Genomic DNA, 144179 nt, shown 5'->3' on the forward strand with positions numbered 1-144179 from the left:
AGCAGGCAGGCAGGCAGCAGCAGATGGCTCGTGGGAGGCTGCTCGGGGCTCTGGGGGGCAGTAATTCGGCCTTTTGGGCAGGAGCGTGGTCTTACGTGTGCTTACGCGTGGCCAGCTTGATACGAGTGATTTGGCACGTGAAAGTCTTGCACATCTGCGTGTAATATGAGGAAAGGCCCTTAGCGCGTAAGCGCGTCAGCACGCATACGCGATTTCATTGGCCCAAAGGCCCTTAGCGCGTAAGCACGTCTGTGACGTTTCGCGCATGGGCGTTTCCCTGGCAGGGCTTGTAGATCCCACGTGCCTTTACATTGCTCTGTACGTGCTTTTCGTGGGGTGCGGTGCATGTGTTTTCCAGCCGTTGGGGTTCACACGCTATTACTTCACAGCGGGTGTTGGCTACGCGTTCTTCTACACGCAAGGCAGACAGTGAGTGGTAGCCCACTCTCCCAGGCCGCTCGCGTGTGAAACTTCCCGTGCACCACTAAAATACACGTATCCCGCTCGCACAGGCCCAATCGCGTGCAAAACTTCATGCGAACCCCTGAAATACACGTAGCCCGCTCCCCCAGGCCCGATCGCATGAAAAACTTCACGTGAACCCCTGAAATACACATAGCCCGCTCGCACAGGCCCGATCGCGAGAAAAACTTCACGCGAACCCCTGGAATACACGTAGCCCGCTCGCACAGGCACAATAGCAGTATGGGACATTCATCATTGCTGTATATTGCCGCTTTTGTGATGCGCAGGGACGCTACCGCCTGCCTTCGTGTGGCGGACGTGTTTAGGCCTGTGCGTGTCTTTGGCTGTACGTGGCTTTGCCCTATTCGATTCCATGAATACGTGTGGTTCTTGTGCGTGTGGGCGTTCCGTCTGCTTCCCAGCAGTACATCCCAGTTATGCCCTTATTTTCGGGTCTTGTTCCCCATTCCGTGCGTTACGCCCCGTGTTCCGCCCCCTTTTTGATGTGTGCGCCGAGGTTGTGCGCTTTCACTCTGCGCGTCACGCACGCCGTTCGGGATGTTGCAGTGACGTGTGCGCCATGCACCGGTTTGGAGCACATCCCGAGGAAAACACGCGCAGGGACTTCCATGAATCACATACGTGCGCCTGTTTTTTCACGCTTGCACCTGCTTGCGCTACTAACCCAAGATCTGTTTGTCTTAATAGTGGTGTCTTTTGAAAGTTAATGATATGTTCTCTATTATCCATTGTCTAATATGAAGAGAGGTTATGACATTTGACCTTTGACCTCACAATAATCAAGTGCAAAGTGTTTTTTTGTTAATTGTATACAACAGTGGGACTGATTTTGACAAATGAGGTGTCTTTTCGAAAGTCATGATTTGTGCTTTTTAATTTAGTGATCAGATAGGGCCTCTGGTTTTGTTATTTGACCTTTGACCTTAGAATCTCCCACCTAAAGGTGTTTTTTGTTGTTGCTCTGCTTCCATTTAGCACATTTATATAAAAGAGGTGTTATTGGAACAGTCATGTTGGGTACTTTGACTTGGAGGCATCAAGTGGAGTGTAGGCGGTACGACATTTGACCTTTGACCTTAGAACGAGCACTTCCAAGGTGTTTTTGTAATTTCTCAGCAACCATTCATTTGATTTAGATGTGTGGGGTATCACTGTAATGGGCATGGTATGTGCTACTCATCAATGGGGTAGATAGTCAAAGTGGCCTTTTTGTTTGACCTTTCACCTCAGAAAAAAGGATTGTAAATATGATGTATTTGTTCTATTTTGACAATTCTTGAACAGTTTTAGAAAAGGGTGAAGCCAACAATAATGTATTGGTATGTACTATCACATCTATTGGATATATAAGTCAAGTGGAAATTATCATTGACCTTTGACCCCTAGAACAATTAATCTCAATGCAGGTTTTGCTATTGCTTTGTAACTGGGTTCGATAGAGACAATGTGGTGTCATCTCAAACCCATGGTACATTCTTTCGTATAAAAAGGTACAGAAGTTTGAGATGCTTTGGGATTTGACCTTTGACCTATATATCATTCAACTAAACGTTTTTGTTTGGCTAAGATGTAGAACGTTTACACATGAGGTGTTGTTAGAATGGTCATGTACTTTGTCTTCTATGCGTCAAGTAGGGGATGGGGTGGTAGGAAATGTGACCTTTAACCATAAAATTAGCATTTGCAAACTGCTTTTTGTAATTTCAGCAACCATTTATTTGATTTCAATGTGTGGGGTATCACTGCAAAGGTTTTGGGATGTACTATCTCATAAATGTTGTAGCTAGTCAGAGTGGCCATTTAATTTGACCTTTGATCTCAGAATATTCTAAATATGATTTTTGGTTATATTTTAACAAATCTTGAGCAGATTTATAAAAATGGGAAGCCATGAGATTTGGTTATCTAAGTCAAGTGGCAATTATTGTTGACCTTTGACCTTAGAACGGTCATTCTTAATGTGTTTGTGGCAAATTTTTTGAAACCGTGGAACCGGTACCGACAAGTGTGATGTTATCTAAAAGCCATGTTTTGTTCAAAAACCACAGACCAGACATACATTACAGACATGTGACTGTAATATGGCAATAACACCTGATCCGGCAGGCCAGATTGTGTGGCGATGGCCCTGAGCCCACAATATAGGCCTAAGCGCAGCAAGGGCCTCAGAGACGGGCCCAGGTGGCATTACCCCCCTGATCCGGTTTGCCGGATCGTGTGTTATTGCCAGTAGTGTCTCAGGTTTTCAATCTGGAAACCGGGGGTGCTAATGACTATTTTATTGGAATAAATGGGATGTTTCCTATTCAAACTAAATATTAACCTAAGATGGGGGCCGTGGAGATGGAAGGTGTGGCTCCATGCTGTGTCCCTCTTCCATTTCCACGGTGGCCCAGGATGGAGGCTGGAGTGGTGGCGGCAGTTGTGCGGGAGCTAAAAGAATAAACTGATTGGGTTAAGAGGGTGTGGAGGGGAGGAAACGATGACCGGAGGAAGGGGAGCATGGAAGTAAAATGGCTTGGAGAACATTAACATTAACCTCTTTCATGGAAATGGGAGAGCCAGCAAAGAGCATGACTAGCCATTTAGCATTAGTGTCTTAATAAAATCATAGAGGAAAAAACAAGGAATTTGGTCTCTTAGAAAAAACCGGAGGTTGGAACTAGAATGCATGTGTTAGGTGTTTCTCCCCTTTTTGTCTGTAGGAATGAGTGAGTAGCTACCTGTAGGAGACCTGAGCTGAGGAGAATAAAACCTTACAGCACACATGTGCAAAAAGAAACAAAGCCGAGGGGGTGAAATAAGGGGGCTCTCGTGAGGGCCTAGAGTAGGTCAGCCCAGAGGACTGACAGCTGTACAGGTACATCTGGCTAAATAAAGAGAGTCTTACATCTTTGTCAAGCGTGAGCCGCTCTCATTTATGTAAAGAAATCTGTTAAACCGATCACGCATACATTGGAAAAATATTGCACCATTGTGCTCCTAGCAGAGGTGCTCCTTGCTAGTACATGAAAGAAACAATTCTTTACAGTTCTCATTTAATTGCTTTCAATAACATGAAGTACACATTTGCTGCAATAGTATTGAAGTAGGTCTTGGGGGGTCACCTGAGAACAAGTGCATACGCATATGGTAAATACTCATTTATATCAGTGGGCTCACCGGAGAACAAACACATTCACATTTGGCAAGTAAATAATCAATTGTGTCAGTGGGGTTGCCTAAGAACAAGCACTTTCACATGTGGTGAATAAATACTCAATTAGATCAGTAGGAACACCTGAGAACAAACATTCACTATTGGTAAATAAATAATAAATTATATCTTTGGGATCACCTGAAAACAAGCGCTTGCACATGTCGTAGATAAATACTCAATTGTGTCAGTGGGGTCACCTGAGAACAAGTGCTTACACATGTGGTGAATAAATACTTAATTAGATCAGTAGGATCACCTGAGAACAAACATTCACATTTGGTAAATAAATAATAAATTATATCTTTGGGATCACCTGAAAACAAGCGCTTGCACATGTCGTAGATAAATAATCCATTCTGTCAGTGGGGTCACCTGAGAACAAACACATTCACATTCAGTAAATAATCAATTCTATCATTGGGCCCACCTGAAAACAAATGCATTCACATTTGGTAAATAAATGTGAATGTAATACTAGTATCCCCTTGATACTGGTAGCTGTTTACCTAGCTCAGGGGCATACAGCCTTAGCACACCAAACCTCTCGTTGAGATCACAAGAGCTCATTAACAACCTCTGAATGATCCTCAGGCACCGTTTCTTGAGGGTCTATGGATGCAGGTGGTCCATCCCTAGTCACTGATTCTGATAGGGCAGCTAGCAATGTGGCAAGTGCAAGGTTAAAGTGCAGACAAGGGGTGTCTGATAAGAGCAGGTAAGGGGACTGTAGGCTTTCAGATACAGACCCAAGTGCAAGGGTTGCCAGGAGGCAGTGCCAGTGTGTGGCAGGGTGGGCAGGGATCTGGGGCTGAAAATCAGAGGGTAACCAGGTGCCTGCTGCCAAAGCAGACAGATCAGCAGGGGAATGGAATGGAGATGGGTCAGAATCCAATTTGTGTCGACATGCCCATTCCTTAATAATTTTAAGTGTACATTATTTCTAGGGGCTGGGCACTTTTTGAAGGGTTCTTAGTATTCATTTTATAACATGTATGTTTCTCCAGAATATATGTATAATGAAATATATTTATTATTAAAGTTGGGAGGGAAAACTATTTGAAAAAAAAATGTAAACATATGTTTTCACTTTATATTTTTTATATTAATTGTTTTCCGAGTGAAAACTTTTTTATCATAAAAAAAAAAAATAGCCCCCAACTGCCTAATCTATCCCCTTCCCCACATGGAAAACCCAATCAGTTTTATAATGGGAGGTAAATTACATATAGGTGTTTGTGTAGACAATATTTTGCAGTGTCTGTCATATGTATCACCCTACACTTGAATCATCCAGTTCTGTGTTGCATGGGGTGTTGTGGATAAGAAGCGGGTAGCATCTTTCATGGATGCCAACACTGCAGCCTGGGCACCAGTGGCGTGATCTTTTTCGTCCACCAGGCTTACTTCTGTCAGAACATATGGCACAGTGCCTTTCTTTCTTTGCCGGCATAATGGCAAAACCATGCTCCTTTGATGATGGGGCGAGCAGTGGGGTTGCGGCTGAGTGTTCAGAGGACTTTCCCTCCTGAGACAAGCGGAGAGCCTCTATGATATCAACTACAAAGCTGTGCCTGCTAAGGAGTTTGCTGTGTTCAGTATTAATTTTGTAAAGCTCATAGGCGTTCATTATGGAAACATCTATGAGGTTACGCCATATCTTCAACCAATACCTATGTGTTGGTCTCTCTGCAGCAAACTCATATATTTTTCTGTCGCTTACATCAACACCACCCATTCCTTTGTTATAGTCAAGAATGATTGGGGGCTTGATGGCTGACTGGCCACATCTAGTATGCATGGGTACATCACTTGCCAGTGGACAGCAACAGCACAGGCTTGCGATTGCTTTTTTTTCTCTAAAGGCACATGCCAACAACCTACCCTTTCTCAAATATTTTGATCCACCCGGCTGTAACTTGGACATGGTTATCTTGGGTGGAAAACCCTTAGAGTTGACCTTCACTGTGCCTGTTAGAAGGGTTGTGGTCAATAAGAGATCATCAGCAAGGCCGACACTGGTGTAATAATTATCGGTCATTAAGTGATATCCCTTATTTAGTAAGTCATAAGACTTTAAGAGGCTCATGACCTTGTTATATACAAATCCCTTTTCACAACCTGTTGTTTTATCTCTGCCTGCATACAGGTCAACGTGCAAAATATAGCTGTTGCTGCTGTCACAGACCTCAATTTTTTTAATCCCAAACCGGGCATGTCTTTTGTTGGGCATGTACTGAATATAGGTGACCCTAATCTTCATGCCATTCATGGACTCATCAATGGAGAGCACCTGCCGTGGCACATAGTATTTTTTAAATGCACGGTTCAGGGAGTTCAAAACTGGATGCACCTTATGCCAGGGATCAAACCCTTCCTCTCCCCGTGCCTTTGCAGATATTGCCACAACGGCATGACTTGGCATGACTTGGCCAAAGAAAGGTGTGGCCTGAGAAGGATGCGTAAGGTCCCAGTACATTTTTACATTTTTCTTCTGAATAATCCCCATATTTATAGAAAGGCCAATCCATTTTTTTTAGAAGTGCCACAGTCAGCCCTCCATTCGCAGCCGTGAATGAGGATGAATGTGGATCCACTCTGCCTTTGCTGCTAGTAGATCCCTTGCATATTTGTTTGTCTCCCTCACTATGTGGATTAGCAGGTCCATTGTGAGGAACATGTTAAAATATACAATAGGAGGGGAATTTCTGAGTGGAAGACTGCGACCCCCTGGGTTCCTGGCACTGAACTCCACTCCATTGCGATATGGATTGGTGCCAGGCAAACCATCAGCCTAATCGGCTTCACAAACATCTTCCTGTGACAGTCCCTCCTCCCCAGAGTAATCATTGCACTCATCCTCAGAGGGACTATCCTCTCCACTGCTTGTCTCTGGCAACCCCTCAGGCTCAAACTCAATATCACTCTCCCCTTCTGAGCTAATGCCTGGTGCCTCTGCCATCAGCTCAAATAAAGTATCTTGTTTGTCAATTCTAAATCTTTTGGCTGCGATTTCTTTCCCCTAAAATATCCAGTCAAAAAAGTCTAATGACAGATGTAGACAAAGAAACTTCAGCCAATAAAAAATCAAACTAAAACACACAGGGATGGTATCCTGTGTCCTAGAAAGACTCAGGAAGGGTTAATACAAATAAAATATCTTTCCTAGTAAAGCTACACAAAGTAGAATTTGCCAAAACACAATCACCTTGTCACCCAAATGTCCAAATACACCTTTGAAATCAATCTCCTTGACAAGGAAATGGTTTCACACGAGCAGTAAAAACACAACATCTCTCCTTCACACACAAAACCCACAAAGAGAGATTCCAGTCAGTCAGAGGCTAAATGTAATTTTTGTTTCTCCCTTTCACTGCTGCAAGGTTGAACTTTATTAACAAAGGTCACTCACAGTGGACATGATTGGGCATTGTAGCGCCACCTGCTGCCTGGCCATGCCCCATATCTGACTTTTGTAATACACTTGAACCCATTGAGGAGACTTTCTGAGAAAACTTGGAATTTTTTATAATGTGGTCAAATTTGGTGACTGTGGGTGGATTGGGTTATTTTATTGAAGAATATCGATACTTTCTCATGAACAGTCCCTACAATCTATTACTGTAAAGTGTGATGTAAAATTATAATTTACCTTCACCAAAAAGCGCTTATAAACCAACAAATAGATCTACATTTTCTGTCACTCATTTTCAACATGGCGGAATATCTTGTCAATCAAGAGAGAGACCGGTTGGTCCATTTCTCCCCCAAAAGCACTCCCAGGAATGCATTTACTAGTAATCGTCAAACAGTTTAAACCCTTTTCAATAAATGTGTGCAATTGGAGCGCTTATCTAAGCGACAAATCAACAAATAAGGGGAAAAAGTATCATTGGTTAACTATATTTAACACAACATGGTTCCAAGGGGTCTACGCATTCTTATCTTTCCAAATTTCATACACGATGATGATCAAGATCTCGACCAAAAATAGGAAGAGAATCTCACTCTCAGTTCTGAAAGAATGTTGAAACTACGTGTAATGCACGCGGAACGTGAACACGAAAGTGTATCTACACAGATTGACACTTTGAAAAAAGATATCGAAACCATGAATAACCCTATTTCCGTTAAAGAAAAAAACTATGATAAAATGCATGCTATACTCAAAGATTACCAAGATGAAATCAAAATACAGAAATTCCATAGGTAATGGACGTCGGGATTCGATCCCAGGATTTTGGCCGCCTAATATGGATGTGACACAGAGGCATATGTCATTGCACACCGCCCAATAAACTTAGCCAAAGCAGGCTTTATAAAGGAAAATTACCATGAATAATAACGCACTTGCGCATCTACCGCATCAAGCGCTGGTATCAGACAGTTTGATTTTTAGACAGGAACACTATACGCCTGTCTTGCCTTGAGAAAGCCCTCGCAGAGGTCAAAACACGTGTCGGCAGACTAGTCTCAACTCAACTAACAAGAACATAATATATATTTCATCAAAACTGATACCGTGTCCGCCAGTTCTTTATTTGGAACAGTACTTATACAATATTGTATTTTTTTTCATCGAAATTCTCATATTAGCAGCGCATCGATACTGCGGAACTACCTTTTCCCTGACATTATGTGCTAGTAGGTTTGAGGTACCGACTAGTTCCACTATGGTGCGGTAGCTAGTGTGTCCATTCCGAATAGTCATTTCCATTTGTCGCCCTAGCGCTTCTTTCGCCTGGCTTACCTCAAATTTACTGTTGTGCACTTCAGTCTTTGCCAGGCTGAGCTTGCTGGGCACTCATCGTATTGTACCACAATACTCTTTTTCAACATGGCGGAATATCTTGTCAATCGAGAGAGAGACAGGTTTGCCCTGTTCTCCCTCAAAGGCACTCCCGGGAATGCATTTACTAGTAATAGTCAAACAGTTGAAACCCTTTCCAATAAATGTGTGCGATTGGAGCGCTTATCCAAGCGGGAATTCAACAAATATTGGGGAAAAGTATCATTGGTGAACTATATTGAACACAACATAGTTCCAAGGGGTCTACGCATTCTTATCATTCCAGATTTCATACACAATGATGATCAAGATATCGTCCAAGAGTGGGAAGAGAATCTCACTCTCAATTCTGAAGAATGCTGAAACTACTTGTAACGCACGTGGAACGTGAACACGAAAGAGTATCTACACAGATTGACACTTTGAAAAAAGATATCGAAACCATGAATAACCCTATTGCTGTTAAAGAAAAAAACTATGATAAATTGCATGCTATACTCAAAGATTACCAAGATGAAATCAAAATACAGAAATTCCATAGGTAATGGACGTCGGGTTTTGATTCCAGGATTTTGGCCACCTAATATGGATTTGACACAGAGGCATATGTCATTGCACGCAGCCCTACAAACTTAGCCAAAGCAGGCTTATAAAGGAATATTACCAGGAACAATAACGCACTTGCGCATCTACCGCATCAAGCGCTGGTATCAGACAGTTTGGTTTTTAGACAGGAACACAATACGCCTGTCTTGCCTTGGGAAAGAAATGGTAGAGGTCGAAACATGTGTCGGCAGACTAGTCTCAACTCAACTAACAAGAACATAATATATATTTCATCAAAACTAATACCATCTCCCCCAGTTCCATATTTGGAACAGTAGTTATACAATACTGTATTGTTTTCATCGAAATTCTCATATTAGCAGCGCATCGATACTGTGGAACAACCTTTTCCCTGACATTATGTGTTAGTAGGTTTGAGATACCTACTAGTTCCACTGCGGTGCGGCAGCTAGTGTTTCCATTCCGAATAGTAATTTCTATTTGTTGCCCTAGCGCTTCTTACGCCTGGCTTACCTCAAATGTGCTGTTGTGCACTTCAGTCTTTGCCAGGCTGAGCTTGCTGGGCACTCATCGTATTGTACCACAACACTAATTTTCAACATCGTGGAATATCTTGTCAATCGAGAGAGAGACAGGTTGGTCCTTTTCTCCCCCAAAGTCATTCCCAGGAATGCATTTACTAGTAATCGTCAAACAGTTGAAACCCTTTCCAATAAATGTGTGTGATTGGAGCACGTATCTAAGCGAGAAATCAACAAATATTGGAAAAAAGTATCAATGGTGAACTATATTTAACACAACATGGTTCCAAGGGGTCTACACATTCTTATCTATCCACATTTCATATATGATGATAATCAAGATCTCGTCCAAGAATGGGAAGAGAATCTCACTCTCAGTTCTGAAAGAATGTTGAAACTACTTGTAACGCACGCGGAACGTGAACACGAAAGGGTATCTACACAGATTGACATTTTGAAAAAAGATATCGAAACCATGAATAACCCTATTGCCGTTAAAGAAAAAAACTACAATAAAATGCATGCTATACTCAAAAGTTACCAAGATGAAATCAAAATACAGAAATTCCATAGGCAATGGACATCGGGATTCGATCCCAGTATTTAGGCCGCCTAATATGGATGTGATACAGAGGCATATGTCTTTGCACACCGCCCAATAAACTTAGCCAAAGCAGGCTTTATAAAGGAAAATTACCAGGAACAATAACGCACTTGCACATCTACCGCATCAAGCGCTGGTATCAGACAGTTTGGTTTTTAGACAGGAACACAACACGCCTTTCTTGCCTTGAGAAAGACCTGGTAGAGGTCGAGACATGTGTCGGCAGACTAGTCTCAACTCAACTAACAAGAACATAATATATATTTCATCAAAACTAATACCGTCTCCCCCAGTTCTTTATTTGGAACAGTATTTCTCATATTAGCAGCGCATCAATACTGTGGAACAACCTTTTCCCTGACATTCTGTGTTAGTAGGGTTTGAGGTACCTACTAGTACCACTACGGTGCGGCAGCTAGCGTGTCCATTCCGAATAGTAATTTCCATTTGTCGCCCTAGCGCGTCTTATGCCTGGGTTACCTCAAATTTGCTGTTGTGCACATCATTTCTTCATTTGATTTTCAATGTTATCTAATCTAGTTTCGCTGTTTTCCACTTTCTTTTCCTCATGATTACTATCTTTTTATTTTTCTTGTTCTATGTTGTGAAGTATAAGAGATATGCAATAGATTTTAATAATGCATATGTAAAATATATAGATTTTTTTACCATTAGTTCCTGTTCATCACATATATTTTCATTTGGGAAGTATAGCTCTATCCATTCCGGAGTGCTTGCCATTTCTATTAACATATATAGGCCTTAATTCACAGAAGCGTTTTGTAATGACAAAGCCCCATTGGAAAACGTTATGTGAATTAGAACCATAATATTTACATTTAGTTATATAACATTTTCACAATTCATTAGAATTACACAGCGCATGTTTACAAATGAAATGCAAAGGTACTCTTTACTTACTAACTTTTGAAATTATGTTTTTCACTGTATGCAATGTTGTGCTTCAATGCTGTGGCATGTCAGGTGTTGAAGTGTATTGTTTACACAGGATGTCCAATTTTCTTCAATATTTGGTACAATCTATACTATTGTGTTATCATTTTCAAAACAGTATTTAATTTTGCAAAGAAATAGTGGATATGCAAAAAAGGAAATGTATATACTGTTTGTTTGGTTTGTTGGTCTATGTCTACATTTTATACTAAAAGAAAAAAGGTATGTTGTGTCCCCCTGTGATTTTGAGTAATATTAATGTCGCCTGCACCCAGCGATATCCATGGACTGGTGATACTGTCAACAGCCATAATAGCTAAAATGTGCCTGGGGAGACTTTGATAAAATGTGTACTGTTACTGAACAAAAACAACTGCTCTGCATATGTGATGTCATCAGTGTAGCCATAGATGATGTCATTTGTGATGTCAACTTTGATGTCCTGGGTGTTAGTGTTAGCAGCGCATGGTGGTGACGTGAGTTATGGTTGCACAGCTTACCATAACTGATGAATTGTTTTGTTTTTTGGGATTTTACCCTGCAACCATAACATATCTTTAAGAATGTTCTTTTAACAGAATGTCATAGGTTATTATTAGTGCAACTTAACCATAACATTCCTTTAACAAAGTGTTTTCACTGATTATAAAAGATTCACAATGTGCTGATTCAGCTATGCTTATAATATAATGTCCCTTCAAACACTAGAATCTCATCCATTGCATAACTGCTATGGGCAACTGGATGGGAAAAAAGGCCTTACATTCAAAGCTGTGAAAATAGAATTTAACACTTTAATTAAAACACACTATCAGCATGTAGAACAGATAGAAACATGGTACAAAAACCCACTGCAGAGGGAGAACAGAGAAGATTCCAGAAATTGAACATCTGAGCATAGTTCGAGAGGTGTTAGGTAATGTATTAACATAAAAAGGATATTTTAGTAGAAAACCGGAGCAATCATGACCTAACCAGTTTCTAGGGTACAAGAGAACTATCAAGTAGGGTTGAAGGCTGGTGCTCTGTGCAGTAGAATAGTGGTTCTTCAAGGGTTCTAGTCAGGGCAGTGCCAGGAATGCTTTGCAGTAGGCCAGGCTGAGTCAGTCTTGAGCTGCTGGGAGGGGTTTCTGAGTGGCAATCCAGTGGTGTAAGTCAGCGGGTGGCGGTCATCGAAGTGGTGATCATGGGCGCGTCAATGGGTGATGAAAGAGTCAGCAGTTCAAGGGCTAGCTGGGCCAATTTAACAACCCGGTTAGCGAATGACACTCCAGTAATTCTGTTTGGTTTCCAGCATTGAGCAGACCCTTCAGCCTACCAGGTGACGAGCTTTGGCTGGGACACAATGCTGTGTTGACATAGTAGAAGGTGTAAGCAAATGTTTGATTGGTAAAGGAGCATAGTAACCAGTGCCTGCGACTTCCCTATTGTTCGAGGTGCAGGGAATATGGAACAACTGATTTGGTGGGGTGAACAGGAAGCGTCAGCTGGTCTGGTCCTCCTGTTGCTATGAGGACCTTTTAGAGAGACTCGAGGATAGGATGATTCCTATTCAGGGTCTGCTCTCCCAGATTAGGTGATTCTAGTGCAGACTGATAGGTCCCGCTCTACAACAGAGTTTACTCCTGATGTGCACTGGGAGTTGTATTTGGACAGATCATCCTTCTGATTTGCATGATTTCTACTTCACCTCAGGCTGAGGTATTTGGATAGTAAAACTCTCCAAAGGAGTCCAGTGAAATCTTCAGAACAAATCTAAGGCCCTTGTGGATCCGATAGCCTATCTTCTGAACGGGTGGAAGACCCCTTCTTTTAAGGGTAAGATAAGGGTAAGAGTCCCCAGGTGATTGGATTAAAGCTAGCCAGGTGATTGGATTAAAGCTAGCCTGCCTTAATGGTCCAATGTCTGTTCAGTGTTGGAGTGGACTTTGCCCTATTGATGTCACACCCAAAGTGTGTTGCTCTAGTGGAAGTGGAGGTGACAGGAAAGAGAGAGAGTTATAGTGAGAATCAAAATCGTGGAAACCTTCTCCCATTGACCAGAGCCCTCCTGCCCATCATATTTCTGCACCTTTTCCTTCTTACTGAGAACAAAGGTCTTTAGAGATGCAGCAACCTGGTGTGAGGATACTCTTTTTAAATGGGTGTGCTCCCTTGATGACCAGGTCCGGGACAGCTGCTTGAAGTGCAGCTGCCTGGGGTGGAGGGTATAACTGGCCTTCACAAGGAGATACTATAGGCTGCCCAGCCATCCAGGTTTTCGTTATGCCATTTGGTGGGCAACACCCGGACGACCAAAATACACATCACCTTCCATAGTGGAGGTATCTTACAAGAGTGGACACATGTGCAATATCATTAATTGATGAATTCATTAATTACTTATTTAATTTCGCTGTGCTCCCAGCACTGCAGACCCTGCCTTCCCTACTTTCTCTCCCCCCTTGTCCACGCTTCCCTGCCCCCTCACTCCCCCCTACCCACCTCACTCCCATTGAAGAATGGGCCCATTTCCTGTGTGAGAGTAAATCCCTCCAGGCTCAGTTCGTGGCATTCCGGAACTTCTTTGGATTGGGTGAGTTCACTGGCTGTTTGCAGCCACGTGGGCTAAACTCTATTACCTCAGCTTGCACCTCCAGCACCTGGGTCCAGGGCTCTGATCAGATTGATTAATTAATTAATTATTTAATTAATTAATTAATGTTGCCATGCTTCCAGCGCTGTAGACCCTGGCTTCCCTGCTTCCCCTTCCCCCTTGTCCATGCTTCCCTGTTCTCCTCCTCCTCACTCCCTCCCACCCACAAGTTCCTATTTTATAAACATACGCGTATCTGGCAGCCTTCCAGGCAGTATGTGCCTGTCAGCCCCATTGGTGAAGGATCCTAAGGCTAAGGACTACTCCAGGGGGACGTAGCTCCAGTTGGTGTCGGCCTGTGTCCGCCGGGGGAACATGAAGCCTGCAGCCATCAACCTGCTGCGCCTGACCAGGTAGGTGCAATCAGGGGGAGAAGAATTCACTGCACCCCATTATCTGACTCATGCCATCCCCCTCATATCACTATGATGCTACTTAATGCACCACACATAAGCAGATCTGGAAATTGTCTTGTTCATCCTCCAACACACCTCTCCTGAAAAGTCACATTGGGCCTCATTACGACCCTGATGCTAAGTGTTTAACGCGCCGTAAAAGGCTGCGGCGCCGTTAAACACTTAGCTCCTTACTACGAGGTCCCTTTGCGGGACCCGACCTTAATAGCTGGTCTACACCAATCGTTAAAGTAGTGACCCGCAAAGAGAGCTTGGTGCTAAGTACGGTACCACGATTTGCGGTACTGTACTGTGGGATGTATTTACCCATGCATCCGAGCCCTACCTCAAAACTGTGCAGTACTGACATGGAAAACCTCATGATGGCCAGAGCTTCCCAGAAAATGCACAGGGAAATGCATGAAGAATAGGCTGCCACTCATTTTTGCCGATGTTATGGGCACAGAAGGACACTGCCTAAAACCACCATTGGACTACCCGCACAGTAGTCTGAAACCATTGGAAATGGCAATGCTGATTGCCAAAAGCAAACCCATAATTGTGAGGAATTCATTTCTTAAATCTCAAAAATGGGTGCAGTACCACTACTCACCACTATCCAAAAGCCGGCATTTTAAAACCACACTAGATTTTACTTTTTTGTGTAAAACTGAATGAACCCAAAGCAGGCTAAAGAAAGACTTACTGAGAGGTGGATACAATGTAAAGTGATATTCTGAAGTGACTTGAAGGTTTATAACAAGACTGGCTGAGCTGTGGATTGCAGCAGTTTAAGTTGCACTGGATTTAAAGACACTAAAATTGAAAATGTTTAGATTAAATGAGTGACCTATGTTTGGTGTCACATGCCTTTGTAACTGTTGAAATGTCATAGTTTTGCACTTAGAATCAGCATTCTAGCTGCATGTGTAAAATTGCAAGTTAATTTAAAAAGCAACAAAAAACATGACAGTTAGCTGAAAGTCTGGCTTAAGGAACTTGATTCTGCCTGGCAACTACCCCCATCAGGAGTGAAACTTGAGTCACAACTGTGTTCCCAGGCCCATCTGCCTTTTTGCTGGCCACACTAAGGATATGCCATCTATCTGATAATTGAATTACCTGTGCTCTGCAGGAAAGTGAACAAAGCCCTGTCCTGGCTCAGGCAAAGGTTTTATTGGCAGGAGTCGTAAATGGTCGTAAAAAGTGGCTTCCTCCTGAGGAAAGGGGAGGGGCACTGCCTGTGAGAGCAAGCTGGCTTGGCAGAACTGGATAAACCAGAATTTCTACCTTGTGCTGAGAGGAAACCACACCCCTTTGGAGCCAGAACATAACTTTAAAAAGATGGATCATTCATAGAGCGGACATGTGAAAATGTTATAAATGATACCAGAATTCTTGTGATTTTTCTGCCCACATTTTAAGAGGTTTTTCGACCCGGTGGCGTGTTCCGGGGGGTTTTAGCGGAAAAGTGGATATTACTCTAGATGTATGCATGTTAAAAATCTGAAACTTCATCAGTTAATGTCCATACTCCCTGCACACATGTATGTAAAGTTGGGTCAATGTCAGAAATTGAAAAATCAGTTAAAAAGTCAATTATGTGCCATTTCTGAATGCAAGCTCTTAGAAACAACAGATTTGGACAGAGACATGGCTAAATTCAGCCACACCATGTATATGTAATTTCAAGCAACTGTGTAACTGTGAAATATGTCTTTTATTATCAAATATAGAATGTGTGCAATCTGACAGAGGAGTGTCCTATCTGCAAGCCATAAAATGACATCCCTCTGACTCACAGTTCATTCCCCAATCAAATGAGAAATGGAAGTTTGACCAATTAGAAGCTGAGAGAGAGGTAGGGTCAGTGATGCTAGAACACACCCACATTCTAAACACATAAAAGCAGACAGACAGGACAGATAGGGACTTTTCAAATCCATCTGCCGCTGGAAGCTCTGCCGGAAAAATCCATACTTTACCTCCATCAAACCTCCAGAGAGCCAAACTAGAGACTTCAATCTATCCAGAACTAGAGACCCAGACCAGAGAACCAGAGAGAGCTGACCCAGATCACTGTGAAGTGCAGAGACCAGAGGCGAGTTTAAAACCTGACCAGATCCATGGCGAGGCCCATTTCACTCAAGAATATAGTGTGAGTACCTAGAAAACTGTGCAGAACCAATCTCCTAGTTAAAATAATATAATTCAATCTAGCTTAATCTAAGTAGAACTGTCTCCTAACTGTCACCTGTCATTTGTAAAGCTGTCACTTGTCATTTTCTAGTTGCAAGCTGCACTTGTCATTTTGAGCTTTTAAAATTTCAAATCTGAAAAACGACCTTCACTAAATCGCTCATATCTCCGCGACCGTTTGTGCTAGAGACTTGCAGTAACTTTCCTTAGAAAGCTTAGAATCGTGGCTTTCCTACGAACCTAGAACCGCATTCCTATCCCCTATAGTTTTACCGCAATCGCGGAACACGCATTCGCGAATTTTACCGCGATTTGCAAATTTCTTCACGTGTAAAACTGCTGCTGCTTGCCTTCCATTTGCCAGAAATTCGTTTAACCTGCTAACTATCCCTGCATCATTGCCAGTGTGAGCCTGGACTAATATTAACTAGATACCACTCACCCTGAACCTCTGAAAGGGAATTAAAAGCATTTCCAGCATATTTCTCATCCATTGCTAGCACATATCAAAGCATTTGCCTGTGTTTTCAAACTTCTGTAGTCTAAGCTTGCTGGGGTGAACTGATTTACATTGATTGCATTTCTGAGAACTGTGTGCTTTCCTCCCATTCCCTTGCATTGCATAAAGAGGGGGGGAGTGAATAGCCAGAGAAAAGTGATTACATTGTTTTGTTGAAATCATATTGAGTATTTTCTATACTGCATTTCATTCATTCAACCTTGCATTTCCTTGAACCCTATAAAGCATTCTCTACCACATTATACTTCTGTACCTATTTACCAGTGTGCTACCTTATCCATTTCATGTCAACTCATTAGTGATTATAAGAAGTGTGCTAGTGCCAGATTCTCCGTTGTTAATCTTTATCATATCAGATTAAGTGTGATATTCAATTATTAATTTATTATAAAGTGGGATATATATATATATATTTTAAATTATCAAATAAACCTTTTAAACTTGCAAAACAGAACTACTTCTTGGCTCAGTGGGGTCAGGGGGATTCCAGGAGAGGGGTGTTATATAGGGGTAGTCATCCAGAACGCATGAACTGGACATAGAGATATATCAATAAGGGTTTTCATTCAGTATTCTAGACTAGGCGTTAACTTAGCTGTAGTGCTGAATTGAATCCTCTTACAGTACTTAGCGCCTTCCCCATTCCCATAGAGCCTGATGGGGCAAAAATGGGAATGGGGAAGGGCCATGGTTCAATGGGAATTACCGCCCCGCCAACCTTTGAATGGGGTGGTAATTCCCCATTGAACCATGGCAACCCGTTACAACACTGGCACCAACCATGGTGCTAATAGCGCCATGGTTTAGCGCCGGTGTTGTAATGAGGGTCATTGGGCCTCATTACAACCCAGGCGGTAAGTACCCTACTTTACCACCATGGTGTAAACTCTGTTTACACCATGGTGGATGGCGGATTTACCGCCCCATTCCAAGGTGAGTGGGGCGGTAAATCCCCATTCCCCATTTACCCTTCCCCATTCCCATTTTTGCCCCATAGGGCATAATGGGAGTGGGGAAGGTGCTAATTACGGCACCGTAAATTACGGTGCCGTAATTAGCACCAAGGCGGGTTAGCGCCTTGCATTTTGACGCCTGCTAAAAGCAGGCGTTAAAATGGTAATCAGGCGTTAAGGGTTAACGGCGCCGACGGCGCCGTTAAACCCTTAACGCCTGGGTTGTAATGAGGCCCATTGTCTCTTTGAATTGCTGCTGTGTTAATAAACTAGGCCTTTTTCCCTCCTTTTAGAAAAGCCGTATCTGGGTGTTTTGCATTGCTGCTGTGTTAATAAACTAGGCCTTTTTTTCCTCCTTTTAGGAAAGCCGTATCTGGGTGTTTTGCATTGCTGCTGTGTTAATAAACTAGACATTTTCCCCTCCTTTTAGGAAAGTCGTATCCTGTTGTTTGGCATTGCTGCTGTGCATAACAACTAGGCCTTTTCTCCCCCATTTGAGAAAGACAAATGTGGGTGTTTTGCATTGCTGCTGTGTTTAAAAACTAGGCCTTCTTCCATCCTCTTAGGAAAGTCAAAGCTGGGAGTTTTGCATTGTGGTAACTGTGGTATTGTTAATGTGTTTCATTAGATTCTCCCCCACTCTCTAGGTCTCCACCCCACTGGGAGTACCTTTGTGCTGTTGTGTGTACCTGTGTGCCCTTCTGTGTGTACCCACTGTGTGATCCCCAAACGCTCTCTCTGTGCCACCTGTGCTGGGTGGTGCTGGGCTGTGAATACCTCCTCTTTCTTTTGTTCCCTCCTCCTCTTACTTCCCCCTTGCAGACTCTATGGTGCTCTCCGTCTCCACATCTTCTCTAACTACTACTCTCCTATCCTATCCCTCCCACTCAGTTGGAAAGGAAGAAGTTCAATAGAGACATCCAGGTCGCCAACCCAGGCCTCCCTATCGATGATACCTACATCAGTACTTCCTCCAGACAGAGGAGGTCATTCTGAGTTCGGTGATAAGGGATACCGGGCACAGGTAAGGATGCTGGTGCCAGTAATCCCTTACCGCCCAATTCCGAGGTCCCTTAGAGGGAACCGTAAAGGACGTGTGGTCTGACCACACGTCCTTTGCGGGTCCCGCTAAGGGACCAGGGTGCTAATAACGGGCCTGCTATTCGCGGGCCCGTTATTAGTGCCTTCCACATTCCCATTGAGCCCTATTGGGGCTCAAATGGGAATGGGGAATAGTTGGTTGAATGGGGACTTGCCGGGTCCTCCAGGGTCGGAATGACCTGGTAAGTCCCCATTCAACCAGACCGGACCCGGTATGGGAGGCAGCCATGGTGCTAATAGCACCATGGCTACCGCCCAACTCAGAATGACCCCCAGACTCTCACCGACATCCACTTTGTTGTTTCCTCCCCAGACATATGGACCCCTCTTGTGGTCTCTTTCCTTTCTACTCCTCTCAAATTAATGGTTGCACTCAGTGTCCACTCCTCCAAGATCATCATTAACGTATATCTTAATGGCACCATTTTGGTCCAGGGCCCTCAGTCCAAACTCCTCCTTTTCGATAGGTGTCACCCACGTCTTATCAACTTCCTTCCTTCTCCTGCTACTCCTAATAGCACCTCTCTGGCTCCTATGCCACCTCTTCTTTCCACTGCTATTCTCTCACGCCGCCCCTCCTCCTCTCTGTCAACTATGCCACCTCATTCTACAACCTCTGGCCACTCTCGGCCCCCTCTACCACTTCGGCAGGGTGTACCTCAAGCCTGTATCCTACCACGGTAGTATTTCAAATGTGGCAACCGGCTCCACATTGCTACTCTCAACTCTTGCTCTACTGTCAAACACTCCTCGGACATCTGCCACCTCCTAGAAGAACTTGACCTGCATGTCCTCACTCTCAAAGAAAAATGGTTAACTGTCAGCTCTGCCACAAATTTTGACAATTTTGACAACATCCTCCCAGTCTATCTTTCTATTCTATCCTGCTCTTGCTTGTTGTCCCTTAAACATCAGATCTTGCATTGAGCTTGGCGAATCGACATATTAAAATTAATGACTTGTTGCATATGTCCATGTTTGATCATGAACCCTGTTTGATCATGGATAGACTACATACGTTACTAGCTTCATTTGGCATACATGGGAAGTACTGCCTTTTCAATGGTCCAGGATTTCCCTGGAGCCTTAGACTAAATGGATGGTATCACATCTGAACTGTTAACAGCTTTGCCATTCAGGGTATTTTTCCGGTGCCTTTCATGGTCGGATGTTTTTTCGATCCAACAGCATGCACAATAAGTGACATCAGAGCTGACAATACCTAAGACTTCAGCTTTCCGGTTTTACACACAATTTTTACAGGTTTTGTCTTCTTTCAGTTATCACAAACCAAATCTTCATGAGATTATGTCCTACATGAAATGGATGGGCACGATTTACCATTGAACTTTGCCATGTTTTCAACATTTACATATGAATCAGATGTATTCAGATTCCATAGGTCAATTTAGATAGGTGAGTGCCTCTTTGAACACTATTTCATTTGCAAGCGTGTAGCTCATTGCTGAAGGGGCAGTTGGCTGTTGGGTTTTCACTCTTCGGACCTAAGGATTGTACTTATCCCAGTCCCTTTGTCTTCTTTATCTCCACAGACCAATTCATTTATGTCTGTCGTTTGGATTGAACTTGGCATGTAGAAGAAATTACCTCCAAGTTCTCGTTCTTGGTTGAGACTATGATAAACACATTGATCTCCCCCTTGTTATGTATTTCATTGCATTTCGGATTGGTTGAGTTGTGAGGTTGGCAACGGTCAAGGTTTTTTAGAATGTTTATATTTTGGGTTTCATTTCTGTTGTAGAATGCGTGTTTTTGCTTCATCACAAAACCGCTGCCAGAAGAACCCAGGAACAGTATCTCTTCAACCCTGATATCTCTCCACTGGCTCCCGGTTGCTGCAAATATCAACTTCGAGACCCTCTGCATCCTCCACAAGTCATTCTTGGGCTGTGGCCCGCACTAGATACAAATCTCTCTTCCAAAATATCTTCCCTCTCGAGCCCTTTGCTCAGCTACCTCAAACTCTCTGAGGGTCAGACGCTTCTCAAGTCATAGAGTGAGGGTAGATCTCTCTCCTCTGCAGGAATCTCCCTCTAGAATGGCCTCCCTCACCCTCTCAAACTTGAGCCGGACAACCTGAAGTTCCAGAAGCAGCTCAAGACCTTCCTTTTCTCCTCTGCTTTCTCTCTCTCCGCCCCGCTGAACTACCTGTCTACTGCGCCGACTGGCTGCATGGCTACCCTCAGAGTCTTATTGGGTACTAGGCTCCTCCACGGCCAGTCTCCCCTGCACTGCATCTGAGCCTACAGCGAACTTAGGGGTTGTAACTTTAACCCTACAGTCCCCTGCCTCCTTGTACTTACCCTGAGCTGTGCTGCCTTGGCACCACTTACTTAGAGCAATGGTGCCCTGATTGCACTTACTCCTTCCCTCTACCTGCCACGTTCCCCTCTTCCCTTCCCCTTACGCTTTACATGGTCGCACTTGCACAATCTGAATGACACAAGGCCTTATGAAGATTGCTTGCCTTGTCCCCCCCTCTCTCTTCCCTCCCTGTCCTGTCACGCCTAGAAACATTTGTGTACAGGTGGGTTATAAATAACATATCATATCAAATCATATCATATTACATCACATCATTGAATGTTGCAGTTGTGATCATAAGTAGCAGTGTGCATTTTGACTAAACATAAGCATAGCTTTTATTTTGAGTTTACCCTGCCACCAACATGGGCGACTCACAATCATCATAATTTTGGGTGCAGTAGGACATATCTTAAATGATGCCTCTGAGCTGCAGGGACTTGGCTGTCTCTGCAGCTGTCAAGTGGGCATCTCATGACATTCAAACTTGCTCTGTGCCATGAATGGTGTGGGTGCAGTGGATCTGGCTACTGATTCTTGGGGCACAAGTGCACTATGCTTTTGCATGGAGTCAACAGGAAAGGGGATTCTGTCTGGACTTAACACATACTTTTCTACCTCATTTTAAAACCATAGCTAAGAAGAGTTATCAAGAACTGTACATGGAGCAATGGCTTACAGATTTATATGTTAAATCATTCAGTCATGAACATATAGTGCAACATGTTCCTCACAATTGATGGCAGAATTGTATATGCACATAATGGGACAGTTGTTATTTATATGGGAATCAAATGTAACATTGCATCATCACTGGAAGTAATGGAAGGGAGGAAAGGTGTACATAAAGAACATCGCTGATGCAGATTATGTGGAACATCAATCTTGGAAACCACAAAACAGTTATTTTTATAATGTGAGAGTCTGACATCTATTAAAAAGAAAATGTTAATAGATTGTGGGTGTAATTTATATAATAGTGATGCAGTAATGCATTATGTCACTAACATCAGATCTTGTATTGATCAAATCTTTGAATCAACATGTATATAATGATGTTATGTGTGCAGGTAATACATGTGTTATTTATGAAGATTGATTGGTTACAATGCCCTAATAGACTATAACATATTAAATACATAAATAAATTAGAACATGTGCTTTGTGATGATAGCAATTGTTTGTTACAACGTTACAGAGTTGGATAGCATCTCCTCATATTATTAAATACAAACTACCTATGTTTCAATGTATAGGTCATTGTAGGACTGTGTTTTTGCAACTCATTTTGGATGGCATTGTTCAGTGCTTTGCCTCAAGTGGCAAAACACACAACTCCAATCAAGAGACTGTAGGAAACAGGTATCTAATGCTCTGCACTTCAATGGCTGAAAGCATTCCTCACCAACTAAACCGGAAAGAACTCATTTACCACCATTTACTTCGAACACAAACATATCACATACATCGTATCACATAGATCAAGCCTTCCCCACTCCTCTTCAACATTTATATGATACCCCAATTGAAGCTTATTCAAACACATAGACTGACAGCATAAAGCTACACAGATGACACGCAAGTCATTCACAAGATAACTACCTGTTAGGAAAGATTTCATATTTGAATGTAATTTTCCCTCCATGTGTCAACCCCCAAACTTTTTGCTGCTGTTTTACACCCTGATCTAAACTTTGCCAGAGAAGCGTAGCCCTCTGCCGCACTCCTCTGGGCTTTCACTCAATTCTTATGGGGAAACTGACATGCCCTTAAAATAGTCAGTACTGGGAGACTTTGTTTCCCTTAGTCCTTTCCTCATGTTGCAGCTTATGTGCAACATATAACAAGAGTGCAATGTAACTAACTTTACCGCACTCTTGGGTCTCTAGTCATTCCAAAGGCCCTAGAAACTCTCGCTGGACTTATTATGAACTGTGCAGGTGTGTCACGGACAGGACTGGTGGCAGCTATCGTGTATCTTATGTTTTGAACCCTTTTTTGCCATGTTATCCGTGCTTACCGCGTTTGGCACCAATAGGTGGCCTGGCTCCAAAATGGCCATGCCACGCGGTTCTTTGTCCTGTCCTTTTGCCATCTTGCGCCTTCACCTTCCCCAGGTCGAGCCGACCCGGGTCAGTCCTTATTTGGTCATGCACTTTCCAGCGAAACCCAAAGCTTTCGCTGGCTTCTGCATGCCTTGTGTGTGTGCCTCCAGGATGTGGGCTGAGATGTCTGTTCCCAATACAAATCCTGGGTGCCAGAGAGTCTGGAGTGTCCTGAATGCCTGGGACCACAGTGGTCCGTGATTGGTCCACATATGGAGTGAGTGTTTGTGAGCAGATCTCCCATTGGGTCCTCTCCGTTTTGGCACGAACGGAACTTTGGATAAGAGGAGGCCGAAAACAACACTACCATGTTGATCTCCTGACTTCACACCGAACAAGGGATAAGGAGCCAAGTATCCTGCAACAAGAAGCAGAGTCGAGGAACCGCTGGTGACCCGCTGGAAAGTTTGGCACCCTGAGCTCGCTGTTGTCCTGCAAGGCCCCTCTGCATCTGATCGTCCTAGAAGGTCTGCGAAGGCGCTTCGACCCATTGGAATAGTGGGACCAACTATTCTCGGCAGCTTCAGGAAATCCTGCAAGTAATTCGAAGAGGAAGTGTCCCTGGGCCAACCAGTGGGCTGACCAGCTTACACAGGACGTTTGCTCTGTCACTGCTGCAGTTTCGGGGAAGCCCTCGAAACTTGGCCTACTGCTAGCTCTGTTTCCACAGCACCCTCACACCGAATTTCTTACACTTGGCATTCCCAGGTCTGAAGTGAGACGAGTGCGCCCGGACCAGAGTAAACGCGGTTGCCGTGTTGCCCTGCTGTGGTAACGACCTTTGCATGTTTGCTGCATTTGTGACCCCCTCGACCCTGAATCCTGCTACCGCGGAATCTACACAGTGTCAAAACGTCCCGATTGTTGCATCCGAACCTGCCAGCAACGTGAACCGAACTGGCGAAGTCTGGGACTGCCTGCGTCGGGGACTGGTGAGTAGTCCATACCCCAACTGGTGGCCCCTAGCGCAGGAACCCATTTCTTTTCTACCGCTGTTGCAAAATAGCGGATCCATCCCACACCCTCACCCTGCCTCTGCCCGCAAGTGGAGGTCTTGCTTGAGTAGTGGAGACTTGTTCTTCATTGCCTCATCCACCTTCCTGAACTGTCAGAGACCTTTGAAGAGACCCTATTTTGTCAATTGGCACAAGCGCATGCATGTACTATTGAGTACAAGGCTCCTCTCTTCGTAGGGCTTGGACTGCCTCCTAGTTAGGTGTATTTCTGATGTCGAACTGTGTCTAACGATTACTTGCACTGCCCGTTTTCCTCCCCATCTAGGTGGTCTACATATTTCGTGCTTCTAACTCCTTAGACCCCTCGGTCTTGTATATATATATATATATATATTGGATTGTGATGTGTTGGTTTACTTAAGTATTATTTTGATTCTTTGCTATGGTCGATGTTACAAAGGCCTTGTAATAAATGTGTCTATATTTTTAATATAACACCTGTCTAGAGTAATTTGTAAGTGTCATTGCTTTGTGTGCTCATTGAAGTCTTTCAGTCTCCCTCACCCCTCTTGAGACTTAGTCTTGACTTAGTCTTGACCGCCGCCATCGCTACCCTGATTGGTCTAGCGTGGCCAGAGGTTACCCTGTTCCAAGAAACTAGGCTGTACTTCTGAACCTCTCCCCCTCCAGGTCAGAGTTCAGAAATTCATCTTAACACTACCACAACCCCAAAAACGCTCTCAATAAATGCCTCACTGACATAAACACCTGGATGGAAAAATACCTCAAACAAAACTCAACCAAAACAGAAATAATTATTTATTTGGACATTCTAACACATACATCCATCACCCCAACCAGAGATGTCAACAGTGATACAGCACCTGGCAATCCTTACGGACATTGGCATCACTTTGGAAATACAAGCCAATGCAAGAACAAAACAAATGTTTCTAACTTAATAAGAGGGGTCCTCCCATACCTCAACTTCCCACACAGAACCTGTGAACACACACACAGTCCTCACACATAAACACTTGTTTTACATATGGTCAATCCTGGCCATTAGGTTGCCTGGAAACTGAGACGGGGGCTAATGCTGGTCCTCAGTTCACAATGAGTAGCACCCTGACACTAATTTAGTCAAGAGCAGTATTGTGATTGTGGTGCAGAAAAGTTTTCTGTCTGCTAAAGTCCTACAGCCAGCAGTTGACTTGAAATAGATAGGTCTTCTAACTGTGTTTACATGATAGTGATTTGTTGTCAGTTTACTGTGGGGTGCCGTTATAATGCGTAATGTCCCTAATGCCTATTTTATGTTGGTGTACAGTAGGGCTGCAGGCTTGAACTACTGTCACAGATGACAGTGTTATCATCATGGTTAGAGACACGTGTGCTTTTGGACTGCCTTTATGATAGGGATGGATGCTCTTTTCCACTGCCTTGTTGCTGATGTGCGCTGGCCGTGTAGTGTAATGTCTATTGTACCTGGAACATTTCAAGTAGGCCTCAGACAAAGTAGAGGTCAGGCATGAGTCTGCTCTATTTTGGGAATTGATATGCATTGTCTCGGTTATTTGCACATTTTGAATCTCTAGGATCATTGAACTTGGGAAGAATGCATATTTTCTTTGTTAGGTTATGCTATGTTATTGTGCATTTTTATAGTGCCTTATATACCATTGGTATGATCTCAAAGTGCTGTGTATGTGTACAACCAGTACGGTTCACATGGTTTACGTGGTGTGTAGCTGCATTCTAATGCTAGGTGTGGTGTGTTGGTTGTGTGTGTTTGTTGTGTGAAGTCAGTAGAATGTGTGCTGCATGGCCTTGACCTCAGAGTTTGCATTATGGCGGTGGTGGAGCTTGTCTATGTGTGCAACTTGGCCGATAGTTTGTTTTCAACGGGTATAACTGCATTTTAAAGACTGTTGAGGTGTTCATGGAGGTGTGTAGGTATGTGTGCAGCACGGCCGAAAATGATTGAGGGGTATAGTTGCATTCTATTGTTTGTTGGTGTAGAGGAAAGCGTGAAAATATACGTATATGTCAGTGTCTGTGCTGATTAGTGGGAGACCCCCATTTCCAATTACCTTCTAGTGCCCACTGATCTGACCGTATCTATTCTAGAGGTTCAGAGCATTGGTTCTCTGAGAGAGATTCTCAGTCTAGCGCAGAGTTTGTTAAGCTTACCAGGCTTGAGTTTGTCTTTCCCAGCTTGGCACTGCCATTGGTGTTTAGTTGTCTTATTCCTAATCTTTTCTGGGTTACGCAAATTGCAGGTCTATGGTCATCCCTGTTTCTTGCTGAATTTGCCATTGTTTATTGGAAGATACCTGCTCATTGTACAGTTACATCCAGTTCTGTTCAATCAGACTTAGGAGTCATAGCTAGATTCGAGTATTGATGACAGGCGACAGCACCGCATTGTCACTTGCATGAGCTTTCCTTGACAGATTCCTTGCTAATTCAGAGCATATTCTCTTGAGGAGGAACAGAGTCAGTCCATTGCTAAAGCTCGGTTTTAAGTGCAAGTGGGCCCATTTTCCGTTTCCTGGGTAGTTGTTCATAGCAAGTGGATGAGTAATCCTGTCATAGTTTATGGTTTGAATTGCTGAATTATATCGTATCATTGTCCCTTCCGAGAGCTGAGAGAGCTGAGAGTGCATGGAGCTCATCTGATTCGAGAGCATAGTGCATATTTGCAAGATAACCCAAGCATAGTTGATACTGCCCCCTGGTGAAGGAGTTCATGGCATCAATTCCCAGGCAGATCAGGGTAGCATGTCTTGATCAGAGAACACCTTGGGTAATCTTCACAGTTCTATCTAAATGTGAAGCATGGCTAATGTTCACAATTCTATGTAAATGTGACGCATGGCTAATGTTCACAATTCTATGTAAATGTGACGCATGGCTAATGTTCACAAATCTACCTAAATGTGACTTATGGCTATTCTTTGCAAATCTATCTAAATGTGACGCATGGCTAATCTTCACAATTCTATGTAAATGTGACGCATGGCTAATCTTCAAAAATCTATCTAGGCGCGACGCATGGCAGATCTTCACAATTCTATCTGGAGGTGACGCATGGCTATTCATCGCACATCTATCTAAATGTGAAGCTAATATTCAAAATTCTATGTAAATGTGAGGCATGGCTAATCTTCACAGATCTATCCACATGAAACACCTTGCTAATGTCTGTTGTAACAAATTTCCTGCCCCCAAAATACATTTGGGTGCAACACATTTAATTTCCTGTGAAATACATCTAAATCCTGCATGATGTCTGCCCCCCAGTATACATGTAGGCGAAACACATTTCCTTCCACAATTCAGTACAATGGATAACTATGAGGCATATCACATTGGCTGACCATGGAGGCTAGCACAATTCAACTCAGAGGCCAACTATGTCAGCACCGTTCACAGAGTAGTAATAGTGTAAGAGTGGGTTGGTTCCTGGAGCACAGTAATGGTTGTGCTTTCAGCTCTTATCGCCTTATGAGGACTAGTTACAGGGTGTGGCAACATACACCACACATTAGTTATGGTGCTGCAGGGGCACATAACAAAGCTATAACAACAGTTTTGGCATACAATATGGCTACCATGCAGAATTTAGGCTTCATCTAGAGTGTAACTATTTTACACACTGAGGCCCTCATTCCGACTCAGGCGTTAAGGGGTTTACGGCGCCGTAAACGGTGCCGACCCTTAACGCCTGATTACAAGCTTCCCTTTGCGGGATGGCTTTTAATGGCTGCTTTTTGCAGCCGTTAAAAGCCATGCCGCAAAGGGACCTTGGCGATAATTACGGCACCGTAATTTACGGTGCCGTATTATCGCCTTTCCCCATTCCCATTATGCCCTATGGGGCAAAAATGGGAATGGGGAAGGGGCCATTGGTGAATGGGGAATTACCGCCCCACTCACCTTGGAATGGGGCGGTAATTCCGTCATCCACCATGGCGGAATTGCAACCTTAGCGGCATGGACCATGGTGCTATTAGCACCATGGTCCTCCGCCAAGGTTGTAATGAGGGCCTGAGTGCCAAAGTGGCTACTTACACAATTAGGCTTGATAACAGGCAATAAGAGTAGTGGGGATTATCTGGAATAGAGTAATGGCTGTACTCCTCACCCACACCACACTTACCTAACCTGTTGCTATAGGTTGTCTGCGTCAGGCGTTCCAGGTGAACATGGCCAAACACACAGTGAAGTTGCTTCTTCAGGAGCTGCCCTTTGGCTCTGGATCTTAGCCAAGGGCTGCCCAGGCAAGTCTGCACTGGGAGGGCTGGTGAAAAATGGTGTTTGCTGGTCATGTGATGACCAGTCAATGGATTACTTACTGCAAGCCAGGGACGACTACAGACAATAGGTAGGCACCCCTGACTCCCTCAGCCGCCATGTCCTATCAACATGGGAGGAGAGAGGAAACACGAACAGAAACAAACAAAGGACTACACCCACAAGGCAGTCCTCTCTAGAAGTTGAATCAGCAGGAAATAAACGATTTGTAAAGTCATCAGTGATTATGTGACTTGTGTGTGTGAATGTTTGAAAAGTAGGTATGGGGTGTAGAACAGGTTAGGCCTTGTGCCAGGTGCCCTATTTTCCTTGGCACAATTGATGGTTTCTGTGTACAAACATTTGAACAGTAGATCTTGGGCCTGGTAGAATCTAGCAATGGGTGGGTGTGTTTTGTGTTTCATTAGTTGTTATGTTACAGTTATTAAGAGCACATTCATACTGTTCTTGGGTGGAGGAAGTCATGTTTTTAAAAACATAAAACATGCGGCTGAGAGCTGACCAATCAGTAGGCTAGAAACACAGGCTGATACTCCGGATCTAGCTCACCTTCCAAGCCAACATGATTGCTGACTCCCCAGTGTGCCATCTTACACCACCGCTGCCGCCTCATTTTGACCCCCAAACCACAGTCCCCACTTACTTGTTTGCTGTTGTGATGGCAACCTCTGCTGCAACTCCTACAACGTTTCTCCTTGCTCTGTTTGTCTGCCATGCAAAGGGAAGAGGGGCCTTGTATGGAGCCCTGCCTTCCTCAACCAGTGTTTTCATTCAATGAACAGGACAGCAGGCGCATCACGTTCTTTAAATGAAAATACTTTTTTAACACCCAAGTTACCACTTTGGTAACCTGGGTTGCTAGTAGTGTTAACAACCTGTTCCATGGACTACATTGAGAGGTGACATCCCGTTGCCCCCATTAAATGTCCTTGCTTAGCTCAGCCCTTTAACTCAGGCTGCCGGGATTTATCCCCAGGGTAGCCCATGGAACGGGTTACTAATGTTATATTATAGTCGTGAAGAAATGCAGAGACCGCTTTTTCATTTTGCGACCAACATTATTTTTATTTTAGCCACACTTTCCAATTCTGGAAAAGATAGGTATTGTTTGCAAAGAGAGGCATCAGAGCTCTAGGTACATCTTCCATGGCAAATTACAAAGATATTCAGTAACATATGAAATGTATTATTTCTTTCACAGTGAAGTTTCATCATCTGCACTGACACATTGGTAAACATGATTTTAACAATGCACAGTAAATTGACCCCGTTGTCATTTTATTTTTTCAAATACAACTCATCCTCAAGAAAAAGCACACGGTTTGGATAGTAGATGATGTAAACATATACAATATGCTAGCACCATTTATATTTACTGTGTGGATATGTCATCACACACTGGAAATTCCAATGCAACTGTCAAACTTGAAATAAAAGTGATTTAAGAAATAAGTAACATCTGTTTTCAACTTTTTCTGCTGGCATGATTTGCATATAACCTGCAAAAACAAAATACAAGTATACAATTAATTATGTTTCTAAAGGCTAGTTGGGCATCACTATTAAGCTTCAATAAGAAAATGGCATTGCTACTGGTGTGCTAATAGTTATTAGCCCCCAAGGTGGGGGGAACAGCTAATCAGGTTCCGTGAATTGCTGGCTGAAACTGCTAATCTCAGACCAAGTTCCATGGAACCTACAGTCTGCTTCCCCCACCACGCACTGTCATCTTCTCCCCACCCTCCCTTTCCTTCGTTATTTATATCGCCAACCCCCCTCCCCAGAACCTCTCCGTAGCCCTTCTTAACTGATTGTAGCTTACCTTATCACAGATTTACTCGGTCTCCCTTGCTGTCTCCCTTTGCTCGTCACCACTGACATAGAAGAGGGGCTCTCTAATGAGCCCCACATTCCAGCTCCATGGCAGCCATCTTGGCACAGTATTTTCTATGAATGAAAGGGATGCCGTAAGGTTTCCTGTTAATTCATAGCACAGCCCCTGCTATCAGCACCCCGGGTTACCGGATTAGCAACCCGGGATGCTAATTGGCATTAGTAATCCGTTCCACAGGCTATACCGGTGGAAAGGTCCTGGTGCCCTAACACTGTCGCTTTGCTCATGCTATTAACTCAGCCTGCTGGGCCGTTACTTCCTGTATAGCCTGTGGAATGCGTTACTAACACCATAATATTCTTCATATGCAATGTCACAATGGCAGCTGCTTTAACCAGCACATACTAGAATTCCAGCTGCAACAGATAATTAGAGTTATGACAATATTTTTGGAATTCCTTTCTTAAAAAATCGCTTTCGTTATACTTCACGGAACATTAACTGATAGATAATTAATTATGTTTCTATTTTATTTTTTGAAAAGTGTTTTATTGTTTAAAGCACAGATCTAACATAATCGCAGCAGAGCTCTGTACAGAGTGTGGCTTGCCAGCATTTTTGCTGGCATCTTTTTACAGTAGTGCAGTGACTTCTGTATGTTGGTATGTGCGTCCATTGGAATTAGTTCTTTGTCAAGTGTTATTGAAAAAGCCATGTTTTGAGAGATTTGATAAATTGAAGAATAGCAGCATCATTCCAAGCGGACAACAGGACTACAGTTCAATTTGGATTATGGGTGGTGTGACAGGGTGGGGTACCAGAGAGCACATAGGGCCTCATCACGAGTTTGGCGGTAGCCCTTAAATGCAGTGGTAGCGCTATTACCGCCGCATTTAAGGGTCCACCAAATCACGGCTTCGGCTGATTTCCCCCCAGCTTTTAGCTGGGGTGAAATCTGCCGAAATCCGCCGGTGGTAAGAGCGTGAAATTGCCCCATTGAGACCAATGGGGAATAGGGCATTCCCGAATGGGCTGAAGGGGGAAAGGGGATTTCCAGTTCCGCCAAACCTGTGATCCGGCGCTAATAGCGCCGGTGGGTTTGACGGTAGGGCAGATAACGCCAGCGCTATTAGCGCCGGCATTACCGCCCAACTGGTGATGAGGCCCATAGTATCCTCTGGTAAAGGCTGTGTCCTGAGAAACCTGACTGCCTGTGCCACTAGTCCCAATTTGTAATCTATGGGATGAAGTAACACCTACCATAATTTAAGGATCTTGCAAATCACAAAGAACTTCCTTTATAAAGTAATGGAACTTCGAGGTAAATTTTAATAGCCTCTTTATGCACAGAAGTTTTTTTTTTTTTTCTTGCTCATGGGCAGATGTGTTGCAGTAAAGTAGCTTACTCATTTTAATAAACTGCATTTAAAAACATGTTTGTTTCATGGTTTAAAATGAATAATATACATATTGAGTCTTCATGCTGCCACGTATAATGAAGTAATGCTTCATGAGGTAGTCGTCACGGAGTAGGTTCACGTGCAAGTCATATACAGACCTATGAAATCCCCATTACAGAGTACAGTATGCCAAATTTTAACAAACCTTCAAAATATAGAAAATTGGAGAAAACAAAGCATTGTGGAAGAGGTAAGCTTCATTGTCAATGTTGTATTTGATTCTGTTACACACTGGGAAGGTTGAACATTTCTAAGAAAGAGGTTTCACTGACCTGCATCCACATCTTGCAAAAATCACCTGTTTATGACTGGCTACAGCAACATCATGCCACATTAGTTGTTTTATTGGCTACTGTCCTTGGCATTGATCTGCGTTTCTTGTCTTGATTATGCATCATACTAGGAAATTCTGCTGATACGCACATTTTTTTATATATTTTGCACATGGATTGTAACACATGAGAAGAAGAATGCAAATGCTATTACTTATTATAAAACATAAAATGTCAATCATTTTAGATGCATTTTATTTCTAATCAAAATAGATTGAGATTGATTACATCAAATTCTTCGAGATAACAGCACTTAGTCGGGCGCAATTACTGCTTGATTGCAAGTGGCGGTAAAGTAGTATTAATCCCCATGTATGGGTGTGATTTCAGACGGAATTACTGCAGGTAGTAATTCTGCCTAAATTGGCATTTTTTTGTGGTAAGGTGGTGTAATCACCTCAAGCATTTTGTTTGAGGTTTTTTTCATCATCCTTACCTCCGAACCCATAGATCCGAGGTTCAGTAATGCAGCAGTAATGCAGTGGTACCACCGCGTTACCACCGTTTTCGGTCACAAAGCCAAACCCATAATGAAGCCCATTGTCCATTACTTTTCGCAGAAATCAGAATCACCTGTTTGCTTTTTGTTGTGTATGGTAGTTGTATTTCTGTATTTTGAAGGTACACAATATAATTAATATTTTAGTTTTGAGTTGTCTTGTTTGAGAAAGTGCCTTTCAAAAGCTTCAGAGCAGCCAGAAGCACAGAGACTGCTCTCCTGAACATCCGTGAAGACATGATCTCTAACCTTGATGCTAATCACTCTTCTGTCCTCACCCTACTCGATCTCTCTTCTGCTTTTGACACAGTCAACCATGCCATCCTACTCAACTGGTTCTGTGATAACCTGGTATCACTGATCAGATCCTGGCTTGGCTGACCTCTTTCCACTTGAACCAAAATCCCAGGTCCAACTAGGGTTCTCCCTCTCCTCTATCTCACTCTCTACCTGTGGTGTTCCCCAAGGATATAACATCTCTTCCTGACTGTTCAACCAATAGCATTGCTGCTCTCTCCTCCAACTTTCAGTGCTATGCAGATGACACCCAGCTCATTGTCAGGCTCCCCTCTGCTGCCTCTTCTCCTTTTCTCAACTCGGATTGTCTGTCTGCAATCCAGGAGTGGTGTGCCAACAATGATCTCTGCCTTAATGCCAGTAAAACAGAGATCCTTCTCATTGGCACACCTGCACCTACCTTTCCTTTAACCCTCTGCCAGGCCTCCCTTGGCCCTCTTCCTGCTCCCACCTTTGAGGCTAAGAACCTCAGGATCATTTTCGACTCCACTCTCTCCTTCTCTCCTCACATCTCTGATGTCTCTAAGAAGTCAAACTACCAACTGCACCTCCTCTTAGGTATTCTTCCTTTCCTCACTTAGCCCCAGAAGCTCACTGTCTCCAGACCTCTGGTTCTCTTTAGGCTGGACTACTGCAACAGCTTCGTTTAAATCTACCTGCCTCTACCCTCCTCCATCTACAACTCATCCAGAACAGGACTGTGAGACTTGTCCTTGGCCTCAGGCACAGGGATCGTATCTATCCAGCATTGAAATCTCTCTATTGAGTCTCAGTGGCTGAAGGACCAAGTTTGTCCACAAGTCCTTCTGGGGCCTGGGATGCAATGACTCCAACTCTCTCTTCGGAAATATCCTCCTACTCGAGCTCTTTGCTCCTCCACCTCCAACACCCTCAAGGTCAGTTGCTTCTCCAAGCAACGAGATGGGGTAGATCTCTTTCTTCGGATGGCGCCTCCCTATGAAACACCCTCCCTGACTCGCTGAAACTTGAGCAGAACCATCTCTGGTTCCGGAAGCACCTCAAGACTTTCGTATTTGCTTCCGCCTTCTCTCTTCCTCTCGCCTTGCTGATCTTCTGTCTGACACTTCACTGGTCACTTGGCTACCCTCTGAATTCGGGCTCAGGACCCTGCCCACCCAGTTGCACACCTGCACTGCCTCCTGGCAACCCTTGCACTTTGGTCTGTATCTGCAACCCTACAGTCCGCTTACCTGAACATATTGGACACCCGCTGTCTGCACTTTAACTCTCACACTTGCCACCTGCACGCCGCACTATTTGTTGTTTTTGAACCTTGTATGGCACTCTCCCATCCTGCCCTTCCCCTAGCACTTTTCCCATCCCCTCTCCCTTGCACTTACACAATCTCAATGTCACTAGGCCTAGTAAGATCTTTGTCTTTGTCCTCCCTCTGTATTCCCTCCATTGCCTCATCGTGCCTTGCAAAATGTGTGTATAGGGACGTTATACCTGCCATGTCATATCATATCATAACACTCCAAGGTTGTGCTGGTATGCAATATAGAAAATACAAAAATATAGTGTATATATATAAATACACGATAGCGGCTGTGTAGTTATGGTTAAGTTGCTGTTTCCATAGGAAGAGCACTTTTTGGGTGGCTTATAACTCCGCTCTCCCTAGACGGATCATCACCAAACTTTGCAAACAAAGTATATAGCCTACTATGAATTATTTTGCAAAGGTGAGGTTGGTCCAGGGGGGGCAACGTTATAAGGGGGGTCCCAAAATGTATTTTTTTCCCATAGACTGAATGGGGAAAAATGTTTGCTCAAGCCTACAGCCCAAACAGCTGGACGGATTTTCACAAATTTAGACCAGGAGCAGCGGTTTGGTCCCGAAAGCGTGCTTTTGCTGCAAATTTGGTGAACATCTGTTTAGTAGTTTTTTTAAAATGACCAAAAAGCAGTTCACAAAAATGTAGTGATATCTAAAGCCACTATGGGTGTGATATGCTGTAGTGGTTGTGGCCAGGGCCCAGAGTCTTGGGTGCATGGTCAAGACCAAATTTATAAGCACCGAAGTTATAAGTCACTATGGGTGCGATATGCTGAGGTGGTTGTGGCTAGGGCCGAGAGTCTTGGGTGCATGGACAAGACCAAATTTATAAGCACCGAAGTTATAAGCCACTATGGGTGTGATATGCTGCGGTGGTTGTACTTATTATAATATACTTACTGTTTGGTTTGGTAACTGGAGTACATATATTCCTTGTCAATCTCTGTGATAAAAGAAAAGATCATGTTAGTATTGGTAGTTTGTAACGACTTATAACATTGAATAATAGAAATGTTTTATTTATTTTGACCCTCATATTTAGTAGATTACAAACCAGTGTACTGTGCAAGTTGCTCAGTTTCTGTGTTTGTTGCTAAAATCATTGGGTCTGTGGAAAAAAAAAATCCATGATGGATTGAAAAAAAAACTTTTTTTGTTATGCTACAGTCTATTTGTTTGTTTGTTTTCAGTGTTCACCTGTTGTTTCTGGCTAATGTTCTATCTGTTGGCTTGTTGCAGATTTTTGGAGCAGTTAGATACCTGTTGGCATATTCTCACTGTCTCTTTTTTGTTATAATGTAGTGGTATTGATTTATCTGTTTCGTTATTGCAAAATCTTGGGGCAGTTAGATACCAGTTGGCGTATTATAACTGTCTATTTTTTGTTATAATGTAATTGTATTGATTTATCTGTTTGGTTATTGCAAAATCTTGGAGCAGTTAGATACCAGTTGGCGTATTCTAACTGTTTATTTGTTTTATATAATTTAGTGGTATTCATTTATCTGTTTAGTTGTTATAGAATCTTGGGGAAGTTAGAAAGCTGTTGGCATATTCTAACAGTTTATAGTTTTTTAATTGAAGTTTTGTTAATGTTTAAGTACAGATTAGTTATTAAATTTTGGTTTTAAGAAGATTAAATAAGCGTTTGTAAGATTTGATGGTGACCTGCATTGGTTGTGGCTCATGTGTGGTAGATTATACCTATTGTTGTGAAAGGTTTCTTACCAAGTGATACTTGACCATGTGTGAATCCAGTCAGCTTGCAGTTGTTTTTGGTACCATCTGCATTGGAACGTTGACACATTAGTATTACGTATTTACTATTTGTTTGTATTAGTAAGGTGGAGTGATTATCCGAATTGCAGGTAGTACATAATCTACCATGGTTTGCATTTTGTACAAGTTGCTGAAATGTTACAGATTCACAATTAGGTATGGATACATACACAAAGCGCTCATTAGGAATTTGTTTCTGTGTCACAATGTTGGAGAGAGTGCATGTATGTTTCCACATGTATGACATCTGGAAGATTTAATTTATAGGTATGTTTTTGTTTTCCAGTACTTGTAGTAAGTACATTAGAAATTCTTGTGGATCTTACTGTGAGTTTATAGAGAATTTCACCATTCCAGCACAGTAGTCCAATTCTTGTCTTATTCCATCAACACTACACGTACTGTCAGGATTGTTTGTTGCGTTTCTATGAAGTACTAACATTTTCAAACCCAATTTTCAAACCAAATTGGTCTGTACTGTGAAAGTAAATGTTGTCAACAATTGGTGGCAATTGAAATAGAATATTCTTTGCTACATTTGCGTAGCAACCTACACCAGTTATATTTGAAAATTTAAATGGACCAGATAGGTCTGTGTCCAAGTCATTTTTTTCAGAATGTGTTTTGTTTCTTTGAAGAAGTACCCAAGTTACTTTGAGTAATAGGTTCTTCTTTGGTTGATTAGTTTTGTTTTTCAACATTTTACTGTTTGTGCAACAGGATATGTTTTTAGATGGGGGTGTATAGAGAGCGTAGTCTATTGTATTCTAAAATGCAAAGAATATCAGCGTTTACTTTACTTGCATAAAAGTTTATTAGAAATAGACCATCAAGTATATGTAGAAAAAGAGAAAAATTGTTCTCTGCGTACATACATATCTTTGAAGAGAAGGAATCGAGCTGTTGAGCACCCTATCCTTTTCACTTCTGAAAGTTTGTCAAAGAGAATATTGACAAACTGAATGTTGTTGTCACTACGTTTACACCATGGTAGATGGCGGATTTACCGCCCCATTCCAAGGTGAGTGGGGCGGTAAATCCCCATTTCCCATTTTCCCTTCCCCATTCCCATTTTTGCCTCATAGGGCATAATGGGAGTGGGGAAGGCGCTAATTACGCCGCCGTAAATTACGGCGGCGTAATTAGCACCATGGCGGGTTAGCGCCATGGACTTTAACGCCTGCCAAAAGCAGGCGTTAAAGTGGGAATCCGGCGTTAAGGGTTAACGCCGTTGTTAACCCTTAACGCCGGGGTTGTAATGACCTCCTATGTCTAACTGAAGATATGAAGTTGTTCACTTGACCTGTTTTTGTAAACGGTTTAGGGAAAACAAAGCGGCATTTGGCGTAGTATTTCCCTTTGTTTTTGTATTTGCGACGACAATTTTGCCACATTTGTGTCTTTTAAATTGTAAAATGTGGGCATGAAGATCAATATTTGTTACTTCCGATGGAATTTCACAAGTGACATATTTTTCAATAAACTGTAACACAGTGGCATCATTGTCTTGAGCAGATTTAGGAGCATCTTTAATCCATAAAAGCATGTGGATATGTGGTGCTCCTCTGGCTTGGTATTCTTTTCTCCAAAAGAAGTGTTGCACTTCTCCGAGGGGTAGGAACAGATTTATTACAAATAAAGTGTAGCATAGCAATGAAGCGATGGTGAAAATATCTTGAAACATTAACAGGATCTAGAGAACAAAGTTTTCCAGGTGTTAGTATATCTATGTTTGTTTTGTTTTTGTTTGATATGCGTAGGAAATCATGTAAATCTTCCCATGCATATTCTGCACAACTTAATGTAACAAACCAAGTGGGTGGGCCAAGGTTTCTTATCATGCTGTCATGATGCCTGCGCCCGGAAGACCAGACCACGCCCAGCAGCCCCGGAAGCAGGCATCATGCCACTTGGAGCAAGCCCAAAAGCCCCAGTTAGGGGCTGTTTGGGTGCAGTCCTGGCGCCTATGGTGCCAGGCTCATAAAGATAAAGTCAGTCCTGGCGCCATGGGCGCCAGGCTCATTATTGATAACTTACCTGAAGCAGACCATGCTGCATACTCACCTGAGGCAGACCATGCTGCATGAAGGCTCAAGCCAAATGAGGCTTAGGAGGGACTATTTTACTGAAGGGACTATTTTGTTACTTGGGTGGGGCTGTGGAAGAATACTTACCTGGAACTTCTTCCAAGGCTATTTAAACCACGCCCGGACAGCCACTCGTGCTTTGCGTTATTCTGCTTGCTGCAGCTTAACGCTCACCGTGTTTTCAGCAGCTCCAGTCTTCAGCCACACCCGCTTCAGTCCTGGGACTCCTGAAACAAGAAGAAAAGAAGGATAACGGTTAGAACAGGAGTTTTAACTTTAATCCTTACCTGAATCCTGATCCATTTCGCCACGGATCTGAAAGACAGAAGTCTTTGAAGCATCTCTTCGCATTCCTACGGCGCCGCGCTGAACTCACCTGCTTGGCGGTACTTCAGCATTCCATCACGCTCTCTCCATCTCGCGGCCGCCCTCCGACACCTAAGGAGACAAAGATAGCAAGGTGAGCAAGGGGACCCTCTAAGGCTATACAAGCTACCCCCAAGGACTTACCTGATTTACCACGGTGGGTACTCACCTCATCTCGGGTCGGCGCAGTCAACTCTGCTCCATCGCCGTACCCCGGCCCCAAAGGGGAAAACCACAATAGACTTACCTGAATCTTACCAATTGCCATTTGGAAATCTTTGAGTGGATTAATCGGCAACCTGCAAGGAATCGGACAGAGTGAAGATCAGACATTTGAACTCTTATGAACAATTGGACTTTAGAGTCAATGCTGGAACTCACCAATTCCTCTACGCCTGTGAAGTAACTGGTCATCAACGCGCCCCTGCGGTCGACGCTGGATGGAGAGCTCATCCTTCCAAACCATCAGGTGAGACTAAGGAGGGGACATCAAGAGTGATCTGTGGGAAGACAACGGGAGTGGGGAAGGTGGGTTGACACTCAATTCCACGGGTGGTTAATTCCCCTTCTCCTTTGCAGAAGAATATTCCTGCGAGCCAGACAAACTAGGCAGAGCGGGCCAGTCCAGTCAGTCATCTCGGCGCTACATGTCACACTGGTGGAAACAACAGCGGCCCAGTTCCGGTCGACGCCCCTGTGGGAACCAGGTGAGCGTAACAGAACGCGAAGTCTACCCACAAATACCCACCTGGGCGTCATGGAGACCTCGGAAACTGATCACTTGGCCCAATTATTGGGGGAATTAAGGGCCGAAGTGCATTCCGCCCGCCAAGAAACCAATGCCCTCAGGAGGGAACTGATAGTGTCAAAAGAACAAACTGATGAGTTGGCCAGACAACTATTACAGAGCCAGGCTGGACAATCACCTCTACCAGGACTTGGGGCAAGTCCAGATCCTGTACCATTGAGTAACCCGGTGCAGATAAATTTACCTGGAGCCGTTCCTTTGGCTCCGCCTGAACGCTTTGCCGGAGACCCAAAAGGGTTTGCAACATTCATGAATCAATGCCGCTTGCACTTTTTATGTAGACCTGGAGCTTTCCCAAACGATCAGGCCAAGGTAGCCTTTGTACTGTCATATCTCAGCGGCAGTGTGGCGGATTGGTCCATTCCACTAGTTAACCAGGATGACCCGATTCTTCGAGATTTCCAGGGTTTTCGAACAAGCAAGGAAAGACTATTCGCCCGACACTCCCGAGGACAGGCTTTGGACAACAAACTTTTATCCCTACGGCAAGGTAACCAGGATCTTTTATCTTACATTGCAACTTTCAATAGATTAGTAGTGGAAACTGAATGGCCTGAAGCCAAGCAAATCACATTATTCCATCGAGGACTTCGGGGAGAACTCAAAGATGTTTTGGCCCAAATCGTGAACCCGCCTCAAGACTGTGCTCAATATATAGATCTAGTGGTCCAGCTCGATCACAGACTTCAAACCAGGAAGGCTGACCGAACCAAGTTTGAGAACAGGGTGTTGGTTAAAACCCACGTAAGCTCCAAGGGAGTAGATGTCTCAGAACCTATGCAAATTGGGGGGGTTAAAGGACCCTTAACCCAGAAGGAAAGAGATAGAAGACGGCAACTGCAATTATGTTTATATTGCGGAACTACTGGTCATTTTCTTCGGAACTGCCCTGTAAAACCACCCAAGAAAGTTATAGGAGCAGCAGACGAAAACCATGTGAAATCTGACTCGGGAAACGACCACGCCCGGCAAGCGTAGAGGTCCGCTTGCCGAGCTTAAAGAAGGACACTCTGACCTCGCATTTCACCATACCCATGGTCCTTGTAGATCCAGAGCAGCCATCACGCATGCACGCGGTAAAGGCGTACTTTGACAGTGGAGCCATAGGAAATTACTTGGACTGGGAATTGGGTACCAGGATGAATCTATCTCTCACCCGCAAGACCACGGCCGATGTTGTCACCACTGTAGATGGAACGGAAATTGCCTCTGGACCCGTAACTCATTCCACTGCAGAGATGACATTGCTGAGTCAAGATGGGCATCGAGAGGCTATGGTGTTTGACTTAATCAAGGCCCCACAGTTTCAGCTGATACTGGGGATACCTTGGTTGGAAAAACATAATCACTGTATTGATTGGCGAGGAAAGAGACTAACCTTCACAGAATGTGCTCACACCTGCTACCCAAGGAAAACTCAAAACTCAGTCCTGGCCCCAGTAATTCCAGTAGCCATACAATTACCTGTTGAATACCAAGACTTTCAGGATGTCTTCCAAAAGGAACAGGCAAACACCTTACCACCTCACAGATCGTATGATTGTCAAATAGATCTTGTACCTGGAGCACAACCACCTTGCAGCAGAATCTATGCCCTTAAGGAACCCGAAAATCTCCATTTGCGCCAGTACCTACCCCAGTACCTTGCTAATGGCTTCATTCACCTGTCCAAGTCCCCTGCATCTTCAGCTTTGTTCTTCGTACCGAAAAAGGAAGGCGACCCTAGAACATGTATAGACTACCGCGCACTGAATCAGATAACCATCAAGAATCAATACCCACTGCCTTTGATCCCAGAATTACTAGACCAGGTGAAGGACGCTTGTATATACACAAAACTAGACCTTGGGGGGCATATCATCTGGTACGTGTCAAAGAGGGTGAGGAATGGAAGACTGCTTTTCGCACCAAGTACGGACTATTTGAGTACCAGGTGATGCCCTTCGGACTATGCAATGCACCAGCAGCCTTCCAGTTCTTCATGAACGATGTCCTCCGAGAGCTTATCGACATTTGTGTGGTCGTTTACATCGACGACATCTTAGTATACTCTTTATCAGAATCTGAGCATGTAAAACACGTCTGAGCAGTCCTAGAGAAGTTACGCCAGCATAAATTATATGCTAAACTGAAAAAGTGCATCTTCCACACTACGGAAGTGGAATTCCTTGGATTTATTCTGACCCCGAGAGGAATCCGGATGGATGCACGAAAAGTGGATGCCATTCTTAATTGGCCTTCGCCAAGTTCAATCAAAGGAGTTCAAAGCATGCTTGGCTTTGCCAATTTCTCCCGCTGGTTTATCCCGGACTTCTCGCACATTGTACATCCCATTACAACGCTATTGCGAAAAAACAAACGCTTTGTGTGGACAGAGGAAGCCGAGAACGCCTTCCAAGAGTTAAAAGCTAAATTCACATCTGCTCCCATATTAAGACACCCGCGCCCCGAGCTTCCCTACATAGTGGAAACAGATGCATCCAGTTCAGCCATGGGAGCAGTCCTTTCCCAAAAGGATCCCGAAGCTAACCAGCTTCATCCAGTGGCGTTTTGGTCAAGAAAATTTTCAGCCCCCGAATTAAACTATGCCATAACCGACAAGGAGCTGCTGGCCATCAAGTCCACCTTCAAGGCTTGGCGGCACTATCTACTGGGTGCCAGACATACCATCACGGTCATCACCGATCACCGCAACTTACAATACCTAAAGACAGCCAAAGCCCAATCTTCGCACCAACTCCGTTGGGCATTGTTCTTCGCCGAGTTTGATTTCGTAATAACCTATCGACCAGGTTGTAAGAATGGTAAAGCAGACGCCTTGTCCCGGATTGGAATGGGAGAAGCAGAAATAACTTTAGAACCCGTACCCATAATTCCGGAACAGAGAATCCTTGGCCTGACATCCATACAGACACTGGAGGACATTCAAAACAAGATCCACCAACTCTTTGATTCCGTTGCCCTACAGGACTGGGCAAAGAAAGGTCCAGAGTACTCTGTCATCGATGATTTACCTTATTACCAAGGCAGGCTATTTTTACCGCAAAAAGAACTACAGGAACTTGTCATTTCCCATTACCATGACACCTTAATAGAAGGGCATCCGGGTATTGCAAAAACCGAAGCTAAAATTAGGAAGCAATTTTGGTGGCCCACCTGGCGAAAGGATGTCAAGTCATTTGTCATGTCTTGTGGCATTTGCGCACCAAATAAAGGGCAAAAGAAAAAACCTGCTGGATTATTGCAACCATTAGACATACCACCTACCCCTTGGCATACCTTGTCATTAGACTTTATCCCGGATTTACCCCCGTACCAAGGTTACAATAGCATTCTAGTTATTGTAGATCTTTTTTCTAAAATGGCCCACTTCATTCCTTTAAAAGGGATACCTTCAGCTTCAATCCTGGCCAAGGAATTCCTTGAAAATGTTGTCTGCCTGCATGGCTTTCCTTCAGTGTTAATTTCAGATCGGGGCAGTCAATTCATTTCACATTTTTGGAGGAAATGCTGCCAACTGGCACAAATTGATGTTAGGCTTTCGACCAGTCACCACCCTCAGACCGACGGTCAAACGGAGAGGACCAACCAGACTCTTGAACAGTACCTCCGTTGTATGCTACATCAGTCTGAGGGGAATTGGAAGGACATTCTGTGGATCGCAGAGTATGCGTACAATAATTCCGTACACTCAGGAACTGGACAAAGTCCTTTTTTTACCATTTATGGGCACCATCCTCGAACCTCAGATTTGGACTCACCCCAGCATTTACAGATGCCCGCTGTGGACCATCTCCACGCTGTTATTACACAAGCCTTTAAAGAAGCAACCATCCATTTGCAAAAGGCTAAGGAAAAATACAAAACGGATGCGGATCAGCACAGAAGTGAAGCTCCTCAATACCAAATAGGGGACCAAGTATGGTTAGCCACTAAGCACTTACCACTCAAGGGGACTCGGACCTTTAAACCCAGGTATTTGGGACCTTTTTCTGTCAAGGCAATTCTTAACCCAGTGGCTGTCAAGTTGGACCTACCTGCTCATATGCGAATCCATCCCGTCTTCCACGTGTCTCTTTTGAAGCCAGTGCAACCAGGAACTAGGCTAACCACTCCACCTGAACCTATCCTCATAGACGGGGAGCCCGAGTTCGGAGTCAAGAATATTTTGGACTCAAAAAGAGTGAGATCAAAACTCTTCTACCTAATTGACTGGAAAGGTTATGGTCCGCAGGAAAGTTCTTGGGAACCTAGTGACCACGTGCATGCACCTCGTTTAGTGAAGAGGTTCCATCGGGAATTTCCAGGCAAACCACGGCCAAGGGGGAGAACGACTTTAGGAGGGGCCTTGAGGGGGAGTGCTGTCATGATGCCTGCCCCCGGAAGACCAGACCAGGCCCAGCAGCCCCGGAAGCAGGCATCATGCCACTTGGAGCATGCCCAAAAGCCCCAGTTAGGGGCTGTTTGGGTGCAGTCCTGGCGCCTATGGCGCCAGGCTCATAAAGATAAAGTCAGTCCTGGCGCCATGGGCGCCAGGCTCATTATTGATAACTTACCTGAAGCAGACCATGCTGCATACTCACCTGAGGCAGACCATGCTGCATGAAGGCTCAAGCCAAATGAGGCTCAGGAGGGACTATTTTACTGAAGGGACTCTTTTGCTACTTGGGTGGGGCTGTGGAAGAATACTTACCTGGAACTTCTTCCAAAGCTATTTAAACCACGCCCGGACAGCCACTCGTGCTTCGCGTTATTCTGCTTGCTGCAGCGTAACGCTCACCGTGTTTTCAGCAGCTCCAGTCTTCAGCCACGCCCGCTTCAGTCCTGGGACTTCTGAAACAAGAAGAAAAGAAGGATAAAGATTAGAACAGGAGTTTTAACTTTAATCCTTACCTGAATCCTGATCCATTTCGCCACGGAGCTGAAAGACAGAAGTATTTGAAGCATTGCTTCGCATTCCTACGGCGCCGCGCTGAACTCACCTGCTTGGCGGTACTTCAGCATTCCATCACGCTCTCTCCATCTCGCGGCCGCCCTCCGACACCTAAGGAGACAAAGACAGCAAGGTGAGCAAGGAGACTCTCTAAGGCTATACAAGCTACCCCCAAGGACTTACCTGATTTACCACGGGGGGTACTCACCTCATCTCGGGTCGGCGCAGTCAACTCTGCTTCATCGCCGTACCCCGGCCCCTAAGGGGAAAACAACAATAGACTTACCTGAATCTTACCAATTGCCATTTGGAAATCTTTGAGTGGATTAATCGGCAACCTGCAAGGAATCGGACAGAGTGAAGATCAGACATTTGAACTCTTATGAACAATTGGACTTTAGAGTCAATACTGGAACTCACCAATTCCTCTACGCCAGTGAAGTAACTGGTCATCAACGCGCCCCTGCGGTCGACGCAGGATGGAGAGCTCATCCTTCCAAACCATCAGGTGAGACTAAGGAGGGGACATCAAGAGTGATCCCTGGGAAGACAACGGGAGTGGGGAAGGTGGGTTGACACTGAATTCCACGGGTGGTTAGTTCCCCTTCTCCTTTGCAGAAGAATATTCCTGCGAGCCAGACAAACTAGGCAGAGCGGGCCAGTCCAGTCAGTCATCTCGGCGCTACACGTCACGCTGGTGGAAACAACAGCGGCCCAGTTCCGGTCGTCGCCCCCGTGGGAACCAGGTGAGCGTGACAATACAACGTACATCTCCATGACGTCGGAACCAGTACTCTTTAGTACCATGCATTTTTTCTAATAGATTTGTAATACTTGATTGTAAAACCTCATCTTTTTCTTGCACTTTTTGTAAGAATTGCGTAGCTGACATATTTTGAAAGTGGGTTCCTGATTTTAATGTGTGTGCAACTCCGTAACATAGAGTTGCTAGTTCACTTTCAATGAGTAGGTGGAATATGTATTCCACATTATGTCTAAATCTGGGATCTTCATAATACATCTGTAATGAGCGGTATTCTGATGCTGTTATTTGAATAGGTCTATCATCGTACCTTCCTCCTTTGCCAGTAGGAAAGAGTAGAGAAAAAGCACGTGCTTCTATACTTTTTGCCCATATGCTGATTGGTGATCCTTTCGTTTGTCGCATTTGGTACGTTTCTAGTGCATCTTCCATGGTGTCATTAGAGTGCAATGGATGAATTGTATAATGGTCTAAAATATTGGATACTGTAGCAGGATCTAGAAACACAAATTGACCAGTGTCTGGTTACTCTTGAATTATTTCAGTGATTTCCTTCAAGTTTTCTTCAATATTCATTTCTTTGTAGTATTCATTATTGTCTTTTAGACATTGCAAGGCTTGTCTAACTTTATGCAAGTCTACCAGTTGTTGCCAATTTTTTTTGTCTTTTGTAGGTACACCATTTACTAAGATAATTAAAGATTGCTCTATTGGACGTTGCACTCCCAGAGTGTGCAAATTTTGTTTTAGATCTAATGGTAAATACACTACTTTGACACAAATGCCTTTCACCAATTCAGAGGGAGGTAATTTTGCTTTTTTGGTTGGAGCCATGTTATTGCTTGAAAGGGGTGCACTGTTTGAATTATGATGCGCTTATATAAATTGAGTTGTTGTAGGCGTTTTGGTAGTGGGAATAATTCCAAATGATTTGTGATAGCACGTGAAGGAGTTTGGTTGTTGTCAAGTTTTATAGTGCAGTAACTGCAAAGTATTAAGGGGTCAGTTATTTTGTATTTGTTTTCTGCTATAAGGTAGAGAGCTAATTCAAACCATTTAGAACATTTAGTATGTTAGGTCTACAGTTTTTGTGTTACTTTCATAAAAAGTTCTGCGGCAACACACACACACACATGGTTTGGTACTTCAGCAGATGTACTTTTAAATTTCAGTATTTCGTTTTTGCATGTGTGTAGTAGAAGTTTGCCATGCGTAGAATTGTTGCTAGTCTGTTGTAAAGCTATTGCATTTTGTAAGTGGCTTTCAGTTCCAAAATATTTTTTCTGGATATAGTCGATTTCTTCGAGTAGGTCTTTGGCTGTACCATGTAGAAGAATGTTATTTAAATTGGCTAGTGCTGAAGCAGGACTTTTAGCATAGTACAGTTTATAGAATAGATTTCTTATAGTTGAATGATGTGTTGATATCATTTTGATATGATGGATGTTGATTTTGCAAATAGGTCCTGAAATGCAGGCTAATGAATGTCCTTGTAGTTCTGTGTATTTGCGCACTGGACAGATATCCATATTTTGCAGTAGTTTCATTTTGATTTTGTCTTTGCCTTTCACATATTGATTGAGGAATTGGCGTAAAGACTTGAAAGATTTTTTGTGAATGTTAACCATTGACGTGCATGGCCATTTGTATACTGGACGTTCTGGTTCAGTCAAATGGAGAGGTAATTCTGAGTTTTCTGGGGATATTTTTGTAAGCAGTATTTCTTGTTCCATTACGGTATTATTAACTTTTTCATAACCTTGTCCACTGTAATGTATGGCAATTGTATTTGTTTGCTTCTTCATTAAAATAAGGTTCTGTGCTTGTGGTGTGACTCCATTCACCTCCACAGATATTTAAGAAGTTATTTTTGTTGACATTTTGGGGCTGATTCATGGAACAAACGTGCGCCGAAAATCCCAGCGCAAACAGGCGCAAGGAGGCGCAAGCGGGACAAAGCAAGCACACGTGCACACGTGCGAGTCAAGGAAGGCGCTGCGCTACTTTCCCACTGGTTGTGCGTCAAATCCGTGCATGGCGCACGCTGGCGCACATGTCTCCAAACAGCGTGTGCTAAGCGCACAGCGAAAGCGCACATAGCACAGCGCCCACAACAAAAGTGGGGATAACAGTGGGCGTAACACGCGGAATGGGGAATAACGTGTGAAAGAGAAGGCGTAACTGGGGAACTACACGGAACGCCCACACACACGCGAACAACCCGTATTCATGGATTTAAATCCGGGAAACCCGCGCATAGCAAAAGACACACACAGGCGTCAACGCGTCCGCCACATGAAGGCAGGCGGAAGCGTCCCCGCGCACAGCATAAAAGTGCATGCAAACAACAAACACGTATATACAGCTACGATCAATGCCCCATTTGTCGCAGCACTGATCGTGGGACACCGCAGGAGGAGGAGAATAGCCAGGGCACGCATTTTTTCACCACGGACAAGCCTTTTTGGGATGCCTGATGACCAGGTCTATGGCAGGTATAGGTTTCCACCCCATATCATTCTAGACCTGGTCAGAGAGTGGGAAGATGACCTAACATCCCCCACCCTCTGCTCCCAAGCATAGTGCCCCTTGGAGAAGGTGCTCAATGTCCTGCATTTTTTGGCCACTGGGACTTTTCAGCGGACTACTGCCATAGTGGGGGGGGGTCTCACAGGCCACGCAGTCACGCTGCCTACACCAGGTATTGGCAATTATGACAGCGCGCCCCTCAGTCCGCAGGCACATATACATGCCCAGAACACCCGCAGAAAGGCAGGCCATTGTCCAGGACTTTTACAGGGAGGCACACTTCCCCAAAGTGCTCGGTGCCATAGATTGCACCCATGTGGCCCTACGTCCACCTAGGGCCACTGAGCACATCTACCGAAACCGCAAGCACTGGCATTCCATCAATGTACAGGTGGTATGCGATGCAAAGGGAATCATCACCTCTGTCTATGCAAACTACCCTGGCTCCACCCATGACAGTTTCATATACAGAATGTCCGCCCTGAGCCAGGCCCTGGAAGCTGGGCAGCATGGCGACACATGGCTCCTAGGTGAGTACAAATGCCCTTGCACATGCATGCATGTCACACACACACACAAATACCCAAATCCCAATAATCACAACCATTATCACATCTCCAGGGGACAGTGCCTACCCTCTGAGCAACCACATGATGATGCCAATCCGGAACCCCACCACACCACCCCAGCTAAGATACAACGCGGCCCATATTGCAACCAGGGCCATAGTGGAGCGCACATTCTGAGTGCTCAAGTCCCACGTCCGCTCCCTTGACCGCTCTGGCGGGCAGCTACTCTATGCACCCTCAGTAGTGTGAAGGATCATTGTAGCAGCATGTGTCCTGCACAATGTTGCAACACAACAGGGCGTACCGTAGGACATGGTGGTGCCCCCACATCCTCAACCACAGGCACAGGCGCTGCCCATTGGAGGGGATAGGGCACGTGGCGAGGAAGCCAGGACCCAGCTTGTAGCCAGATTTTTCACCTAAACTCCCAACCCTGTGGAGTGCACACAGGACTGGCACATACCAGGTGACAATCGATGATGACAAAGAGACAGTTAACTGTCACAACCTTACCACCCTGAGATTGTTGCCATGGAATTGCCACATTGTGTGCATCCCTAGCTACTTAAATGCAAGCAATCCTGTGTGACCAAAAGGCACACATGCAAGGTGTGAATCACACATACCTGCAAAACAGGACATGGCTATCACTGGTATGTCTCTCAAACCCTCCCAAACCACAACATGACATGGCAAGCAATAGCCATACACCAACACAGTACCTAAATGGTACACATTGCCATGTGAAAAATGTAAATGGGCATCAGACAATGATGCCTGACAAGGAATCAGATGAAATGACTGACCAACAACCTCCCACCCAAAATAAGTCATACCCAAATGCATTCCAAAAGTTGTATTTACATAACAATGAATGCCTGTCCACATGCACAATGTGCATTGCAAAATCAACGCTGCAGCTACTGTGTACCGTGTCCACCTCCTGCAACACACTGCTCAGTGCACAGCACAGTGAACAGCCAGTGTGTGTGATGCACACCCTGAGCATCACATCTAAGCGACAAACTACATTAAAAAAAAAACAAAATAGGCATGTACAGGATCCACAAATGGTCATAGAACATGTGCTGCAGGGACACAGTGGGCACCAGAAGGCAAAAAGAGTGTACATGTGGACATGGAAGGGTGTTTGTACATGTAGTGGATCATAGTGCGAGTGTGTTGGTCAGTAGGGACATGCATTCAACATATGCATGTGAAATCAAGTGACCATCAGTTTCCTCTACACATCACATGTGAACATTCACCATGTGTATACCCCAGCATGTCAAATCACAACTATCCCCTCACACCTGAAAGGTAAACACAACACATGAACAGGTATTGATGAGCAGAATACATCATGTAAATAGGAAAGCACAATTGCAATTTCAGGGTGCCCATCACACTGCAGGGCTTATTCATCCGACATCCTGAATTCCACCTGGCCACAGGATCACCCTTCCCCTTTGTCACCATCTCTCTCCTTGTATGTAAAAAGTTGCCAGCACCCTCAGAGTCCACCTCAATTTGCAAAAGCACAAAATCCAACAGAACTCAAAGCAGGACAACACAGAAGCCAAGCAAATAGCCTGCAGGCAGTAAAACAAACCAGAACAGCCTCCAGTAGATGACTTGAAGTAGCAGTACGCCATAAAGGCCAAGTACTACCACAATGCTGTTAACAACCAAGGTAGCACAGTAAAACAATGTCACAACAGGATCTGAACCATGTGTGGCACATAACATAGAATGATGCTCCACAAACGGATGTCTACTCTCACAGCTCCCGTGTACAGGCGCAGGAGTGGCACAAAACAACCACAGCCACCGTGGTCTGGGTGCCTGCAAGGTCTAACTCACACAGGCCTCTGAGACCCTGGTGGGGAAGGAGGGTCAGGGATATGCAGTTGGGACAGGCATTGGCATACTGGATAACCGGAATGAGGGGCAGGAGAGGGGAGTAGGATTGACACGGGAAAGTAGGGAATGCACCAAAATGTAGTACACACATTAACACATACACAATGAGATCAACCTTGTTCACATGCACATAGCACCAAATTACTCAAATGTAAGTCAAAGAAAAACTTATCTCTGGGGTGAGTGCTGGCCTCCTTCCTGTGCACTCTCAGGTCCGGTAACAGGAGCATTTCAATGCTGCAAAGAGGGCCACAGTTAATAATCTGTGCGTGCCCAAAACACACAAACACACCACCAGATATGCCCCAAAGTAACAAAATACACTACAAACAGACACACTTGTGTGGATGCTTCATACCCATACGTAACATCACCCCTCTGATGGTTCATACACAGTCAATGCAATAAGTCAGGCACCACTGGGTGTGTGGCAAATGGAACACCAATGTGTCACGATTCACACAACATGCAATGTTCCCTTTGTAAGCAGACAGACGCATATAGCAAGGTCTGACTTCAGAACAAGTCCTGTACCACCATGACCAAAATAAAGTAGCCAGTGCATGTATCAATTTCTACTTGGAAATGAAATGCACTGCACCCGAGTCTGTCCCTTGCTGTCTGTCCCTGTGAGCTGCGTCATTCCATGTCTCGGAATGCTACATGGCTAATTCAAGTGACTCAATGGACCATGGTGGACCGGAGGGTATGTGCCACTGCCCCTGCAGGTGCCCCAGACAACTTTCACATCAACTAGCCATCAGTCCACTAACACATCTGAGCTGTATTGTACGCTTCTACACCAATATTTGTCCAAGTTCACCATCAATGCTGCTACTAAGCATGCATGTTCAACTGGCCAGGTGGAAGGTTTGCTGTGTTGTGACCCCCCTGTGCTGCTCACCTTGCCTGGAGTCCCTTGAAACACATCAGCGATTTCCGCGTGTATGATCGCAATCCCTGTGCTTCTGCCTGCGCACACATGCGCATGTCGGCAGCACCAAACGTGTCCTGATTTCAGAAGTCCAATGGCCCATGTCTGCTGGCAAAGGTGGTCTTGAGGCTCATCCCCCTGCAGAAAGTGCATTAAATACATGATTAATGCTTAATATTCATCTATGTGTGTCTCTTCAGGCATTACATGACTGGACCATGTCAGAGACGTACATCAGAAATCACACCATCAGTCCGTCTTTCACAGCAACATTGTGGAACACACTATCTACGGCATGATTTGCAACAAGCACATGTTCATTAAAGATAAGAAACATACTACACAATGCATTGCAATGAATGTACACATGAATCATTAAAAACCCCATCTAGCAAAAGAAGAACAGTGGACAATTACACCCCAATCATCCCCACTAGGGATGTTAACACAAGTTCCACAGCAGCAGACATGCCACAGATATGACAGTCCATTGCCCTTGTGTAATAGGCTGTTACACCGAACCATCCTTGCGAGCCCATGGATAAGGGAAGCAGGAGTGGCATATGTGAGTAAGGGCCCTCATTACGAGGTATGTCGGTAAGGGAAAAACAATGCTGGTATGTAAATACCGGCATCATTCACCGTTCTGTAGCATTCCGACCTGGAACCCCGGTATTAGCGGCTTACCAAACAACGGTGCCGCTAATAGCGGCATAGGGGCATACACGCGCCTCTTCAGGTTGTAAATACCGGCATGCCGGTAATAGGGGGTAATTACAACCCACGCAAACATGCAAATACCGGCATCGTGAACCCGGTAATAACGGGCTGCATGATGCCAGCAAAACAGGCATCGCGGACCACCCGCAAACAGCAAGCAAGATACAAGGCAGCTGCCACAGGTGCACACAATCCCCACAGGTGGAGTCAAAGGAGGCTGCGCCAGTATGAAGTGAGCACACCCACACACCACACCCTTTCCTCCGGTGTAGGCAATGCAGAGTTGCCCAGTACAAAAGGAGCACAACTAAACACCACACCCCTTCCTACACCAAAATGCCACCACTAGCATTTGCAAACATGGCACAGGAGGACCTGCCTATACTGATACAACTACAGCAACAACTGCAACAACAACAACAACAACAACAACAACAACAGCAGCAAGAACAGGCAGCATAGAGGAGACACAGGAGGAGAAGGAGGTTGAGACAGGCCCATCCATTACCACCAGCGCAGCCACCAGAGCCTCGTAGGCAGCCAGCAATACCTCACACCTGACCCAGCCCATTCAACCTTACCCCTGAGCAGATCCACACCCTGTACCGGTTGGACCATGACACCATCACCACCATAGTGCACATGATACAGAACGACATTGCCAGCCACATACAAATATGCACTGCCATCCCCCCACTACTACATGTGGTGTCTGTGCCACACTTCCTGGCCACAGGCACCTAACAACACACAGTGGGCCAGCTGCATGGCATTTCACAACCACTATTTTCACGCATGCTGAACCAAGTGCTGGATGCCCTCCTGAAGCACGCAAGCACCCACATATCCCTACCACGGACTGGCCAGAAGATAGCCGAAACCAAAGTAGGCTCCCAGGCACTGGCAGGCATGCCCGATTGTGTCGGTGCCATCGACTGCACCCATGTGGAATTGATCGTACCCCATGCCATAGAGGCCGTGTACCGCAAGCGCAAACAATACCACTCCATCAATGTGCAAATGGTAAGTGACTCCAGGAAGATCATCACCCATTGCTGCGCCCGATTTCCTGGATCAACACATGATGCCATGTTACTGGGTAAATCCACGGTACCCCATCAAATGGAGCGACAAGCTGGACCACGTGCCTGGCTGCTTGGTGAGTTGCACAACCGTCCCATGGCAGTGCTTTGGGGTACTGATGTGTGGGGATGCATGAGGGGGGGCAATACTGCACCTGGGTGGGAATAGCCGGTGATTGGAGAATGCATGCAGAGCCAAACACTCCTGACCTGAACCAGTCAAACGGTACATGACACTTCACTGGGCCACAGATCACAAATAATGCATATCAATGAGAACAAGTAAGAGGCACAACCAGGCCACCATGGTGATGGCAAGAAATGCATGAATGAACAGGACGGCAAGTGTGGCTATGTGGGCAGTGTGATCATGCATAGTAAATAATGAACAGCATGAATTGGAGTCAAAATATTGTTGCACTATCACAGCACTATCACAGCATATCTGCCTCAGCATGATTACACCCTGCATCATCTATTGAATGCCAACCAGACTACCACACCTCATGACAGTGCATTTTTTCATGCTTACAGGGACATGTGCATGGCCACACCAAATAGCTGGCGGCATGACTGTGCTCCCTGATTTACAGGAGTTCAGAGTGACACACACCTATTTGAATCTGCTTGCAGGTGATGGAAGATATCCCTTGAGGCCATGGCTACACACCCCTGTGCCTAACCCGCAGAACGGCCATGAGGAGGAGCACAATCGTGTGCACAACCGTACCTGTGTTGTCATTGAGCAGACCTTTGGCCTGTCGAAGGGGCGGTTCCGCTGCCTCAGCAGGTCTGGTGTGGCACTCCTATATAGGCCTGGGAAGGTGGCAAAGATCACCATGGCCTGTGTCATGCTGCACGACATGTGCGTTCGGAGAAATGTACGATTGTCACCTTACATTGACATGCATGGGCCGGGTGAGGATGATGAGGATGGAGACGGAGGTGAAGTAGCCCCACTGTCAGTATGTGATGCACCGGATGGCCATGCTGTGTGGCAAGCACGATTTCAAGTATACTTCTGAAACACAGGGACTATGAAAGACTCTGGGCCAATGTGAACATGCACACAGGGAATGTTGGGAGTTGGGCACTGAACACCGTAACACATTAAATGGATGCACATGAAAAATAACAATGTCCAGCCATGGATTTTTCATCTCACAACTTGAGTATTCTTTAAAACAGCAAAAATGTGCCCACTCCCCCCTCCCAGACCCCTCCAACAAACTCCCTCACCCACCCCACAAACCCCAGTAAATACCCCAACAAACTCCCTCACCCACCCCACAAACCCCAGTAAATACCCCAACAAACTCCATTACCAGCTGCACCTCTTTAAAGGTGCTCTTCTCTTTTTCTCCTTCCCCCAGAAGCTGACTGTCTCTAGAGCCCTGTTTCTTTCTAAGGTAGACTTTGGTAATAGCCTCTTTCTCCAATCTTCCTTATGCTACTCTCTGCCCTCTGCAACAAATCCAGAACAGGACTGCAATATTTATCCTTGTCCGGAAACCCAGGGACTGTATCTCTCCAGCCCTGAAATCTCCCCACTGGCTGCAAGGATCAGGTTCAAGTCCCTTTGCATTGTCACATGGCTTTCTGGGGCTGGGACTGTCACTACATCAAATGCTCTCTTCCTAAATACCTTCCTTCTTGAGCACTTCATTCTGCTACCTCCAAGGGTGAGACGGTTCTCCAGGCAGAGAGTGGGGGGTAGATCTCTCTCCTTTGCAGATGCCTCAATTTGGAATGCCCTCCCTGCCCCTATTGGCTGCAATGGCCGTGGCTATGGCCCTCATGGCCTCATTCCCAGCGTCGACCTGTTGACACATGATTTGCAGCATTGACTCTTGGCGGGCCTCTACCCTTGCCAGGCGACCCTCGAAGGAGGTGTCGGCCGCAGGTGTACTAGTGGCTGGCAGGGTGGTGGAGGGCAGTGTGGTGGCTGGCAGGGTGGTGGCTGGCAGAGTGGTGGAAGGCAGGGTGGTGGCTGGCAGGGTGGTGGAAGGCACCTGCGTGAAGTCCTCGTCCTGGGCACTGTCCTCCTCGAAGATCCCAATGTCTGATTCTCCAAGGTCAGAGTCATGGAGACACGGATCGTCCAGGCTCTCAGACTCCGCAGGTGGAGGGGGCTGGCAATGGGCTTTGGGGTGAGTGTTCCAGACATGATTCCAGCCTCATCATCCACCTCTGTGGACACAACGTCCGTGGTGGCCGGCAGGACGGCTCCCACTGTTGTGGGTGCCTGCTACTGTTCTTTCGCTGCAGGTGCCCCCTGCAGGGTTGATGCCTTGCGTGGCACACTGGGTGTTGCTGCAGGCATTTTCTTGGACGGGGGGTGGCGGTGGCCCTGGTCCCTTTGCGTGCACTGGATGTACTCGCACCCCTGTCTTGTGTTCCACCTTCCTCATTGGTGCCTGGGAGATAGAAGAGATGCAGGTCATCAGTGATGTTGTCAAATGGCAGCTATGATGTATTGCGGTGTGATATGTTCATACATTCAGGCATCCTTTCATTTCTGGTGTGTGGCATTTGGTGTACTAAGGGGACATGTTGGCAATAAATGCATGGCTGGTGGCATAGCATTGGTTTGGTGTCTGTGTGGTGGGTCCCATGGGCATGGTTGGGTCATGTTGCACCTCTGTTGGGATTGGGATTTTCACTCAGCATGCTTGTGGTGCAGGGTGTGGCACTCATTATTCTATGGATGGGTTGATGTAGCCTTGGAGCATGCATTGCCTTGCCTACCCTAACTTCCACATCACTTGTGCCACATCATGTTTTGGTATACATGGATGTGATGGTTCACTCACCTTCCTCTGTGGTAGTTGCAGCGCCGACCTCCTGGTCTCCTATTCCCTCTATGGATTCCGGGTCAATGAATGCACTTGCGGTCTCCTCCCATGTGGTGAGCTTCACAGGGGAGTGTGTGCCACTGCCTGTCGCCATTGCGGCCCTCCTGTTATCCGCCAGGATCTTCCTGACCCAGAGGCGGAGGTCGTCCCAGCGCTTTTGGCAGTCACGAACACTCCTTGGGGTGCTCCCCACTGCCAACACCCTCTGAGTGACCTCCTGCCACACCTCTTTTTTTCTGGTTTGGACCGCATGCTTGAGGTCTGTGCTTCTGATTGTGTCTGCATGCTGTTCGAGGGTGTTAGCAAGCATTGTAAGTTCAGCATCAGAAAAACGCTGCTTCTTCTTCCTTTGGGAGGAGTTTCTGGTGGCCTTCGACATCCTGCTTCATTTGTGGCACACAACAATACCAGTGTAGTGGTGGTTATGGAGGATGGCAATGGATTGTGTTTTCAAAGATGGCCGCCGGCTCATTTCCCGTTCCTGCGCGATGACGTAATTTCCGGGTCCTTTTTTGCGACCACGGTAATACCGTGCCTGTATTACCGTGCCGGTGCTTAGTGGTTGTTATGACGCGGTTACGGAATGGGCGGTACCCGCAATGCCGGTATAGGGGGGTTGGTGGCCCGTTACCGGCATGGCGGTTTTGCCACTACTGGCATGGGGTAACACGCATTCTTGCGCACTCGTAATCACCCGCTGTTATCGGGTTCATATGGGCACGGACTCGCACGTTCCGGCATGCCAGTGATGGACACGCTGTTACCAGGATACTCGTAATGAGGGCCAAGGACCCCAAGCAGCAAACACTTACACAAGACAAGCTTAAAGGGCCCAGCTGGAACAGACAGTGGATGCTTTCAAAAGCCACAAAGCACCACACCGTCACATGAAAGCACAATAGACTAGCAATTTTAAACTATATTAACTAATTACGCTAACTATGAAAAACCTACTTTACCTATTTAAACTAACTATCAAACAGAAGCTTAACTAACTAAACTAAAAGAAAAATCAAAAATGGCCACATACGACCTGGGGGGAGGAGGCACCTAGTAGGGGGGGGGGTACAGGGTGCTGCTCAACACCCACATGCGATGATGCTGAGGAAAAGAAAAACAACCATGGGCTCAACGCCTGCACAGCCCGACCTATGTGGGAGATAGATTGTCGTCCGAGTCTGGCTCTTCCTGGAAAGGAGGATGTGGCACAGGAGCATGACCACGCCTAGCTGCAGCTTGCCCCTCGGCGGTAGCAGGTCTGCCGGACGGTTGAGCCTGGTTCTGTGTGGTGATGACATGTAGGTCTGCATGCAGAACCTCCCGTGATACACGTGCTTGCTCTTGCAAGGTAGCACGTGTAACCCGGAGTTCCTCCTGCAAGGCCTGGCTTGACAACCGCTGCACCTCCCGGCAAGCATGTAGCTCAGCCGAGATGGTACGCTCAAGCTGTGCAAACCTCTCCTCTGCCCACTCCCTCTGGGACATGAGAAGGAAACCCATAGTGGATCTGAGGGACGCATGCTCCTCCCTCAGGGCCTTCATGTGTGCCTCTGCGTGAGCAGCAATTGCTTGACGCAGAGACGACATTTCAGCCTGGCGTGCCCTGTCTGAGGCCGCCATGGCCAGCCTGAGCGAGCGGGCCGTGGACCGTGCCGCCTGCTGCTGGAGAAGCACCTGCCTAGCAGGGGAGAGCACAGATTGGGCCACACACTCCATGCTCTCAGCGATTTTCTCCATTGCTGCCCCCTGCCGTTCAGAATTGGCAGTCATGTCTTGCTCCCACTCAGTATACTGTGATTGCGCGTGGCAACCACGTTGCTGGGCTTGACCCCTGCGGGACCCAAGGACCGGGTGTCCTCGTTGTGTTGGCACTGCCGAAGGCTGCACGATTACATGCCCCAGTCGATGTTATGTCCCAGGCACATCAGTGACTGGTGTGGAGGGTGACCCTGCGTCCCGATCCACCACGGGCGGAGGTTCCAAGACTGTCTGACCTCTCAGTGCAGGTGTCGTGGGCAGAGGAGTGTCCACATCAGAACCACTCACCCCTGACATATGGACCTGATGCTCATCCAACTCGACATGGTCGTCAGAGTGCTCTTCAGGGCTGGACTCCTAGGCAGCCAGAGACAAGATGGACTGTAGCACTTGGGAGTTTTCGTGGCCTACCACCCCACTAACCCCACTTGCGCTGGGTTTAAGTAGTGATAACAACCCTGTACCTGGCATGACAACACCATCCTCCGGCTCCATTGCGTCATCATCTGAAAAATAGAGAGAAAAAAGGTCACTACACATGTTAGAAGCACACAACACACACACACACCGACAACAAACACATCAGGCAGACATGTGACACACAAAATAGAACCTGGCATGCATGCTGGGTCAACTTGAATTTGCTTCTGTGATTAGACCTGTTGAAAGGTGGCAGTTTGCACTGAAGTGGGTCTAGGCAGTGCAGCAAACATGTATGTTACTCACTACCTACATGTACAAGGACTCCATGGTGTGTGTCAGAAAATGTGAAGGCAGTGCAAGGTCAACTTCAGGCATCACGTGCAATGTGCAATGTGCATTCAATCTACAAGCAAAGCACCCCTCCACCCAAGTGCAAAAGCAGGGATGCCTAGCATGGTATCAAAAGGCTGAGCATAGACCTGTGTATTGACAGACAGTGTTGACTAGCATCAACAGCTTCATATGAGTCAAGTGACAACACTGCAAATGATGATGGGACAGTAAGCAGGACACATGATAACACCTCTGGAGTCCACCCACATGTGAAGAAGACACTACACCAGTTGGACAGAGTCATTGGCCATTAAACAGGCTGAGGCCTGTGACCTTCACAGATTGTCAGACCCTAAACAAGTGTGCAACGCAGTACTGAGCCACAGTTGACATGGCAAGGCAGATGAAATGCCATGCAATTTAGGTCATCCTGCACTTGTATCACAGTCATCATCCAGTCATGGACACATATGGGCATGTGTGGAATGCACATGGAGCATGAATGGGCACTCATGTCCCTGCGGGGCATCTGACCTCTGCACAGTCCAAGTGAGACACCCTGCATCAAGTACTAAGGATTTACCACAAAGGATATGTCTGGCAGATTAGCCGCTGGATGTAAGCATGTACACAAGAGGCATGAACAGGGAAGTACCCAACAGCAATATTGTAGCAGACCAGTGCTAAGGTGGAATTGGGGTGCAGAGCAGGGGATTGAGGGGCAAGGGAGCATGCCTACATTGGGTACCCCCTTGCAGGCAGAGAACACATGCATGTAAGTCATGCTATGCATAGTTCCTGGGCTGAGAGGAAGCTCACCCCACGCTACATGCAGAATTGCCAGTGAGCTGGAACATGGACCGGAGGGGCATACTGTTAACCAGCATGTGAGTAGGGTGCAAAAGTGGTGATGTGGACAGTCCCCGTCTGATCCACATGTCCACCATCCAGCAGAGTAGACATGCATCAGGGAAGCATTGCATTACTTGCACATCATAACCATGTACACGTGACATGCATGCACATCACATCACACAAGTAAAACACACACGTCCTCGACAAACACGCATCAACACTCACTGGACTGTGCATCAAAGTCCGGCATCTCTCCCACTCCTTCGACCGATTCTGATGGTATGAACTCCGCAACGAGTGACTCATGTGGAGTGAGGTCTTCCTCCTCCGGTGCAGGCCCACCGTCAGTCACCAGAGTCAAGTTGTAATTTGAGGCACGCTTAGCCTTAGCGCTGCGTTTGAGGTCATTCCAATGCTTTTTGCACTCTTGCGCCGTGCGCACCTCATGGCCGAATGCACTCACATGTTCCGCAACTTGCTTCCAGTGGGTATCACGGTGGGCAGCCGTAGTCTGACTATTAGCACCCACTAGCATGTCACGGCTGTGGTCCCGCACGTAGTCCACGAGGTAGTCCAGTTCCTGGTTGCAGAAAGGCTTCTTACTCGACGTGCAGGAGGTCGTGGCTGTGTGTGGGGTCCCAGCCTGTGCTGCAGGTGCAACCTTCCTCCTCTTGGATTGAGGCGCAGACCCTGGCTGGCTGATGCCGCCCTGATCAGTATGGCCAGTGGGACCGGTGGATTGAGCCAAGGGAGTGGCAGGTGGCGGGACGACCAAAGGGCTGACTTGTGTCTGTGGCAGCTGGGTGCCCTCTAATGGACCCTGCGCAGCAACATCTGCCGTGGCAGGGTCATTGACCATGACTGTCCTGGTTGGCAGACTCACAACCGGGGTGTTGTTGGCTGCATCTGCCCCTGCACTTGCCAACACCCGGCTGTTCAGGGCAGCAGATGACATTACTGCCCCAGGGAGACGTGTCATGGTCAGGGCAGCTCTGCGTGCCCCTATGGTTTCCCTCTGGGCGTGTTGTAAATCTTCCAAGGGCTCTTCAATTGCCAACGCAGCCTGCACTGGCAGACCTTGAGCCTGGGTGGTGGTGTCCACAGCTGCACCTGCAGCTACCACTACCCTTGGGCCCATGGCAGTCAATGAAGCAGACTGCCGGGTCACACAGGCACCAGTGCCAGATGCAGGAGCTGCATCTCCCAGAACCACAGGGGGTGGTGGCATGACTGCACCGACACATGGTACAACATCGTGCACAAGTGGTGAACCCCTGCCTCTTCCCCCTCTGCGGCCACCCTGGACATCCTGATATGATATGATATGATATTGCATTTGTAACGCACCTATACACAAGTGTTTCAAGGCGCGACAAGGCAGGGAGGGGGGAACAAGGGGAGACAGACAGCGATCCTATTAGGCCAGGTGTCATTCAGATCGCGCAAGTGCATGGGTAGGGGGGACGGGAAAAGTGCAAGGGGGAAAGGGATAGGGGAAAGTGCAGTACAGGGTTAGTAATGAACAAGATAAATAATAAGGGCCAGCTGGTGGCAAGTGCAAGATAAGTGCAGACAAAGTGCTGGGAAGGGGGGCTGTAGGGATACAGAGACAGTCCCGCAGTGCAGGGGTTGCCAGGAAGGCAGTGCAGGGGAGAGTGGCAGGGCCAAGGACCGAGATTGGTGAGTGGCCCAGTTGCTGATTCAGTACAGTTTCAGTGATTTAGCAGGGGAGAGGGAGAGAGAAAGCAGAAGCAAAGAGGAAGGTTTTGAGGTGCTTCCGGAACCGGAGATGGTTCTCCTCAAGTTTCAGGGAGGCAGGAAGGCTGTTCAAGAGGGAGGCTCCTGCTGCAGAGAGAGATCTCCCCCCAACTCGTTGCTTGAGAAGTGGCTAACCCTGAGGGAGTTGGAGGCGGAAGAGCGAAGTGCTCGAAAAGGAAGATATTTAGGAAGGGAGAGTTGAAGGTAATTTGGCCCCAGGCCCCAGAAGGCCTTGTGGACAATGCAGAGGGTTTTGAACTTAATCCTCGCAGCCACAGGGAGCCAGTGTAGCGATTTCAGTCCTGGAGAGATACGGTCCCTGGGCTTGAGGCCAAGGACAAGTCTTGCAGTCCTGTTCTGGATGAGTTGCAGAGGGCGGAGAGTAGAGGCAGGCAGATTTAGATAGAGGCTGTTACAGTAGTCCAGCTTCGAGAGAACCAGGGCTCTGGAGACAGTGAGCTTCTGGGGGAAGGAGAGGAAAGCAAGGATACCTCTGAGGTAGTGTGACTTCTTAGAAATGTCAGAAATGTGAGGAGAGAAGGAGAGTGTGGAGTCAAAGATGACCCTGAGGTTTTTTGCCTTGCAGGTAGGAGCATGAAGAGGGCCAAGAGAGACCGGCCAGAAAGCTGCAGGGAAGGAGGGAGTGGGTGTGCCGATGAGTAGAATCTCGGTCTTACTGGCATTAAGGCAGAGGTCGTTGGTGGCACACCATTCCTGGATAGCAGAAAAACAGTCAGAGATGAGGGAAGGAGAAGAGGAGGCCGAGGGTAGCCGGAAAATGAGCTGGGTATCATCCGCATAGCACTGAAAGTTGGGGCAGAGAGCAGCGATGCGGTGGGCGAGAAGTGCCAGATACTGGTTGAACAGCCAAGGAGAGAGGTTAGAACCCTGGGGGACACCACAGGTAGAGAAAAAGATGTCAGACAGGAAAGACCCCAGTTGGACCTGGGAGGGTCGATTTGAGAGGAAAGAGGTCAGCCAAGCCAGAGCCTGACCAGTGATACCCAAGTTATCACGGAGACGGTTGAGCAGGATGGTATGGTTGACAGTATCAAAGGCAGAAGAGAGATCAAGCAAAATGAGAACACATGGAATGTTAGGGTCAAGGTTCGAGAGCAGGTCCTCACGGATGTTCAGGAGAGCAGTTTCCGTGCTTCTGGCAGCTCTGAAGCCAGACTGATGGTCATGAAGGCTACCAACAGATTCAGCATGGAGATTAAGCTGGGAGATGGCAAGTTTCTCCAGGAGCTTGCCCAGGAAAGGAGTGATAGAGATAGGGCAATAGTTAGCTGGGCAGGACGGGTCGGAAGAGGGTTTCTTAAGAAGGGGGTGCACAAGGGAGTGCTTGAGAGGGGATGGGAAGACTCCAGAGGCGAAGGAGTGATTGCAGAAGTCAGCAAGGGCAGGAGCCAAGGAGTCGATGTGGTCCTTAATAGTTTTGGAGGAGCAGGGGTGGACCTGTGTTGACGAGACTTTCATAGATCGGACTTGTCTCGAAACCTCATCAGCAGAAAAAAGGGGAATAGAGGGGGGGAGGTGATGGGAGGAGAGTGAGGACAAGATGTCCTGAGTTTTTGAAATGAAGTGAGAGGCCAGTGCCGTACAGAGGGCCTGGGAGGGGACAGGAGAGGTAGAGACTGCAGCAGGGTTGGCCAGCTCCTTGCAGATTTTAAAGAGTTCAGCCGAATTGTTAGATGCCGCAGTGATGCGGGCTTGGATAAGTGCTCTCTTCTTGGTGAGAACGGAGAGCCGGTATTACCTTTGGAGCAGGCGACAGGCCAGTTTGTCAGAGGATGAACATGAAGCACGCCATTTCCTCTCTGCCACCTTGCACAAGCATTTAAGGGTGACGAGATCCGAGTCATACCAGGAGTTACATTTGGCTTTGGGCTTCAGGCGGATTCTCATAACAGGGGCAAGGATATCAAGAGTATCAGATATAGCAGAGTAGAGAGTGGAGAGGGCTGTGTCAGGGTGGGAGTCAGCCGAGGGGGGAAGAGGGGGCGAGAAGTGGCAGCGAAAGCCTCAACTGACACACGCTTCATGGGTCGCATGACCGAGAAGGAAGGTGGCAGTGATGAGGGTGGCTTTTCCTGTGGGGTAGGGAGGGTGAGGTGAGAGGAGAGGAGAAAGTGATCACTCCAGGAGAGAGGGGTGGAGAGAGGGACAGAGAGGGGAAGGTCAGAAGAGATCAGAGCATCAAGAGTGTGCCCAGCAGAATGGGTTGGCCCAGACGGGAGAATAGAGAGTGAGAGAGAGTTGCAGAGGTCGCGAAAGAGTCCAGAGGGGGGACAGGAGGCATCCAGGAGGACGTTGAAGTCTCCAAGAAAGAGGAGTTGAGTGGTTGAGGACAGGAGTGAGGAGGAGAGGTCCGCCCACTCGGAGAGAAAGGAGGAATTTTGACCAGGTGGCCGATAGATAGTAGCCACGGTAAGGGAATGGCTAGGAGAGAGAGAGAGTCGGCAGACAAGACAATCAAAAGAGGAGTAGGTCTGCGTGGGAATAGCAGTGGCAGGAATCCACTCAGGGAAGATAAGGGCCACACCCTCCCAGCACGGTTGGGCCTGGGCACGGAGAGGATCTTGTAGCCGTCAGGTAGGAGTGTGTCAAAGCTGGTGACAGAGCTGGCCGTGAACCATGTCTCAGTGAGACCGAGTACGTCAAGGTCCAGTTCCTCAAGAAGGCGGCAGATATCAGAGGAATGTTTGACAGAAGAGCGAGAGTTAAGAGTGGCAATGTGGAGAAGGTTGTCATCTTTGAAGGACTTCCGGGGAGGGGTACAGATCAGAGGTACGCCCTGCGGAGGAGAAGAAGGAGCACGGGAGGGGGCAGGGAGGGAGGGCAGAGGCAAGGTAGCCAAGGACAGAGGAGGGGGGACAGCAGGAGAGGAAAGGAAGTTGATGAGGTGCGGGAAGCGTCTATCAAAGAGGTGAAGGTTGGCCTGAGGGCCTTGGACCAAGACGGTCCCATTAGCGTAGACATTAATGATGGCTTAGAGGAATGGAAGGAGGCCAAGAGGACGTCCCAGCGGGTGCCACCATTAATGGGAGACTCCCCCCGACTCCCCTGACACCCCAGCCACATCCCTGACCACGCCCGCCACGAGGAGTCCGCCCAGCTGAGGCCCCCCTCACCTTTGGTGGCCTCCCAACCATGGCACAGATAGAGTAGTGCCGGCACATATGGAGTAGTGCCAATGGGAGGTGTACACCACAATTGACCTGGGCAATTGGGGTGAAGGGGGTGGGATGCAAGATGTTAACAGCCCTCCTGCACCTGCAAGGCTGTAAGTGACCCTGGTGATGTAGTGACTGGTCACGCTACGCTCAGGCACCCCAAAACTACAGTAAAACCGGGACTTCTTCCATCTACGACGACCGGAACTGCGACTTGGATGCCTCCCCACTTCCATCCTGAGGCCCTGCAATGCACACGGTGCATTTTCGGAACTGCAGGTAAGCCCCCCTGGGCTTATTGTATCGGCACATGATCGCACCACAGCATACTCACAGCATTCTGCTAATTTCACTCCGTGACTTTGCCATCAGCTACATGTACTTTCTTTGCTAAATTCGCAGATGCTGGCATGCTTTGTGTGTTGTTGTGTGTTTTTGCCTCACTGGGTTCTCGAGGCACGGCCATTCCAAGATGGCGTTTTCTTTCCTTTCTTTGTTGGGCACCGGAGTGCCTTCCATCCTGCTGCTGGTGGCCTGGGATTGGCCCTTGCTCACTACATCTGGGCCAATGAGGAGGCCGGCAGGCTTGGCCGGCCCTCCTCACAAGGCTCACTCCTAAGGCCCTGTCTACCGCTGTCCACCGCGGTACGCCGGATCGCCGGCCCCATGTGAGTGTTTGTCTACCCCCCGTGAGTATCTGTGTGCCCCCCCTGCCCCCGTGAGTATCTGTGTGCCCCCCCTGCCCCCCTGTGAGTATCTGTGTGCCCCCCTGCCCCCCGTGTGTATCTGTGTGCCCCCCTGCCCCCCCTGCCCCCCTGCCCCCCGTGACTATCTGTGTGCCCCCCTGCCCCTGTGAGTATCTGTGTGTCCCCCTCCTGCCCCCGTGAGTATTTGTGTCCCCTCCTGCCCCCCCGTGAGTATCTGTGTGCCCCCCTGCCCCCGTGAGTATCTGTGTGCCCCCCCTGCCCCCCCTGCCCCTGTGACTATCTGTGTGCCCCCCTGCCCCTGTGAGTATCTGTGTGCCTCCCTCCTGCCCCCCGTGAGTATTTGTGTCCCCCCCTGCCCCCCCGTGAGTATCTGTGTGCCCCCCCTGCCCCCGAGACTATCTGTGTGCCCCCTGCCCCCCCTGCCCCCGTGACTATCTGTGTGCCCCCCTGCCCCCCATGAGTATCTGTGTGCCCCCCTCCTGCCCCCATGAGTATTTGTGTCCCCCCCTGCCCCCCATGACTATCTGTGTGCCCCCCTGCCCCCGTGAGTATCTGTGTGCCCCCCAGCCCCCCGTGAGTATCTGTGTGCCCCCCTCCTGCCCCCCATGAGTATTTGTGTCCCCCCCTGCCCCCCGTGAGTATCTGTGTGCCCCCCTGCCCCCCGTGACTATCTGTGTGCCCCCTTGCCTCCCGTGAGTATCGGTGTGCCCCCCCTGCCCCCCGTGAGTATCTGTGTGCCCCCCTGCCCCCCTGCCCCCTGTGAGTATCTGTGTGCCCCCCCTCTGCCCCCCCTGCCCCCCGTGAGTATCTGTGTGCCCCCCTGCCCCCCCGTGATTGTCTGTTTGCCCCCCCTAAGATTCTGTTTGCCCCCATGAGTATCTGTGTGAAATCACCCTGCTTGCCCCCCCTCTTGCTATGCACTCCACCCCCTCCTCATTTCCATCCTCTTCTACTTCCCTCCTACTCCCCCCTCCTTTTCTCCCCCCTCTTAGACTTCCGCCTCCTAGCACTTACTCCTATCATCTGTTCCGTGACTCTTGATAGCAGCTTGTCTGTCCCCCCCTTTTGTTCTCCCCCTCCCCTACTCCCCTACTTTTCAATTTGTCACTGACTTTTTGCTCAGTAGCGTGTCTTGTTCTCCTTCCCCCCTCCGTCCACTTGCCCCCCCTCCCACCCCGCCTCTTGTTACCACCTGCACTGCGTAAATTGTCGTCAGACTTAGGGCCTCATTACGACCCTGGCGGTAAGGGGTTTACGCCAGCGTTAGCTGCGCCGACCCCTTACCACCAATTACGAGGTCCCCTAGCGCCATGGTGCTTTTAACACCTGCTTTTAGCAGGTGTTAAAATCCATGGCGCTAAGGGACCATGGAGTTAATTACGCCACCGTAATTTACAGTGGCGTAATTAACGCCTTCCCCACTCCCATTATGCCCTATGGGGCAAAAATGGGAATGGGGAAGGGTAAATGGGGATTGGGGACTTACCGCCCCGCCAAGGTCGGAATGGGGCGGTAAGTCCGCCAACCACCATGGCGTAAACGTAGTTTACGCCATGGTGGTAAAGTCACCGCCCAGGCGGTAACTTACCGCCTGGGTCGTAATGAGGCCCTTAGTAATGTTACTGCTTGCTCTGTTTTCCTTCCTTTCCATCACCTCTTGCCTTACTTGTTCTATGCACTTGCACTATCAGAAATGTCGACAGGCCTATTATGATAGTTATTTTCACATTCTGTATTGTTTCAAGGACTTTTGCTGAATGTAACTGTATTTTCCTATGTCCCCTCCCTCCTTGAAGCGCTTTGAAACACATTGTGTATAGGCGCTATATAAATAAACTATCATAAACTATCATATCACGCAACCCCGTCAGCCTACGTGCGTGTAATCAACCTCCCGCGGTACGCGGTGGCACCCAGTAACAGGAAAAACACATACATGTGGGACACGCAGGCTACTATGACCTCGAAAAAGGGTGCGATACACAGGGGCACCCGCAGTGGGAAAAATTGCATGCGCAACTCAACGTCTGACTAGCATGATAATGAAAAACACGCATAGCCAATACCCCCGCCAAAAGAAGAGATACGTCCTCGATCGCTGCGAAGATGTGATGGCGCGCAAAACAACACGAAGCGGCTACACACCTCGGTCTCCACGAAAGGCACGCACAGCGAACTGCTGGCCCCGCTCACCTTTAACCCGTGCTGTGGGAAACGGCCGCGCGCGTCACATCACTTACGCGCATAGGCCCTTTTCTCGGATTACACGCATTCACACGCAGACGTGCAGTTTTTTCATGCGTGCTGATCCACTATGCCCACATCACGAGGGAAACGCCCGCGCACGTAACGTCAGAGAAGCGCTTACGCGCTAAGGTCCTTTGGTCCAATGAAAACGCATACGTGTGCTGACGTGCTTATGCGCTAAGGGCCTTTCCTCCAATTACACGCTGACGTGCAATTTTTTCACGTGCCAAATCACTCTGTATCAAGCTGGCCACCCGAAAACACATAGAAGACCACGCTCTTGCCCAGAAGGCCGAATTACTGCCCCCCAGAGCTCCGAGAACGCTCCCTCCTGCCATCTGCTGCTGCCTAACTGCCTGCTGCCCATGTGCCCTGCCATTTGCTGCCTGCACGTTAACCAGGGGTGCAGTTGCTGTGACCACCCCTGCTGGAACCGAAGACTCCCGAATGGGATTCCATCGCTCCACAGCCCAGCCCCAGGACCCAGTTGCCCACCCACTCCTGCCTCTGGGGTTGCCATGTGTTCTGACTTGAGTGTCGTGTAGACCGATGAAACCTCCGTCCTCAAGTGACGCACAGGGGAACTAAAAGAAACCCGCTGTGCGACCTTTGGGGCCACAGGTGGGAAATGTTACTTCCCGGATCCACGGAACCTCTGGAACACCGATGCTGCTGTCAAAAAGAACGAGGATAAGTACCAGGCAATTACAATATATCACAAGAACCAAAGGATCTGAATAGTCTTACCTATCTGGTGTTTGGAAAACCCAGAAAACCTAGGAAGGAGGTTCGAGACTCAGATGATACGGTCCCTAGAACAAGAGGACCGCAGACAAGCGTGGATGCAGGATAAGCCACCTGTAGAACTGAAGGCGTGACTTGAATCCCAAAAGGGAAATGGCATAGAAGTTCAACAAGGTACCAAGGGATAATCCGAAGACAGGTTAGGGCCGTGTCAGAAATCCAGCAATAGGTAAACAGTTCCAAGCAAAGGTACAAAAGGGTAATCCAAAGGAATCCAAGAGAGAGTTCCAAGATCAAGGTAAACCAGTAGTGTAATCCAAACGTAGCGCCAACCAGGGTCTGAAGACAGCTGAGAAGCAATGAGTGTTCCGTGCATCAAGCCTTATATACTGTGTGTATCGGGGTCATGTGACGTCCACCAAGGTCACGTGGGAAACGCCACTCTGGATCACGTGAGCAAGTGAACGATCGGCGTGGAGGTGTAACGCCGCCCCTTCTGCTGTATGTTCTCCATGGCAACTGCCAGTGCAGGAAGGGCTGCAATCGAGCCCGTAAATCGTACCTGGTACGGAGCTTTCGGTCCTTTGGGAAAACCGAATCACATGAGCCTCGAACCCTGGAGGGAGCTGTTGGGGAAATGTGAGCAGTGTTCTGGTGTGCAGTGGATCGGTGTGCAGAGGATCGCCTAACATAGCCCCCCCCAACGGCCCACGACCCCGTGGCCAGGACGGGTGATCCTTATTGAACCGGGCTACCAACCGAGGAGCGTCAAGATCCAAAGCGGAAACCCAAGAGCGCTCCTACGGTCCATAACCCATCCAATCCACTAAATACTGGAGCCTACCCCTAAACCAACGGGAACCCAAAATGGCCGACACTTCAAAAACATCAGGGGAGGCCAGGGACACCGGGGCTGCTGGGGCCCGAAGGCGGGAAGAATCAGGACAAGGCTTGAGGAGAGAGACATGAAAGACAGGGTGGATTCGCCAAGAACTCGGGAGAACCAGACGAAAAGCCACCGGATTCACAACCTGAGAGATCACATACGGGCCAACGAAACGAGGCAGAAGTTTCCGACAACCCACCAGGCGAAGGTGACGGGAAGACAACCACACCCTAGAACCCACCACCAGGGGAGGAGCAGCCAGGCGCTTGCCGTCAACTCGAGCTTTCATAGAAGCCTTTGCTTCGGTAAAATGGACCAAAGTACTAGCATGAACAGCAGACAGATCCCTAAGACAAGCCGTGGCCGCAGGATTCAAAGGGACAGAGGAGTCAGGGACAGGCAAGACCTTGGGGTGTTGCCCATAGAGGGCGTAAAAAGGAGAAAAACCTGTAGCAGAATGAGCCGCGTTATTGTATGCGAACTCGGCAAGCCGTAAGGCACTCAACCAGGAGGCCTGTTGCTGCAAGATAAGACACCGAAGATACTGCTCCATAGATTGATTCATCCTTTCAGTCTGCCCATCAGTCTCAGGGTGATAGGCCGAAGAATACCTGGTATCGATGCCAAGTAATTTAGTCAATGATCTCCAAAAACGAGAGGTAAACTGTGACCCCCGATCGGAAATAATGACCGAAGGAAGCCCAAATAACATGAACACATATTCAAAAAACAAGTCCGCCAAGACTGGGGCCGAAGGGATTCCCTTACAAGGAACGAAACGAGCCATTTTTGTGAACGTGTCTACTACCACCCAGATGGTGTCAAAACCTCGTACCTTGGGGAGATCGGTCACGAAATCCATCGTCAGTGTATGCCAAGGTCTTGGAGGTACCGGAAGCGGAAGCAGTAGCCCAACTGGACGTCCTCTTCAATGTTTGGCCTGAGCACAAACAGCGCATGAATTGACATAGCATTCCACATCGCGCTTCATAGAAGGCCACCAGCACCAGCGCTTCAGGAGATCCATAGTGCGCTCTTGGCTGGGATGGGCATTAAAGGGAGCATCATGAGATCACTCAAGGGCCAGGTTACGAGTGTCAGGCGTGGGAAGAAACAGACGCTCATGCACGAAAGGCAAACCCTCACAATAAACGGAATCCCAATCCCGCAGTTGGTCGGAATGATTGCTCGTCCAGGCTCGTACAGAATCCAACAATGACAGAGAGGGAGTGCAGAGACAAATCACATGACTCTTACCAAGTACAGTATCGGGGAAGGTTGGCAACTCGACCCCACCCGGAGAACGTGACAAGGCGTCTGCCTTTCCATGAGAGTTTCCAGGACGATGCGTTATGTGGAAATCAAAAGCGGAAAAGAAAAGATGCCACCGGACCTGTCTGCTATTGATGCACTTTAAGGAGGCCAGATCCTGTAGATTTCGATGATCTGAGTATACAGTGATTGGATGCTTAGCCCCCAGAAGATGATGGCGCCAGACACGAAAGGCGTCCATGACAGCCAGACGTTCCTTCTCCGTTACAGTACAATGGATCTCAGTATTGGAAAACTTACGAGAGTGGTATGCCACCGGGTGCAATTTACCTGTTGTAGGACATGTCTGAGACAACACCGCACCAAGGGCAAAAGAAGAGGCATCCGCCTCAACTATGAATGGAAGATCGGGATTGGGGTGCTGGAGCACCGGTGCGGTGGTGAAAGCGGTTTTCAAAGCCTCAAAGGATTCTTGATGTTCCTTCTGCCACCGATAGGGTAACTGAGGGCTGGTCAGGGCCGTAAGTGGGGCTACAATCGTGGAAAAGGATGAAATAAAGCGTCTATAAAAGTTGGCGAAGCCCAAAAAGGCCTGCAAGGACTTGAGTGTCTGAGGAACTGGCCAATCTAGGACTGCTTTAACCTTGGATTCGTTCATGGATAATGCCCCAGGGATAATGTGGAAGCCCAGAAACTCAACAGACGTTTTATGGAATTGACATTTCTCAGGTTTGGCAAATAGGGAATGTTCCTTCAGACGGGATAAGACTTCCCGGACATGCTTTACATGGTCATCAAAATTCCGTGAAAAGATCAAGATGTCATCCAAATAAACAACCATGTACACGTCCAGAATGTCCCTGAATATGTCATTCATAAAACGCTGGAATGTTGCCGGGGCGTTGCATAGACCGAAGGGCATGACTAGGTATTCATACAAGCCGTAACGGGTGCAAAAGGCAGTTTTCCACTCATTGTCTTCGCGAACGCGCACTAGGTTGTATGCGCCGCGAAGATCCAGCTTGGTGAAAACAGAGGCATGGGATAAGTGGTCCAGAAGAGGTGTGATCAAAGGAATTGGATACCTATCCTTTTTCGTGATGGCATTAAGAAGCCAATAATCTACACAAGGACGTAAGTCCCCCTCTTTCTTAGGTACAAAAAATATGGGACTTGCAGCTGGTGAAGTAGAGGGGCGGATATGTCCTAGTCGTAGGGCGTTCTGTACATACTGTTTCAATGCTTGTTCTTCCGAGGGGGACAGAGAATAAATCCTGCCCGAAGGAATGGTAGCATTCGGGATTCATTCGATCGGGCAGTCATATGGTCTGTGTGGAGGAAGTACCTCGGAAGAACCACGATCGAAAACTGATTCAAATTCTTTATACTCAGATGGAATCCCGGAAACCACCCCTCCAACGGTGTGGGAATTCACAACCTCTGATCCATCATCATTCAGCGTGAGTTGAGCAAGAGCTCCCAAGGCCCGAGAAGGGGTATCTGTTGCTAGATGGGTTGGGAGACAATAGTTCTGACAAATATCAGACTCGAAGAGCACAGTGCCTGATTGCCAATTAATCAAAGGATTGTGTTCACGTAACCATGGTATTCCTAATATGACACCGAATTGAGGTGTGGTGATCAAGTCAAAACTTAGCGTCTCTGTGTGTATCTCTTGTATGGTCAATAATAGAGGAGCAGTTTGGTGTCTAACGGGACCAGAGACTAGTGCAGTGCCATCTACGGCCTGAACAGGTTCAGGTCGGGTTTTTACCACTAAAGGTAGATTGAGAGAATGGGCTAAAGCAATGTCTATGTAGTTCCCAGTGGCACCTGAGTCAATGATGATCATGACTGCATGAGAGATACCTGTAGAGGGACAAAGAGTGGCCTGTACAAAGACGGGCTGGAAACGAGCAAAAGCAAGAGTGGTACCCGGAGATGAAGACTGGATACTCGACCTGATCTCCGGATCTAAGGTCGAACTGTCCGAAAAACCTGAGACTTCTTGGGACGTCGAGGGCATTCCTTCACATAATGTCCCGTGGTGCCACAAGAGAAGCATGCATTATCCACCCTCCTACGTTCTCTCTCAGATGTCGTGATAGGACTACGCAAACCTCCTACTTGCATAGGTTCTTCAGTACTAGAAGAAGCAGGGGTACTAACAACTGTAGGATAGGAAGAAACCCCCAACTTAGCTCTGCTCTCTGATCGACGTGCATCTACCTGCAGGGCAAGATCCACTAGTTACTGATACTGAGTGGGCATGGAAGGAATCACTGCTAAGGCATCTTTCATTGCGTTATTCAACCCCCTATAAAATATAACCGCCCGCTTGCTTTCTGGCCATGATGTCTCGGCGACCAATTGCTTGAACCATGTGATGTAATCTATCAAGGTCCCTAAGCCCTGGGTTAGTTCTAACAACTACAAATCCCTAGACTGTTCCTTGTATCTGGTTTCGAAGACTCGAGACATCTCTAAAGCTAACAAATCAAAATCATAGAGAACCGGGCTATTGTTCTCCAATAAAGGGTTAGCCCAAGCGGCAGCTGTCCCAGCCAGATGGGAAAGGGCAAAGGCGGCTTTAGCAGTGGAATTAGGAAAGGCCAGAGGTCTGCACAAGAAATGTAACTTGCACTGATTGATGAAGGTCCTGAACTTCTTGGGGTCACCTTGATAACGTTCAGGAGCGGCCAAAGGGGAAGGGGTTGGGAGGACCACCGGAGTTGGAGCTGGGGTACTTGCCAATGGAGGAGGTGTGGTTGAAGTGCTAGCATCCCCGAATTCAGGGTCTGCAGGAAGAGAATGCTGAACACTCTGTATGGAATCTAACCTTTGGTGAATCACCGTATTAGCGGCGGCCAGATCTGCCCTTAATACTGTAATCGCCTGAACTAAAGCAGCTATGGGTTCTTCCGTGGATCCCTGCATTGTCTAACACGACTATACGGCTTCTCAGTCTGTTCTGACTTGAGTGTCGTGTAGACCGATGAAACCTCCGTCCTCAAGTGACGCACAGGGGAACTAAAAGAAACCCGCTGTGTGACCTTTGGGGCCACAGGTGGGAGATGTTACTTCCCGGATCCACGGAACCTCTGGAACACCGATGCTGCTGTCAAAAAGAACGAGGTTAAGTACCAGGCAATTACAATATATCACAAGAACCAAAGGATCTGAATAGTCTTACCTATCTGGTGTTTGGAAAACCCAGAAAACCTAGGAAGGAGGTTCGAGACTCAGATGATACGGTCCCTAGAACAAGAGGACAGCAGACAAGCGTGGATGCAGGATAAGCCACCTATAGAACTGAAGGCGTGACTTGAATCCCAAAAGGGAAATGGCGTAGAAGTTCAACAAGGTACCAAGGGATAATCCGAAGACAGGTTAGGGCCGTGTCAGAAATCCAGCAATAGGTAAACAGTTCCAAGCAAAGGTACAAAAGGGTAATCCGAAAGAGTCCAAGAGAGAGTTCCAAGATCAAGGTAAACCAGTAGTGTAATACAAACGTAGCGCCAACCAGGGTCTGAAGACAGCTGAGAAGCAATGAGTGTTCCGTGCATCAAGCCTTATATACTGTGCGTTTCGGGGTCATGTGACGTCCACCAAGGTCACGTGGGAAACGCCACTCTGGATCACGTGAGCAAGTGAACGATCGGCGTGGAGGTGTAACGCCGCCCCTTCTGCTGTATGTTCTCCATGGCAACTGTCAGTGCAGGAAGGGCTGCAATCGAGCCCGTAAATCGTACCTGGTACGGAGCTTTCGGTCCTTTGGGAAAACCGAATCACATGAGCCTCGAACCCTGGAGGGAGGTGTTGGGGAAATGTGAGCAGTGTTCTGGTGTGCAGTGGATCGGTGTGCAGAGGATCGCCTAACACCATGTTGGGCACAACACCATCTGAGACCACTGGCAACCCCCAGCCAGAGGGCCACCAGCTTCAGTGCCAGGGAAGTTGGTGTCCTGGTGGAGCAAGTCCGGGGCAGTATGATGCCCTCTTTGGAAGTTTGCACGCCGACTATGAAGGACGGACCAGGATCTGGATGGACATCATGACTACCATCAATGCGGAGGGGGAGGCAGTCCGCGACTTACATCATGTCAAGATCTCTACGTCCAGATCCTTGAGAGGCAGACCCGTCTGGAGTCGAGCGGTAAGTGTACATGCATGGTGATTGGACGCTGTGCGTGTTGTGCTGTGCCAGTAGTGTGCAGGTTGCACATGGGTTTTTGTAGGGCAATGTAGGGATGTGTATGAACATGGGCGTGAGGCTGCCACATGTGAGTCCTCTCAGGTGTGAGACACATTGATGGTGCATGTGTTGGTAAGCATGCTAGGCAAATGCAGGTGTGGGAGCACACATGTTTGAATTGTGTATGTACATTGGCATGGTTGTGGCATGGATGGTGGTTCATAATGCATGTATCTGCACTGTGTACATGTGCATGTATGTGTATTTGACAAGTGTGCAACTGTGATGCAATATGGATGCACATGACACTCATATGTAGAAGGCTGAATGTCAGATGTGACATGTATGGCGATCTCATCACTGTGACAGTTGGAGGAGATGTACACATGCATGGAAGTGTGGTGGTGTGTGTGCATGTCTAGTGCACTCCCAGTGTTTCATGTGACGTCAGGCTCACCTTTAGCTGTACATGCTGTTGTATGTGTATGGATGGTGCTGCCTGGTGCAATATTGCTGTGGAAATGCTCATGTGTGTGAGTTTAAATGACATGTGTGTCGTGGAGTGTGATGCCGTGTCTGAAGTTTGACAATGCCACTCATGTACAACTGTCATGTGTGTATCAGTCCAACGTACTGTGCCCTGATGCCTGTGTTTTATTTCTCCCTGTCTGCAGCGTCGACTGATGAAGAGGGCGGAGAGGGTGCTGTGGAACACAGCGGCAGGGATCGCACAACCAGCCGGAGACGCAAGGCCCGGCTCTCCTCCCAGATTATCATCTAGTCGGGGAGTGAGGAGTCTGGTGCCGTGTCCCAGGCCGCAGCTGCCGAGGGTAGGTCCAAGAGGCGGACGTTGGAGGTGGACTCCTCGGCAGCAGAAGGGGCAGCTGAGACCCCACAGGGTCCAACAGAGGAAGATGGCATGTAGTCATCCAGGTTGGTGGGGGGTTTGGTGGAGGAGGAGGCCGTGGAAGGTGGGGATTCCACTGGTGCTAGTGGTGCAGTGCAGGACCAGGGACAGGAGGCAGCATAGGCCGCCGCTGAGGTGCCTGTGTGCAATCCTGTCCCTGATCCTGTCACTGAATCATCTGACACCAGCAGGGATGCCTACGTCCAGACCCGTTTTCAGGGAGGGGATGAGCGCACAACAACTGGCCTTCCTCTCCCTGCGGACGTGGCTATCCGGGGCCATGTTGAGCCTGTCCTGGCCGGGATAGCGTTGTGTGAATGGGGCATGCGAGTTGACGTGCGGTCTTTTCGTGAAGAGAATGCACATCATCTCGGGTGCCTCTTTGACCACCAGTGCTGGATTCCTCCGTGTGCTGGACGTTCTTGCGACCCCCTCCTCACCTGGACCCCCAACGCGCCAGTCACCCTCCATGCCATCTTCCCACCCATGTATCACCTGGGTACCCTGTGGAGCTGCCTCTGACCCTGCGGCCAGGCTGGTAGAGGACACATCCCTGCCACAGTTGGGAATCGGACGTCCAGCAGGGGTGGCCACCTCAACAACTGCACCACAGCCGGAGGTGGATGTGCAGGCAGCAAGAGCCAGGGCACAGGCAGAGGCACAGCAGCAACAAGGTGGGAGCCATGATGGCTTGGGGCCTTCAACATCGGAGAGGCAGGCATCGACCAGAGGGCAGGAGGAGCCAGGACTGGAAGTGTCTTCCGTGTATCAGCGGTTAGGCCATGCTATAGATGCGGAGCGGCTGCGGGCAGAAGAGGCACGGCTCACGATGGTCAGGGCAGAGAACTCCATGCGTAGGGCTCTGAGGCGGGCCGAGTTCCTCGAGGCAATTCGCAGGGGCCTGGAGGTCCACATGTCAACATCCCTGCGAACCCTCGGGGCCATGGGAGAGGACCGCCTCCTGGATATCGAGCAGGAGTTCGATGATGCCCTGGCCCGGGAAATCAGGAAGTGAGCCGTCGGACTAGCCCGCTGCCATTGTAAATAGTTTTTAGAGTTAGGTTTCCTTTTCCTTTTCCTTTTATTTGTGGGCAATGGACAATCCCACACACATTTGTATATATTTCTATTTTTAGGTAGTTTCTTAGGTAGGTTTAATTTGTTTGGTTGGGCTCATGGACCCTTTACATAGTTGGACAATGGATTGATTTGATATGTTTTTTTGATTTTGCACATGGAATCCTGGAATTTTTTTTTGGACAATGGATTGTGAATAGTTTGATCATGGATTAATTTGATTTTTTTTTTTTCCTTATGGACATGAAGCAATGGATTTTCTTTTTTTACATTTCCTTTGGATTTGCATTGGTGGAGGGAGAGTTTGGACTGTTGGACTGTTTTTCTTTCGATTTTTTTTTTTGATTGGTTATATTTTTCATTCACTCATCTTTTGCACATGCTTTTCATTTCATGTTTGGTATTTTTGTGTGTTTTCATTTCATTTATTTACTTTTGTACATAATACATTTTCATGTTTTATTTCCATGTGTGGGATTTGCTCATTGGGTTGATAATTGTGAAAATGTGGGTTTACACAATCAATGCCAACCAGTGTATCTGTGTGACGGACATGTGTTGATGTACATAGTTGACTTTTGGTTTGTGTCTTGAGATAGGCATGTCAGTGTGGGGTGGATTGGGAAATCATTGCGTATCAAGAATGGGGTGGCGTGATGTGGTTTTTTGGTGCAGAAGTGGGCCATGATTGTGCTTCTTTATTTTGTATAGGGGGGGACATGAGTGGGGGCCTGCTGGCACGTGCCTCTGACTGCTGGGGGGTGGGGGTGCAGGGGGACATGAGTGGGGGCCTGCTGGCAGGTGCCCCTGACTGCTGGGGAGTGTGGGCGCAGGGGGACATGAGTGTGACATGAGTGGGGGCCTGCTGGCAGGTCACCCTGACTGCTGGGGGGTTGGGGTGCAGGGGGACATGAGTGGGGGCCAGCTGGCAGGTGCCCCTGACTGCTGGGGGGTGGGTGCACAGGGGGTCATGAGTGCGACATGAGTGGGGGCCAGCTGGCAGGTGCCCGTGACTGCTGGGGCACAGGGGGACATGAGTGCGACATGAGTGGGGGCCTGCTGGCAGGTGCCCCTGACTGCCGGGGGCTGGGGGCTCAGGGGGACATGAGTGGGGGCCTGCTGGCAGGTGCCCCTGACTTCTGGTGGGTGGGGGCACAGGGGGACATAAGTGCGACATGAGTGGGGGCCTGCTGGCAGGTGCCCCTGACTGCTGGGTGGTGGGAGCGCAGGGGGACATGAGTGGGGGCCAGCTGGCAGGTGCCCCTGACTGCTGGGGGGTGGGTGCGCAGGGGGACATGAGTGCGACATGAGTGGGGGCCAGCTGGCAGGTGCCCGTGACTGCTGGGGTGCAGGGGGACATGAGTGCGACATGATTGGGGTCCTGCTGGCAGGTGCCCCTGACTGCTGGGTGGTAGGAGAGCGCAGGGGGACATGAGTGGGGGCCTGCTGGCAGGTGCCCCTGACTGCTGGGTGGTGGGAGCGCAGGGGGGCATGAGTGGGGGCCTGCTGGCAGGTGCCCCTGACTGCTGGGGGGTGGGGGTCCAGGGGGACATGAGTGGGGGCCTGCTAGCAGGTGGCCCTGACTGCTGGGGGGTGGGGGCACAGGGGGACATGAGTGGGGGCCTGCTGACAGGTGCCTCTAACTGCTGGGGGGTGGGGGCACAGGGGGACATGAGTGGGGGCCTGCTGGCAGGTGCCCCTGACTCCTGGAGGGTGGGGGCGCAGGGGGACATGGGTGGGACATGAGTGGGGGCCTGCTGGCAGGTGCCCCTGACTGATGGGGTGTGGGGGTGCAGGGGGACATGAGTTGGTGATCACTAGTGGAAGGTGACATGTGTGCTGGCTGGGGGGCATGGCCAGGGGTGCAGGGTAGTCCCCTGTGTTGTGGATTGCCTGCAGGGGCCATGGATGGGGTGGAGGGCACACCTGGGAGGACCAACGCTGCCAATTCACGTGTGGGACTCCCCACGAGATACACGTACCCGCTCTGACAGTGGAATCGCATGTGAAAGTTCATGCGAACCCCAGTAATAGACGTACTCCACTCGCACGGGGCCCTTTGCGTGTGAAACTTCCCGCGAATCCCAGTAATACACGTACCCCACTCGCACAGGGCCTATCGCGTGTAAAACTTCCCGCAAACCCCAGTAATACACGTACCCCACTCCACAGGGCCCTTTCGCGTGTGAAAATTCCTGCGAATCCCAGTAATACACGTACCCCACTCGCACAGGGCCTATCGCGTGTAAAACTTCCCGCGAACCCCAGTAATACACGTACCCCTCTCGCACAGGGCCAATCGCGTGTAAAACTTCCCGCGAACCCCAGTAATACACGTACCCCACTCGCACAGGGCCCTTCGTGTGTAAAACTTCCCGCGAACCCCAGAAATGCACGTACCCCACTCGCACAGGGCCCTTTCGCGTGTGAAACTTCCCGCGAACCCCACTAATACACGTACCCCTCTCGCACAGGGCCAATTGTGTGTGAAACTTCCCGCGAACCCCAGTAATACACGTACCCCACTCGCACAGGGCCTATCGCGTGTAAAACTTCCCACGAACCCCAGTAATACACGTATCCCACTCGCACAGGGCCAATCGCGTGTAAAACTTCCCGCGAACCCCAGTAATACACGTACCCCACTCGCACAGGGCCCTTTGTGTGTAAAACTTCCTGCGAACCCCAGTAATACACGTACCCCACTCGCACAGGACCAATCGCATGTGAAACTTCCCGCGAACCCCACTAATACACGTACCCCTCTCGCACAGGGCCAATCGCGTGTAAAACTTCCCGCGAACCCCACTAATACACGTACCCCACTCGCACAGGGCCAATCGCGTGTGAAACTTCCCGCGAACCCCAGTAATACACGTACCCCACTCGCACAGGGCCTATTGTGTGTAAAACTTCCCGCGAACCCCAGTAATACACGTACCCCACTCACACAGGGCCAATCGCGTGTGAAACTTCCCGCGAACACCAGTAATACACGAACCCCACTCGCACAGGGCCCTTTCGCGTGTGAAAATTCCCGCAAATCCCAGTAATACACGTACCCCACTCGCACAAGGCCTATCGCGTGTAAAATTTCCGCGAACCCCAGTAATACACGTACCCCACTCGCACAGGGCCAATCACGTGTGAAACTTCCCGCAAACCCCAGTAATACACGTACCCCACTCGCACAGGGCCAATCGCGTGTAAAACTTCCCGCGAACCCCACTAATACACGTACCCCTCTCGCACAGGGCCAATCACGTGTAAAACTTCCCGTGAACCCCAGTAATACACGTACCCCACTCGCACAGGGCCTATTGTGTGTAAAACTTCCCGCGAACCCCAGTAATACACGTACCCCACTCACACAGGGCCAATCGCGTGTGAAACTTCCCGCGAACACCAGTAATACACGAACCCCACTCTCATAGGTCCCTTTCGCGTGTGAAAATTCCCGCAAATCCCAGTAATACACGTACCCCACTCGCACAAGGCCTATCGCGTGTAAAATTTCCGCGAACCCCAGTAATACACGTACCCCACTCGCACAGGGCCAATCACGTGTGAAACTTCCCGCAAACCCCAGTAATACACGTACCCCACTCGCACAGGGCCAATCGCGTGTAAAACTTCCCGCGAACCCCACTAATACACGTACCCCTCTCGCACAGGGCCAATCACGTGTAAAACTTCCCGTGAACCCCAGTAATACACGTACCCCACTCGCACAGGGCCTATTGTGTGTAAAACTTCCCGCGAACCCCAGTAATGCACGTACCCCACTCACACAGGGCCAATCGCGTGTGAAACTTCCCGCGAACACCAGTAATACACGAACCCCACTCGCATAGGTCCCTTTCGCGTGTGAAAATTCCCGCAAATCCCAGTAATACACGTACCCCACTCGCACAGGGCCTATCGCGTGTAAAACTTTCCGCGAACCCCAGTAATACACGTACCCCACTCGCACAGGGCCTATCGCATGTAAAACTTCCCATGAACCCCAGTAACACACGTACCCCACTCGCACAGGGCCAATCGCGTGTAAAACTTCCTGTGAACCCCAGTAATACATGTACCCCACTCACACAGGGCCCTTCACATGTAAAACTTCCCGCGAACCCCAGTAATACACGTACCCCACTCGCACAGGGCCAATCGCGTGTGAAACTTCCTGCGTACCCCAGTAATAATACACGTACCCCACTCGCACAGGGCCCTTCGCGTGTGAAACTTCCCGCGAATCCCAGTAATACACGTACCCCAATCGCACAGGGCCTATCACGTGTAAAACTTCCTGCGAACCCCAGTAATACACGTGATAGGCCAATCAGGGCCAATCGCTTGTAAAACTTCCCGCGAACCCGCGTGTTCTTGGGGGCGTAACTGGTGCTGCTGCAGGGTTGCTGCGCCACTGTGCGCTACGGCTGGTTTTGGTAGCTAAAATCCATGAATACGTTGTGCGCGGAAATGGATTTTAGCGCACGCGGCTGGCGCAGACAATCGCACGCGCACACTGTGCGCCAGCCGCGTGCGCCACTTGTGCGCTAAATTCTATGAATTACCCCCTTTGTTTATTGAGAAGTCTTGTTTGTAATTTAGTCATTAGTTTTGTTAGTGGTTTCATTTTGTTTAACAGTAAAATAAATAACTTTATTTTGAGAAGGATTGCACTGCCTATCAAAGCTTCTAAGATTAATTTTCTACGGTAGGTTTTAAGGGTTGTGCATGATTTCTCTCCTGTTTTTATAAGATTTTGAAGGACTCTGTGGCGGAACATTTTTGCTAAAATACTATTTTTGGTATGCTTACTTGGCACTATATCAAGATTTATAGGAGCAGTTTTATCAGTAGTAGTAGCTGAATTCTTGTTATTTGTTTTCTGTCTCGTTTTACATTTTGATAGAGGAGGCAAAGTTTCTGTACTTGAAGCTTGTTTTGTTTCGCTAAATGACTGTATTAGCTGTTTTGTTTGAAATGGGTAGACAAATTCTGCTAGAGATGGATGCTTATTTGGACACTTCTATTTTCATTTGCTCTACTTCTGCGTTGCTTTCTACGGACTTGCTTTTTGGTAGGCATTCTTTGGGGTCTGTTGAAAAAGAAGGTATGGGTTTGGCTGTTCTGCAATGTATGCGTGCTGTGTGCATGAGTGTCTGAGTATGATGGTAAAGATGCATGTGATGGTGTGTGATTGTGCATTGGGCAACTACAATTAGTTGGGATGGCTATTCTTGAATTTGTGTGTTACTATACTGGGGTTCAGATGACAGTAGAAAGTAAGCTAGTGGTGAGGAGAAGCACAAATAGTAAATCTAATGGTATAGAATTAAAACAGTTCTTTGTTCTACAATACTAACATTCTAGGGGCTGAGTTATGTCATTTGTGAGCCGAAAAAAAGGGATTTGTGTGCCATTCTGCCTGCAAATCCCTGTTTAACAAATGGGGATTAGTGGGCAGAATGGTGCACAATCTCGATTTTTTTGGCGCAGAAATATCATGAATGAACCCCACAGTCTGTTTGAGTAACAGTAAAAATATTATGGTGGTATATAACTTACTTTTTTGTGTGGAATGAGCAGGTTTCTTCTGAGTGTGTTTATAGCACTAATGTTAATTTAGGCATAGTGTGTGCATGCAATTTTGTTTGACTATGTGCAGTCTTTATATTTTACTTTAAATATGTTAGTTCAACATGCTTTGCAATGTGTGTAAAAAGAAATTAAATAGCAGATAGGTTTGGAAGTGATAGTTGATTATAGCAGATGGGAAAATGACAGTAAGTTCATTTTATAGGTTATACAGGTTAATATGTTTATATGCATTTTTAACAATTGTACATTTACTATACAGAAAATATGCATACCTGTAGTGTGTGTTTCCGTTTCCTAAAAAAGGAATAGGTCGATTTTCCTGTGTTGGCCTAGTTCTGCTCTCCTTCGATTGATCTGTAACTGGGATATTTGCAGAAGTTGATGCTGCTGTCATTTGAGATCTATCATCAACTTCCCCATTTAGTACTTCACTACTATCCGTGTTGCTATCTGGTGTATTCTGGGGTCTCTGTGGTCTCCTTCGTGGTGGTCTGTTGTTCGCATAGAACTCCTGCCAGGAATAAACAATGTCTCTGGCGTAATCCAAGGCATATCAGCGGAATTTTCTGATTTTTCTTTGTTCTATGTCTAGCTCTGTAGTAGTGCGCAAGTGTGGTTGCATGCCGTTTTTGCGAAAGACGAGGAAAGAAGGAAACTGCGTCAAAAAAAGAAATATACAAAAATCTGGTAATCAACATCTCATCAAAACCACTCACCACTGTACAAATACAGACAGTCAATTTGGGAATTTCCTTCATACCAACATCTTCTAGCTCCTTCTTTGAAGAAGAAGTCAACCTATTTAAATTAATACGGAAAATGGAGCTAAAAGTCTTCTTTAACGACATTGAAGATAACATACAACCAAAAGACATAACAAGATATCTAGAACTGTAGAATAACAGTACATTTCACCCTCAAGTGAACCACCCTCTCATTAACCTGTGTTTAAATAAAGAACCATGAAGGACCTGAGACGCCTCAAATATTCTCCTCCAAAGAAATGTAACTTCAGGAAACATCAATTGAAATTGATAAAACAATTAGCAGAAGATAACACTTTGATGCTAAAACAGGCTGACAAGAGAGGAGCCCTTGTCCTGATGGACTCTTTACTTTATGATAAACGTTGTCGAAAACTACTGGAAGATATCCGCACATACAAACCACTGGACAGTGACCCTGTTATTGGTATTGTCTCAATAATTCAGGCAACTGTGGATAAAGCTGAGACCATGAGCTGGATTTATGAAAAAAACAGCAGAATACCTTATTCAAAAACATCCAGTTACTCCGGTATTCTATGGATTCCCCAAAATCCATAAAAATCTAAATGATCCGCCATTCCGTCCCATTGTTGCAAGGACAGATAGCATTTTCCAACCGCTAGTTATCTACTTGGACACTGCTCTCCAACCATTAGTTCAATCCATCAGTACATATCTCAAATATACTACCCACTTCTTGAGAAGTTTGCAATCTTTACAGTTGGTTGAAGAAAATGTATTACTTTTTACAATGGACGTAAATAGCTTATATACTTCCATCCCCCACTCAGAAGGTATAGAAGCTATGGAATGGTTCCTACTGACACACAGAGATGTGAACATCCAAAAAGTGTTTGCCTTAGAATTGTTACATATCATACTCTACAATAACTATTTTAGGTATAACGGACAATATTATCTCCAAATTTCAGGCACCTCGATGGGGTCTTCTGTAGCCCCATCCAATGCAAATATTTTCATGTATCATTTTGAGAAAACACACGTATTGGACAATCCAACATGGCAGAACAAGATGCTAACTTGGTTAAGATATATCAATGATATATTTGGAATTTGGAGAGGAACAGAATCAGAGTTACTTGAATTTTGGAATTTTCTCAACACCTGTAACCCAAGAATTGGCTTCACAATGGAAATTGGCAAAACTTTGGTGAACTTCCTTGATGTCACGGTGGAATATACTGGTGCGCATATGAAAACAAAACATTTCCGAAAACCTACAGATGTGAATAGCTATCTGCATCATGCAGGCCATCACCAAAACACCTAAAAGACAATTCACCATACAGTCAGCTGTTACAACTTAAAAGAATCACCTCTGAAACTGACACACTACAGGAGGAATACAATACCATGAAGAAAAGGTTTCTAGATAGAGGATTTCTTCCAGTAACTATAGACAAAGCAATCACTCGCACAGAGACACATGACAGAAATGTACTCTTACAGGGCAGTCGTAAGAGAGAAGATCACAACCTGATACACATATTCAAGTACTCGAGCCAAAGCTTCCAAAAAAAAGGAATTATACATAAAAATTGGAACATAATCAAATCCGATGAAACTCTATCACAGCTATTTCCAGATCTACCCATGATTGCTTATAAACGAGGAAAGAATTTCAGAGATCAACTGATAAGAGTGGAAAGGAGCAAACCAACAACCCAGAGGACTCTAAGCAAACCCAAAGTTGGAACCTTTGCCTGCCTACATTGTCAGCATTGTAACAACTTGATCAAAAGAGACCACATTCGTCACCCACACACCGGAAAAAAGGTCATGCTGAAAAATTTCGCAACATGCGACAAGAAAAATGTCATCTATGCCATACGCTGCCCTTGCTGCAAATACTATGTCGGCAAAACCAACAGAAGGGCCAAAGATAGGTGGACAGAACACAATCATGTATCAGGACACAGAACATCAAGTCACCCGTCTTCAGACATTTCCGCGACATGAGACATAATGTCTCCCAAATGCGATTAGTGATTTTGGAACTGATACATCCATTTAGCAGGGGAGGAAACCTACCCAGACAATTGGCTCAGAGAGAATTATTTTGGATCAACAGACTAGATGCAATGACCCCATTAGGCCTTAAGGAGAATTATTACTTAGGTCCATTTTTATAGCCACAGAGCATTACACAAATTTAGGGAATGACTGCTCTGGGTCTAGTGCTATGTGTATTAACTCCAAAAGGTGTAAATGCCTATAAACACCTACAGTAATCCAAGAAAAAGGTGTTGACAGTAGATTGTACAGCCATTTGTTTTGGGGTAGACAAATTGTAAAGATGTTAATTTTTTATTGAATAGTTGTCCTGTTTTGACACAAATAATATGGACTATACAGTTTGATGAATGGTTTCATGACATAGCAATGCCTTTCTCTTGAGATTCTGAACATTAACTACTCAGAGATCTAATCTGTATATGTATATAACAGGTTATTACGGCCCTCAGTTTACTCATTTGTTCTTTCCACTCATGTCACAACTTGCACCCCTGTTTGCTAAACAGTAAATGATTTAGCTATAGGTAACCACATTTTACTCCCCACGTTCCAGCGCAATGGCTTGGTAGGTCATATGCACTACTGTCGACGTTTTAGCCACATATCATTTCTAGCACACCACAGCTTTATATATGCCTGATACCATAACCCTTCTAATGCTTTTTAAGACTAATACTTCTGCCGATTTAGTTTTTACTAATGGCCTTATTCACATTAGCTCATTGTTCCCCATAATTGATTACAGTACACACACAAAGGAGTGCCATCACGCCACTCACGCATATGCCACCATACTCAGGCATTTACCAGCTTACCAGTCTTTATTAGACCTCCTGAGCTTGTGCAGGTGACGTCATTGCTTATGGCGTACCCTGCGCACGCACACTTGTAACACAACTTACTCTCATTTTTGTGCTTGCATCACGCCGCTCGCATGTGCGCGGGTGACTTCATGGCTTGTGACGCCGCTCGAGCATGACATCACCGGACCAAGAATTAGCATATATAAACAGTCCGCGACAGATGCGGTCGGAGAGGTGCGCTTCCTGACCACATCCGAGCCATGAACTACAACAACTACATTATCTACAAGTAAGTTGGGCTCCCACCTTTGAGCTTTCACTAGGCCCATAGATACCACATCTTAATTCATGCTCTCATTCTCCCCCAGGAGAATGAAGCCTTTCACCCTCCTACTCTACAGGATCTCAACTGACCACTACACGTTGCCTCAACGGCTAGTTGTGTAGCTCTTAACATTCCGCTGGGATTATCCTCTTCTACAAAATTGTTTAAAAGAAGGGTGAGCCAGTTTTTGATCAGACTCTAAATTTTTCTACCAACTATTTAACTTAGGCATTGTTGTGGCTGAATTCAGCACATCACTTAAACTACCCAGATTTAAGGGTGTAATGTTCTTTTACTTCTAGATTTTTTCTATTTTATTACTTTATAATCACTGTGGAGTGTGGATTAGAAGTAAGACACTTATACATGTATTCCTCTTACTCTCTATAAAAATGTTGTACACTAGCATGATCAGGTTCAGAGTGACACGTGCAACAGGATGGCCATCTAAACAAGTGTTTAATTAGTTTTCCTTTTTTTTAAAGTGAGTTAACTTTGTTATTCTAATTTTGAGTAAACATCAGTTAATGTTGGATTAATTTCTGTTTCTATAGATCTATGTGAAATTTTTTTGGGAATCTATGCCCCTAATGAAGAGAATATGAATCTCGAAACGCGTTGGGCCTGCTTGAAAATATTGAAAAGGAGAGGACCTTTCTTTCTCTAACCTAAAGGAGTCTTTGAATGTATTCTTTGAATTAAATTGTTTACAAAACACCTCTACTCGTTTGATTACGAAGTACTATATGTTAAAAAGCCATTTTTAACCACACAAATTTGTCAAAATAGTTTTCAGGCCTATTGCCCCATGGAAAGTGTGCAGGGAACGTAGCTTTCCATAATTTGGATTTCTCTGTTCTCTATGTCAGCAGTGATGTCATCAATGACATTTGTGATGTCATCGTTGATGCCCTGGGTGTTAGTCTTAGCAGTGCATGGCAGTGGTGCGAGTTATGGTTACTTAGTGAATTACAGAGGTTTTTTGGTTTTACTTGGAGCCATAACGTCCCTTTACCAAAGTTTTTTCACTGAATTTCATAGGTTTTTAGTAGCACAACTTAAACATAACGTCCGTTTAACAAAGTTTATTTTACTGAATATAGATATTGTTTGTGCCCTCCCCGTCTTTGACGTGCAAACGAATAAAACAAACACACCCCTGATGGGAAATAAGGCAAAGAGAGCAGGCTGCGAGAGTTCAAGGCAAGGTTTTATCTGGTGATTAGTATTCAAGAGATATCTGAGAGCGCTCTGCACAAATTATCATTACATTACATTTTATAGGGTAAATGACGCAACTAACATAGGATAGTATGTTGGTCCCGGATTGGTCAGTTTACTCGATGTCTCAGGTGGGGTGGCATCTCTTCATCCGGGTTGGTCGCTTGGTTGGCGGTAGGATTGACGTCAGTATCTGTGCTCCGCATGGGTGAAGGTCAGGTCGTTGGGAGTCAGGATGGTCACTATCTAAGCTAACATAATATATTCTCAAAAAATGCATGCACTAAATAATAATTGTTCAAAAGACCTTCAGTAGTTTATCATGTCTCTATAAAAGTCACACATATATCTATACTATCACTAAAATAGGATTATACAAGTCTTAGGTTAAAGGTCTTGACCGCTATAATACACTGGTGGAAGTTAAGGTCTGTACACATAAGAATCTCTGGTATGTGGCATTTGTTAGTGGTAGGCAACAATATATTACAGTAGGGTTCTAATGTTAGTTGGGGATGTGCTGGGTGGGCATCATGGCATGGTCAGTGGTCTGGCACATGAAAGAAATATCTTGCAGGGACACAGGGTCACAATGGCAGTAAGATTCCACTGGCGAGGGTGCGGGAGGGGCAACGACACGTTTGTGGAGATGGACGAGCTATGTGCTTAGCTCATGCTGGTTCACATGCAGGACAGTGATCTCAGAGGAAGAGCGATGTGGTACATTTATGATTGTGTTGCAAGCATCTCCTGTTTCAGCGTGAGAATGGACCCGCAAAGTTTTCCAGTCAGAGTGAGGACGAGGGTGGGGGCACTGTGCCCTGCACGCCTGGCCGTGCTGCTGCGAGAAAAGGGGAGAGAAGCGTTTTTGTATTATCGCAGTGAGGCCTAGTCACCAAGATGGAGTCGAAAGGGGGTACAAAAATGGATGCCCCGTGTCCTGCTCAGTGGTCCCATCTATGCGAAAGTCAACCAAGGTTAACATCAGATAAGTGCAAGAGGCGAACCCACTAATGGATGTACTTGGTCCGAGTTTTGTACTGAGAAGTAGAGGATGCGAGGGGCCTGATGGCCCCTCGCTCCCACACATTCCCCCTTTCGTTACATCTAAAGTAACAAATTATGACACTTTATTCTTTTCATTCTCCTTTCAGTAGTACTCAGCTTCAGCCACTGCTTCTTCCTAGGCTGGGGTACCCTTTATTGGCATCCATGCTCTGCACACACTTCTCAAACTATTCCCTCTTCTTACATATTCATCTGGAGTGCATGTTAGGTATATCCCACCATCCCCATCCAAGTCTACCCATACCTCGTTATACCATTGCAATTCTGTTGGTTCCTTTATTGTGGTGTGGCGCAAATTATCGACTCTGTCCCCATATTGCCTATAGATGGCAGTCATCCTGTACTTTGGAGGGTTATGTTCCCCTGTTTGTATTTGGCCATCTATCATAGTTGCTACCGTTGTCGGTCGGCCCATTGTTACCATCATCATAGTCGAGGTGGGCATACTTTTTGCACAACACCAGAGTCCCAGTTGGCACACGCATAAGAATAGTAACACAAAGACGATGATAGGAACTAGTATTTTCATCATCACGTTTACCCATGATGGTATCCAGCTGAACAAGTTGTCAAACCATGTACTTTCTTGCGCTCCGCCCTCTGTTCTCATCTTCTCTCCTAGATTGTGGACTGCTGTTATCACATGTGAGAGTGTCCCGTTATCTGCATCTTCGGATGTGCAACAGGCCCCCCCGATTTTTCGGTAAACATCACCGTCCATCGCCGTGAGGAGATCTAGAACATATCTGTTTTGCATTGTCATCAGGCGTAGGGCACGGAGTTCTATTTTTATAACGTTGAATCCTTCTTCAGTGTTGTTGGGCAGTTGGATGAGCTCCCAGCGTACTATTTGCAACCATTTGGTGTTTGCTTGCGCTTGGAGCCCTGGTGTTAGGAGCGATGCAAAAGATTTCTCTGCAGATGAGAACAGCTTGTATTTTTGCGGGATCTCAGCAAGGAGTTTTGATGATTCGGACAAAATGTAGTTGGGTGATCTTTTGCTTTGTGACAACTTTGATTTCAGCTCGTATTCTGACAATAGTTCATAAACTGGAAGTTCTGTGTTTGCTTGTTGGGGCGCTGCCGATGGACCAGCCGATTTCCCTGCTGCCGATTTGTCAGCTGAATCTCCTGCTGCCGATCTGCCAGCCGAATCCTCTGCTGCCCCTTGGATATGGCTTTCCGGTATTACCATCAGTGCTGAATGGAGAGTGTCTAAGGCGCAAGTACCCTTCCAGGATGCGGGTAGATTCAGGTATGCTTGCTTGCTACAAACCCAGTACATGTCTATAAGGGCTGCAGTGCCTTTTTTCATGTCTGGTATTATTACTGTCTTGTTGCATTTTCTTGCTTCCCCCATGTTCACCTTTCCTTCTCCACGGAAGCATAGTTTGTGCGGCATTTCTTTTTGCGTTTTTATGGGCTTTTCCACTGCTGTAATCCATGTTAGCTTAGCAACATGCTGTGACCAGATAGGTGTGCACACTCCTTTTATCCATTGGAATGTGTCTTCTTTCAGCCCCTAGAGTGCTTCTGCTCTGCACTTAATAGCTTTATCGTGCCATTTTTTCTCAGCATACCTCGTCCCCTTTATGACAAGAAATGGCTCTTTGAGGCATATCACTCCTTGACGCCGGCTCGTGCAAGTTCTCTTGCTCTCCATTCTTTCTAGGCTGACGGTGTGTGCCTGGAAGGTGCTTTTTATCCTACACAGAACTAAATAAATTAAACACTGAGCCTCCGACAAGGGCCCTTCCTGGGGTATCAACATTTTTGGTGTCCCTCATGCATGAGGAATGAGTGAGCAGACATAGCAGCTTTCGTTTGTTGCTTGCTTTGCTGTAGCACTCATGTCCGAGTACCATTTGTTAGATTGGTCAGGGTGGCGGGGGTCTTCTATTTCATCTAACCCCAGTTCCTGATAAATGTCATATTTTTTCTATCCCGTCCCCCTTTTCCCTCCTTGTGGCTTCTCACTCTTTGGCAATGTATTGGAAACATTCCAGCCCAGGTCATGTCATTGCTGTTGAACATGGCATGTGTACATTCACTAGTGCTAGCAGCGTAATATGAGGTAGGTTCTACATCTGCCTGTGTATATGCACTTGTATTAGCCAAGTCTTTCGGCCAATAATAGTCGCCATCATATTCATTTGATTCATAATCATTACTCATATTTATGCCAGGATGTAATAATGAGACAATTGTTGAACCTGTAATGGCGTGTCCCGAAGGTTGCGTTACATTTGTACCGTTAATACCAATATTATAAGTTTCTCCCCACATTGTCTTTACTTCAGTCCAAATTAGGGTGGAACCTTCTTATATCATCATGCCCCCCTTTGGGCAAATCATTAGCCAGAGATAAGAGAGTATAGTACCAGGCCATAAAAACAGCATCACTCTAAACAATATTGCAGCACATTTCAAAACACATTCAACATTGCTAAACCTGTTTGCCCTGATGGCATCCCTATCACTATCTAACATAATTGCATTCGCCGCAATTGTACTTCGTTGGGCCATTTATCACCTGGAGGGGTGATACAAAGGTGTTAAGTCAACATAATATGTACATTTATTTATATATTTACATTTCATATTTACTCATTATTTCCATTTTGTGATTTCATAGTTATATGCATCTTTCAGCCCTGTGTTTCAATTACGTCCTCTGTTCTAGGCATTTCTATTGAGAGAGAGAGCGAGAGAGAGAGAGAGAGAGAGAGAGAGAAAGTGTGTGTGAGAGAGAGAGAGAGAGAGAGAGAGAGAGAGAGAGAGAGAGAGAGAGATAAAGGACAGTGAAAGGAAATTGCTACGAACATATAGCAGAGCAAACCAGAGGACATAACATTATTTCATGTTCCTTCTTCATTAAATCACATTGTCATTGTTTATCAACATAATTTGTAGTACCAGTTGCACATTCTTGTTCGATATGAGGGAGTGTACTATGGCATGCCATCCTCACATATGAGAGGTGCACCCAATATTTCAGTCCCTTTATCCAGACTCTTTGACTGCAGTCGGTGTACTATATATGACCTTGTAGGGGCCTTGAAACCTAGGTGAATTCCATCTCCTTACAAAGCTTCGGACGTGCACCTGTGACCCTGGCATCAGTGACCCGCTGGTGCTGTATGTAGCTGGTGTGGTAGCATCAGTTGCCACATTCTCAGTGAATGGTGGTGCTATTTGGCACGCTATGCTGCGAACTGCGCACATCAGCTGAGTTAAATATTCCCTGAATTCTTTCCCCAGCACTGTGGCAGCCCGGTGTGCATCTGACGCTCTTCTAATCAGGGAGAGCGGTGTGTGTATTCGCCGCCCAGTCACAATTTCATGGGGGCTCAGATGGTGGTCCTTGCATGGTTGCGTTCTGAGTTGGAACAGTGGTAGGGGCAGGCAATATACCCAGTTCTTTTTTAGTGTGTTGCACAACTTTGATAATTTGCTCTTGAGCAGGCCGTTGATCTTCTCCACCATCCCATTTGCCACCGGATGATAAATGGAACACAGTTTGTGCTTTACCCCCAAGAGTGCCATCACTTCCTTGAAGAGGTCATTCACAAAGTGTGTGCCATTGTCTGACCATATCACATCACATATTCCCCACCGAGAAAACACTTCTTGTACTAGAAATTTTGCTGCACACTTCGCGTCTGGGTAGGAACATGGACCCGCCTTCACCCACCTTGAGAAGGGACACACCACCACACTTAGATATCTTGCTCCATTACATCTCTCTCCCATGTCGGTGTAGTCAATATGGAGTTCTCAAAATGGCCCTACTGGTCGTGGCAAGGTGCCTCGCAATGTTCTCAGTGTCATGCCTGAATTGTATGTTTGACATGTCAAACACTCTATGACAAACTTTGACAAATGCTCCTGTAGATTAGGAACAACCCAATGTTCCTGAATGTCTGCTGCGATGTATTGTTTCGCCACGTGGGCTGGGAAATGCAGCTGTTGGAATGCTACTTCTAGTAATTCTACCGCCATCACTACCTTTCCCGTTGTCTCCTGTCTCCATATGAGGTCTGTGGCTGATTGTTTGCACCCTCGCTTGCTCCACAACTCTTGATCCTCCGGCTCTCCTCTGTAGCTCTATTAGCTGTGCTATGGGTGTGTTACTATAAGCTTTGTCTAGTGGTTCTGTAGTAGCTGCTTTTACAATGCATTCTGTTGCTGGTGTTGTATTGAAATACAAGGCCTCCTTCGCTGCTGTGTCGGCTGCCTCGTTCCCCAATGAGATCGCATCTGTGTTGTTGGTATGGGCCTGGAATTTCACCACTGCCACTACCGATGGCTCCGCTAATGCATCTATCAATTCATTCAATAGTGCAGCGTGCTGTACTGGTAAGCCATCGGCTCGTCGGAACCCCTCCTACGCCAGCGCGATAGTCCTGAATAAACAGTGGTAGTTGCATATGCTGAATCTGAATATATTGTCACTGTGCATCCTTTGGCTGTGCGTAATGCTTCAATTAATGCAGTTAGTTCCGCTGCTTGTGCGGAGTAATGGGACGGGAGGCACTTTTGGACAATTGTGGGTGTCCTAATATACCTGTCCTTATTGTCCGAAATCAAAATGGAACTGTTCTTAGAACACACTTGATGTCCGGGATGTCCACAATTAACCAAAATGGGGGTGTCCTAAGGACACTATACCTGTCCATACTGTCCACAATCAAAATGGGGGGTGTTCTTAGAACACACTCAATGTCCGGGATGTCTGCATTTAATCAAATAGGAGTGGTCTAAGGACACTATGGGCCTCATTACGAGAAACTCGGGTCTGGGTACGTGGTCACTGAATGGGGAAATACTGGCCCATTTCGACTTTGGAGGGCCTGGTATTTCCCCATTCAGGGAAACCCGGACCATCCCCATTCCCATTGAGCCCCTATGGGGCTCAATGGGAATGGGGAGCATGCTAACAATGGGCCTGATAATGACCAGCCCATTGTAAGTATGCTGGTCCCCTCGCGGGACCCGCAAAAGACGTCTGGTCTGACCAGACATCCACTGCGGGTCCCGCAAGGGGACCTCGTAATGAGGCGGTATGGGGTTAACGCCGCCGGCACCTTTACCGGCGCCATTAACCCCTTACCGCCTCACTTGTAATGAGGCCCTATATCTGTTCGTACCGTCCGCAATCAAACTGGAGGTGTTCTTAGAACACACTCGATGTCCGGGATGTCCGTAATTACCCAAAATGGGGTGTCCTAAGGACACTATGCCTGTTCTTACTGTTCGTAATTAAAATGGGAGTGTCCGCAGGACACGACATCTGTTCGCATGTCCGTAATTATTTAAATTAAGGTATCTTAAGAACATCCCCCTGTTCACAATGTCCACAACCAGAATGGATATGTCCGTAGAACACTTATCCCGTCCACCTGTCCGCAATGTTATGATGCACATTTATTTTATTCAGGGTCTTCGACACTGTCCGTAGAACACCTGCGCACATGCGCACCACACCCATGGGTGCTACGAATATTGCGACTGTCAGTAACTATCCGCCGCACATGTGTCTCACTTTTAATTAGTTCAGGGACTAGAACACTGTCCGTAGAACACCCCCACGCATGCGCATAATTGATCCTGTACATTTGTTGTCCTACGGACAGCCATCCCATTCGCGAACATGTCCGCAACGTCATCATTTCACCGCACCCACTCTGAGCGTGTGTCCTTATTTGTGGACACTGTCCGGGTCCCCAAACATATTAAAAGTGCTTTTTTTGACAATCAAAGGTATTTTACAGTAAACTTTCACCATTGCACATGTCCCAGACAATGTCCCCGGTGATCTACATACTTTTTTGGAACTTTTCAGCCTTTTCTTGGTGTTCGACTTGTCCGCAGACAGCTCGGGTGACCGCGAAGCGTGCACCTGCACCCCTATAAAAGGCCACACCCCAGAGCACATCCACATTGTGCTTCTGACTACCTGACAGAGCATTGCTTCTGACCTGCATTGACTGCATTTCTGGTGACTTCTGCCTGCTGTTCTCCAAATGGCAACCATGACTGCTTCAGCTTCATCACCACCCCCACCCCATCCACCACACCACCTCCCCAAGGGCCTGCAGAGGGAACAGGCGTGAGGATGCAGAGGAGATGGATGAAGAGGGTGAAGAGGATGAGGTAGTGGAAGTCCCTACTACCAGCACTCGCTGTGAATCTTGGGTGTGGCGGTTATTTACCACTCTTGATGGAGTGCTTATTTACCCCTCTTGATGGAGTGCAAAATGCTTTTGTGAATAAGGTGATCTACAATCAGTGCTGTATGGTGCTGAGTTGTGGAAGGCATGGTTAATATAGCTTTGGTACAACATCAATGAAGTGACACCTAAGGTCGTTCCACTGTGGGGCTATTAGTAAGGTTGTACCTTGCGATAAACGTAGTAGGTTGAGTTCCCCTGCAGCATCGTCTGTTTCCGCTCCTGCCACCACTAGAGACACTCCTGTGGGACACACATCCCTCCAGCTGCATCGCAGGCCATTCATGATGCTGCTGACCCTTATCTTTCGAGGGTCACAATATTGGGCATGTACTGTGACGAAGTAGTCTGCAGGGGGGAGAATCTTTGGAGTGCTTTCGAGACTGCGGTCAAGGAGCACAAGAATAACTGCATACTACCTGAATAAGGCCCACCCTACATCTTCCTCTCTCCAGCTGTGCTTTCTTATCCCCATAGTTGGTGTCCCTTCCTTAACCTCCTTTCCTTTTTTGTCATGTTTAAAAAACAAAAAAAATATAAAACAACAAAAACAAAACAAAAAAAGGCTCTTTTCAGAGCCGCCTTTCACAGTTTAAAAATAGAAGTGACAAATAAATAGTGCAGGGCCATGTGCATTTTTTTTAGGAGTCCGCGGACAGTCTGCGGACATTAACATTTTTGAGGGGCTGCATATTAAGAACTATTAAACTTTTCTCTGAAAGGAAGTGAAGGCTCCGAAAAGAGCCTTTTGTTTGTGTTTTTTGTGTTTCAAAAACTTCAAATGATTAACACCTACTGCAAAATGTATCAATGTAATTCCAAAAAAGGTTGCAATGCATTTTGTATATTTCGCAGAAAAATCTGATTGCCAGCATAAGTAAGATGTACTCCATCTCTGCGAAAAATGTATGTGCTACAAAACATAACATTTTCATTGTGAAAAGAGGACATGCCAACATCTCTTAAAAAGGTACAAAAAGCCTTATTGACATTGTGTCTCGCTTTCTCCATTTGTGGACCAAATAAAGAAGAACACAGCCTCATTTGTCTCTGCGCAATACGGGAAAAAATTACTTGGGAATTTGGAAACATGTCCATAACATTCCCAAGTCCTTCTTTCATTACAAATTGCAAAGAAATTCCAGACACATGTCCTAAACTGTTCCCTCCACAATGAATAATAAAAATATCTGGATGACACTGTGTCACCAAAGTAACACAAAAAGGTACCAAATCCAGCCACTTCATTCCACGCACTCCATGCCAGTGCACTTCCACATGAGGGAATCCAAGATGTACAACCACTCCACAGCGTTCTGCATGCACCTCCAACCCATGTATCTATGAGTCTCCCAAAATCCAGATAATCTGTTTTCTGAAACACACAGCCATAGCTATCTGTTCTTCTCTCAGGAACAATTCTGACACACTCTCTCCTTACACAACACACCCAGTAAACCTTATTGACCATCCCTTGCTCTGCTCAGTCTCATTTGCATGCCTCTCAACCCCAAAATCCCTGTATGTAATACGCATTGTCCACGGACAACCGCAATGTCCACGGACAAATCCAAAATCTGAGCGTGGTGAATGTAAATTTAAATAGTGTGCCCCATTTCCCCTTTGAGATTGACTCTGAAAAGAGCCTTTTTTTGTTTTCGTTTGCAGATGCTCGAGAGACACCTTTTATTTTGTATTTTCTTTTTCTTATTTTACTCCAAAAATCTTCACATTAGCTTCTCCAAAGCAACCCTTATGTTCCAAAACAGCATGACATTTCCCATAAAAGATAAAGAAACGCCATCTTCTTTAAAATAAACAACATTACCAGATTCAATGTTCTCATTATTACAAAAGAACATAAGAGCTCTAATCATGGAAACAAACATGCCTCGGTTGATTGCACACCTAGCAATGTTTTGCTGAGGACAAAAAACATAACTATTGTCCCATATTGCCCTAGGTACTAAACCAGAAAAAATAACCTCGGCATTTGGAAGGACTTTCATTACTGCATGAACCAAGTGTTCCAAATCTGCCAACAAAGTATGGACACTGACACAGCACAAATGCAAAACACCACAGTGCAAAACTACCACATGGGGGCTGTTCACCCTGCCCATATCTTCACAAACTTGTACAATTCCCAGCACATTGAAATCAGGCACAGTTCCACACCACCTCCACTCCTTTAAAACCATGCACAAACATATCTCCAACCACCAACACCCTGACTTTCTCCACTACACACAGCCTCTTTCAACACAAATCCACAACCACAACACCTGATTGGCTAATCCCTACATCCTATTTCCATGCCAAATATGTTCACAAGTCCCGTATCTGGCACGTTCTGTCCGCGGACAGTCGCAGTGTCCGCAGAGCATGTAACTCTTAGCAGCCCTTCTAGCCTTTCCACTTCACTCTCTGCACCATTCCCTCATTGGCTACAGCTAAGCAGTCACACAGCCATCCACAAATCACATCCAAGAACTCTACATCTAACTCCATCATCATAGTTCAGCACTTTGGATGTACTGTTGATCACTCTGAGTACAAGTCTCATGTCATTTGAAAGCATCTTCTACAAAAACTACTGTACAAGTCTCCAAGATGTCTACTTGCAGCTTCATGTATATCCACATGCTTGAATACAAACTACAGGTATGCATATTTTCTGCACAGTACATGTACAGCTCTTGTATAAATGCATATAAATAGGGTAACTGCTACTTAACCTGTATAACCTACGAAATGAACTTACTGTCATTTCTCCCATCTGCTATAATCAACTGTCACTTGCAAACCTGTCTGCACAACAATTTTTTTTTACACACAAAGCTATCTAAAAAAGTGTCATTTCATATTGAAAGATGGGAGAAAATCAGTATCATTGTAGAAAAAACTGTAGTGTATTATAAAATCACACGCAGCCAGGATGAGTTGATGCATCTTTATACACTCACACAGATAGGCACTATCATTAGAAAGGCTCCAAGCTGAAACAACACCACTGCCTCTACATCAAATCCTTCTGCTTTATTACCCACGCCTTCAAAATTGTATACATTCCATGCGTTTCTATACAGTTTCTGCCATTTACCCTATAAAAATAGCAAAATAAGCATATGATTATTTCTTCTATCTCCTAACATCCAATAACACAGCCTTAAGAAGCCAAGTGAGCTACATAAGCCTAGTATTATACTCATTTGTAAAGCATGTTCAACTAACAGATTCTAAGTAAAATATACAGGCTGCACATAGGCAAAGGACACTGCATGTACACTCTATGTTCAGTTATCAAAAAACACTACTACTACAAAAACAAAAAAATCAATGTCTAAATTAACAAGAGTGCTATAAACACACACATTTACTAACTTCTTTCTTTTACAATTGCAGTGAAGGCCACTCTCCTGAAAAGCATCAGCATCTGAAGTACGAACAACAACTCAGAAGAAACCTACTCTTTCCATACAGAAAAGTAAGTACAATACTACCATAATGTTTTAACTATTACTCAAACACACTAGAAGGTTACTATTGCAGAACAAACAAATGTTTTAATTCTATACCATTAGATTTAGTATTAGTGCTTCCCCACTAGCGTACTTTGTATTGTCATCTGAACCCCAGTACAGTAACACACAAATACAAGAATAGCCTTCCCAACTTGTTGTAGCTGGCCATTGCATAATCGCACACCTCCACATACATCCTTACCATCATACTCAGACACTCATGCACACAGCACACATACATTACCCAGTAGCCCAACCCACACTTTCTTTTTTTCTCCAACAGACCCCAAAGAATGCCTACCAAAAAGCAACTCTGTAGAAAGCAACCAGAAGTAGAGCAAATCAAAATAAGTGTCCAAAATAAGCATCCATCTCTAGCAGAATTTGTACAAAAAGTTCAAACAAAACAGCTAATACAGTCATTAAGCGAAACAAAACAAGCTTCCAGTACAGAAACTTTGCTCCTCTTGTAAAACGAAACAGAAAGTTATTAACAAGAATTCAGCTACCACTACTGCTAACACTACACCTATAAGTCTTGATGTAGTGGCAAGTAACCATACCAAAAAAAGTATTTTACAAAAAATGTTCTGCCTCAGATTCCTTCAGAACCTTATAAAAACAGGTGAGAAATCATGCACAGCCCTAAAAACCTAATGTAGATAATTAAGCTTGGAAGCTCTCATAGACAGTGCAATCCTTCTCAAAAGGAAGTTATTTATTTTAGTTTTAAAAAGAATGAAACCACTAACAAAACTAACTACTAAACTACAAAAAATACTTCTCAATAAACGGAATGTCAACAAAATAATGTCTTAAATATCTGTGGAGGTGAATGGAGACACACCACGAGCACAGAACCATATTTTAATGAAGAAGCATACAAACAAAAGCCAATAAGCACAATTGCCATACATAGCAGTGGGCGAGGGTATGAAAAGCGTAATAATACCATAATTGAACAAGAAATGCTGCTCACAAAAATATCCCCAGAAAACTCAGTATCACCTCTCCATTCCACTGAACCAAAGCGTCCAGTGTACAAATGGCTGTGCATGTCAATGTGTAACATTGTCAAAAAATCTTTCAAATCTTTACACCAGTTCCTCAATCAGTATGTGAAAGGCAAAGACACATTCAAAATGAAACTACTACAAAATATGGATACCTGTCACTTGCACAAATACATAGGACTACAAAGACATTCATCAGCCTGCATTTCAGGACCTATTTGCAAAAGCACCTTACATCATATCAAAATGATATCAACACATCATTCAACTATAAGAAATCTGGTCCATAAACTGTACTATGCTAAAAGTTCTGCTTCAGCACTAGCCAATTTAAATAACAATCTTCTACATGGTACAGCCAGAGAAATACTCGAAGAAATAGAGCATATCCAGAGAAAATATTTTGGAAGTAAAAGCCACTTACAAAATTTAATATCTTTTGAACAGACTAGCAACAACTGTAGAGATGGCAACCTTCTACTACACACATACAAAAAAGAAATACTAAAATTTAAAAGTACATCAGTTGAAGTACCAAACCATATGTGTTTGTGTTGCCGCAGTACTTTGTATAACAGTAGTACAAAAACTGTAGGCATAACGTGTATATATAGAAGACAATGAAGATTCCAAATGGCTTGAATTAGCTCTCTACCTTATAGCAGAAAACAAATACGAAATTACTGACTCCTTAATACTTTGCATTTATTGCACTGCAAACCTTGACAAAAACCAAACTCCTTCACATGCTATCACAAATAACTTGGAATTATTCCCACTAACAAAACCCCTGCAACAACTCAATTTATATGAGAGCATCATAATTAAAACAGTGCACCCCTTTCAAGCAATAATACACCTTCAACCAAAAACAGCACATTTACCCCCCTCTGAATTAGTGAAAGGCATGTGTGGCAAAGTAGTTTATTTACCATTAGATCTGAAAGACAATGTACACACTCTGGGAGTACAACATCCAATAAATCAATCTTTAATTGTTTTAGTAAATGGTGCACCTACAAAATACACAAAAAAATGGCAACAACTCGTGGACTTACAATAGCTAAAAGACAACAATAAATATATACAAAGAAATGAATATTGAAGAAATCCTGAGATAAACCATTGAAATAATTCAAGAGTCACCAGAAACCGGTCATTTCTACTTCTAGATCCTGCTACAGTATCCAATATTTTAGACCATTATACAATGCATCCATTACACTCTAAAGACACCATAGATGATGCACTGGAAATGTATCAAATGTGACAAGCCAAAGAATCACCAATCAGCATATGGGAAGAAAGTACAGAAGCACGTGCCTTTCCTCTACTCTTTCCTACTGGAAAAGTAGGAAGGTACAATGATAAACCCACACAAATAATTGCCTCAGAATACGGCTCTTTACAATTGTATTCTGAAGATCCCCGATTTAGACAAAATGTGAAATGCATATTCCACCTTCTCTATGAAAGTGAACTTGCAACTCTATGCTACAGAGTTGCACACACATTGAACTCAGGTACCCATTTTCAAAATATGTCAGCTACGCAATTACTACAAAAAGTGCAAGAAAAAGATGAGGTTCTACAGTCATGCATTACAAATCTTTTAGCAAACATGAGTGGTACAAAATAATACTAGTTCTGACGTCACAGAGATGTACGCTGTATAATAAGAAATCTTTGTCCACCCACTTGGTGTGTTACATTAAGTTGTGTAGAATATGCATGCAAAGATTTACATGATTTCCTACGCATAGCGAACAAAAACAAAACAAACTTAAATATACTAACACCTGGAGAACTCAATTCTATAGATCCTGTCAATGTTTCAAGATATTTCCATCATCGCTTCATCCCTCTTCCTCCTGGGGTACCCCGGCCCACGCCACCTTACAGCTACACAGCCAGCGGACGGAGATCTACGCGGGCTGCATTAGTGGCCCACCTGGGTGCCTGGTGGGGCCTACCTTCCAGCCTATGGACATTTGCAACGGCCCTTGAAGTGACTCAATTTCCTGCATCGGAGATGGGAAACCCTCCCCCCAACGGTTGGCGGCGGGAGCCCTCAGCAGGAGCCCCTTGAGAGATTTAAGGTAGGCCTAGCCTGCATGCTCTTCTCCCTGAGCCCTTCCTGGGGCACCCCGGCCCACGGCCCTGCTGCCCGCTGATAAGGCCTATATCCCGCACGGGCAGCGCTTCTTAGCCTCTGGGGGCCCGTGAGCAGCTCCCATAGCAACTCTTCTTTACCGCTACATCGCTCCCAGCAGCCATTGTCTTGCCGGTGAAAAACCAGCCCGATGACCAAGCAACAAAAGACCACCAAGTCTTCGGACATAGCAACTCTGCTGACCGCTTCCGACAAAGCAAAAAAACAAGATTCCTGCCCCTCTATCTCACGGGAATCCCTAGATAACAAGGGACCTTTGGCGACCAAAGAAGATATACGTGAATTCATGGCGGATATCAAATCAGAATTCCGCTCTTGTATGGCAGAACTCACAACTAAACTGGAAAGTACAGATAAAAAAGTCTTGTCGGTTGAACAAAGAGTGGGAGTTGTTGAGGATTTTATCCAAGATCATGCCTCCACGCTAACTGAGGTCCAACGCTCAATCGGACTATTGCAGTACAAGTACGACATCCTGGAACACAAGCAAGAGGACCTTGAAAATAGGGCCCGGCGCAACAACCTCCGTATTCGGGGGGTTCCCACTTCTATCCCAGACAAGGGGTTGGCTGAATATGTGGGCCTCTTCTTCCAATCTCTCCTCCCTGACCTCAAAGATTCACAGCTTCTCCTAGATTGCACCCACAGGCTGAACCCACGACGAAGAGTGGAATCGGATGCCCCCCCGACGTCATCACTAGGGTGCACTTCTTTACCACGAAGGAAGCCATATCGGCAATAAGCTGCTCCAAAGACGAAATTACATTCCAAGGGACCTCCCTTCAGATCTTTCAGGACCTTTCTCCTCACTCTTCAAAAGAGGCGAGCCCTTCGCCCTCTAACCACCCTTCATCAGGCTCAAAAAATCCGCTACAGATGGCTCTTTCCCACAGCTTTGCAATTTTCCTACAAGGGCTCACTCAGGAAAATTAGCCACCTGGAAGATGCTACCGACATCCTGCGCCCAGATGCTTCCAAACCCTCGTCCTTTCTGCCCTCCGAAGCAACGGCTGACTCAAACCTGGTGGCCTCCCCTAATCCCACACAAGATTCTTGGCCGAAGGTTCCCAGATTCCGGAAGAGAAAATAGCTGGATGCGACCCCATGATGGAGCTTCCACCTCGATCCCGGCTCGCAGCCCGGCACCATGATCCGATCAGCACCCTCAGGAACACAGATAAGCTTCATCCTTAAAGCAGCGGGCATTATTCCACGGTCCATGCTCGGTTCCAAGGCACAGTCCATCTATGAGTCCTTGGAACAAACCACTAAGATGACCTGTAAGGTTAGCCATGTTGGCTACACACTGTTCTATGGCCCCGTTGTCCAAGGGAGGCATTAGATGCGCAAAAGGTCAGTCACCCTTCGTTAAAACTCGGCCCTCCCGTTGGGCAGCCTGAGAAAAAACCCCACAGGCAGGTTGGGGAATGGCCACACACTCCGCGACATGATGGCTGATCCCTCTACACCTCCCCCTGTCCCCCAGGACTCGTCAACCTCCCCGGAACTGGCCCCAGAACATCAAACTCTGAGGTTCGTCTCTCTGAATGTCAAGGGACTAAATTCACCCGCCAAACGCAAGTCCATCCTACAGAAGCTTCAGAACGACGGTGCAGCAGTGGCTATGCTACAAGAAACCCATCTGCTGCCGGCGGACCATAGCCGCCTACACTCCCGAAACTTTCCGAAGCAACCTTTCGCATCTTGGATCTCCAAGAGGGGTGGCACAGCTATCCTATTTGGGAGGAGACTGATCCCTCAAATTCTAGACTCTATAAGATGCCTGGAGGGGCAGTAAATGGCGGTGAAATGCCTACTACCAGGACAACTCTATTCTATAATTTCCGTATACGCACCAAACTCAGGCCAGGCGCTGTTCTATGAATCCCTGAGTACAACTCTCTCCCCGTTTCTGGAAGGCCAGATAGTGATTGGAGGGGACCTCAATGGGGTCCCGGACCCCACGAAAGACAAGTCACAACCACCCAGTGCCGGAGACCTCACCATAGCCCTGGCTCTCCTACAACTATTTAGAACTTTGGGGGTGGTGGATTCATGGAGAGTACTCCACCCATCCGAAAGAGACTTTTCCTTTTATTCTTATGTCCACAGAACCTTCTCCAGGATAGATCTTCTTTTAGTGTCTTCACAAATCTTCACGTTCACCAACAATGTGACAATTCGCTCCAGAATCTTGTCTGATCACGCTCCGGTGACCCTGGAAATCCGAGTGAAGGAACCAGCTAACCCCCAACAGCGCAGATGGACTCTATATGATCCGATTCTCAACGAGATGCCACTCAGAGATGCGATTGCAACCACGATCACCAACTTCTTTAAGGAGAACCCCAGTGAGGACACCTCTACCGCCAATACTTGGGACACAATGAAGGCAGTAGTACAGGGTGAACTGATTGCGCAAGGAGCGGCCTATCATAGACACAAACGTCAAACTCACCAGGGCCTTGAGGAAGACCTTAGAAATGCAGAAAGGACCTATAAGGAGAAGGGCTGGACCCCTAAAACTCAGCGGGCCATCGGATAGCACAAATAAAGATCGAGGCCCACTATGACGAACACACTGCCCACCAAATGGCAAAAGCAAAACAGTTTTACTATGTTAAAAACAACAAAGCAAATAAGCTACTAGTGGCCAAACTTGCCAAGGCGAAGAGGAACAATACAATTGTGGGCCTGCGGGACCAATGAGGTAAGGTCCATTACGCTGACCAGGAAAAACATGCAGCTCGCTGCGACCCACCTGACTCAGGTGATGACCTCTCCAGTGCGGGACATGGAGGAACAGAAGAAATACTTACGGGGTGCAGCGCTTCCCCGGCTAGAAAGAACAGCCCATGACTCTCTGGAGGCGCTGATTACTGACAAAGAAGTGGACGAGGCAATAAAAGCCCTTAAATCCCGAGCCCCTGGCCCTGATGGGTATACAACCAGGTTTTACAAGATTTTCAAACCCCAACTATTAGCACCTTTGGTACAGTTGTTTAACTCGTTCAGCACCACAGGCACTGTAACCCCGTCCATGTAGGAGTCAATTACGGTCTTATTACCTAAACCTGGAAGCGATCCGAAGAACCCTGCATCATATAGACCGATTGCCCTGCTCAACATAGACGCTAATATTTACTCTAAAATCCTGGCATCACATCTGTCTCAGTTCTTGCCGGAGATAATCAGTGCGGATCAGAGTGGCTTCCTCAGACACCGCTCCACGGCCGACAACATTCGAAGAGCCTTGGATCTGGTGGAACTTGTCTCCCGGGATTCCCGTGTATTGGTGCTTCTGGCCCTGGACGCGACCAAGGCGTTCGACAAAGTGGATTGGACTTTCATGAGGCTCACCCTTGAGGCTTTTGGATTTGGCCCAGAGTTTTGCACTATGACGCTGGCAAATTACAAAGCTCCCAAAACCCTTCTCAGAGTTAATGGCACCTCTCCTCCCCCATCAACCTAACTTGTGGAACCCGACAGGGATGCCCGCTGTCGCCACTTCTCTTCACTCTAATTATGGAACCGTTTGCCCAGTGGATCAGGTTGAACCCTGCAGTCGAAGGCTTTCAATCAGGCCCGGCACACCACAAGCTGGCCCTCTACGCAGACAATGTCCTCTTGACTATCACGAAACCCTGCTCCTCCCTCCCTCCCTCAAGCCCTGGCTGAGATAACGAGCTATGGCAGGGTCACAGGCTTCACAGTCAACTACCGGAAATCGGTCCCCACGGGAGTGGGTTTGACCCGAGAAGACCGAGAGGCCCTAGTTTCGCTGTGCCCAATACAATGGACGACCAAAGGAATTAGCTACTTGGGAGTTCAGATCCCGGCCAACCCAAGCGAGACCTATCGGGCTAATTTTCCCCCATTATTTACAAACTTGGAGGCAGATTTGAGACGCTGGGCGGCACAAGAGATATCGCTGATGAGCCGTATTACAGCCTGTAAGATGAACTTACTACCGAGATTTCTGTATGCGTGCTCCACACTCCCGGTGCTGGTTCCAGCGCCAGCCCTTCAACGCCTACAGAAGAAAATGCTGCAGTTTATTTGGAGGCGGAAAAAGCCCAGGATCCCTAAATCCACAATGCTGGGCAACGCGAAACTGGGTGGCCTTGGGGTCCCTGACCTACAGAAATACCAAATGGCGGCTCAACTGTCCTGTATTCAATCATGGCAAGTCCTCACCAACCGCCCTAGATGGGTGGACCTCGAACAAGCGCAGTTACCCCTCCCACTACGCTTTCTCCCACATGTCCCTCCTCCGGAACGGCGACAGTGGCGTAATCTTCTGCCATCCACCAAACACACCATTTCGGTGAGGGACCACGCGTTGAAACAGAAGAGGATCCCAACGGGGCTCAGCCCCCTCTCCCCGGTGTTTATGAACCCAGCCTTCTCTCCTGGTCTGTCTCTCTGGAATTTTAAGGCCTGGATTCCAGGAGGCCTAGAGACCCTGGGTCAACTTTTTGAAGGGGGCCAACCCTGCACCTTTGAGCGATGCAAAGAACTCTTTAGGATCCAGGAACAAGATAGATTCACATATACCCAGCTACGCCACTGGTGCACCCACCCACAGACTCGCCAGGTGGCTACTCGTCTTACCACAGCCATCGAATTGACCCTTAATGAGCTCCTGCCCCGAGGAAGAATCCCCACTCTATACAAGCGCCTCCAAACGGATTTCCTAACCTCCAAGATCCGGTATATGGCCCTATGGGAGGCGGACCTGGGCCATCCGATTGAAGACCAACAGTGGGTTGACATCTGGTCCCGGGCTCAAACCTCCTCATCATGCATCACAAATAGAGAATGCGCCTACAAGATCCTCCTCTGGTGGTACTACCCTCCCCTAAGACTTCACCACATGAACTCCACACTCAACCCTCAATGCTTGAGGCAATGCGGCCAAATAGGCTCCTTCTTCCACATGTGGTGGTCCTGCCCCAAGGCTCAAGCCTTTTGGAAACAATGCCTAGCGATGATAGTGGACATCACTCAGGTGCGACTGCCCTTGGCCCCCGAACCTATCCTTGTTGGAGCACCGATCCCCGGGATCTACCCAAGGTCTGGTCCCAAGGCCAAACTATTATCACAATGCCTACTTGCGGGCAGGAACGTGATAGCCCACACCTGGAAAACGACGGAAGGCCCTCTCACGCCTTTCTGGTGGATGAAAGTCTGGGACATCCTGATCGCCGAGAAGGTGACGGCTGCCGGGGCAGGCACTTTACATCGCTTTCACAACATCTGGGTGTCTGGTATTGGATTTTGACCAAAAGTTATTTCAAGCCCCAACTGGCCAGGTGAACTATTCAGGATGGAGATCCCCTGCGGGGACGTGAAGGCGGAACTTGAGACCGAAGGGTGGGGTGGGAGGAGCGTCAAATGGTATTACTGTATGCTCCATGTCGCAAGTGATTAAGCTTTGTATTGCCATAACCTGCCTATTTAAAATAAACACGTTTAAAAAAAAAAGGAAAGAAGAAGCAAAATATATCAATGATTACAATGCAATCATTGCCCTCTTATGGAATGCAAACAAAGATGTGCAGTATATTGCAGCCAATTCGACTGCAGTTCCACGATATGTCACAGCCTACTTAACCAAAGCAGAAAAAACAGAGCTTCAAGACCTCTGGGATGAATTATCATCTGACAAAACACTGTCATAGAAATTGTACAGCTTAGGCAACAAAATGCTCTCTCATAGAGAATGCGGCTGCTATGAAGCAGCAGATCGTGTAACTGGTACTGCCTTGTATGGAAAATCTGAAAACATAGTATGGCTAACTCTTGGTCCTGCTAAATCTAGAAAAAGAGTTCTCAAATCATATGAGGACATAGAAACAATAGCCAAAAATGATCCCAATAGCCAAGACATTTTGAAAAACAATGTACTAGACACATACTGCCCAAACAGGAGTACCACTTTGGAAACCATGTGTCTATACCACATAAACCAAAACTTCACATACAAAAATAATATAAAACCAGATGAAAAGAAAGGTAGATACAGAGTGACTAATTGTGAATGCAGCTTAGTGAAACTTACCAAACAAAGCTTAAATAATCATATCAAATTGTCACTAAAAACTCCTCATCATAAAGAACTATATTACATGTCCCTGCTACAACTTTTTAAACCATGGAGAAAAGAAGAAGAGTACTAGATGCCTATGACTCCTATGAAGACACTTTCAAAGCAAATGAAAGTACTATAACAGGTGTAAACTTTACACAGTATAAAACAATGTTGCAGAATGAACAACAACACGAAGAAGAACTCCAGGCCCAACTAGATGAGGACACTCCTGATAGTAGTCAACCTTCTGTAACTGGAAGCCACTAATGGCAAATGAGGCAGAATTAGCTATGACAGAAGTAGAAAACACCATGTGTCAGTATGAACAAGCTACAGAAGACTTCACAATACTGACATCAAAACTGAACAATGAGCAGTGAAGCATTTTCCAAGAAGTAAAAAAAACAAATTGAACATGGTGTAAAGACAAACTGTACCTGCCAACAATACAAACCTTTACTGCTATACGTCAGTGGTCAAGCTGGTTCAGGCAAAACATTCTTAATCAAAATCATCAGCAAGTTCCTTCAACAATTGACAAACAACAAACTGTCAGCTGTTGTCACTGCCCCCACAGGTTTAGCTGCCTACAACATAGGTGGTGTCACTGTACACCGATTACTACTCCTTCCAGTAGAACACCAAAAAAATTAGATTATTACAAACTTTCTACAGAAGCAGCAATGGAACTATGCAGAGTTTTGAAACACATGAAAATGCTACTAATAGATGAGGTGAGCATGGTCTCCAACCTAATGTTGGCTTTTATTCACCTCAGATTACAAGAGGTACTAAAAATAGACTATGAAGAGCTCTTTGGTGGAAAACACATTATTGTTTTTAGAGATCTTCTTCAATTAACACCAGTGAAAGGTAAACCTATTTTTAAAACCTTAGGGCACAAACTCTGCCGTAAAACTCTTGGCAGCATAGGAAATGTCAAACTTTGGCAACATTTCCAATACAGAGAATTAACAGAAAATATGTGCCAGTCTGCAGACCTCACAACATTTTAAAAGGTATTAGAGTTGGTGCACTATCTCAAGAAGCACAAGCAATATTAAAAACCAGGCACATCCATGCACTCTATGGCCATGAATCATGTGCTACTGATGTCATGGAACAATTAGCACACACAAATGTCAATTGTATGTCCTTGATGCCAACTCTTGCAAGCTGTTCAAAATTCAATGAAACAATGTTGAAAAAAGAAATGCAACCAACAATTGAAATTTGCTCCACAGACAAACCGGATGTACATGGTATGACACTACCCATGTGTAAACAAGCCACAACAAGACTAAATACCTTAGAAAACTCTATCTCCAACACAGCTGATTTGGAGAAAATATTAAAATGATCTATAAACTGTAGAGTAATGCTTAAACGTAATCTGGACTTGGAGCAAGGACTAGTTAATGGAGCACATGGTACAGTTGTTGGCTTTCAAACATACCCACGTGTCAACAACATTCAGTTTGTCAATATTCTCTTTGACAAACTATCAGAAGTTAAAAGGATAGGACGCTCAACATCCTGCTTCATTCTTTTCAAAGATCTGTTATGTTATGTATGTATGCAGATAACAATTTTCTCTAACTCTAGCATACGCAGTCACCATTCACAAATCACAAGGTCTTACCCTAGATAAATCATTGATAAATATTGGGAGCAGAGTCTTTAAAGAAGGAATGAGCTATGCAGCACTATCACGCTTAAGTACACTTGACAGACTATCTCTAATCCACTTTGATGCAAGTAAAGTAAATACTGATATTCCTTGCATTTTAGAATACAATAGACTACGTTCACTGTACACCCCTCATCAAAAAACCTATCCTGTTCCATAAAAGCAAAACGTTGTAAAAGAAAACTACTTCAATCACAAAGGATACAGGATCTCACTGCAATTTCTCCAAAGAAAGTAAAAGAAGTTAATACTTCATCAAGTACCACAACCAAAGAAGAATCTACTGCTCAAAGCAACACACACTCCAAACAAATGACTTGGACACAGAACTGTCAGGTCCATTCAAATTATCAAATACAACTGGTGTAAATTGCTATGCAAATGTAGCAATACATATTCTATTTCAATTGCCACCAATTATTGACAACATTTACTTACACAATACAGACCAATTGTGTTTGCAAATGTTAGTCCTTTATAGAAATAAAACCAACAATCCTGACAACACCTACACTGCTTCTGGAATAAGACAAGAATTAGACTACTGTGCTGGAATGGTCAAATTCAATATAAACTCACAAGATGATCCACAACAATTTCTAATGTACTTACTACAAGTATTAGAAAACAAAAACATACCTATGAATGAAATCTTCCAGATTTCATACATGTTAATGTTAATGTTAAAGGACATTTGTACCGTGCACTATCACCACCGGAGTGGTCCCCTGGTGCTCTGACGGCTCTGAAAGAGGAGGGGAGTTTGAGTTAGTGGGTCGAAGCAGGTAAAGTGCAAGAGAACAGTGTTGTGCTATTGGTGGCCTCAGCCCGGTGGGTCCGGGCTACATCTTCCTCTCTCCAGCTGTGCTTTCTTATCCCCATAGTTGGTGTCCCTTCCTTAACCTCCTTTCCCCTCCTTTCCTTTTTTGTCATGTTTAAAAAACAAAAAAAATATAAAACAACAAAAACAAAACAAAAAAAGGCTCTTTTCAGAGCCACTTTTCACAGTTTAAAAATAGAAGTGACAAATAAATAGTGCAGGGCCATGTGCATTTTTTTTAGGAGTCCACGGACCGTCTGCGGACATTAACATTTTTGAGGGGCTGCACTATAAGAACTATTAAACTTTTCTCTGAAAGGAAGTGGAGGCTCCGAAAAGAGCCTTTTGGTTGTGTTTTTTGTGGTTCAAAAACTTCAAATGATTAACACCTACTGCAAAATGTATCAATGTAATTCCAAAAAAGGTTGCAATGCATTTTGTATATTTCGCAGAAAAATCTGATTGCCAGCATAAGTAAGATGTACTCCATCTCTGCGAAAAATGTATGTGCTACAAAACATAACATTTTCATTGTGAAAAGAGGACATGCCAACATCTCTTAAAAAGGTACAAAAAGCCTTATTGACATTGTGTCTCACTTTCTCCATTTGTGGACCAAATAAAGAAGAACACAGCCTCATTTGACTATGCGCAATACAGGAACAAATTACTTGGGAATTTGGAAACATGTCCATAACATTCCCAAGTCCTTCTTTCATTACAAATTGCAAAGAAATTCCAGACACATGTCCTAAACTGTTCCCTCCACAATGAATAATAAAAATATCTGGATGACACTGTGTCACCAAAGTAACACAAAAAGGTACCAAATCCAGCCACTTCATTCCACGCACTCCATGCCAGTGTACTTCCACATGAGGGAATCCAAGATGTGTAACCACTCCACAGCGTGCTGCATGCACCTCCAACCCATGTATCCATGAGTCTCCCAAAATCCAGATAATCTGTTTTCTGAAACACACAGCCATAGCTATCTGTTCTTCTCTCAGGAAAAATTCGGACACACTCTCTCCTTACACAACACACCCAGTAAACTTTATTGACCATCCCTTGCTCTGCTCAGTCTCATTTGCATGTCTCTCAACCCCAAAATCCCTGTATGTAATACGCATTGTCCACGGATAACCGCAGTGTCCACTGACAAATCCAAAATCTGAGCGTGGTGAATGTAAATTTAAATAGTAGGCCCCATTTCCCCTTTGAGATTGACTCTGAAAAGAGCCTTTTTTTTTTCGTTTGCAGATGCTCGAGAGACACCTTTTATTTTGTATTTTCTTTTTCTTATTTTACTCCAAAAATCTTCACATTAGCTTCTCCAAAGCAACCCTTATGTTCCAAAACAGCATGACATTTCCCATAAAAGATAAAGAAATGCCATCTTCTTTAAAATAAACAACATTACCAGATTCAATGTTCTCATTATTACAAAAGAACATAAGAGCTCTAATCATGGAAACAAACATGCCTCGGTTGATTGCACACCTAGCAAAGTTTTGCTGAGGACAAAAAACATAACTATTGTCCGATATTGCCCTAGGTACTAAACCAGAAAAAATAACCTCGGCATTTGGAAGGACTTTCATTACTGCATGAACCAAGTGTTCCAAATCTGCCAACAAAGTATGGACACTGACACAGCACAAATGCAAAACACCACAGTGCAAAACTACCACATGGGGGCTGTTCACCCTGCCCATATCTTCACAAACTTGTACAATTCCCAGCACATTGAAATCAGGCACAGTTCCACACCACCTCCACTCCTTTAAAACCATGCACAAACATATATCCAACCACCAACACCCTGACTTTCTCCACTACACACAGCCTCTTTCAACACAAATCCACAACCACAACACCTGATTGGCTAATCCCTACATCCTATTACCATGCCAAATATGTTCACAAGTCCCTTATCTGGCACGTTCTGTCCGCGGACAGTCGCGGTGTCCGCAGAGCATGTAACTCTTAGCAGCCCTTCTAGCCTTTCCACTTCACTCCCTGCACCATTCCCTCATTGGCTACAGCTAAGCAGTCACACAGCCATCCACAAATCACATCCAAGAACTCTACATCTAACTCCATCATCATAGTTCAGCACTTTGGATGTACTGTTGATCACTCTGAGTACAAGTCTCATGTCATTGAAAGCATCTTCTACAAAAACTACTGTACAAATCTCCAAGATGTCTACTTGTAGCTTCATGCATATCCACATGCTTGAATACAAACTACAGGTATGCATATTTTCTGCACAGTACATGTACAGCTCTTGTATAAATGCATATAAATAGGGTAACTGCTACTTAACCTCTATAACCTACGAAATGAACTTACTGTCATTTCTCCCATCTGCTATAATCAACTGTCACTTGCAAACCTGTCTGCACAACAATTTTCTTTTACACACAAAGCTATCTAAAAAAGTGTCATTTCATATTGAAAGATGGGAGAAAATCAGTATCATTCGAGAAAAAAATGTAGTGTATTATAAAATCACACGCAGCCAGGATGAGTTGATGCATCTTTATACACTCACACAGATAGGCACTATCATTAGAAAGGCTCCAAGCTGAAACAACACCACTGCCTCTACATCAAATCCTTCTGCTTTATTACCCACGCCTTCAAAATTGTATACATTCCATGCGTTTCTATACAGTTTCTGCCATTTACCATATAAAAATAGCAAAATAAGCATATGATTATTTCTTCTATCTCCTAACATCCAATAACACAGCATTAAGAAGCCAAGTGAGCTACATAAGCCTAGTATTATACTCATTTGTAAAGCATGTTCAACTAACAGATTCTAAGTAAAATATACAGGCTGCACATAGGCAAAGGACACTGCATGTACACTCTATGTTCAGTTATCAAAAAACACTACTACTACAAAAACAAAAAAATCAATGTCTAAATTAACAACAGTGCTATAAACACACACATTTACTAACTTCTTTCTTTTACAATTGCAGTGAAGGCCACTCTCCTGAAAAGCAACAGCATCTGAAGTACGAACAACAACTCAGAAGAAACCTACTCTTTCCATACAGAAAAGTAAGTACAATACTACCATAATGTTTTAACTATTACTCAAACACACTAGAATGTTATTATTGCAGAACGAACAAATGTTTTAATTCTATACCATTAGATTTAGTATTAGTGCTTCCCTACTAGCTTACTTTGTATTGTCATCTGAACCCCAGTATAGTAACACACAAATACAAGAATAGCCTTCCCAACTTGTTGTAGCTGGCCATTACATAATCTCACACCTCCACATACATCCTTACCATCATACTCAGACACTCATGCACACAGCACACATACATTACCCAGCAGCCCAACCCACACTTTCTTTTTTTCTCCAACAGGTCCCAAAGAATGCCTACCAAAAAGCAACTCTGTAGAAAGCAACCAGAAGTAGAGCAAATTAAAATAAAAGTGTCCAAAATAAGCATCCATCTCTAGCAGAATTTGTACAAAAAGTTCAAACAAAACAGCTAATACAGTCATTAAGCGAAACAAAACAAGCTTCCAGTACAGAAACTTTGCCTCCTCTTGTAAAACGAAACAGAAAGTGATTAACAAGAATTCAGCTACCACTACTGCTAACACTACACCTATAAGTCTTGATGAAGTGGCAAGTAACCATACCAAAAAAAGTATTTTACAAAAAATGTTCTGCATCAGATTCCTTCAGAACCTTATAAAAACAGGTGAGAAATCATGCACAACCCTTAAAACCTAATGTAGATAATTAATCTTGGAAGCTCTCATAGACAGTGCAATCCTTCTCCAAAGGAAGTTATTTATTTTAGTTTTAAAAAGAATGAAACCACTAACAAAACTAACTACTAAACTACAAAAAAGACTTCTCAATAAACGGAATGTCAACAAAATAATGTCTTAAATATCTGTGGAGGTGAATGGAGACACACCACGAGCACAGAACCATATTTTAATAAAGAAGCATACAAACAAAAGCCAACAAGCACAATTGCCATACATAGCAGTGGGCGAGGGTATGAAAAGCGTAATAATACCATAATGGAACAAGAAATGCTGCTCACAAAAATATCCCCAGAAAACTCAGTATCACCTCTCCATTCCACTGAACCAAAGCGTCCAGTGTACAAATGGCTGTGCATGTCAATGTGTAACATTGTCAAAAAATCTTTCAAATCTTTACGCCAGTTCCTCAATCAGTATGTGAAAGGCAAAGACACATTCAAAATGAAACTACTACAAAATATGGATACCTGTCACTTGCACAAATACATAGGACTACAAAGACATTCATCAGCCTGCATTTCAGGACCTATTTGCAAAAGCACCTTACATCATATCAAAATGATATCAACACATCATTCAACTATAAGAAATCTGGTCCATAAACTGTACTATGCTAAAAGTTCTGCTTCAGCACTAGCCAATTTAAATAACAATCTTCTACATGGTACAGCCAGAGAAATACTCGAAGAAATAGAGCATATCCAGAGAAAATATTTTGGAAGTAAAAGCCACTTACAAAATTTAATATCTTTTGAACAGACTAGCAACAACTGTAGAGATGGCAACCTTCTACTACACACATACAAAAAAGAAATACTAAAATTTAAAAATACATCAGTTGAAGTACCAAACCATATGTGTTTGTGTTGCCGCAGTACTTTGTATAACAGTAGTACAAAAACTGTAGGCATAACGTATAAATAGAAGACAATGAAGATTCCAAATGGTTTGAATTAGCTCTCTACCTTATAGCAGAAAACAAATACGAAATTACTGACCCCTTAGTACTTTGCATTTATTGCACTGCAAACCTTGACAAAAACCAAACTCCTTCACGTGCTATCACAAATAACTTGGAATTATTCCCACTAACAAAACCCCTGCAACAACTCAATTTATATGAAAGCATCATAATTAAAACAGTGCACCCCTTTCAAGCAATAATACACCTTCAACCAAAAACAGCAAATTTACCCCCCTCTGAATTAGTGAAAGGCATGTGTGGCAAAGTAGTTTATTTACCATTAGATCTGAAAGACAATGTACACACTCTGGGAGTGCAACATCTAATAGATCAATCTTTAATTGTTTTAGTAAATGGTGTACCTACAAAAGACACAAAAAAATGGCAACAACTCGTGGACTTACAATAGCTAAAAGACAACAATAAATATATACAAAGAAATGAATATTGAAGAAATCCTGAGATAAACCATTGAAATAATTCAAGAGTCACCAGAAACCGGTCATTTCTACTTCTAGATCCTGCTACAGTATCCAATATTTTAGACCATTATACAATTCATCCATTACACTCTAAAAACACCATAGATGATGCACTGGAAATGTATCAAATGTGACAAGCCAAAGAATCACCAATCAGCATATGGGAAGAAAGTATAGAAGCACGTGCCTTTCCTCTACTCTTTCCTACTGGAAAAGTAGGAAGGTACAATGATAAACCCACACAAATAATTGCCTCAGAATACGGCTCTTTACAATTGTATTCTGAAGATCCCCGATTTAGACAAAATGTGAAATGCATATTCCACCTTCTCTATGAAAGTGAACTTGCAACTCTATGCTACAGAGTTGCACACACATTGGACTCAGGTACCCATTTTCAAAATATGTCAGCTACGCAATTACTACAAAAAGTGCAAGAAAAAGATGAGGTTCTACAGTCATGCATTACAAATCTTTTAGCAAACATGAGTGGTACAAAATAATACTAGTTCTGACGTCACAGAGATGTACGCTGTATAATAAGAAATCTTTGTCCACCCACTTGGTGTGTTACATTAAGTTGTGTAGAATATGCATGCAAAGATTTACATGATTTCCTACGCATAGCGAACAAAAACAAAACAAACATAAATATACTAACACCTGGAGAACTCAATTCTCTAGATCCTGTCAATGTTTCAAGATATTTCCATCATCGCTTCATTGCTATGCTACACTTTATTTGTAATAAAACTGTACCTCCCCTCGGAGAAGTGAAACACTTCTTTTGGAGAAAAGAATACCAAGCCAGAGGAGCACCACATATCCACATGCTTTTATTAAAGATGCTCCTAAATTTGGTCAAGACAGTGACACAACTGTTTTACAGTTTATCAAAAATATGTCACTTGTGAAATTCCTTCACAGACAAGACATAGTGACCTTCATGCACACATTTTACAATGTCAAAGACACAAATGTGGGAAATATTGTCGTTGCAAATATAAAAACAAAGGGAAATGCTACACCAAATGCTGCTTTGGTTTCTCTAGACCAGTTACAACAACAGGTCAAGTAAACAACTTCAAGTCTTCAGTTAGACATAGTGTCAAAGGTAAATCACCTAAGAACACATATTACATAAAAAGGAAAGAAGAGGGGCGTGGCTTGGAGCCGCCGCGATGCAGTCGCTCCTCTAAAGCCGCCCGTGGACTGCCCGCTGCTATAGCCAAAATTGTGTGGTTCCTGTGGCCTACACGATCCATCAATGCCAGCTATGTGGATCAGAACCGATGGGGCACTAGCAGCTCAAAGATGAAAGCCGGGAGAGGGAGCACTATGTCTGTACTTGCCGCTTGAATCCCGGTCCCCCCCTCTGCCGCTTGGAGAATCCAAGATGGCGGGTGCACGTATGATGGCGTGCACAGTCAGGAGTTGGAGGCGATCCTCCCCGTAGCACTAGAGCCGGAGGGGACGGACGAGCATCAAGATATCAAGACAAGCGGGGACTGTTTCCATCGGCCGATGAGGGCTGCCTGGGCCCCCCCGCATGCACTGGCCCCGTTTTGTGCACCCTCTCCCTCTTCCTCCTGAGGTACCCCGGCCCACGCCACCTTACAGCTACACAGCCAGCGGACGGAGATCTACGCGGGCTGCATTAGTGGCCCACCTGGGTGCCTGGTGGGGCCTACCTTCCAGCCTATGGACATTTGCAATGGCCCTTGAAGTGACTCAATTTCCTGGAGCGGAGATGGGAAACCCTCCCCCCTAATGGTTGGCGGCGGGAGCCCTCAGTAGGAGCCCCTTGAGAGATTTAAGGTAGGCCTAGCCCGCATGCTCTTCTCCCTGAGCCCTTCCTGGGGCGCCCCGGCCCACGGCCCTGCTGCCCGCGGATAAGGCCTATATCCCGCACGGGCAGCGCGTCTTAGCCTCTGGGGGCCCGTGAGCAGCTCCCATAGCAACTCTTCTTCACCGCTACATCGCTCCCGGCGGCCATTGTCTTGCCGCTGAAAAACCAGCGCGATGACCAAGCAACAAAAGACCACCAAGTCTTCGGACATAGCAACTCTGCTGACCGCTTCCGACAAAGCAAAAAAACAAGATTCCTGCCCCTCTATCTCACGGGAATCCCTAGATAACAAGGGACCTTTGGCGACCAAAGAAGATATACGTGAATTCATGGCGAATATCAAATCAGAAATCCGCTCTTGTATGGCAGAACTCACAACTAAACTGGAAAGTACAGATAAAAAAGTCTTGGCGGTTGAACAAAGAGTGGGAGTTGTTGAGGATCTTATCCAAGATCATGCCTCCACGCTAACTGAGGTCCAACGCTCAATCGGACTATTGCAGGACAAGTACGACATCCTGGAACACAAGCAAGAGAACCTTGAAAATAGGGCCCGGCGCAACAACCTCCGTATTCGGGGGGTTCCCACTTCGATCCCAGACAAGGGGTTGGCTGAATATGTGGGCCTCTTCTTCCAATCTCTCCTCCCTGACCTCAAAGATTCACAGCTTCTCCTAGATCGCACCCACAGGCTGAACCCCCGACGAAGAGTGGAATCGGATGGCCCCCCCGACATCATCACTAGGGTGCACTTCTTTACCACGAAGGAAGCCATCTCGGCAATAAGCTGCTCCAAAGACGAAATTACATTCCAAGGGACCTCCCATCAGATCTTTCAGGACCTTTCTCCTCTTACTCTTCAAAAGAGGCGAGCCCTTCGCCCTCTAACCACCCTTCATCAGGCTCAAAAAATCCGCTACAGATGGCTCTTTCCCACAGCTTTGCAATTTTCCTACAAGGGCTCACTCAGGAAAATTAGCCACCTGGAAGATGCTACCGACATCCTGCGCCCAGATGCTTCCAAACCCTCGTCCTTTCTGCCCTCCGAAGCAACGGCTGACTCAAACCTGGTGGCCTCCCCTAATCCCACACAAGATTCTTGGTCGAAGGTTCCCAGAATCCGGAAGAGAAAATAGCTGGATGCGACCCCATGATGGAGCTTCCACCTCGATCCCGGCTCGCAGCCCAGCACCATGATCCGATCAGCACCCTCAGGAACACAGATAAGCTTCATCCTTAAAGCAGCGGGCATTATTCCACGGTCCATGCTCGGTTCCAAGGCACAGTCCATCTATGAGTCCTTGGAACAAACCACTAAGATGACCTGTAAGGTTAGCCATGTTGGCTACACACTGTTCTATGGCCCCGTTGTCCAAGGGAGGCATTAGATGCGCAAAAGGTCAGTCACCCTTCGTTAAAACTCGGCCCTCCCGTTGGGCGGCCTGAGAAAAAACCCCACAGGCAGGTTGGGGAATGGCCACACACTCCGCGACATGATGGCTGATCCCTCTACACCTCCCCCTGTCCCCCAGGACTCGTCAACCTCCCCGGAACTGGCCCCAGAACATCAAACTCTGAGGTTCGTCTCTCTGAATGTCAAGGGACTAAATTCACCCGCCAAACGCAAGTCCATCCTACAGAAGCTTCAGAACGACGGTGCAGCAGTGGCTATGCTACAAGAAACCCATCTGCTGCCAGCGGACCATAGCCGCCTACACTCCCAAAACTTTCCGAAGCAACCTTTCGCATCTTGGATCTCCAAGAGGGGTGGCACAGCTATCCTATTTGGGAGGAGACTGATCCCTCAAATTCTAGACTCTATAAGATGCCTGGAGGGGCAGTAAATGGCGGTGAAATGCCTACTACTAGGACAACTCTATTCTATAATTTCCGTATACGCACCAAACTCAGGCCAGGCGCTGTTCTATGAATCCCTGAGTACAACTCTCTCCCCATTTCTGGAAGGCCAGATAGTGATTGGAGGGGACTTCAATGGGGTCCCGGACCCCACGAAAGACAAGTCACAACCACCCAGTGCCGGAGACCTCACCATAGCCCTGGCTCTCCTACAACTATTTAGAACTTTGGGGGTGGTGGATTCATGGAGAGTACTCCACCCATTCAAAAGAGACTTTTCCTTTTATTCTTATGTCCACAGAACCTTCTCCAGGATAGATCTTCTTTTAGTGTCTTCACAAATCTTCACGTTCATCAACAATGTGACAATTGGCTCCAGAATCTTGTCTGATCACGCTCCGGTGACCCTGGAAATCCGAGTGAAGGAACCAGCTAACCCCCAACAGCGCAGATGGACTCTATATGATCCGATTCTCAACGAGATGCCACTCAGAGATGCGATCGCAACCACGATCACCAACTTCTTTAAGGAGAACCCCAGTGAGGACACCTCTACCGCCAATACTTGGGACACAATGAAGGCAGTAGTGCGGGGTGAACTGATTGCTCAAGGAGCGGCCTATCATAGACACAAACGTCAAACTCACCAGGGCCTTGAGGAAGACCTTAGAAATGCAGAAAGGACCTATAAGAAGAAGGGCTGGACCCCTAAAACTCAGCGGGCCATCGGATAGCACAAATAAAGATCAAGGCCCACTATGACGAACACACTGCCCACCAAATGGCAAAAGCAAAACAGTTTTACTATGCTAAAAACAACAAAGCAAATAAGCTACTAGTGGCCAAACTTACCAAGGCGAAGAGGAACAATACAATTGTGGGCCTGCGGGACCAATGAGGTAAGGTCCATTACGCTGACCAGGAAAAACATGCAGCTCGCTGCGACCCACCTGACTCAGGTGATGACCGCTCCAGTGCGGGACATGGAGGAACAGAAGAAATACTTACGGGGTGCAGCACTTCCCCGGCTAGAAAGAACAGCCCATGACTCTCTGGAGGCGCTGATTACTGACAAAGAAGTGGACGAGGCAATAAAAGCCCTTAAATCCCGAGCCCCTGGCCCTGATGGGTATACAACCAGGTTTTACAAGATTTTCAAACCCCAACTATTAGCACCTTTGGTACAGTTGTTTAACTCGTTCAGCACCACAGGCACTGTAACCCCGTCCATGTAGGAGTCAATTACAGTCTTATTACCTAAACCTAGAGGCGATCCGAAGATCCCTGCATAATATAGACCGAATGCCCTGCTCAACATAGACGCTAATATTTACTCTAAAATCCTGGCATCACGTCTGTCTCAGTTCTTGCCGGAGATAATCAGTGCGGATCAGAGTGGCTTCCTCAGACACCGCTCCACGGCCGACAACATTCGAAGAGCCTTGGATCTGGTGGAACTTGCCTCCCGGGATTCCCGTGAATTGGTGCTTCTGGCCCTGGACGCGACCAAAGCGTTCGACAAAGTGGATTGGATTTTCATAAGGCTCACCCTTGAGGCTTTTGGATTTGGCCCAGAGTTCTGCACTATGACACTGGCAAATTACAAAGCTCCCAAAACCCTTCTCAGAGTTAATGCACCCTCTCCTCCCCCATCAACCTAACTTGTGGAACCCGACAGGGATGCCCGCTGTCGCCACTTCTCTTCACTCTAATTATGGAACCGTTTGCCCAGCGGATCAGGTTGAACCCTGCAGTCGAAGGCTTTCAATCAGGCCCAACACACCACAAGCTGGCCCTCTACGCAGACAATGTCCTCTTGACTATCACGAAACCCTGCTCCTCCCTCCCTCAAGCCCTGGCTGAGAAAACGAGCTATGGCAGGGTCACAGGCTTCACAGTCAACTACCGGAAATCGGTCGCCACGGGAGTGGGTTTGACCCGAGAAGACCGAGAGGCCCTAGTTCCGCTGTGCCCAATACAATGGACGACCAAAGGAATTAGCTACTTGGGAGTTCAGATCCCGGCCAACCCAAGCGAGACCTATCGGGCTAATTTTCCCCCATTATTTACAAACTTGGAGGCAGATTTGAGACGCTGGGCGGCACAAGAGATATCGCTGATGAGTCGTATTACAGCCTGTAAGATGAACTTACTACCGAGATTTCTGTATACGTGCTCCACACTCCCGGTGCCGGTTCCAGCGCCAGCCCTTCAACGCCTACAGAAGAAAATGCTGCAGTTTATTTGGAGGCGGAAAAAGCCCAGGATCCCTAAATCCACAATGCTGGGCAACGCGAAACTGGGTGGCCTCGGGGTCCCTGACCTACAGAAATACCAAATGGCGGCTCAACTGTCCTGTATCCAATCATGGTAAGTCCTCACCAACCGGCCTAGATGGGTGGACCTCGAACAAGCGCAGTTACCCCACCCACTACGCTTTCTCCCACATGTCCCTCCTCCGGAACGGTGACAGTGGCGTAATCTTCTGGCATCCACCAAACACACCATTTCGGTGTGGGACAAGGCGTTGAAACAGAAGAGGATCCCAACGGGGCTCAGCCCCCTCTCCCCGGTGTTTATGAACCCAGCCTTCTCTCCTGGTCTGTCTCTCTGGAATTTTAAGGCCTGGATTCCAGGAGGCCTAGAGACCCTGGGTCAACTTTTTGAAGGGGGCCAACCCTGCACCTTTGAGCGATGCAAAGAACTCTTTAGGATCCAGGAACAAGATAGATTCACATATACCCAGCTACGCCACTGGTGCACCCACCCACAGACTCACCAGGTGGCTACTCGACTTCCCACAGCCATCGAATTGACCCTTAATGAGCTCCTGCCCCGAGGAAGAATCTCCACTCTATACAAGCGCCTCCAAACGGATTTCCTAACCTCCAAGACCCGGTATATGGCCCTATGGGAGGCGGACCTGGGCCATCAGATTGAAGACCAACAGTGGGTTGACATCTGGTCCCGGGCTCAAACCTCCTCATCATGCATCACAAATAGAGAGTGCGCCTACAAGATCCTCCTCTGGGGGTACTACCCTCCCCTAAGACTTCACCACATGAACTCCACACTCAACCATCAATGCTGGAGGCAATGCGGCCAAATAGGCTCCTTCTTCCACATGTGGTGGTCCTGCCCCAAGGCTCAAGCCTTTTGGAAACAATGCCTAGTGATGATAGTGGACATCACTCAGGTGCGACTGCCCTTGGCCCCCGAACCTATCCTAATTGGAGCACCGATCCCCGGGATCTACTCAAGGTCTGGTCCCAAGGCCAAACTATTATCACAATGCCTACTTGCGGGCAGGAACACCTGGAAAACGACGGAAGGCCCTCTCATGCCTTTCTGGTAGATGAAAGTCTGGGACATCCTGATCGCCGAGAAGGTGACGGCTGCCGGGGCAGGCACTTTACATCGCTTTCGCAACATCTGGGTGTCTAGTATTGGATTTTGACCAAAGGTTCTTTCAAGCCCCAACTGGCCAGGTGAACTATTCAGGATGGAGATCCCCTGCGGGGACGTGAAGGCGGAACTTGAGACCGAAGGGTGGGGTGGGAGGAGCGTCAAATGGTATTACTGTATGCTACATGTCGCAAGTGATTAAGCTTTGCATTGCCATAACATGCCTGTTTAAAATAAACACGTTTAAAAAAAAAAAAGGAAAGAAGAAGCAAAATATATCAATGATTACAATGCAATCATTGCCCTCTTATGGAATGCAAACATAAATGTGCAGTATATTGCAGCCAATTCGACTGCAGTTCCACGATATGTCACAGCCTACTTAACCAAAGCAGAAAAAACAGAGCTTCAAGACCTCTGGGATGAATTATCATCTGACAAAACACTGTCATAGAAATTGTACAGCTTAGGCAACAAAATGCTCTCTCATAGAGAATGTGGCTGCTATGAAGCAGCAGATTGTTTAACTGGTACTGCCTTGTATGGAAAATCTGAAAACATAGTATGGCTAACTCTTGGTCCTGCTAAATCGAGAAAAAGAGTTCTCAAATCATATGAGGACATAGAAACAATAGCCAAAAATGATCCCAATAGCCAAGACATTTTGAAAAACAATGTACTAGACACATACTGCCCAAACAGGAGTACCACTTTGGAAACCATGTGTCTATACCACATAAACCAAAACTTCACATACAAAAATAATATAAAACGAGATGAAAAGAAAGGTAGATACAGAGTGACTAATTGTGAATGCAGCTTAGAGAAACTTACCAAACAAAGCTTAAATAATCATATCAAATTGTCACTAAAAACTCCTCAACATAAAGAACTATATTACATGTCCCTGCTACAACTTTTTAAACCATGGAGAAAAGAAGAAGACTACTAGATGCCCATGACTCCTATGAAGACACTTTCAAAGCAAATGAAAGTACTATAACAGGTGTAACTTTACACAGTATAAAACAATGTTGCAGAATGAACAACAACACGAAGAAGAACTCCAGGCCCAACTAGATGAGGACACTCCTGATAGTAGTCAACCTTCTGTAACTGGAAGCCACTAATAGCAAATGAGGCAAAATTAGCTATGACAGAAGTAGAAAACACCATGTGTCAGTATGAACAAGCTACAGAAGACTTCACAGTACTGACATCAAAACTGAACAATGAGCAGTGAAGCATTTTCCAAGAAGTAAAAAAACAAATTGAACATGGTGTAAATACAAACTGTACCTACCAACAATACAAACCTTTACTGCTATACGTCAGTGGTCAAGCTGGTTCAGGCAAAACATTCTTAATCAAAATCATCAGCAAGTTCCTTCAACAATTGACAAACAACAAACTGTCAGCTGTTGTCACTGCCCCCACAGGTTTAGCTGCCTACAACATAGGTGGTGTCACTTTACACCGATTACTACTCCTTCCAGTAGAACACCAAAAAAAATAGATTATTACAAACTTTCTACAGAAGCAGCAATGGAACAACGCAGAGTTTTGAAACAAATGAAAATGCTACTAATAGATGAGGTGAGCATGGTCTCCAACCTAATGTTGGCTTTTATTCACCTCAGATTACAAGAGGTACTAAAAATAGACTATGAAGAGCTCTTTGGTGGAAAACACATTATTGTTTTTAGAGATCTTCTTCAATTAACACCAGTGAAAGGTAAACCTATTTTTAAAACCTTAGGGCACAAACTCTGCCGTAAAACTCTTGGCAGCATAGGAAATGTCAAACTTTGGCAACATTTCCAATACAGAGAATTAACAGAAAACATGCGCCAGTCTGCATACCTCACAACATTTTAAAAGGTATTAGAGTTGGTGCACTATCTCAAGAAGCACAAGCAATATTAAAAACCAGGCACATCCATGCACTCTATGGCCATAACTCATGTGCTACTGATGTCATGGAACAATTAGCACACAAAAATGTCAATTGTATGTCCTTGATGCCAACTCTTGCAAGCTGTTCAAAATTCAATGAAACAATGTTGAAAAAAGAAATGCAACCAACAATTGAAATTTGCTCCACAGACAAACCGGACGTACATGACTAAATACCTTAGAAAACTCTATCTCCAAAACAGCTGATTTGGAGAAAATATTAAAATGATCTATAAACTGTAGAGTAATGCTTAAACGTAATCTGGACTTGGAGCAAGGACTAGTTAATGGAGCACATGGTACAGTTGTTGGCTTTCAAACATACCCACGTGTCAACAACATTCAGTTTGTCAATATTCTCTTTGACAAACTATCAGAAGTTAAAAGGATAGGATGCTCAACATCCTGCTTCATTCTTTTCAAAGACATGTTATGTTATGTATGTATGCAGATAACAATTTTCTCTAACTCTAGCATACGCAGTCACCATTCACAAATCACAAGGTCTTACCCTAGATAAAGCATTGATAGATAGTGAGAGCAGAGTCTTTAAAGAAGGAATGAGCTATGCAGCACTATCACGCTTAAGTGCACTTGACAGACTATCTCTAATCCACTTTGATGCAAGTAAAGTAAATACTGATATTCCTTGCATTTTAGAATACAATAGACTACGTTCACTGTACACCCCTCATCAAAAAACCTATCCTGTTCCATAAAAAGCAAAACGTTGTAAAAGAAAACTACTTCAATCACAAAGGATACAGGATCTCACTGCAATTTCTCCAACGAAAGTAAAAGAAGTTAATACTTCATCAAGTACCACAACCAAAGAAGAATCTACTGCTCAAAGCAACACACACTCCAAAGAAATGACTTGGACACAGAACTGTCAGGTCCATTCAAATTATCAAATACAACTGGTGTAAATTGCTATGCAAATGTAGCAATACATATTGTATTTCGATTGCCACCAATTATTGACAACATTTACTTACACAATACAGACCAATTGTGTTTGCAAATGTTAGTCCTTTATAGAAATAAAACCAACAATCCTGACAACACCTACAGTGCTTCTGGAATAAGACAAGAATTAGACTACTGTGCTGGAATGGTCAAATTCACTATAAACTCACAAGATGATCCACAACAATTTCTAATGTACTTACTACAAGTACTAGAAAACAAAAACATACCCATGAATGAAATCTTCCAGATTTCATACATGTTAATGTTAATGTTAAAGGACATTTGTACTGCGCACTATCACCACCGGAGTGGTCCCCTGGTGCTCTGATGGCTCTGAAAGAGGAAGGTAGTTTGAGTTAGTGGGTCGAAGCAGGAAAAGTGCAAGAGAACAGTGTTGTGCTATTGGTGGCCTCAGCCCGGTGGGTCCGTTGGCTGAGCCCGGGGTGTTTGCGGCCGGTAGTCGTTGTGTACTGTTGTGCGAGACTATGTGTGTTTTTTTTGTTTTGTTGTTGCAATGTAGTGACGTTTGTGCGGTTTGTTGTGCTGTAGTTTTGGTTGTGTTTGGTTTGGAGTTTGATAGGTGTATGCAGAAAGGGAAATGTGTTAGTGGGGTTGGTTAGTTTGAATCTCTGTCCTGAATTGAGGCGCTCAGCTTGCGTAGTCTCCCCTGATGCGCCTCTGTCCTGATCTGGGTCTGGTTGGCAAACAAGGTTCCTTACCCCTTTGGCCCCCACCTCTATCACTTTCGCTCATAGCCCCCCTGTCCTCCCGTCATACTCCTGTGGCCAGTACACCTGCCAATGTCAACATCTCAGGTAGTGTGGTGATTGCCAATATCTTGACAATTCCACAACACTATGGTACCTGGTGGTAGCTAATGGGCAGGCCGAAGGTGTTGGTGGGGTTGGCTGGGGTAGTTGACTCAGTCTCTATGCGTGTCGCCTGTGTTCCGTTCTATCCGGTGTCATTCATTCAGGTGCCATGGGAGCTTCCCTGTCGGTTCGGGGTTGTTTGTGTCCTTTCCAGTTTAGTCATCCTTTTTCCTGTTTCGGTTTTCAGTTTGTAATCTGTTGTGTTGAAGAGCCAGGTTTTTAGCGATTTCCTGAATGTTAGGTGATCTTCAGTGTTTCTTATTTCTTTTGGGATGTTGTTCCAGGTTTTTGCGGCTAAGTGGTAGAAGGAGGTGCCTCCCAGTTTTTTCTTGAGTTATGGTTTGAGTTCCAGGCGGATTTCGTAGCTTGATCGGAGGGGTCTTGTTGGTTTGTAGACAGTTATTTTCTTTTGTAGGAATTCTGCTCCTTGTCCGCGGATTGCCCTGTGCGTTATGCACATTGTTTTGAAGGTGATGCAATGTTTTACTGGGAGCCAGTGTAGTGTTTTTAGGGCCGGAGTGATGTGGTCTCTTCTGGATAGTTTGAGGAGTAGTCTTGCTGCTGCATTTTGGATCTGTTGCAGTTTCTTCAGGCGGTATTCTGGTATTCCGAGGTAGAAGCTTTTTGCATAGTCGATTTTTGACATGATTAGGGTGACGATAGTGAGTGTTTTGTGCGTGAAGGAGAGGAAAGGTAGAATTCTTCTTGCCGTGTGGAGGAGGAAAAAGCATTTCTTCACTGTTGCATTTATTTGTGGTTCTAGGGTCAGGGTGTTGTCCATTAGGACTCCCAGATTTGTTACTATCTTCGATGGAGTCAGTGTGTTTCCCATTTCCGTAGGCCATGGGATGGTGGTTTTGTTCTCTCGGTCTTTGGATATGATCATGATTTCTGTCTTTCCTGTGTTGATTTTCAGGTTGTTGGCATCCATCCAGTTGAAGACTTCTTTTAGACAGTCGATTCGGGTTGAATAGTGGGCATCGGTGTCTTTGATTTTGTAGATGATTTAAGTGTCATCTGTGTAGTTGTAACATGTAATGTATTTTTTGAAGATTCTTATGACCGGAGTCTGATAGATGTTGAAATATAGTGGAGATAGTGAGGATCCTTGTGGCACTCCACAGTCATTAACTCGTGGGGTGGCTTTGAAAGGTTTGATCCATACTGTTTCTGTTCTGTCTGCTAGGAATGATTTGATCCAGCGTAGTGCTGTGTCTGTTATGCCTATGTCTTCTAGTCTTTTGGTCAGGGTGTCATTGCTAACTGAGTCAAAGGCTGCGGAGAGGTCGAGCAGAATAAGGGCTGAGGTAGTGTTTGAGTCTGCATTAGTTTTGAGGTCATCCCAGATGGATAGTAGTGCTGTTTCTGTACCTCTATCTGGTCTGAAAAAGACTTGAGCTTGGTCCAGCAGGTGGTGTTTTTCTACGTGTTCTTGGGTTAGTTTGTATACGTAGGTTTCTAGAAGTTTTGCTGGGTAGGGGATGTTAGAGATCGGCCTGTAGTTGGAAAGGTCAGCTACGTCACCATTTGTGTTTTTCAAGAGTGGCTTGATGTATGCCAATTTGAAGATCCTCGGTACAGTCCCTGTTACTTGTGATAGATTTAGAAGGTTTCTGTAGTGTTCTGATGGCGATCCTTGCGCTAGGATTGACTTGTAGATGTCTGGGGGACAGGGACCATGGGTGATCCCGCTTTCTTGCTTCATCTTCCCAGCATTTCGAATGCCTCTGCTGATATTTCAGGAAAGCTTTGGAGTTTGTGCTGTGGTTTCCGTGTTAGGTTTGTTGGGTTGTATGTTGTGGTTGGTTGGTCCCTTTTTTATGGTTTGTCGGATGTCATTGATTTTTTTTTAAGTGGTCTGCCTGGTCGTTGCATAGTTTTTCTGAGGGGGTTGGAGTGTTATCGCAGCCTGGTGGGTTTCTCATTTCTTCAATGATGCTAAACATTTCTTTTTTTGTGTTGGTGGCATTGTTGATTCTGTAATCGTTATGTCTTCTCTTTGCCTTTTGAATTTCCTTCTTGTATGCGTGGATTTGTTTCTGGTACAGTGTTTTTTTCCCTGGGTTGTATTCTTTCCTCCATTCCAATTCCATCTTTTTGTTTTCCTTTTTCATGTTGTTTAATAGTGGGGTGAACCATTTTGCCATTGCTCTTTTTTTTTGATGGGGTGAACGGTTTTTCTGGGGCGATCTTGTCTATTGTATCTGCAATCCATTTGTGTAGTATCTCTGCTTTCCCGTCTAGGTCAGCTAACTCTAGTTCTGTAGTTGAGGCTTTGGTTAATTCCAGTTGTTCGAATAGTTGCTTTCTTTGACATGTTTCCAGTTTCATTTTGTGGTGGTTGTGAGTTTCGGATGTTGGATGTAGGCTTGAATAGGCAGAGTGATCACAAATCGGATGATGAGATGGTCGCTCTACAGTATTTGTATTGGTGGTGCCGTGGTGATGAGTTTTGCGTCTCGGGTGTGTCCTGCCGAGTGCGTTGCCCCTTTGACTAGTTGCCGTAGTTTCATGGTGCTGAGTTGTTCAATCACTGAGTTTTGGGAGTTGGCGTGGCTGTCTTCAAACCAGATGTTGATGTACCTCAGGAGGATTTGGTGTTCGTGGTTGATGGCTAAGTTGGTGATGGCTTCTATGAAGTTGTCGATGAATGTTCTGCAGTCTGTATACCAGGATGAATGTGATGTTGGTTTTTGAGTTTGCTTTTAGGTGTATTACCATGGTTTCGCAGTTGAGGATGTTGAGTGGTGCGTCAGTTTTTATTTTCAGGTGTTCTTTGAATGCTATAGCGATGCCTCCTACTTTTTTTTCTGTTTATTTGCAGGCATTTGAAGTTGGTTGGAAGGCAGCTTTGGAGTGTGATTTTGTATTTGTTGTCCAGCCACGTTTCTGTGATAAACAGGATGTCAATGCCATTGTTGTCGAGTAGGTCGAAGATTTCTGTTGAGTGTTTCCACATAGATCTTGCGTTTATTAGATTGCAGTGAAGTTTGGAGGTGTTGTTTGGTTTGGGCTTTCTTGTCGAGCTCGTCTTCTGCTCGGTGTTCAGGATTCCTTCCTGGTCGATCTCTTGTTGGGCTTTGAGATTCGGGGTGTCAGCATCTTCGAAGAGTTCTTTTAGGTTCTGTCTTGGGTTACTTTTGTTTTCATCAGGTTCGTCTTCCGGGAGTTGTGGTTGTTGATTGGAAGTTCCTCTTGCTTTGGTGATGTAGGGTGTTATCACATCAGTCGTCTGTTTGTTGTTTGTCTTGTTCATCCTTCTTCTACTTGCTTGTGTTAGGTTGTTTGATGTTGCTGCTTCTAACGTTGGGTTGGATTGCTGTGGTGGCCAGTTGTCAGCGAGGTTTGGAGTTAGGTAGTGGGAGTTGTTTATTCTCTCAGTATTGGTTCGATTTGTGTTCCTGTCTGTGGGGGTCCATTCTATAGTTGTCGTTCTTAGTTACTGTTTTGGAGTGTCTGTTCTTTCGTCTCTTCGTCTTTTCCTTGCAATGGGTCGTTTGCGCGGCATTATAAGATTGAGAGTTGTTTAGTCTTTGTTTGGTGACGTCTAGTTGGTCCTGCTTTGTTCTGGTTGTCTTGTGGTGTAGTGTGGTGTTGAGGGGGGTGTCCGCTACTAGTTTGGGCTCCGTCTGTAGGTGGTATTCCATCTGAAGTTGGCGAGTCGTTCAGTCGCTGTACTAAGAGGGGAAGGGGGGTGGTAAGGGTTATTTAGTTGGGTGTTATCGGTGGCTCTTTACTGTCCATCTCCCTGAGCGCGGTTCACTCTGGTGAGCAGGCTATGTGGGTTTGGGAAGGGTATCTGCTGATTGAAGGGTGGCTTGGACGGGCGCAGATTAGACTTTTGCCTTGTGATGCGAGAGGCCCTAGTCAGAGAGACACTCCACTGTAATTCACTGGTGGGTTCTGTCTCACTTGAGAGTGAGCTAAATTTGTGAGTGAGCTAGATTTGAGAGTAAGCTAGATTTGAGACACCTGCACAGTGGGAGAGAAGCCTATCAATGCACTTTGGGGATCTCAAAATGCAGTTTCGGCCCAGCTGATCTGCTAAGTTGTTAGACCTGTATAGTGGGAGAGAGGCCTATCAAAATTTGAGACACTTGTACAGTGGGAGAGAGGCTTATTAAAGTGATCTAAATAACACAAAAGCAGTTTGGGCCCAGAGGCCCTGCTAACTTTGAGACACATGTACAGTGGAAGAGAGGCCTATCAATTCAGTTTGGAGATCACACAATGCAATTTGGGCACAGAGGCTCTGCTAAGGTGGGAGAGAGGCCTATCAATGCAGTTTTTGGATCACACAATGCAATTTGGGTACAGAGGCCCTGCTAAGTTTGAGACACCTGTACAGTGGGAGAGAGGCCTATCAATGTGATCTAAATAACACAAAATGCAGTTTTGGGCCCAGAGGCCCTGCAAACTTTGAGACACCTGTACAGTGGGAGAGAGGCCTATCAACTGTGAGACACCTGTACAGTGTGAGAGAGGCCTATCAATGCAGTTTGGAGATCACACAATGCAATTTGGGCACAGAGGCCCTGCTAAGCGTGAGACACCTGTATAGTGGGAGAGAGACCTATCAATGCAGTTTGTGGATCACACGATGCAATTTGGGCACATAGGCCCTGCTAAATTTGAAACACCTGTATAGTGGGAGAGAGGCCTATCAATGTGATCTAAATAACACAACATGCAGTTTGGGCCCCGAGGCCCTGCTAAGTTTGAGACACCTGTAAAGTGGGAGAGAGGCCTATCAATGTGATCTACGCAACACAAATTGCAGTTTGGGTCAGAGGCCCCGTCAACTTTGAGACACCTGTATAGTGGGAGAGAGGCCCATCAATGCAGTTTGGAGATCACACAATGCAATTTTGGCACAGAGGCCCTGCTGAGTTTGAGACACCTGTGTGGTGGGAGGGAGGCCTATCAATGCAGTTTGGGATCACACAATGCAATTTGGGCACAGAGGCCCTGCTAAGTTGGAGACACCTGTGTGGTGGGAGAGGGGCCTATCAATGCAGTTTGGCGATCACACAAGGCAATTTGGGCCCAAAGGCCCTGCTAAGTTTGAGACACCTGTATAGTGGGAGAGAGGCCTATCAATATGATCTAAATAACACAAAATGCAGTTTGGGCTCAGAGGCCCTGCTAACTTTGAGGCATCTGCTAAGTTTGAGACACCTGTATAGTGGTAGAGAGGCCTATCAATGTGATTTAAATAACACGAAATGCAGTTTGGGCTCAGAGGCCCTGCTAAATTTGAGACACCTGCTATATTTGAGACACCTGTATAGTGGGAGAGAGGCCTATCTATGCAGTTTGTGTATCACACAATGCAATTTGGGCAACGGGGGTGTGATCACAATGTTAAACATTGGTTTTGCCAAGTGGTCAGGATTCTGGGGTACAGCTGTACCTCTCCCCAACCCAAGCCACCCTACCTTAATTGCTCCTTGTAGTTGCTGATTGACGGCTGGCCACTGGCTTCCCCTGCGGACACCTGCTGACACTTCCTGGAGCCCCCTCTGTTGGAGCAGTCCTTAGCCTTGGGGCCCTCAGCCGCGGGGGGCTGCTGGGCAGGGGCCTGCCCTGGGAGGATCAGTGATGAAGGGCTCGAGGCCCAATCAGATCGGGGATGGGCGGGTCGGGAGGCGGGAGGGAACACAGAACAGGAAGAGGGTGCAGTGGAGCAGGGAAGTGGATGCAGGGAAGGGGGTCAGGGGAAGCAAGGAGCGCATGGGGGCTACTGACGCAAGATGGAGGCCCACCTAGGCTGGGTGGATCAGGTGGAGTACACTCACCTACTCTGTAGATCTGGATACTGAGTGCAGGAGGCGAGCGTTGCGAGCCGTAGGCTGGAGGCACCAGGAGGCTCTGGCCCAATCAGGCGGCTAGGGAGGGTTGGGAGCACGGAGGAGTGTAGAGCAGGGAAGTGGATGCAGGGAAGGGGGTCCGGGGCAGCGAGGAGCACAGGGGGGCTACTGGCGCAAGATGGAGGCCCACCTAGGCTGGGCGGTGGAGTACACTCCCCTACTCTGCAGCTCTGGATACTTAGTGCAGGTGGCGAGCGTTGCGGGCTGTAGGCTGGAGGCACCAGGAGGCTCGGGTCCAATCAGGCTGCTGGGACGGGTTGGCAGGAGGGAGGAGGGTGGATCAGGGAAGTGGATGCAGGGAAGGGGGTCTGGGGCAGCGAGGAGCACAGGGGGGCTACTGGCGCAAGATGGTGGCCCACCTAGGCTGCGCGGGTCAGGTGGAGAACACTCACCTGCTCTGCAGCCCTGGATACTGAGTGCAGGCGGCAAGCGTTGTGGGCTGTAGGCACCAGGAGGCTTGGGTCCAATCAGTCTGCTGGGGCGGGTTGGGAGGTGGGAGGAGGGTGGAGCAGGGAAGTGGATGCAGGGAAGAGGGTCTGGGCAGCGAGGAGCGCAGGGGGGCTACTGGAGCAAGACGGAGGCACACCTATGCTGGGGGGGTCAGGTGGAGTCACAAGGCCAATGCTCCCTCAGACCAATTGGAGCAGGGGGGGCAGGACGGGAGGCGGGAGGGAAGGAGATGCAGGAAAAGGGCACGGGGTGGGAGCTTGTCTAATGGGGGCTCGGGGCCTCCTTTAATCAACAAAATTACACTAAGAAACACCGGCAGCAGATAGGGGCAGGACTCACAGCAATCCGATGGAAATAGGGCCGGTGAGCCCTGCGCCTCGCTACTATGCTACAGGCATGGTCCTCAGACCAATAGGGAAGCAGGGGGGGCAGGACGGGAGGCAGGAAGGAAGGAGATGCAGGAAGAGGGTGCGGGGTGGGAGCGGGTCTACTGGGGGCTCGGGGCCTCCTCTAATCAGCAAAATTACACTAAGAAACACCGGCAGCAGACAGGGACAGGACTCATCGCGCTCTGTTGGAAATGGGGCCGGTGAGCCCTGCTCCTCGCTACTATGCTACAGGCATGGTCCTCTGACCAATGGGAGCAGGGCTGGCGGGACGGGAGACGGGAGCGAAGGAGATGCAGGAAGAGGGTGCGGGATGGGAACGGGTCTACTGGGGGCTCGGGTCCTCCTCTAATCATCAAAATTACACCAAGAAACACCAGCAGCAGACAGGGGCAGGATTCACAGCGCTCCAATGGAAATGGGGCCGGTGAGCCCTGCTCCTCGCTACTATGCTACAGGCACGGTCCTCAGACCAATGGGAGCAGTATGGGTGGGACGGGAGGCGGGAGGGAAGGAGATGCAGGAAGAGGGCGCGGCGTGGGAGCGGGTCTACTGGGGGCTCGGGGCCTCCTCTAATCAGCAAAATTACACCAAGAAACACCGGCAGCAGACAGGGGCAGGACTCACCGCGCTCCGATGGAAATGGGGCTGTGAGCCCTGCTCCTCGCTACTATGCTACAGGCACGGTCCTCAGACCAATGGGAGCAGGGGGGGCAGAACGGGAGGCGGGAGGGAAGGAGATGCAGGAAGAGGGCACGGCGTGGGAATGGGTCTACTGGGGCTCGGGGCCTCCTCTAATCAGCAAAATTACACCAAGAAACACCGGCAGCAGACAGAGGCAGGACTCACCGCGCTCCAATAGAAAAATCTTCAACATCTATGTTGTATAGTTTTTAACATGACTTCAAAAAGGTAATTTACTTAAGTGCTGATTAAATATCCCATTCAGGCAGCAAATTCAATTAGAGGATATGTCTGCTATTGTATTAAGATAATATCTTATGTCAATAAGTCTGGGTAGCATAATAGTGTTCCATTCTTAAAGGGTGTTGTGATCCATTCTCTCTCAAAGCATCCATGCTTACCTTAGTGGCAGTATCTCTAGCACAGGCTCCATGTGAAGATCATGTGGAAACATACATGCACTCTCTGCAGCCATGTGGCACAGGAACAAATCCCTAAATAACGCTTTGTGTATGTATCCATACCTAACTGTGAATCCATTCCATTTCAGAAACTTGTACAAAATGCAAACCATGGAAGATTATGTACTACCTGCAGTTCAGATAATCACTCCACCTTACAAATACAGACACATAGTAAATACATAATAGTAATGCTTTTACGTTACAATGCAGATGGTACCAAAAACAACTGCAAGCTGACTGGATTCACACCTGGTCAAGTATCACTTGGTAAGAAAACCTTCACAACAATAGGCATAATCTACCAAGCAGGAGCCACAACCAATGCAGGTCATTACACTATATATGTAAAACAGAACCTCGGATGGTTTGAAAGTAATGATACTACCATTACTCTAAAACAAAGATTACCAGCAAACCTTGTAAATGCAGATTTAATATTCTTAAAACCAAAATGTAATTACTAATCTGTGCATAAACATTAGCAAAAATTCAATTACAAAACTAAAAACAGTTAGAATTTGCCAACAGGTAGCTAACTGCCCCAAGATTCTGCAACAACCAAACAGATAAATCAATACCACTAAAATATAACAAGAAATAAACAGTTAGAATACAACAACAGGTATCTAACTGCCCCAAAATTCTGCAACAACCCAACAGATAGATGAATAACTTGAAAGTTTAAATAACAAACTATAACCAGTTAGAATATGCCAACAGGTATCTAAATGCTCCAAAGAATCTGCAAGAAGCCAACAGATTATAGAAGATAAGCAAGAAATAAACACTGACAACAAAGAAAGAAATATATTGTACTATAACAAAGAATGTTTTTTTTTAATCCAGAGTGGATTTTCTTTCCCCACAGACCCAGTGATTTAATAAACAAACACAGAAACTGATCAAATTGCACAGTACACTGGTTTGAAATATAGTACTTCTAAAGTACTACATATGAGGGTCAAAATAAAGCAGACATGTCTATTATGCAATGCAATAACTCATTATGAACTACCTACACTAACATATGATCTTTTCTTTTATCACAGAGATTGAAAAAGAATATCTGCTCCAGTTACCCATGTCATGAAAAAAATATATCCAATCACAAAAAGTCAAACAGTAAGTATATAATAATTCGACTCACAAATACTGCTGCATAACACAACCATTCAAGCAAACATCTAACCATACACCACAATCCAAAATGTTTATTTCCATGGGTATGTTATACTGCAGTGCTTGTTACAGAACATTACAATCTTAACTGCCTGACTTAGACAAGAATTCACATACAAACTTTACAAATCAAACAGTACACAAACATTTGCGTTGTGGATATTTGATAGATATTTGATTCTATGGGTGTTATGCTGCGGTAGTTGTGGCCAGGCCTAGAGTCTTGGTTATTGGCCTTAGGCCATGCTCCCAAGACTCTAGGCCCTGGCCACAACCACCGCAGCATAACACACCCATAGAATCAAACATTTTGACTGTGGTATGTGGGCTCGGGAGGATAGCTAAGGTGCAATCGGCTCTCCTTGGAAGCAGGACGACTCGGAGCAACACAGGTTCGATCTCCGGGTCTATGCTTAGAAACATCTGGGTATTAAACGCGTTATAAATATGATATAGGGGATATTAATTACAATCAATGCTCTACTAACAACCCAAAACCAACATCATACTAAAGTAAAATAGCTTGTAGTGCGCCCAGTATTTAATTTGTCCGTGGACAGTCGCCGTGACCATTGGAAACACATCAAGGGCACCTGCCACCTAAACAACTACAGTATTTGACCCATCTCTTACTCCCCCACCCTCCCAAAGCACTCGTACACACCAACACACTCCCCAAACAATTGTATTTTTACCCCGTTCGACACAGCGCTGTCCGCAGATATCCACGGATCCAAGAGGGCGGGCGCTTCAAAACACTGTGATCCACCTCACGCTTCAGCGCAGCCAATCAGCGAACACGTCACATGTCCGTGGACATGACGCTGAAATGGCAGTTGTTGAGCTGCATGAAGGGAGGTGTGGTGTGAGAATAAGGCGGAGGGGAACAGAGAGTGTGTGCAGTGTCTAGAGGGGAGTGAAATGGCACTGCTGGATAGGTCTTTAGGGGAATGAAAGGTTGTAACAAATGAGTACCTCCACCCCATATATGTGTACTGCAGGACACTACACTAATATGTGCCTCATCATCTAAACTATTCTAGACATTCACTTTCCACTTTCTTGCGGGACGCTTTGCCGGGAGACTCCAGACTTCAAATCCATCAATCTCCAGAGACCAGAGATCCAGAGAAAACATAGATCCAGAGAGACCAGAACTGTGCAGGACTGAGAGCTGACCCAGATGGCTGTGCGCAGAACCAGTACCAAGTGGCGAGAGAACCGCAGCCAATCCTGACCCGATCCGTGACAAAGTCACATTCCTGTCCAAAACATAGTTCTTTGAACTCATCACGTGTTACTTAGAGACCGGTTCAACAAAGCAGTAATGCGAAACCTTAGAGATTTGGAAGCATACAAACCGAGGAGTAACCAAGGAGGTACTGGAGCTGGATCTTAGTGAGCGCACCAGCACTTTCTGTGAGAGACTGTTGTTCAGCGGAGCGTGGGTGAGCAGTCGCCGGTGGCCCTGAGGGAAGTGCAGGCCAAGCGAAGCCCTGTCTGGCCCTGCGGGCCTCTGTGAGTTCTTTTCTTGTACCTAAATTGTTAAATTCTGCTTTCGCGCTCTGTGTGTGTTGTTGGTGCCTGCTCACCCCCTACAACTTCCTGGTCCTCCTCTCCCTTCCCGCCTCCCTGCCCGCCCACCCCCACTTCTGATTGGCTGACTGGCTGCTTCCCTCTGGCCTACTCGCCGGCTGCTCTCCCCGCTCGCTTCTTTGTTTCAGCGGAGCATGGGTGAGCAGTCGCCGGTGGCCCTGAGGGAACTGCAGGCCAAGCGAAGCCCTGTCTGGCCCTGCGGGCCTCCGTGAGTTCTTTTCTTGTACCTAAATTGTTAAATTCTGCTTTTGCGCTCTGTGCGTGTTGTTGGTGCCTGCTCCCCCCCTCCCACTTCCTGGTCCTCCTCTCCCTTCCCGCCTCCCTGCCCGCCCACACTCTCCCTCCCTCCCTCTGCCTATAACCACCCCCCTGCCCGGCAGCCCCCTCGGCTAAGGGCGGCTCCAACGGTTGCGGCTCCCTGTGTGTCTGCAGGTGTCCGCAGGGGACGCTTGGCGCCGGTCCACCTGTTGGCTCTACCTGCTCCCTCGGCCCACCGCACTTAGACCTGTCACCCTGACTTCACTATGCCTTACAAACTGTGGTAAACTAGGGTTTATTTATTTATTTATTTTTTCCTCCCCTCACAGGATTTTCAAACTTAGGTGGCCTCTCCACTGGGTACCTGATATTGCATTATTGTGTTCACTGTGTTCTGAATTTGTGGTAAACTAGGGTTTTTCTCCCCTCGCAGGATTTTCAAACTTAGGTGGCCTCTCCACTGGGTACCTGATATTGCATTACTGTGTTCACTGTGTTCATAATTTGTGGTAAACGAGGGTTTTTTTCTCCCCTCGCAGGATTTTCAAACTTAGGTGGCCTCTCCACTGGGTACCTGATATTGCATTACTGTGTTCACTGTGTTCTGAATTTGTGGTAAACTAGGGCTTGCTGCTCTCTTCCTGTCCGCTCGTGCTTGTCTTACCCCCCCTCTCCCTCCTATCCCATGGTGCTCTCTATCTCACCTATCTTTTCCAACTGCTTCTCCATTGACTATCATGCTCTTCTCACTAAATCTGGAAGGAAAAAGTTTAAAAAGGACATCCTGGTCTCCAACCCAGGCCTCCCTATCACTGACACCTACACCAGTGCCTCCTCTAAGGAAACTCTCACTGACATCCTCTTTTTAGTGCCTTCACCTGACCTATGGACCCTTCATATGGTCTCTGTGCTCTATCTCACCTATTTTTTCCAACTGCTTCTCCATTGACTATCCTGCTCTTCTCACTAAATCTGGAAGGAAAACGTTTAAAAAGGACATCCTGGTCTCCAGCCCAGGCCTCCCTATCACTGACACCTACACCAGTGCCTCCTCTAAGGAAACTCTCACTGACATCCTCTTTTTCGTGCCTTCACCTGACCTATGGACCCTTCATATGGTCTCTGTGCTCTCTCCTATCTCCTCTTCTCCCATTAATGTTGGCACCCGTTGGGATGTCCTCTTGGCCTCCTTCCACTCCTCTAAAGGCCATCATTAATGTCTACGCTAATGGGACCATCTTGGTCCAAGGCCCTCAGGCCAACCTTCACCTCTTTGATAGACGCTTCCCGCGCCTCATCAACTTCCTTTCCTCTCCTGCTGTCCCCCCCCTCTGTCCTCGGCTACCTTGCCTTTACTCTCCCTCCCTGCCCCCTCCCTTGCTCCTTCTTCTCCTCCATAGGGCGTACCTCTGATCTGTACCCCTGCCCGGAAGTCCTTCAAAGATGGCAACCGTCTCCATATTGCCACTCTTAACTCTCGCTCTGCCGTCAAACATTCCTCTGATATCTGCCACATTCTTGAGGAATTGGACCTTGACGTACTCGGTCTCACTGAGACATGGTTCACGGCCAGCTCTGTCACCAGCTTTGACACACCCCTACCTGACGGCTACAAGATCCTCTCCGTGCCCAGGCCCAACCGTGCTGGGGGGATGTGGCCCTTATCTTCCCTGAGTGGATTCCTGCCACTGCTATTCCCACGCAGACCTAATCCTCTTTTGAATGTCTTGTCTGCCAACTCTCTCCCTCTCCTAGCCATTCCCTTACCGTGGCTACTATCTATCGGCCACCTGGTCAAATTTCCTCCTTCCTCTACGAGTGGGCGGTCCTCTCCTCCTCACTCCTGTCCTCAGCCACTCAACTCCTCTTCCTTGGAGACTTCAACATTCACCTGGATGTCTCCTGTCCCCCCTCTGGACTCTTTGGCGACCTCTGCGACTCTCACTCTCTATTCTCCTGTCTGGGCCGACCCATTCTGCTGGGCACACTCTTGATGCCCTGATCTCTTCTGACCTTCCCCTCTCTGTCCCTCTCTCCACTCCTCTCTCCTGGAGTGATCACTTTCTCCTCTCCTCCCACCTCACCCTCCCTACCCCACAGGAAAAGCCACCCTCATCACTGCCATCCTCCTTCTCGGTCATCCGACCCATGAAGCGTGTGTCAGTTGAGGCTTTCGCTGCCACCTTCTCACCCCATCTTCCCCCTTCGGCTGACTCCCACCCTGACACAGCCCTCTCCACTCTTTACTCTGCTATATCTGATACTCTTGATATCCTTGCCCCTGTCATGAGAATCCGCCTGAAGCCCAAAGCCAAATGTAACTCCTGGTTTGACTCGTATCCCGTCACCCTCAAACGCAAGTGCAGGGTGGCAGAGAGGAAATGGCATGCTTCATGTTCATCCTCTGACAAACTGGCCTGTCGCCTGCTCCAAAGGCATTACCGGCTCTCCATTCTCACCAAAAAGAGAGCCCTTATCAAAGCCCGCATCACTGCGGCATCTAACAATTCAGCTGAACTCTTTAAAATCTGCAAGGAGCTGGCCAACCCAGCTGCAGTCTCTACCTCTCCTGTCCCCTCCCAGGCCCTCTGTACGGCACTGGCCTCTCACTTTATTTCAAAAACTCAGGACATCTTGTCCTCACTCTCCTCCCATCACCTCCCCCCCTCTATTCCCTGCCCGTCCTCTGGCCCTTCTGCAGCCACCCCTCCTCTCTCCTCCTTCTCTGCCTTTCCCCTTTGTTCTGCTGATGAGGTTTCAAGACAAGTCCGATCTATGAAAGTCTCGTCAACACAGTTCCACCCCTGCTCCTCCAAAACTATTAAGGACCACATTGACTCCTTGGCTCCTGCCCTTGCTGACTTCTGCAATCACTCCTTCACCTCTGGAATCTTCCCATCCCCTCTCAAGCACTCCCTTGTGCACCCCCTTCTTAAGAAACCCTCCTCCGACCCGTCCTGCCCAGCTAACTATCGCCCTATCTCTATCACTCTATCTTCCTGGGCAAGCTCCTGGAGAAACTTGCCATCTCCCAGCTTAATCTCCATGCTGAATCTGTTGGTAGCCTTCATGACCATCAGTCTGTCTTCAGAGCTGCCAGAAGCACGGAAACTGCTCTCCTGAACATACGTGAGGACCTGCTCTCGAACCTTGACTCTAACATTCCTTGTGTTCTCATTTTGCTTGATCTCTCTTCTGCCTTTGATACTGTCAACCATACCATCCTGCTCAACCGTCTCTGTGATAACCTGGGTATCACTGGTCAGGCTCTGGCTTGGCTGACCTCTTTCCTCTCAAATCGACCCTCCCAGGTCCAACTGGGGTCTTTCCTGTATGACATCTTTTTCTCTACCTGTGGTGTCCCCCAGGGTTCTAACCTCTCTCCCTGACTGTTCAACCAGTACCTGGCACTTCTCGCCCACCGCATCGCTGCTCTCTGCCCCTATTTTCAGTGCTATACTTATGATACCCAGCTCATTTCCAGGCTACCCTCGTCCTCCTCTTCTCCTTCCCTCATCTCTGATTGTCTTACTGCTATCCAGGAATGGTGTGCCGCCAACGACCTCTGCCTTAATGCCAGTAAGACCGTGATTCTACTCATCGGCACACCCACTCCCTCCTTCCCTGCAGCTCTCTGGCCGGCCTCTCTTGGCCCTCTTCCTGCTCCTACCTGCAAGGCTAAAAACCTCGGGGTCATCTTCGACTCCACACTCTCCTTCCCACCTCACATTTCTGATGTTTCTAAGAAGTCACACTACCTGCTGCACCTCCTCAGAGGTATCCTTCCTTTCCTCTCCTTCCCCCAGAAGCTCACTGTCTCCAGAGCCCTGGTTCTCTCGAAGCTGGACTACTGTAACAGCCTCTACCTAAATCTGCCTGCCTCTACTCTCCGCCCTCTGCAACTCATCCAGAACAGGACTGCGAGACTTGTCCTTGGCCTCAAGCCCCGGGACCGTATCTCTCCAGGACTGAAATCGCTACACTGGCTCCCTGTGGCTGCGAGGATTAAGTTCAAAACCCTCTGCATTCTCCACAAGGCCTTCTGAGGCCTGGGGCCAAAATACCTTCAACTCTCCCTTCCTAAATATCTTCCTTCTCGTGCACTTCGCTCATCCGCCTCCAACTCCCTCAGGGTCAGCCGCTTCTCTAAGCAACGAGTTGGTGGGAGATCTCTCTCTGCTGCAGGGGCCTCCCTCTGGAACAGCCTTCCTGCCTCCCTGAAACTTGAGGAGAACCATCTCCGGTTCCGGACGCGCCTCAAACCCTCCTCTTTGCTTCTGCTTTCTCTCCCCCTCTCCCCTGCTAAGTCACTGAAATTTTACTAAATCAGCAACTGGGCCACTCACCAATCTCGGTCCTTGGCCCAGCCACTCTCCCCTGCACTGCCTTCCCGGCAACCCCTGCCCGGCGGGACTGTATCTGTATCCCTACAGCCCCTCTTCCCAGCACTTGTCTGCACTTATCTTGCACTTGCCACCAGCTGGCCCTTATTATTTATCTTGTTCGTTACTAACCGTGTACTGCACTTTCCCCTCTCCCTTTCCCCCTTGCACTTTTCCCGTCCCCTTAACCTTGCACTTGCGTGATCTGAATGATACCTGGCCTAGTAGGATCGTTGTCTGTCTCCCTTTGTTCCTCCCTCCCTGCCTCGTCGCGCCTTGAAACACTTGTGTATAGGCGCGTTACAAATTTCATATCATATCATCATATCATATCATATCATTTCTGAATTTTAGCAAAAACCACATGTGCCTTTAAAGGGGTGTGGTGAAGCTGGGCGAGATGACATAACTTCTCCTGTTAATACTAAATTTACTCGAAATTGGAGACATTGTCCCTGGTAATACGGCACAGATAAAGCTCCAAGTATTTATGTAATTCACCAAATGGTGTATCTTCATTTGACAAAGTATAGTGGAGACGATAATGTCTATTCTTATTTAATGTATCTATCCAATCAATTTCCCGAAGACACTTTTTCATCCATACTGGATTAGCATTGAAATAAGACATATTTCTACCACACAACACAAATCCTCATACAAAGTTCCCTGTGTAGGGAAAACTATTTTACCATACACTGTTAAGACTCAACAGTGGAACCAGGCTTGAAGGGACAGAAGACCCAATCCAAACTGCAAAAATGACATTGGTATTGCTTGAGTTTGCTTCCATACTTGACCCTCCAATTTTTCCCATGTTATCTCATAAAAGCGTGGATCCACATTCGAGACATACAAAACCATTTGGTGCAACCTTTCCTAAATAAAACTTTATGGCTTTATTGAACATTTCCAGGATTTAATCAAGATCCTTTTCATTTGATACACCAGTGAGACGATATTATGTTCCAGTATTAGCCAGTACTGGAAAGCCGAGATAGATAACCTCAGCACATTCCAGAATGCTGCCATCAGCCAAAAACCTGTTGCCGTCACGCAGTCTCGCCATTAGTAGTTCCGGGCACCTGATTTTTGTACTAGTACCAGCATGAGGGAAAACGGCTGTAATACTTGTCCTGTTGTCCGGTCAATTGAGCTGCTTTTAGGAGCTTTTACAGAACTTTCATATAACAGTTCATACAGCTTTTCAGAATTAAGGACGTCCATCATGATTACTGACACCTATATCAGTGCTTCCTCCAGAAAGACCCTCACCGACATCCTCTTAGTTGTTCCCTCGCCAGACATATGAACTCTTCATATGGTCTCTGTGCATTCTCCTTTCTCTTCTTCTTCCATAAATTTGGGCACCCAGTAGTAGGCCCTCCTGCCCCCCTTCCACTCCTCTAAGGTCATCGTTAATGCTTACTTGAATGGCACCGTTTGGCCCAAGGCCTTCAGGCCAACCTTCTCCTCTTTGATAGATGCTTCCCACGCCTCATAAATTTCCTTTCTTCTCCTACTGTCCCTTCTTTCCCTTCCTCATCTTCCTTGCCTCCCCTTATGCCTCCTCCTTGGCTATCTTCCTCTTCTGCCCCCCATTGGGCTCCCTCTAAACCTCTGCAGAACATACCTCTGATTTGTACCCCTTCTCAGAAGTCTTTCAAGGTTGGCAACCTTCTCCATATTGCCACTCCCAACTCTCGCTCAGCTGTCAAACACTCCTCTGACATCTTCCACCACCTTGAAGAACTTGACCTCAATGTCCACGGTCTCACCGGCCAGCTCTGTCACAAGCTTTGACGCTCTCCTCCCTGCTGGCTACAAGATCCTCTCCTAGCCCAGATCCAACCGTTCTGCAGGGGGTTTTAACCTTGATCTTCCTGGAGTGGATTCCTGCATATGTCATTCCTTTACAGGCCTACTCCTCTTTAGAATGGCTTGGCTGCAGTATTTCTCTCTCTCTGCTGGACACTCTCTTACAGTGGCTACTATGTATCAGCCACCTGGTCAGATCACCTTCTTCCTATCTGACTGGTTGGACCGCTCCTCTTCCCTCCTGACCTTGACCACTCAACTCCTCCTTCTTGGAGACTTCAAAATCCACCTGGATGCTTCCTCTCCCTCCTCTGGACTTTTTTGCGACCTCTGTGACTCTCTCTCTCTTTCAATTCTCCCCTCTTGCCCGACTTCTTCAAGTTACACTCTGGATATTCTGATCTCCTCAGATGCCCCCCTCTCGATCCCTCTGAACACTCCTCTATCCTGGAGTGATCACTTTCTCCTTAGCTCCCATTTCTCCCTCTGTACCACTCAGGCCAAGCCAACTCCAGCACTGCCATCTAGCTTCTTGGTCATCTGACCCATGAAGCGTATGTCAGTTGAGGCTTTTTTCCACTACTTTCTTTCCCCCTCCTCCTCCTATGGCTGACTCACATTCTGACACTGCCCACTCCATGCTCCACTCTTCTATCTCTGATACTCTTGATGTTCTTGCCTCTGTCTTAAGGATCTGCTTGAAGCCCAAAGCCAAGTGCAACTCAGGGTACGACTCTGACCTTCCCACCCTTGAACGCAAGTGCAGGATGGCTGAGAGGAAATTACTAGTTTCTTGAGCATCCTCTGACAAACTGGCCTGCCGCCTTCTCCAAAGGCAATACCAGCTCTCTCTCCGCACTAAAAAGAAAACTCACATTCAAGCCCGTATCTCTGCAGCATCTAACAACTCGCCCATACTCATTAAAATCTGCAAAGATCTGTTCAATCCTGCTGCAGGATCTCTACCTCTCCTGTCCCCTCCCCGGCCTTCTGTACGGCCCTGGCTTCTCTTTTCATCTCTAAATCCTAGGACATCCTGTCCACCCTCTCCTCCTCTGCTCCTTCTCCCTCTACTCTCTCCTCTACCTTTAGCCCCACTGCAGCCACTGCTCCTCTGTCTTTCTCTGCCTTTCCTCCGTTCTCCCCTGAAAAGGTTTCTAGACAAGTCTGATCTATGAAAGTCTCATCAAAACAGGTTCTTCCCTGTTTTTCCAAAACCATCAAGGACCACATTGACACCCTTGCTCTGGCCCTGGCTGACTTCTGCAACCACTTCTTCACCAATGGATCCTTTCCTTCCCCCCTGAAGCACTCTCATGTGCACCCTCTTCTCAAGAAACCCTCAGCTGTCCCCTCCTGCCTGGCTAAATATCGCCCAAGCTCATCACTCCTTTCCTGGGCAAACTCACGGAAACTCTGGCCATCTCCCAGCTTAATCTTCACACTGAATCTTTTGGGTGTCTCCATGACCATCAGTCTCGCTACAGAGAAACCAGAAGCATGGAAACTGCTC

This window comes from Ambystoma mexicanum, chromosome 6q (assembly GCF_040938575.1).
Source record: "Ambystoma mexicanum isolate Mex_15411 chromosome 6q, UKY_AmexF1_1, whole genome shotgun sequence".
NCBI lineage: Eukaryota > Metazoa > Chordata > Amphibia > Caudata > Ambystomatidae > Ambystoma > Ambystoma mexicanum.